The following is a 118,086-nucleotide window of genomic DNA, read 5'->3' as shown; positions in this document are numbered from 1 at the left end:
TTTACAAACACAGCTACAGTAATGTAGTGATACTACCACAACCCTTTACAGAACACAGCTACAGTAATGTAGTGATATCTACACACAACCCTTTACAAACACAGCTACAGTAATGTAGTGATATCTACCACAACCCTTTACAGAACACAGCTACAGTAATGTAGTGATATCTACCACAACCCTTTACAGAAACACAGCTACGTAATGTAGTGATATCTACCCAACCCTTTACAAACACAGCTACAGTAATGTAGTGATATCTACCACAACCCTTTAAAAACACAGCTACAGTAATGTAGTGATATCTACACAACCTTTACAAACACAGCTACAGTAATGTAGTGATATCTACCACAAACCCTTTACAGAACACAGCTACAGTAATGTAGTGATATCTACCACAACCCTTTACAGAAACACAGCTACAGTAATGTAGTGATATCTACCACAACCCTTTACAGAACACAGTACAGTAATGTAGTGATATCTACCACAAACCCTTTACAGAACACAGCTACAGTAATGTAGTGATATCTACCACCACCCTTTACAGAACACAGCTACAGTAATGTAGTGTACTACCACAAACCCTTTACAGAACACAGCTACCAGTAATGTAGTGATATTACCACAACCCTTTACAGAACACAGCTACAGTAATGTAGTGATATCTACCACAACCTTTACAGAACACAGCTACAGTAAGTAGTGATATCTACCAAACCCTTTACAGAACACAGCTACAGTAATGTAGTGATATCTACCACAACCCTTTTACAGGACACAGCTACAGTAATGTAGTGATATCTACCACAACCCTTTACAGAACACAGCTACAGTAATGTAGTGATATTACCACAACCCTTTACAGAGACACAGCTACAGTAATGTAGTGATATTACCACAAACCCTTTACAGACACAGCTACAGTAATGTAGTGTATCTACCACAACCCCTTTACAGAGACACAGCTACAGTAATGTAGTGATAATCTACCACAACCCTTTACAGAACACAGCTACAGTAATGTAGTGATATCTACCACACCCCTTTAACAGAAAACAGCTACAGTAGTGTGATATCTACCACAACCCTTACAGACAGAACACAGTCAGTAATGTAGTGATATTACCCACACCTTACAGAACCAGCTACAGTAATGTAGTGATATCTACCACAAACCTTTACAGAACACAGCTACAGTAATGTAGTGATATCTACCACAACCCTTTACAGGAACAAGCTACAGTAATGTAGTGATATCTACCACACCCCTTTACAGACAGAACACAGCTACAGTAATGTAGTGATATCTACCACAACCCTTTACAGAACACAGCTACAGTAATGTAGTGATATCTACCACAACCCTTTACAGACAGAACACAGCTCAGCTACAGTAATGTAGTGATATCTACCACAACCCTTTACAGACATTAAACAGCTACAGTAATGTAGTGATATCTACCAAACCCTTTACAGGACACAGCTACAGTAATGTAGTGATATCTACCACAAACCCTTTACAGAACACAGCTACAGTAATGTAGTTGATACTCTACCACAAACCCTTTACAGAACACAGCTACAGTAATGTAGTGATATCACCACAACCCTTTACAGAAACAAGCTACAGTAATGTAGTGATATCTACCACAACCCTTTACAGAACACAGCTACAGTAATGTAGTGATATCTACCACAACCCTTTACACAGAACACAGCTACAGTAATGTAGTGATATCTACCACAACCCTTTACAGGACACAGCTACAGTAATGTAGTGATATCTACCACAACCCTTTACAGAACACAGCTACAGTAATGTAGTGATATCTACCACAACCCTTTACAGGACACAGCTACAGTAATGTAGTGATATCTACCACAACCCTTTACAGAACACAGCTACAGTAATGTAGTGATATCTACCAACCCTTTACGAGAACACAGCCACAGTAATGTAGTGATATCTACCACAACCCTTTCACAGAACACAGCTACAGTAATGTAGGATATCTACCACACCCCTTACAGGACACAGCTACAGTAATGTAGTGATATCTACACACCCCTTACAGAACACAGCTATCAGTAATGTAGTGATATCTACCACAACCTTTACAGGACACAGCTACAGTAATGTAGTGATATCTACCACAACCCTTTACAGGACACAGCTACAGTAATGTAGTGATATCTACCACAACCCTTTCAACAGAACACAGCTACAGTAATGTAGTGATATCTACCACAACCCTTTACAAACACAGCTACAGTAATGTAGTGATATCTACCACAACCCTTTACACAGAACACAGCTACAGTAATGTAGTGATATCTACCATACCCCTTTACAGACACAGCTACAGTAATGTAGTGATATCTACCACAACCCTTTACAGAACACAGCTACAGTAATGTAGTGATATCTACCAAACCCTTTACAGAAACACAGCTACAGTAATGTATGATATCTACCACAACCCTTTACAGAACACAGCTACAGTAATGTAGTGATATCTACACAACCCTTTACAGAACACAGCTACAGTAATGTTAGTGGATATCTACCACAACCCTTTACAGGAACACAGCTACAGTAATGTAGTGATATCTACCACAACCCTTTACAGACAGAACACAGCTACAGTAATGTAGTGATATCTACCACAACCCTTTACAGAACACAGCTACAGTAATGTAGTGATATCTACCACAACCCTTTACAGAACACAAGCTACAGTAATGTAGTGATATCTACCACAACCCTTTACAGAAACACAGCTACAGTAATGTAGTGATATCTACCACACCCTTTACGAACACAGCTACAGTAATGTAGTGATATCTACCACAAACCCTTTACAACAGAACAGCTACAGTAATGTAGTGATATCTACCACACCCTTTACAGAGACACAGCTACGTAATGTAGTGATATCTACCACAACCCTTTACAGGACACAGCTACAGTAATGTGTGATATCTACCACAACCTACAGAACACAGCTACAGTAATGTAGTGATATCTACCACACAACCCTTTACAGGACACAGCTACAGTAATGTAGTGATATCTACCACAACCCTTTACAGAACACAGCTACAGTAATGTAGTGATATCTACCACCACCCCTTTACAGGACACAGCTACAGTAATGTAGTGATATCTACACACCCCTTTACAGAACACAGCACAGTAATGTAGTGATATCTACCACAACCCTTTACAGAACACAGCTACAGTAATGTAGTGATATCTACCACACCCTTTACAGGACACAGCTACAGTAATGTAGTGATATCTACCAAAACCCCTTACAGAACACAGCTACAGTAATGTAGTGATATTACCACAACTTTACAGAACACAGCTACGATAATGTAGTGATATCTACCACAACCCTTTACAGAACACAGCTACAGTAATGTAGTGATATTACCACAACCCTTACAGAACACAGCTACAGTAATGTAGTGATATCTACCACAAACCCTTTACAAGAACACAGCTACAGTAATGTAGTGATATCTACCACACCCCTTACAGAAACACAGCTACAGTAATGTAGTGATATCTACCACAAACCCTTTACAAGAACACAGCTACAGTAATGTGTGATATCTACCACAACCCTTTACAGACAGAACAACAGCTACAGTAATGTAGTGATATCTACCACACCCCTTTACAACAGAACACAGCTACAGTAATGTAGTGATATCTACCACACCCTTTACAGAACACAGTACAGTAATGTAGTGATATCTACCACAACCCTTTTACAGAACACAGCTACAGTAATGTAGTGATCTCACCACAAACCCTTTACAGAACACAGCTACAGTAATGTAGTGATATCTACCACACCCTTTACAGAAACACAGCTACAGTAATGTAGTGATTCTACCACACCCTACAGAACCAGCTACAGTAATGTAGATATCTACCACCACCCTTACAGAACACAGCTACAGTAATGAGTGATATCTACCACACACCCTTTACAGAACACAGCTACAGTAATGTAGTGATATCTACCACAACCTTTACAGAACACAGCTACAGTAATTAGTGATATCTACCACACCCTTTACAGAAAAACAGCTACAGTAATGTAGTGATATCTACCACAACCCTTTACAGAACACAGCTACAGTAATGTAGTGATATCTACCACAACCCTTTACAGACACAGCTACAGTAATGTAGTGATATTACCACAACCTTTACAGAAACACAGCTACAGTAATGTATGATATCTACCACACCCTTTACAGAACACAGCTAAGTAATGTAGTGATATTCTCCACAAACCCTGTACAGACACAAGCTACAGAATGTATGATATCTACCACAACCCTTTACAGAACACAGCTACAGTAAGTAGTGATATCTACCACAACCCTTTACAGAACACAGCTACAGTAATGTAGTGATATCTACCACACCCTTTACAGACAGAACACAGCTACAGTAAGTAGTGATATCTACCACAACACTTTACAGAACACAGCTACAGTAATGTAGTGATATCACCCACACCCCTTTACAGACAACAGCTACAGTAATGTAGTGATATCTACCACAACCCTTTACAGAACACAGCTACAGTAATGTAGTGATATCTACCACAACCCTTTACAGACAGAACACAGCTACAGTAATGTAGTGATATCTACCACAACCCTTACAGAAACAGCTACAGTAATGTAGTGATATCTACCACAACCCTTTACAGAACACAGCTACAGTAATGTAGTGATATCTACCACACCCCTTTACAGAACACAGCTACAGTAACCTGTTGATAGCGTCAATTGGTAACTTTTTTTAGGGAAGAAAAAAAATCGTTACCTTTTTCAGACAGTTTCTGTTCCGATGTAAAATTATATATTTTTTCCCTGACAACAATAAATGGTGATTGATTGATTGATTGTGCTGTGTGGTGGTTTATGGTACGGTAGCCAGATGTTTGATTTCTACAAAATGTCTTGGTAAATCACAGTATTTAACTTCTCTGGGATATGTGGGACGCTAACGTCCCACTTGGCCAACAGCCAGTAAAAATGCAGAGCGCCAAATTAAAATATATTACTATAAAAATTTAACTTTCATGAAATCACACATGAAATACACCAAATTAAAGCGATACATGTTGTGAATCAGCACAACTTGTCTGATTTCCAAAGGATGTACGGCGAAAGCACACCAAACAATTATGTTAGGTTCAGTACATAGGCCACAGAAAAACAAGCCATTTTTCCAGACAGATAGTAGTAACAAAAAGCAGAAATAGAGATAAAGTTAATCACTTAACCTTGATGATCTTCATCTAATGACACTCATAGGACATCTTGTACACAATACCATGTAGTTTTGTTTGGTAAGTTTTATTTATATCAAAAATCGGAGTCTTCACTTGGCAAAAAGCCAAGAAAATAGAGCGCAAATTCATATTAATACTAAAAAAATTTAACTTCATTAAATCACACATGAAAGATACAAATTAAGCTACACTTGCATTGTGGAATACGCGCTAGTGTGTGCAGATTTCTAAAATACTTTTACCGGCGGAAAGCAAAACGAGACTATTATCCTGAGGATAAGCAACATTGTAAACAAAGAGACGAGAAGCATATTTCAAAACCTGCCAGGTGCGACACAAAAAGCAGAAATAAAAATCTAATTCATGCCCTTACCTTTGACGAGCTTCTGTTGTTGGCACTCCAATATGTCCCTTAAACATCACAAATGGTCCTTTTGTTCGATTAATTCCGTCGATATAATCCAAAATGTCCATTTATTTGGCGCGTTTGATCCAGAAAAAACATGGTTCCAAATTGTGAAAACGTGATACCAATAATCTCAAAGGTTACCTGTAAACTTGCCAAAAATGTCAAAACTACTTTTGTAATACAACTTTAGGTATTTTTCTACGTAAATAATCGATAAAATTGAAGACGGGATGATCTGTGTTCAATACAGGATTAAAACCAACTATAGCTAGCTTTCTGGTCTCGCGCCTCTAACAAACAGGACACTTCGAGTGACCCTCATTCAAGATGGCCGTACTTCTTCATTACACAAAGGAATAACCTCAACCAATTTCTAAAGACTGTTGACATCCAGTGGAAGCAGTAGGAACTGCTTAGAAATCCCTTAGAAATCTGGTTTCCCAATGAAAGCTCATTGAAAAGAGTGACCTCAAAAAATGTTTTATCTGAATGGTTTGTCCTCGGGGTTTCGCTTGCTAAATGAGTTCTGTATACCCACAGACATGATTCAAACAGTTTTAGAAACTTCAGAGTGTTTTCTATCCAAATCTACTAACACTATGCATATCTTAGCTTCTGGGGATGAGTAGCTGGCAGTTGAATTTGGGTATGCTTTTCATCCAAACGTGAAAATGCTGCCCCCTATCCTAGAGAAGTTAACACACTTTAAAGTTATTTTTTAGGACAGATTGGTCTGCACACAGGCAACTTGATTTTATTTGACAGTTCTGGTTGCCTAGTGATGGACGTTAGTCCCACTTCAGAAGCGGCATTCCTTTACATACAAGGAAAATGTCCTTTCATATCTCCAGAGAAGGTTTCGTGTCGGCATTTAAAAAAACAAACATGCCTTAGCTGATGTGCTTTCAAGGCGCCACATTCCATTATGTCTGAGAAGGGTAATCGATACAGGCTACCGGTAGCCTACTGTCTTTCCATATTTAGCCTATGAGACAAAAACACTTCCACCCACTCAGCATCAAAGAGTAGGCTACCAAGACTGGCCCGATGATATCTCTGTATCACAGTGAATATGCTAGGCTATTCTACTCACAACCAACCGACAACTGAACACACACACTCACAACAGACCGAAGACTGAACACACGCACACACACACACCAGACCGAAGACTGAACACACACACTCACAACAGACCGAAGACTGAAGACATCATTAGTCAAGAGAAAGAGCAGGCAGGGCAGCGTGAGAGGAAGGCAGAACCATATCTGATGTCTTGTTAATCCGCACCTTGTCTCGCCTCGCTAAGTAGCTTAAAGTTTCCCTCTCGCTCTCTGGTTTTATTTAAATTACACAAATTCCCACAGGCTTTTTGTATTTGTATTCCTTATGGATCCCCATTTAGTTCCTGCAACGGCAGCAGCTACTCTTCCTGGGGTTTATTATGGATCCCCATTAGTTCCTGTCAAGGCAGCAGCTACTCTTCCTGGGGTTTATTATGGATCCCATTAGTTCCTGCCAAGGCCGCAGCTACTCTTCCTGGGGTTATTATGGATCCCCCATTTAGTTCCTGCAAACGGCAGCAGCTACTCTTCCTGGGGTTTATTATTGGATCCTCATTAGTTCCTGCCAAGGCGCAGCTACTCTTCCTGGGGTTTATTATGGATCCCCATTTAGTTCCTGCAACGGCAGCAGCTACTCTTCCTGGGGTTTATTATGGATCCCCATTAGTTCCTGTCAGGCAGCAAGCTACTCTTCTGGGGTTTATTATGGATCCCCATTAGTTCCTGCCAAGGCAGAAGCTACTCTTCCTGGGGTTTATTATGGAGCCCCATTAGTTCCTGCCAAGGCAGCAGCTACTCTTCCTGGGGTTTATTATGATCCCCATTAGTACCTACCAAGGCAGCAGCACTCTTCCGGGGTTTATTATGGATCCCATTTAGTTCCTGCAACGGCAGCAGTTACTCTTCCTGGGGTTTATTATGGATCCCCATTTAGTTCTGCAACGCAGCAGCTACTCTTCCTGGGGTTTATTATGGATCCCCTTAGTTCCTGTCAGGCAGCAGCTACTCTTCCTGGGGTTATTATGGATCCCATTAGTTCCTGCCAAGGCAGTAGCTACTCTTCCTGGGGTTTATTATGGAGCCCCATTAGTTCCTGCCAAGGCAGCAGCTACTCTTCCTGGGGTTTATTATGGATCCCCATTAGTAACTACCAAGGCAGCAGCTACTCTTCCTGGGTTATTATGGATCCCCATTAGTTCTGCCAAGGCAGCAGCTACTCTTCCTGGGGTTTATTATGGATCCCCATAGTTTCCTGCCAAGGCAGCAGCTATCTTCCTGGGTTTATTATGGATCCCCATTTGTTCCTGCAAGGCCGCAGCTACTCTTCCGGGGGTTTATATTGGATCCCCATTAGTTCCTGCCAAGGCAGCAGCTACTCTTCCTGGGGTTTATTATGGATCCCCATTAGTTCCTGTCAAGGCAGCAGCTACTCTTCCTGGGTTTATTATGGATCCCCATTAGTTCCTGCAACGGCAGCAGCTACTCTTCCTGGGGTTTATTATGGATCCCCATTAGTTCCTGCCAAGGGAGCAGCTACTCTTCCTGTGTTTATTATGGATCCCCATTATGCCTGCCAGGCAGCAGCTACTCTTCCTGGGTTTATTATGGATCCCCATTAGTTCCTGTCAAGGCAGCAGTTCGTCTTCTGGGGTTTATTATGGATCCCCATTAGTTCCTGCCAATACAGAGCTACTCTCTGGGTTATTATGGATCCCATTAGTTCCTGCCAAGCAGCAGCTACTCTTCCTGGGGTTTATACGGATTCCCATTAGTTTCTGTTGCCAAGGCAGCAGCTAATCTTCCTGGGGTTTATATGGATCCCCATTAGTTCATGTCAAGGCAGCAGCTATCTCTCTGGGGTTTATTATGGATCCCCATAGTTTCTGCAGGCAGCAAGCTACCTTCCTGGGTTTATTATGGTCCATTAGTTCCTGTCAAGCACAGTGCTCTTCCTGGGGTTTATTATGGATCCCCATTAGTTCCTGCCAATACAGCAGCTACTTTCCTGGGGTTTATTATGGATCCCCATTAGTTCCTGCCAAGGCAGCAGCTACTCTTCCTGGGTTTATTACGGATCCCCATTAGTTCCTGTTGCCAAGGCAGCAGCTACTCTTCCTGGGTGTTTATTATGGATCCCCATTAGTTCCTGTCAAGGAGCAGCTACTCTTCCGGGGTTTATATGGATACCCATTAGTTCTGCCAAGGCAGCAGTACTCTTTCCTGGGGTTTTTATGGATCCCCATTAGTTTCCTGCCAAGGCAGCAGCTACTCTTCCTGGCGGTTTATTATGGTCCCCATTAGTTCTGCCAAGGCAGCAGCTACTCTTCCTGGGGTTATTATGGATCCCCATTAGTTCCTGCCAAGGCAGCAGCTACTCTTCCTGGGGTTTATTATGGATCCCCATTAGTTCCTGCCAAGGCAGCAGCTACTCTTCCTGGGGTCCAAACACATTAAGACAGTTACATTGGGAAAGTATTCAGGACCCGTACCTTTTCCCACATTGTTAAATTACAGCCTTCGTTCAAAGGATATTTTTCCTCCTCAATCTATCCCCACTTCTTTGTCTTAAGTTGCACCTACCATCATGTTACTGAATGTATCTAGAGTATTTTCAGATTTCATTAACAAGTACCGTAAATGTAAAATACACATAAAATCAACAGTGTAATGTTTGGATTCAGTCGTGTCAGTTGAACTGTTGTGAACTCATCTTTGGTCTAATAACTTTCCCATAATCTCCAAACTGTTCCCACCGTTGACAGTGCATGTCAGAGAAAAAACAAAGCCATGAGGTCGAAAGAATTGTCCAGGATTGTGTTGAGGCAGAGATCTGCGGAAAGGTACCAAAACATTTCTGCAGCATTGAAGGTCCAAGAACACAGTGGCCTCCATCATTCTTAAATGGAAGAAGTTTGGAACCACCAAGACTCTTCCTAGTGCTGGCCGCCTGGCCAAACTGAGCAGGCGGGTGAGAAGGGCCTTGGTCAGGGAGGTGACCAAGAACGCGATGGTCACTCTGACAGAGCTCCAGAGTTCCTCTGTGGAGATGGGAGAACCTTCCAGAAGGACAACCATCTCTGCAGCACGCCACCAATCAGGCCTTGATGATAGAGTGGCCAGACGGAAGCCACTCCTCAGTAAAAGGCACATGACCGCCCGCTTGGAGTTTGCCAAAAGGCACCTAAAGACTCTCAGACCATGAGAAACAAGATTCTCTGGTCTGATGAAACCAAGATTGAACTCATTGGCCTGAATGCCAAGCGTCACATCCTGAGGAAACCTAGACTGCCAGATGGTGAAGCGTGATTCATCACTCCAGAGAACGCGTTTCCACTGCTTCAGAGTCAAATGGCGGCGAGCTTTACACCACTCCAGCCGAGGCTTGGCATTGCTCTTGGCTTGGCCTGCTGCTTTTAATACTCAGAACCATCTTCATTTTATTTATGATCCTATGTCGCCACCTGGCGACTTTTAAAAAGTACTGCATGTAAAGAACACATTTTATTGAGACATTGAAAGGGCACAGGAATAGGCCTATGCACCTAAATAACTAAACAGTTTACTTTAACCCTACCGAATATAAAACCTAACCTGCTTAGTTTAACCCACCAGTAACCCTAACCTGCTTAGTCTAACCCACCAGTAACCCTAACCTGCTTAGTCTAACCCACCAGTAACCCTAACCTGCTTAGTCTAACCCACCAGTAACCCTAACCTGCTTAGTCTAACCCACCAGTAACCCTAACCTGCTTAGTCTAACCCACCAGTAACCCTAACTTGCTTAGTCTAACCCACCAGTAACCCTAACCTGCTTAGTCTAACCCACCAGTAACCCTAACTTGCTTAGTCCAACCCACCAGTAACCCTAACCTGCTTAGTCTAACCCACCATTAACCCTAACCTGCCTAGTCTAACCCACCAGTAACCAAAACCTGCTTAGTCTAACCCACCAGTAACCCTAACCTGCTTAGTCTAACCCACCAGTAACCCTAACCTGCTTAGTCTAACCAACCAGTAACCCTAACCTGCTTAGTCTTACCCACCAGTAACCCTAACCTGCCTAGTCTAACCCACCAGTAACCCTAACCAGTAACCTTCATCCAACATGGCGTAGCAGTCAGACGTCTTTGTTCTGTCGTGTTCCTTGTATATATCTTTTTACATCTTTTTCTTCGCATATCTTTTAAAAATATTTTCCTAAACCTCAACTTCTAAATACTCTCCTGCAACCCGCCTCACCCAAAGTGGCGTGGATCTGCTTTTTTCTAAAGTATTTCTACTTACTTCGGATCTGGAATCCCTCAACTGAAGCTAGCCAGCTAACTACCTACCAGCTATCAGTTAGCAAACCATTGCTAGCGGTCATCAGCTAACCTTTAGCTCGGAAAGCTCTCGCCAGTTCGAACAACGTGACTCAAACCAGAGCATAACGGACCTATTTCTCCATATCCCCGGATTCCTACCGCAAACTCTAAACATTTTCATCTGGATCTTCGCAACTAGCTAACCGCAACCCGGGTGACTACTCCTAGCTAGCGTTTCCATCCCGGAGCAAGCACCAATTAGCCTGAAGCTAGCCCGGCCAGGACTCCTGTGCTACCACCGAAGCCCACTCCTCGGCTACAATATCCGGACCCCTTCTACTGCCGTTACGGGGCACAGAATCCTGCCGATCCTCTACGACTGGAATACCGACATAATCTGCCCGAGGATTCCAACAGGCCCCTCAGGCGCGACGCCCTGAAGGCCCATTCTGCTAACCGCGGCCTGTTAGCTACCTAGAGCTACCTGGAACCCTACTAATTCAACTACTGGTCTATCGACGTCACCGCACGAAGAGGAAAAAACAGACTTACCCCCATCGCGACGTCCCCCAAAGGCTAACTTGCTAGCCCCGGTCTGCTAACTGCTAGCTTGCCCGCCCCGGTCTGCTAACTGCTAGCTTGCCTGCCCCGGTCTGCTAACTGCTAGCCCCTGCTAACTGCTTGCTTGCTAACCCGGTCTGCTAACTGCTAGCTTGTTTAGCCCCGGTCTTCTAACTGCTAGCTTGTTTAGCCCCGGCCTACTAACTGTTAGCTTGTTAGCATCGGCCTGCTAACTGTCTGAATCGCCGTGTCCCCAGTCAGCCCAACCACTCACTGGACCCATATGTTCACTTGGCTACGCATGCCTCTCTCTAATATCAATATGCCTCGTCCATTACTGTCCTGGTTAGTGATTACTGTCTTATTTCACTGTAGAGCCTCTAGCCCTGCTCAATATGCCTTAACCAACCATGTTGTTCCACCTCCTACATATGCGATGACATCACCTGGTTTAAACGTCTCTAGAGACTCTCATCATCCCTCTATGCCTAGGTTTACCTCCAATGTACTCACATCCTACCTTACCTTTGTCTGTACACTATGCCTTGAATCTATGCTATCGTGCCCAGAAGCCTGCTCCTTTTACTCTCTGTTCCGAACGTGCTAGACAGCCAGTTCGTATAGCCTTTAGCCGTACCCTTATCCTACTCCTCCTCTGTTCCTCTGGTGATGTAGAGGTTAACCCAGGCCCTGTAGCCCTCAGTACTACACCTATTCCCCAGGCGTTCTCATTTGTTGACTTCTGTAACCGTAAAAGTCTTGGTCTCATGCATGTTAACATCAGAAGCCTCATCCCTAAGTGTGTTTTATTCACTGCTTTAGCACACTCCGTCAACCCTGATGTCCTAGCCTTGTCTGAATCCTGGCTTAGAAAGGCCTAGGACCCCTAATAATTAGAGATGTTGTATTTTCTTTATAGCCATTATCAGCCAATCTGGATATGATGGTGCATGCCTTTATTATTACATCCTGTTATTGAACAGGAACTGTGTTTTATCTCAATGCTGTGTTCTATTTCAGGAAATGAAAGACCACATGTCCAGGCCACCAAAAATCCAGAAATGTCCATCCCTAACTACAACATTTTCCAACAAGATAGAACTGCCAAAGGGGGCGGAGTTGCAAGCTACTGCAGAGATAGCCTGCACTTCCACACCATCTTAAATAAGCATGCCCCATTCAAAGGAAGGACACCAAAAACCCTGAAATCTCCATCCCCAACTGCAACATTTTCTGTCAAGATAGAACTGCCAAAAGGGGGCGGAGTTGAAAAGAGATAGCCTGCAGAGTTCTGTCTTACTATCCAAGTCTGTGCCCAAACAGTTCGAGCTTCTACTTTTAAAAATCCACCTTTCCAGAAATAAGTCTCTCACTGTTGCCGCTTGCTATAGACCCCTCTCAGCCCCCAGCTGTGCCCTGGACACCATATGCGAATTGATTGCCCCCCATCTATCTTCAGAGTTAGTTTTGTTAGGTGACCTAAACTGGGATATGCTTAACACCCCGGCCGTCCTACAATCTAAGCTAGATGCCCTCAATCTCACACAAATGATCAAGGAACCTACCAGGTACAACCCTAAATCCGTAAACATGGGCACCCTCATAGATATCATCCTGACCAATTTTGCCCTCAAAATACACCTCTGCTGTCTTCAACCAGGATCTCAGCGATCACTGCCTCATTGCCTGCGGCCGTAATGGGTCCGCAGTCAAACGACCAGGGGTCATCACTGTCAAACGCTCCCTAAAATACTTCAGCGAGCAGGCCTTTCTAATCGATCTGGCCCGGGTATCCTGGAAGGATATTGACCTCATCCCGTCAGTAGAGGATGCCTGGTTGTTCTTAAAAAAGTGCTTTCCTCACCATCTTAAATAAGCATGCTCCATTCAAAAAATGTAGAACTAAGAACAGATATAGCCCCTGGTTCACTCCTGACTTGACTGCCCTTGACCAGCACAAAAACATCCTGTGGCGTACTGCATTAGCATCGAATAGCCCCCCCAATATGTAACTTTTCAGGGAAGTCAGGAACCAATATACACAGTAGGAAAGCAAAGGCTAGCTTTTTCAAACAGAAATTTGCATCCTGTAGCACTAATTCTAAAAAGCTTTGGGAGACTGTAAAGTCCATGGAGAAAAAGAGCACCTCCTCCCAGCTGCCCACTGCACTGAGGCTAGGAAACACTGTCACCACCGATAAATCCACGATAATCAAGAATTTCAACAAGCATTTTTCTACGGCCGGCCATGCTTTCCACCTGGCTACCCCTACCCCGGCCAACAGCTCTGCACCCCCCGCAGAAACCTGCCCAAGCACCCCCCCACACACTTCTCCTTCACCCAAATCCAGATAGCTGATGTTCTGTAGAGCTGCAAAATCTGTACCCCTACAAATCAGCTGGGCTAGACAATCTGGACCCTCTCTTTCTAAAATTATCCGCCGCAATTGTTGCAACCCCTATTACCAGTCTGTTCAACCTCTCTTTTGTATCGTCAAAGATCCCTAAAGATTGGAAAGCTGCCGCGGTCATCCCCCTCTTCAAAGGGGGAGACACTCTAGACCCAAACTGTTACAGACCTATATCCATCCTATATCCATCTAAAGTCTTCGAAAGCCAAGTTAACAAACAGATCACTGACCATTTCGAATCCCACCTTACCTTCTCCGCTATGCAATCTGGTTTCCAAGCTGGTCATGGGTGCACCTCAGCCACGCTCAAGGTACTAAACGATATCATAACTGCCATCGATAAAAGACAGTACTGTGCAGCCATCTTCATCGACCTGGCCAAGGCTTTCGACTCTGTCAATCACTGCATTATTATCGGCAGTCTCAATAGCCTTGGTTTCTCAAATGACTGCCTCGCCTGGTTCACCAATTACTTCTCTGATAGAGTTCAGTGTGTCAAATCGGAAGGCCTGTTGTCCGGACCTCGGGCAGTCTCTATGGGGGTACCACAGGGTTCAGTTCTCGGGCCGACTCTTTTGTCTGTATATATCAATGATGTCGCTCTTGCTGAGGGTGATTCTCTGATCCACCTCTACGCAGACGACACCATTCTGTATACTTCTGGCCCCTCTTTGGACACTGTGTTAACTAACCTCCAGACGAGCTTCAGTGCCATACCACACTCCTTCCGTGGCCTCCAACTGCTCTTAAATGTTAGTAAAACAAAATGCATGCTCTTCAACCGATCGCTGCCCGTACCTGCCCGCCCGAGTAGCATCACTACTCTGGACGGTTCTGACTTAGAATATGTGGACAACTACAAATGCCTAGGTGTCTGGTTTGACTGTAAACTCTCCTTCCAGACTCACATTAAGCATCTCCAATCCAAAATTAAATCTAGAATCAGCCTCCTATTTTGCAACAAAGCCTCCTTCACTCATGCTGCCAAACATACCCTCGTGAAACTGACTATCCTGCCGATCCTTGACTTCGGTGATGTCATTTACAAAATAGGCCCCAACACTCTACTCAGCAAATTGGATGTAGTCTATCACAGTGCCATCCGTTTTGTCACTAAAGCACCATATACTACCTACCACTGTGACCTAAATGCTCTTGTTGGCTGGCCCTCGCTATATATCCGTCGCCAAACTCACTGGCTCCAGGTCGTCTATAAATCTTTGCTAGGTAAAGCCCCGCCTTATCTCAGCTCACTGGTCAACCTAGCAACACCCACACGTAGCACGAGCTCCAGCAGGTATATTTCACTGGTCATCCGCAAAGCCAACACCTCCTTTGGCCGCCTTTCCTTCCAGTTCTCTGCTGCCAATGACTGGAACGAATTGCAAAAGTCACTGAAGCTGGAGACTTATATCTCCCTCACTAACTATAAGCATCAGCTGTCAGAGCATGCTACCGTACCTGTTATCACTGTACCTGTCCACAGCCCATCTGTAAATAGCCCACCCAACTACCTAATCCCCATATTGTTATTTATTTTTTTGCTCATTTGCACCGCAGTATCTCTACTTGCACATTTATCTTCTGCACCTCCATCACTCCACTGTTTAATTGCTAAATTGTAATTATTTTGCCACTATGGCCTATTTATTGTCTTACCTCCCTAATCATACTACATTTGTACACACTGTATGTAGATTTTTCTATTGTACGTTTGTTTATTCCATGTGTAACTCTGTGTTGTTGTTTGTGTCGCACTGCTTTGCTTTATCTTGGCCAGGTCGCATTTGTAAATGAGAACTTGTTCTCAACTTGCCTACCTGGTTAAATAAAGGTGATTTATTTTTATTTTTAAACAACAACATTCTAGTCCATTCAAAACTGACTAATAATAAATGGGTACAGAATAAACACTTTACCCAAACACAATCTGTCCAATAGGCATTCGCGCTCCAATCAGGCATAATGTCCATTTGGATACTAGAAATGTGGTTTATGTGATTGATGTCCTTGTTTGTCATAAACTCGGTATTGGAGACACAACATTCACTAGAATGCAGACTCAAACAACATCTATACCACATTCGTACGGGTGATAGATCCACTCAGGTCTCGTACAGAGGAGAACATTAGAATTGTTGGCCTGGAGACCAATATGGGGGGGTGGAACACTCAAAGACACAGGGCTGAGCGACAATGAACTGGAACACTAGGAACCATTGATCCTCTAGACCCCTCAAACTCAACTCTGGATCTCCAAGCCAGTTCCACTACAGTTTTTCATTGTTCCCTCTAATCAGGCACTGATTTAGACCTGGGACACCAGGTGTGTGCAGTTAATTATCAGGTAAAACAGAAAACCAGCAGACTTCTGGACCTCGTATGGTCAGAGTTGAGTATCTCTGCTCTTGGCCTTCATGATAAATACTAAACCACCCGGCAATTTGTCTCCATCTGCTGGCTGTTTTAGACAGTTGGCGTCTCCACTGGTATTTCTGAATACATGTAGAGGTCAAGCTACAGATCTATTGTACTGGTCATTATTATTACTTTGTTTGAGCTGGATTCTTATTTAATTATTTTTAAATGTGATACTATTGTGTGGATTTTGTAGAAATAGTGTGATGGAAACAACTCCTTATATGCCTATTTTACTTCTAATTTGAGTGAATATCTATAGGAATTGAATGTGTTTTCTCCCGTCTTAGAGATTTGAGCACTTCCGATTTGTACTTCCCCACTCCCTATATTCCCCACTCCCTATATTCCCCACTCCCTATATTCCCCATTCCCTATATTCCCCACTCCCTATATTCCCCACTCCCTATATTCCCCACTCCCTATATTCCCCACTCCCTATATTCCCCACTCCCTATATTCCCCACTCCCTATATTCCCCACTCCCTATATTCCCCATTCCCTATATCCCCCACTCCCTATATTCCCCATTCCCTATATTCCCCACTCCCTATATTCCCCACTCCCTATATTCCCCATTCCCTATATTCCCCACTCCCTATATTCCCCATTCCCTATATTCCCCATTCCCTATATTCCCCACTCCCTATATTCCCCACTCCCTATATTCCCCATTCCCTATATTCCCCACTCCCTATATTCCCCATTCCCTATATTCCCCATTCCCTATATTCCCCACTCCCTATATTCCCCACTCCCTATATTCCCCACTCCCTATATTCCCCATTCCCTATATTCCCCACTCCCTATATTCCCTCTTTTTGAGACACTTCTGGTTCATCATGTTTATTTTATAGATGTTGGTGTGTTTCTAAATATACATGTATAGGTAGCTATCCCCAGCCTAGTGTACAGTATAGACCTTTCCTTTGAATGGCTGTTGTCTGAAACTATTCTAACCCTAACCACCCCCGGGGCCTGAGCCCGAACCTCTTTGGCCCCCATACCTAACCTCCTTGGTTCTCATGCTAACCCTAACCTCCTTGGTTCTCATGCTAACCTTGACCTCCTTGGTTCTCATGCTAACCCTAACCTCCTTGGTTCTCATGCTAACCCTAACCTCATTGGTTCTCATGCTAACCCTAACCTCCTTGGTTCTCCTGCTAACCCTAACCTTCTTGGTTCTCATGCTAACCCTAACCTCATTGGTTCTCATGCTAACCCTAACCTCCTTGGTTCTCATGCTAACCCTAACCTCATTGGTTCTCATGCTAACCCTAACCTCATTGGTTCTCATGCTAACCCCAACCCCTAGTGAGATCCAGTCCCCCTTCCCACAGGATAAGTTTAATTGACTTATATCTATATTTTTGTATAGTTGTTATATGTCCTCCCTTATTTTGATACAGTAACACCCCAGTAATATATACTTGACTTTTTGGGGAGTTTCTCCCATTTTTCTCTGCAGTTCCTCTCAAGCTCTGTCAGGTTGGATGGGGAGTATCGCTGTACAGCTATTTTCAGGTCTCCCCAGAGATGTTCGATTGGGTTCAAGTCTGTGCTGTGGCTGGGCCACTCAAGGACATTCAGAGACTTGTCCCGAAGCCACTCCTGCGTTGTCGTGGCTGTGTGCTTAGTGTCGTTGTCCTGTTGAAAGGGGAACCTTCGCCCCAGTCTGAAGTCCTGAACACTCTGGAGCAGGTTTTCATCAAGGATCTCTCTACATTTTGCTCTGTTCATCTTTCCCTCGATCCTGACAAGTCTTCCAGTCCCTGCCTCTGAAAAACATTCCCACAGCATGATGCTGCCACCACCATGCTTCACCGTAGGGATGGTGCCAGGTTTCCTCCAGGCGTGACGCTTGGCATTCAGGCCAAAGAGTTCAGTCTTGGTTTAATCAGACCAGAGAGTCTTGTTTCTCATGGTCTGAGAGTCCTTTAGGTGCTTTTTGGCAAATTCCAAGTGGGCTGTCATGTGCCTTTTACTGAGGAATGGCTTCCGTCTGGCCACTCTACCATAAAGGCCTGATTGGTGGGGTGCTGCAGAGATGGTTGTCCTTCTGGAAGATTCTCCCATCTCCACAGAGGAACTCTGGAGCTCTGTCAGAGTGACCATCGGGTTCTTGGTCACCTCCCTGACCAAGGCCCTTCTCCCCAAATTGCTCAGTTTGGCCGGGCATTCAGCTCTAGGAAGAGTCTTGGTGGTTCCAAACTTCTTCAATTTAAGAATGATGGAGGCCACTGTTTTCTTGGGGACCTACAATGCTGCAGAAATGTTATGGTACCCTTCCCCAGATCTGTGCCTAGACACAATCCTGTCTCGGATCTCTACGGACAATTCCTTTGACCTCATGGCTTGGTTTAAGCTCTGACATGAACTCTGATATGCACTCTCAACTGTGGGACCTTATATAGACAGGTGTGTGTCTTCCCAAATCATGTTCAATCAATTGAATTTACCACAGGTGGACTCCAATCAAGTTGTAGAAACATCTCAAGTATGATCAATGGAAACAGGATGCACCTGAGTTCAATTTAGAATCTCATAGTAAAGAGTCTGAATACTTATGTAAATAAGCTATTTATTTATTTTTTGTAATTCTTTTTTTAAAACCCGTTTTCACTTTGTCATTATGGGGTATTGTGATGTCATTATGGGGTATTGTGATGTCATTATGGGGTATTGTGATGTCATTATGGGGTATTGTGATGTCATTATGGGGTATTGTGATGTCATTATGGGGTATTGTGATATCATTATGGGGTATTGTGTGTAGATTGAGGAACATTTATGTAATCCATTTTAGTATAAGGCTGTAACATAACAACATGTGGAAAAGGTCAAGGGGTCTGAATCCTTTCAGAATGCAATGTATAGGACAGACACTTTAAAAAAAAATTATGATTTTTAAATTTTTTAAATTTTGTTGACTATCTGTTTTTCCATATATGAATCTGTTATTCAATGAGGCTTAGACTCTAGGTCATTTCTTTCTGATTGAGCCGACATCTGAGATGTGTTGTCCCGAACACGGTAACATTGCCTTTGAAAGCTGCATGATCTACATGCCTGATCAGATTAAATCCAAGGATGCAAAGCTTTTCACGATAAGATAAGGTATCAGTTGTGAGATCAAGATTCTTACGCTGACTTTACAACTGACTCTTTGAAAATGTTGATGTTTCCAAGTCTTAAAGTCAGATACAGATCTACTATTCTTGGCACCCCAGAATAGAAATCTGTGGTATTCTTGACACCCCAGAACAGAAATCTGTGGTGTTCTTGGCACCCCAGAACAGAAATCTCTGGTATTCTTGACACCCCAGAACAGAAATCTCTGGTATTCTTGACACCCAGAACAGAAAATCTGTGGTATTCTTGACACCCCAGAACAGAAAATCTGTGGTATTCTTGACACCCAGAACAGAAATCTGTGGTATTCTTGACACCCAGAACAGAAATCTCTGGTATTCTTGACACCCCAGAACAGAAATCTCTGGTATTCTTGACACCCCAGAACAGAAAATCGGTGGTATTCTTGGCACCCAGAACAGAAATCTCTGGTATTCTTGACACCCAGAACAGAAATCTCTGGTATTCTTGACACCCCAGAACAGAAAATCTGTGGTATTCTTGACATCCAGAACAGAAATCTCTGGTATTCTTGACACCCCAGAACAGAAAATCTGTGGTATTCTTGACACCCAGAACAGAAATCTGTGGTATTCTTGACACCCCAGAACAGAAATCTCTGGTATTCTTGACACCGAGAACAGAAATCTGTGGTATTCTTGACACCCAGAACAGAAATCTGTGGTATTCTTGACACCCCAGAACAGAAATCTCTGGTATTCTTGACACCCCAGAACAGAAATCTGTTGTATTCTTGTCACCCCAGAACAGAAATCTGTGGTATTCTTGACACCCAGAACAGAAATCTGTGGTATTCTTGTCACCCCAGAACAGAAATCTGTGGTATTCTTGACACCCAGAACAGAAATCTCTGGTATTCTTGACACCCCAGAACAGAAAATCGGTGGTATTCTTGGCACCCAGAACAGAAATCTCTGGTATTCTTGACACCCAGAACAGAAATCTCTGGTATTCTTGACACCCCAGAACAGAAAATCTGTGGTATTCTTGACATCCAGAACAGAAATCTCTGGTATTCTTGACACCCCAGAACAGAAAATCTGTGGTATTCTTGACACCGAGAACAGAAATCTGTGGTATTCTTGACACCCAGAACAGAAATCTGTGGTATTCTTGACACCCCAGAACAGAAATCTCTGGTATTCTTGACACCCCAGAACAGAAATCTGTTGTATTCTTGTCACCCCAGAACAGAAATCTGTGGTATTCTTGACACCCAGAACAGAAATCTGTGGTATTCTTGTCACCCCAGAACAGAAATCTGTGGTATTCTTGACACCCAGAACAGAAATCTGTGGTATTCTTGACACCCCAGAACAGAAATCTCTGGTATTCTTGACACCCAGAACAGAAATCTGTGGTATTCTTGACACCCCAGAACAGAAATCTGTGGTATTCTTGACACCCCAGAACAGAAATCTGTGGTATTCTTGACACCCAGAACAGAAATCTGTGGTATTCTTGACACCCCAGAACAGAAATCTGTGGTATTCTTGACACCCCAGAACAGAAATCTGTGGTATTCTTGACACCCAGAACAGAAATCTCTGGTATTCTTGACACCCCAGAACAGAAAATCGGTGGTATTCTTGGCACCCAGAACAGAAATCTGTGGTATTCTTGACACCCCAGAACAGAAATCTGTGGTATTCTTGACACCCAGAACAGAAATCTCTGGTATTCTTGACACCCCAGAACAGAACATCGGTGGTATTCTTGGCACCCAGAACAGAAATCTCTGGTATTCTTGACACCCAGAACAGAAATCTCTGGTATTCTTGACACCCCAGAACAGAAAATCTGTGGTATTCTTGACATCCAGAACAGAAATCTCTGGTATTCTTGACACCCCAGAACAGAAAATCTGTGGTATTCTTGACACCGAGAACAGAAATCTGTGGTATTCTTGACACCCAGAACAGAAATCTGTGGTATTCTTGACACCCCAGAACAGAAATCTCTGGTATTCTTGACACCCCAGAACAGAAATCTGTTGTATTCTTGTCACCCCAGAACAGAAATCTGTGGTATTCTTGACACCCAGAACAGAAATCTGTGGTATTCTTGACACCCAGAACAGAAATCTGTGGTATTCTTGTCACCCCAGAACAGAAATCTGTGGTATTCTTGACACCCAGAACAGAAATCTGTGGTATTCTTGACACCCCAGAACAGAAATCTGTGGTATTCTTGACACCCCAGAACAGAAATCTGTGGTATTCTTGACACCCAGAACAGAAATCTGTGGTATTCTTGACACCCCAGAACAGAAATCTGTGGTATTCTTGACACCCAGAACAGAAATCTGTGGTATTCTTGGCACCCCAGAACAGAAATCTGTGGTATTCTTGACACCCCAGAACAGAAAATCTGTGGTATTCTTGACACCCCAGAACAGAAATCTCTGGTATTCTTGACACCCAGAACAGAAATCTCTGGTATTCTTGGCACCCCAGAACAGAAATCTCTGGTATTCTTGACACCCAGAACAGAAATCTGTGGTATTCTTGGCACCCCAGAACAGAAATCTCTGGTATTCTTGACACCCCAGAACAAAAATCTGTGGTATTCTTGACACCCCAGAACAGAAAATCTGTGGTATTCTTGGCACCCCAGAACAGAAATCTCTGGTATTCTTGACACCCCAGAACAGAAATCTGTGGTATTCTTGGCACCCCAGAACAGAAAATCTGTGGTATGTTACTTTCTATCCACAAGTAATGACAGTACATCAACACATGTTTTACTGTTCTTGACTGATTGGTTTATTTGGTAATGCAGGTAGTAGGTTAGCATCTTGGTAATGTATTAGATTCCTGTGTTGGTTTAAAGGTAATGTATTAGATTCCTGTGTTGGTTTAAAGGTAATGTATTACATTCCTGTGTTGTTTTAAAGATAATGCATTAGGTTCCTGTGTAGTTTTAAAGGTAATGTATAAGGTTCCTGTGTTTCAAAGGTAATGTATCCAAAGGTATACAGACACACAACACAGTCAGTCAGTCTGTTGTTTAATGTATAATAGCCTAATGAATATCCCTTATCTCAGTCTGGCATAATAATCCTTTAGCACCTGGAAACACTGGACAATAAACACATTCACAAATATTATTCACTTTCTAGTCTGTGCTGTATCAGGCCGATTCCGACCCGAGGGAAGAGCTCGTCAATGGAACGTATTCACTTTCTGGTCTGTGCTGTATCAGGCCGATTCCGACCCGAGGGAAGAGCTCGTAAATGGAACGTATTCACTTTCTGGTCTGTGCTGTATCAGGCCGATTCCGACCCGAGGGAAGAGCTCGTAAATGGAACGTTATCCGCTTTTCATGCACCCTGTCTGTGTATTCTGACCTTGAACTATAGCATGAGAATAGCACCCTGTCTGTGTATTCTGACCTTGAACTATAGCATGAGAATAGCACCCTGTCTGTGTATTCTGACCTTGAACTATAGCATGAGAATAGCACCCTGTCTGTGTATTCTGACCTTGAACATCAGCATGAGAATAGCATCCTAGTCTGTCAACAAAATTAAAAGGTACACCGTATTTAAAGGGATGGCTTAAGATAAATGTACTGAAAACACTATTGAATAAAAACTCCATGAGAAAATCTGTTGGCCAGCAAGTGGGAGGGTTTTCAGCAGTTGAATGACATTTATGCAGAGCGCAAGGTAGCCACACCTGCATTACGCGACTGAATAAGCGAAGTCTGAATAACAAATACTGAGAAGTGCGTAGGAAAGGCGTGCGTAGGAAGGAATCGGAATCGTCCCCTTTGCGTAAAAGCAAATCCAAACTATATCCTCAAAGGAGATCCAAAACAAGCTGAAATCATAAGAGACCACTAGGTGAGCACCGTGTTAAAACACCTGATGGTACAATCATGCACAATGACAAACTGACTAGGGGTGGATGGTTTAACACTTGACTAGGGATGGATGGTTTAACACTTGACTAGGGGTGGATGGTTTAACACTTGACTAGGGGTGGATGGTTTAACACTTGACTAGGGATGGATGGTTTAACACTTGACTAGGGATGGATGGTTTAACACTTGACTAGGGGTGGATGGTTTAACACTTGACTAGGGGTGGATGGTTTAACACTTGACTAGGGGTGGATGGTTTAACACTTGACTAGGGATGGATGGTTTAACACTTAAGAATTAGATCCTCACTATGATCTATAGTAGAACTGCATGGAGATCATAGAGGTTGACAAAGGAGGTGTCTTTACATCTGAGCCATAATAGCTTTTGTAAAAGCATTGGCGGCACCATTGAGGACATTCTCTATTACGTCTATGAGTCGGTTAACAAACGTGCATACTGCCCCCTGGAGGGTGTTGTCTGAACAGGTGTAAAGACAAGGTTGGTGATTTACTGCCCCCTGGAGGGTGTTGTCTGAACAGGTATAAAGACAAGGTTGGTGATTTACTGCCCCCTGGAGGGTGTTGTCTGAACAGGTATAAAGACAAGGTTGGTGATTTACTGCCCCCTGGAGGATGTTGTCTGAACAGGTATAAAGACAAGGTTGGTGATTTACTGCCCCCTGGAGGATGCTGTCTGAACAGGTATAAAGACAAGGTTGGTGATTTACTGCCCCCTGGAGGATGTTGTCTGAACAGGTATAAAGACATGGTTGGTGATTTACTGCCCCCTGGAGGGTGTTGTCTGAACAGGTATAAAGACAAGGTTGGTGATTTACTGCCCCCTGGAGGGTGTTGTCTGAACAGGTTTAAGACAAGGTTGGTGATTTACTGCCCCCTGGAGGATGTTGTCTGAACAGGTATAAAGACAAGGTTGGTGATTTACTGCCCCCTGGAGGGTGTTGTCTGAACAGGTTTAAGACAAGGTTGGTGATTTACTGCCCCCTGGAGGGTGTTGTCTGAACAGGTATAAAGACAAGGTTGGTGATTTACTGCCCCCTGGAGGGTGTTGTCTGAACAGGTATAAAGACAAGGTTGGTGATTTACTGCCCCCTGGAGGGTGTTGTCTGAACAGGTATAAAGACAAGGTTGGGGATTTACTGCCCCCTGGAGGGTGTTGTCTGAAAAGGTATAAAGACAAGGTTGGTGATTTACTGCCCCCTGGAGGGTGTTGTCTGAACAGGTATAAAGACATGGTTGGTGATTTACTGCCCCCTGGAGGGTGTTGTCTGAACAGGTATAAAGACAAGGTTGGTGATTTACTGCCCCCTGGAGTTACAGAATGTTTACTCAGGAGTATAATTCATTGGCTGATCCCTCTTGATGCCCCGGGCAGAATCATGTGATCCTTCCTAAACCAATAGGAAGTCCCACCCGGGTTGACTACTTCAGTATGGTGAAAGTCCTCAATGGCGCTGCTGTGCTCAAGTAGGCTTTAGGGCACTAGAGCTGTCTATCTAAGTCTATGAGGAGAGGCAGTAGAATGGTTCTCTGACTGATGCCTCATGCTGTTAGAATGGAGGTCTACTCCTGGAGCACCTTTCAAAACTAGACTGGCTATAAAAATAAAACTTCATTCATAACTTAATAAACAAAACATTCATGAAAAGGTTGCATATCAATAAATCACACATTAAGACTAGTTTTATGAATTGTACTTCTGCCACGTAATGTAACATAATATACTCACATTTGAACAAAATATCTAAAGTAAGTTTGTTTTTGAAAACAAAGCACTGAGTATTCCAGTATAATATAATAATAATACTAACTCAGACACACACCAACACATTCACAATACAACATGACTTTGGCATGGATCCTTCAGATCAGACTGCTGCCTTGTGGAATTTAGGCTTGTGATTGGTTGGTTGCTTTGTGATGATGAATGGTTGGTTCTGATAGGTAGCTAGGTGATGAAGGGTGATTGGTAGTCCCATTGTTGAACACGATGAAAGGCATCAGCCCTCCTCTTTGGTTTGTACAGGGGTCTGGAACAGATTGGTGCGTTGCTAGGAGGATTATGAGATCTGATTGTTGAACTGCCCTGGGTATTTCTCAAACCTCCTCTCTGCCTCCTCACTGAAGGCATCACCTGTAGGGGCAATGACACAATAGAACACAATAGTCAGAGACAGAAGGCAATGGAAGAGTCTGGAACAAGAGACAGAAGGCAATGGAAGAGTCTGGAACAAGAGACAGAAGGCAATGGAAGAGTCTGGAACAAGAGACAGAAGGCAATGGAAGAGTCTGGAACAAGAGACAGAAGGCAATGGAAGAGTCTGGAACAAGAGACAGAAGGCAATAGAAGAGTCTGGAACAAGAGACAGAAAGCAATGGAAGAGTCTGGAACAAGAGACAGAAGGCAATGGAAGAGCCTGGAACAAGAGACAGAAGGCAAGAATCTGGAACAAACTAGGGAAGTGTTTCCCAAACTCCTCGAGTTCCCCCCAGCCAGTCCACGTACGTGTGATTTAACTAATGAGGGGCTTGATGATTCGGTGACTATTTGAATCAGCGGTGCTACTTCTGGAATGATCAAAGAAGTGGACTGGCTGGGGGTTCTGGAGGAGAGGTTAGGACTGGCTGGGGGTTCTGGAGGAGAGGTTAGGACTGGCTGGGGGTTCTGGAGGAGAGGTTAGGACTGGCTGGGGGTTCTGGAGGAGAGGTTAGGACAAGCTGGGGGTTCTGGAGGAGAGGTTAGGACAAGCTGGGGGTTCTGGAGGAGAGGTTAGGACTGGCTGGGGGTTCTGGAGGAGAGGTTAGGACAAGCTGGGGGTTCTGGAGGAGAGGTTAGGACTGGCTGGGGGTTCTGGAGGAGAGGTTAGGACTGGCTGGGGGTTCTGGAGGAGAGGTTAGGACAAGCTGGGGGTTCTGGAGGAGAGGTTAGGACTGGCTGGGGGTTCTGGAGGAGAGGTTAGGACTGGCTGGGGGTACTGGAGGAGAGTTTAGGACAAGCTGGGGGTTCTGGAGGAGAGGTTAGGACTGGCTGGGGGTTCTGGAGGAGAGGTTAGGACAAGCTGGGGGTTCTGGAGGAGAGGTTAGGACTGGCTGGGGGTTCTGGAGGAGAGGTTAGGACTGGCTGGGGGTTCTGGAGGAGAGTTTAGGACTGGCTGGGGGTTCTGGAGGAGAGGTTAGGACTGGCTGGGGGTTCTGGAGGAGAGTTTAGGACTGGCTGGGGGTTCTGGAGGAGAGTTTAGGACTGGCTGGGGGTTCTGGAGGAGAGGTTAGGACTGGCTGGGGGTTCTGGAGGAGAGGTTAGGACTGGCTGGGGGTTCTGGAGGAGAGGTTAGGACTGGCTGGGGGTTCTGGAGGAGAGTTTAGGACTGGCTGGGGGTACTGGAGGAGAGTTTAGGACAAGCTGGGGGTACTGGAGGAGAGGTTAGGACAAGCTGGGGGTTCTGGAGGAGAGGTTAGGACTGGCTGGGGGTTCTGGAGGAGAGGTTAGGACTGGCTGGGGGTACTGGAGGAGAGGTTAGGACTGGCTGGGGGTTCTGGAGGAGAGGTTAGGACTGGCTGGGGGTTCTGGAGGAGAGGTTAGGACTGGCTGGGGGTACTGGAGGAGAGGTTAAGACTGGCTGGGGGTTCTGGAGGAGAGGTTAGGACAAGCTGGGGGTTCTGGAGGAGAGGTTAGGACTGGCTGGGGGTTCTGGAGGAGAGGTTAAGACTGGCTGGGGGTTCTGGAGGAGAGGTTAGGACTGGCTGGGGGTACTGGAGGAGAGTTTAGGACTGGCTGGGGGTACTGGAGGAGAGGTTAGGACTGGCTGGGGGTACTGGAGGAGAGGTTAGGACACCCTGGGGTACTGGAGGAGAGGTTAGGACAAGCTGGGGGTACTGGAGGAGAGGTTAAGACTGGCTGGGGGTTCTGGAGGAGAGGTTAGGACAAGCTGGGGGTTCTGGAGGAGAGGTTAGGACTGGCTGGGGGTTCTGGAGGAGAGGTTAAGACTGGCTGGGGGTTCTGGAGGAGAGGTTAGGACTGGCTGGGGGTACTGGAGGAGAGTTTAGGACTGGCTGGGGGTACTGGAGGAGAGGTTAGGACTGGCTGGGGGTACTGGAGGAGAGGTTAGGACACCCTGGGGTACTGGAGGAGAGGTTAGGACTGGCTGGGGGTTCTGGAGGAGAGGTTAGGACACGCTGGGGGTATTGGAGGAGAGGTTAGGACTGGCTGGGGGTTCTGGAGGAGAGTTTAGGACTGGCTGGGGGTACTGGAGGAGAGGTTAGGACTGGCTGGGGGTACTGGAGGAGAGGTTAGGACACCCTGGGGTACTGGAGGAGAGGTTAGGACTGGCTGGGGGTTCTGGAGGAGAGGTTAAGACTGGCTGGGGGTTCTGGAGGAGAGGTTAGGACTGGCTGGGGGTTCTGGAGGAGAGGTTAAGACTGGCTGGGGGTACTGGAGGAGAGTTTAGGACAAGCTGGGGGTACTGGAGGAGAGGTTAGGACTGGCTGGGGGTTCTGGAGGAGAGTTTAGGACTGGCTGGGGGTACTGGAGGAGAGGTTAGGACTGGCTGGGGGTACTGGAGGAGGGTTTAGGACTGGTTGGGGGTACAGGAGGAGAGTTTAGGACTGGCTGGGGGTACTGGAGGAGAGGTTAGGACTGGCTGGGGGTACTGGAGGAGAGTTTAGGACTGGCTGGGGGTACTGGAGGAGAGTTTAGGACTGGCTGGGGGTACTGGAGGAGAGGTTAGGACTGGCTGGGGGTACTGGAGGAGGGTTTGGGACTGGTTGGGGGTACAGGAGGAGAGTTTAGGACTGGCTGGGGGTACAGGAGGAGAGGTTAGGACTGGCTGGGGGTACTGGAGGAGAGGTTAGGACTGGCTGGGGGTTCTGGAGGAGAGGTTAGGACTGGCTGGGGGTACTGGAGGAGAGGTTAGGACTGGCTGGGGGTACTGGAGGAGAGGTTAGGACAGGCTGGGGGTACTGGAGGAGAGGTTAAGACTGGCTGGGGGTTCTGGAGGAGAGGTTAGGACTGGCTGGGGGTTCTGGAGGAGAGGTTAGGACTGGCTGGGGGTTCTGGAGGAGAGGTTAAGACTGGCTGGGGGTACTGGAGGAGAGGTTAGGACAGGCTGGGGGTACTGGAGGAGAGGTTAGGACTGGCTGGAGGTACTGGAGGAGAGGTTAGGACTGGAGGTACTGGAGGAGAGGTTAGGACTGGAGGTACTGGAGGAGAGGTTAGGACTGACTGGAGGTACTGGAGGAGAGGTTAGGACTGACTGGAGGTACTGGAGGAGAGGTTAGGACTGGCTGGAGGTACTGGAGGAGAGGTTAGGACTGGAGGTACTGGAGGAGAGGTTAGGACTGGAGGTACTGGAGGAGAGGTTAGGACTGGAGGTACTGGAGGAGAGGTTAGGACTGGAGGTACTGGAGGAGAGGTTAGGACTGGCTGGAGGTACTGGAGGAGAGGTTAGGACTGGCTGGAGGTACTGGAGGAGAGGTTAGGACTGGCTGGGGGTTCTGGAGGAGAGGTTAAGACTGGCTGGGGGTACTGGAGGCGAGGTTAGGACAGGCTGGAGGTACTGGAGGAGAGGTTAGGACTGGCTGGGGGTACTGGAAGAGAGGTTTGGACAGGACAGGTCAGGTCAGGTCAGGTCAGTAACAGGCTGCCCTTTAAGACCCAGGTCAGTTTTCCATGACAAATATAGAGGTAGAGCTGCTCACCCATATGACAGTTGTGAAGCCAGATCCGGTGGCCGTCGTATTTGCAGTTGCATTTCATGGCGTTGTTGGTGAAGTCACTCTCCGCCACTTCAAAGTTTGGATTGATCACAATCTGAAATGATGGAACATGAAACACAATTAGTAAAAAATATTGAGTTCACATCCTTAAGCCACTGTACTTCTGTAACTCCGTAGTCTGCACTTAGTCTGACTTTTCAAAGGGTCCAATTAAATGCAGACAGAATATCGGCAGCACAAGTTTGATTTTGATACTTTTTGGGGAAGCACTGTTTGCAGTATTTATAACCTCACGCAGTTTCAAGTTTTTCTACGTTTTGTCGTATTCAGGGCCTCCCCACGATGTTTTAACAGCAAAAGAAGACGAGGTTGTTCACCTGTAGGATGTAGTTTCCTGGTTTGATGTCGGTGATGTCGATCCACTGGCAGTCGATGTCATGGCGATACAGGTCCCAACACCCCACGGTGATGCCCTGTTCTCCGAAGTTAGCACACTCATACCGCTTAGAGATACCTGGAGAACACAGAACACTCATACCTCTTAGAGATACCTGGAGAACACAGAACACTCATACCTCTTAGAGATACATGGAGAACACAGAACACTCATACCTCTTAGAGATACCTGGAGAACACAGAACACTCATACCTCTTAGAGATACATGGAGAACACAGAACACTCATACCTCTTAGAGATACCTGGAGAACACAGAACACTCATACCGCTTAGAGATACCTGGAGAACACAGAACACTCATACCTCTTAGAGATACCTGGAGAACACAGAACACTCATACCTCTTAGAGATACCTGGAGAACACAGAACACTCATACCTCTTAGAGATACCTGGAGAACACAGAACACTCATACCTCTTAGAGATACCTGGAGGACACAGAACACTCATACCTCTTAGAGATACCTGGAGAACACAGAACACTCATACCTCTTAGAGATACCTGGAGAACACAGATTACACCAATTAGACTTCTACCACCAACAATTACACATCCTCCAAAACAGGATACAGAATGTTCCACTTTGAATGTTGGATAAGGTATCCTTGATCTTAACACCCAAATAAAGACGGTTTGATTGGTTGGCCCTCTAGTGGAGTATGTTTTGATTGGGTGGCCCTCCAGTTAAGGATGTTTTGATTTGCTGGACCTCCAATAGTCTACTCTGATTGGCTGGACCTACAGTAGACTCTGTTCTGATAAGTTTGCCTCCCAGACTCACCTTCGTGACACTCCGTGTCCTCCAGACAGAAGGAGGCCTTGTGTCCCTCAGCCACCTTGGTCCCGTTGGACGACAGCAGGTCATAGTGGGTGAAGATATCCATACTGTGGTAGTGGCTGCATAGGGAACAGAACACAGTTGAACCTCAGATCTGAGAGTATAGGTCAGGGGTATCAGATCTGAGAGTATAGGTCAGGAGTGCATGAGGAAGACTCCTCTGGTCATAGGAGGAACAACATGAATTGGTGCATGAGGAAGACTCCTCTGGTCATAGGAGTAACAACATGAATTGGTGCATGAGGAAGACTCCTCTGGTCATAGGAGTAACAACATGAATTGGTGCATGAGGAAGACTCCTCTGGTCATAGGAGTAACAACATGAATTGGTGCATGAGGAAGACTCCTCTGGTCATAGGAGGAACAACATGAATTGGTGCATGAAGAAATAATGCAGTGTGACTCGAGTTTCACCATCAGCTGGAAGACGGTGTCCCTACTTTGGTCAGAGTCAGTGGAGGAAAGGGAGAGCGGAGAGATGTTGAGAGACGGACCCTCAGTCTGCTGCTCTCTCCCTCTGCTGAGACTGACTATCAGATACAGGCACCATCGTCCCCGTAAAATATAAAGCTAATGTATTCTCACTCAGCTGTGCTTCACAAGTAATACAACAATGGATCTATTACCGGTGGGATCATATAGCCTACCTCAAATTTTGAAATATATATATTTTGACCACTGTTGACCACTGTTAAACCTGTAACTTAAAGCGGCTACAGCCTCAGTCTTCACAGTAAAACTAACTTAAAGCGGGTACAGCCTCAGTGTTCACAGTAAAACTGTAACTTAAAGCGGGTACAGCCTCAGTGTTCACAGTAAAACTGTAACTTAAAGCGGCTACAGACCTACAACCTAAACGGGGAGGTTGATTAGCAATTAAACTGATGCGTGCGCCACTATGGGGAAAAAAACACACAGTTGGCTTAAATTGTTGACAACATTGAAGTTATATTTAATCTCCAATGTTTATTGAAAACATATTAAATGTAAAAAACCAAAGATTGTCACAGTCAAACGCCTCAAAACAAGACATGGTATCAAGAACGAGATGAAACCAGCTGAAACCAGTCACTTCCGATTTCCCACATGACAGTTTCTTGTCATTGTCGCTAGCGATCTGGCCATCCAGAATGACAGCAACAGGCTGACTTCTGCCCCATGGAAGCACGCACATCGGTTCCGTGACGTTGTCAGCCAACCCATCTATTAAGTAGACAGTTGAAGGTATTCTCTACATCAGCGGTTCCCAACTTTTTCCGTTCCAAATCACCGTCAACAGCTCGAGGACCACCATTCGCAGAACTATATTCAATATCTTGGCAGTCAAATTGAGAGTCAATGTTATCAGTTATTAAAGGCCTATTATTATTGTAAACAATTTGTATTGTTAAAGTTAATATATTGTTTAAGGTAATGTAACAGATGTAATGTATCACTAAAGGTAATGTACTGTTAAAGGTAATGTACTGTCAAATGCAATGTACTGTCAAATGCAATGTACTGTCAAATGTAATGTACTGTCAAATGTAATGTATTACCAAATGTAATGTAGTGTTAAAGGTAATGCACTGTTAAATGTAATGTATTTCCAAAGGTAATGTATTTCCAAAGGTAATGTATTGTCAAAGGTAATGTATTGTTAAAGGTAATGTACTGTCAAATGCAATGCACGGTTAAAGGTAATGTATTGGCAAAGGCAATGTACTGTTAAAGGTAATGTATTGGCAAAGGCAATGTAGTGTTAAAGGTAAAACTACTTATTATACCGTAAATACTCCCAACTATTATAAAAAACATTTTTTAATTTAAAATAATTGGCGGACCACCTGCAGACCACCGGTTGGAAACCACTGCGCTAGATGATTAGGTTGCCATAGTTACCCGTGACAGGCGTGCCAGACCCAGGAGTGGCGTCCAGCCTTGGGCCTGAAGTCGGCCCGTCCGATGTTGTGGATCTGAGAGGAGAACCGCAGCAGGCGGCGGTGTCCGTAGGGCCAGTTAGCGCTAGCGGCAGACTGAGACAGACAGTTCTCCTCCGCTGCGCAGTACAACATGTGGAGCGGGCGGTCCTCAATGTACACGGACTGCTGGACCAGGGGAGCATTCAGGACCAGGTCAGACGCCGCTGGGAGGAGAGAGGAGGAGGAGAGGAACGGTCAAAATCTCAACAAGTACCGTACAGTAGTTTCCATTGCCACTTGTTTTATGTTGGCTGTTTAGAACAGTGGGGTCAGTTCAGGGTGGGGTCAGTTCAGGGTGTGTCAGAGTGGGGTCAGTTCAGAGTGGGGTCAGTTCAGGGTGTGTCAGAGTGGGGTCAGTTCAGAGTGGGGTCAGTTCAGAGTGGAGTCAGTTCAGGGTACAGCAGAGTGGAGTCAGTTCAGGGTGTGTCAGAGTGGGGTCAGTTCAGAGTGGGGTGAGTTCAGGGTGTGTCAGAGTGGGGTCAGTTCAGGGTGTGTCAGAGTGGGGTCAGTTCAGAGTGGGGTGAGTTCAGGGTGTGTCAGAGTGGAGTCAGTTCAGGGTGTGTCAGAGTGGGGTCAGTTCAGGGTGTGTCAGAGTGGGGTCAGTTCAGGGTGTGTCAGAGTGGGGTCAGTTCAGGGTGTGTCAGAGTGGGGTCAGTTCAGGGTGTGTCAGAGTGGGGTCAGTTCAGGGTGTGTCAGAGTGGAGTCAGTTCAGGGTGTCAGAGTGGGGTCAGTTCAGGGTGTGTCAGAGTGGGGTCAGTTCAGGGTGTGTCAGAGTGGGGTCAGTTCAGGGTGTGTCAGAGTGGGGTCAGTTCAGGGTGTGTCAGAGTGGGGTCAGTTCAGGGTGTGTCAGAGTGGGGTCAGTTCAGGGTGTGTCAGAGTGGGGTCAGTTCAGGGTGTGTCAGAGTGGGGTCAGTTCAGGGTGTCAGAGTGGGGTCAGTTCAGGGTGTGTCAGAGTGGGGTCAGTTCAGGGTGTGTCAGAGTGGAGTCAGTTCAGGGTGTGTCAGAGTGGGGTCAGTTCAGGGTGTGTCAGAGTGGAGTCAGTTCAGGGTGTGTCAGAGTGGGGTCAGTTCAGGGTGTGTCAGAGTGGAGTCAGTTCAGAGTGGGGTCAGTTCAGAGTGTGTCAGAGTGGGGTCAGTTCAGGGTGTGTCAGAGTGGGGTCAGTTCAGAGTGGGGTGAGTTCAGGGTGTGTCAGAGTGGAGTCAGTTCAGGGTGTGTCAGAGTGGGGTCAGTTCAGGGTGTGTCAGAGTGGGGTCAGTTCAGGGTGTGTCAGAGTGGGGTCAGTTCAGGGTGTGTCAGAGTGGGGTCAGTTCAGGGTGTGTCAGAGTGGGGTCAGTTCAGGGTGTGTCAGAGTGGAGTCAGTTCAGGGTGTCAGAGTGGGGTCAGTTCAGGGTGTGTCAGAGTGGGGTCAGTTCAGGGTGTGTCAGAGTGGGGTCAGTTCAGGGTGTGTCAGAGTGGGGTCAGTTCAGGGTGTGTCAGAGTGGGGTCAGTTCAGGGTGTGTCAGAGTGGGGTCAGTTCAGGGTGTGTCAGAGTGGGGTCAGTTCAGGTGTGTCAGAGTGGGGTCAGTTCAGGGTGTCAGAGTGGGGTCAGTTCAGGGTGTGTCAGAGTGGGGTCAGTTCAGGGTGTGTCAGAGTGGAGTCAGTTCAGGGTGTGTCAGAGTGGGGTCAGTTCAGGGTGTGTCAGAGTGGAGTCAGTTCAGGGTGTGTCAGAGTGGGGTCAGTTCAGGGTGTGTCAGAGTGGAGTCAGTTCAGAGTGGGGTCAGTTCAGAGTGTGTCAGAGTGGGGTCAGTTCAGGGTGTGTCAGAGTGGGGTCAGTTCAGAGTGGGGTGAGTTCAGGGTGTGTCAGAGTGGGGTCAGTTCAGGGTGTGTCAGAGTGGGGTCAGTTCAGAGTGGGGTCAGTTCAGGGTGTGTCAGAGTGGGGTCAGTTCAGAGTGGAGTCAGTTCAGGGTACAGCAGAGTGGAGTCAGTTCAGGGTGTGTCAGAGTGGGGTCAGTTCAGAGTGGGGTGAGTTCAGGGTGTGTCAGAGTGGGGTCAGTTCAGGGTGTGTCAGAGTGGGGTCAGTTCAGAGTGGGGTGAGTTCAGGGTGTGTCAGAGTGGAGTCAGTTCAGGGTGTGTCAGAGTGGAGTCAGTTCAGAGTGGGGTCAGTTCAGGGTGTGTCAGAGTGGGGTCAGTTCAGAGTGGAGTCAGTTCAGGGTACAGCAGAGTGGAGTCAGTTCAGGGTGTGTCAGAGTGGGGTCAGTTCAGAGTGGGGTGAGTTCAGGGTGTGTCAGAGTGGGGTCAGTTCAGGGTGTGTCAGAGTGGGGTCAGTTCAGAGTGGGGTCAGTTCAGGGTGTGTCAGAGTGGGGTCAGTTCAGAGTGGGGTGAGTTCAGGGTGTGTCAGAGTGGAGTCAGTTCAGGGTGTGTCACAGTGGGGTCAGTTCAGGGTGTGTCAGAGTGGAGTCAGTTCAGGGTGTGTCAGAGTAGAGTCAGTTCAGGGTGTGTCAGAGTGGGGTCAGTTCAGGGTGTGTCAGAGTGGGGTCAGTTCAGGGTGTGTCAGAGTGGGGTCAGTTCAGGGTGTGTCATAGTGGAGTCAGTTCAGGGTGTGTCAGAGTGGAGTCAGTTCAGGGTGTGTCAGAGTGGGGTCAGTTCAGGGTGTGTCAGAGTGGAGTCAGTTCAGGGTGTGTCAGAGTGGAGTCAGTTCAGGGTGTGTCAGAGTGGAGTCAGTTCAGGGTGTGTCAGAGTGGAGTCAGTTCAGGGTGTGTCAGAGTGGAGTCAGTTCAGGGTGTGTCAGAGTGGAGTCAGTTCAGGGTGTCAGAGTGGGGTCAGTTCAGGGTGTGTCAGAGTGGAGTCAGTTCAGGGTGTGTCAGAGTGGGGTCAGTTCAGGGTGTGTCAGAGTGGGGTCAGTTCAGGGTGTGTCAGAGTGGAGTCAGTTCAGGGTGTGGGAAGATAATTTACTGAATTTCTACACAATTTATAAACTCTAAACTGACATTTGGAGAAGATCAGAAACAAACAAAAATGACCCCAGTCATTAGTCATCACTGTCAGGTTTAAAGGTCTGTGGAACGGATGTGTCAACCACTACTCAACCTCATCATAAAATGACTCATTTACTTGTGGAACGGCGCATACAGTCGCAGTGTGAAATAGATGCATAATACACACTGTCAAGTCACACGGCCAACTTCAAATACCAACGTCCGTGTGACCTTCAAGTTTTTGGGGGAGCTATTTTTTCACCATAAAATCGCACCTTTATAATAAAGGTTTGAATGCATCTAATCATCGCATTTGCCGACTAATGTTAGATACGCTGATATTCCTAATGTGATGAGTAGATTGGATAGTCCTCATTTAGGCTAATAATATAACTCCATCCTGTTAGCAAAACAGACAACAATGGACGGCTCTTTGCCTGGGAAAATGTGGCCTTTTAGAAACACATTTCATGCAATTCTAGTAACCTACTCGACTGCCAAACAGATGAGTAAAAACAGCCTTGTCTTGAACGTAACCATCTAGCCCTACGAAAAGAGGAGACGCAAATTGGACCATATGACGTCAATCTAGCCTGGAGGTGGCGAATCATTCCCCCCCCCCCCAAAAAAAAACATTCCGGTGACCAGTGGAACTGATCCAATGATAAAGACAGTGAATATGCTCTCGCAGGGTATACGCTGGTGTCAAGAAGAGGCTACTGTTCGCTCAATTGGGAGTTCAGAATTTTGATAAGTGTTTTTTCTTTGTCTTCTCTTTTCAGCAATAACCATTTGATTTCTAAACGATGTTTTTCCTACGATTGTATTTAGAAATATTGCGATAGTTAACTGCTTTTCAATGACAGCTGCAACTCAACAATCAGCTACTTGGTAGGCTATTTGCCGTGCGCGTTGCCCAAAACGCGCACTTAATACAATCCACTTTTTTGTTTAAATGACGAAGCTAATGCTCCTCTGTGGCCAAATCATGCTCTCTGGTGCAGTATTTTGAATGATTGTATTTATGTATAGGCATGAGTAATTATATTGCTACTTTTGGCTAATTGAATTCAATTGACTTTTTTTCCCCCCTAGACTATTGGACGCGCCACCTAAGCCGACATCAATGTGAAAGTAACGGGTGCATAAAACATCTGGTGACGGTGCTGCCTGTAGTAATGTGGGGGTCTCTTTGATCTTTATTAGTGAATACCAGTCATGTTGTTGCTCTGTCATGTAGACAGGGCTCTAACTCCTCTACCTACACAATGAAATAGGGTGCAGGCCAGGCAGCAGGCTGTTAGCCAGCCTGCCAGCTTAGTGGAGCCTGCCACTAACACAGTCAGTGTAGTCAGCTCAGCTATCCCCATTGAGACCGTGTCTGTGCCTCGACCTAGGTTGGCCAAAACTAAACATGGCCAAAACTTAGCAATCTCACTAGGATAAAGACATCCTCTATTCCTGTCATTATTGAAAGAGATCGTGATACCTCACATCTCAAAATAGGGCTACTTAATGTTAGATCCCTCACTTCCAAGGCAGTAATAGTCACTGATCATAATATTGATGTGATTGGCCTGACTGAAACATGGCTTAAGCCTGATGAATTTACGGTGTTAAAAGAGGCCTCTCTCCTCCTGGTTACACTAGTGACCGTATCCCCCGCGGATCCCGCAAAGGCGGCGCTGTTGCTAACATTTACGATACCAAATTCCAATTTACAAAAAAGAAAATGACTGCGTTTTCGTCTTTTGAGCTTCTAGTCATGAAATCTATGCAGCCTACTCAATCACTTTTTATAGCTACTGTTTACAGGCCTCCTGGGCCATATACAGCGTTCCTCACTGAGTTCCCTGAATTCCTATCGGACCTTGTAGTCATGGCAGATTATATTCACATTTTTGGTGACTTTAGTATTCACATGGAAAAGTCCACAGACCCACTCCAAAAGGCTTTCGGAGCCATCATCGACTCAGTGGGTTTTGTCCAACATGTCTCTGGACCTACTCACTGTCACAGTCAAACTCTGAACCTAGTTTTGTCCCGTGAAATAAATATTGTGGATCTTAATGTTTTTCCTCATAATCCTGGACTATCGGACTACCATTTTATTACGTTTGCATCGCAACAAATAATCTGCTCAGACCCCAACCAAGGATCATCAAAAGCCGTGCTATAAATTCTCAGACAACACAAAGATTCCTTGATGCCCTTCCAGACTCCTTCTGCCTACCCAAGGACGTCAGAGTACAACAACCAGCCTCCCGGGTGGCGCAGTGGTCTAGGGCACTGCATCGCAGTGCTAGCTGCGCCACCAGAGTCTCTGGGTTCGCGCCCAGGCTGGGCTGGGTTCGCGCCCAGGCTCTGTCGCAGCCGGCCGCAACCGGGAGGTCCGTGGGGCGACGCACAATTGGCATAGCGTCGTCCGGGTTAGGGAGGGTTTGGCCGGTAGGGATATCCTTGTCTCAGTATGTAAAATGTAATGTAAAAAATGTAATAAAATGTATGCACTCTACTGTAAGTCGCTCTGGATAAGAGCGTCTGCTAAATGACTAAAATGTAATGTAAAAATGTTAACCACCTAACTGAGGAACTCAATTTAACCTTGCGCAATACCCTAGATGCAGTTGCACCCATAAAAACAAAAAACATTTGTCATAAGAAACTAGCTCCCTGGTATACAGAAAATACCCGAGCTCTGAAGCAAGCTTCCAGAAATTTGGAACGGAAATGGCGCCACACCAAACTGGAAGTCTTCCGACTATCTTGGAAAGACAGTACCGTGCAGTATCGAAGAGCCCTCACTGCTGCTCGATCACCCTATTTTTCCAACTTAATTGAGGAGAATAAGAACAATCCTACATTTATTTTTGATACTGTCGCAAATCTCTTGGGGGATACTGTCGCATTCCCCAAGAGAGGATGGCTTTCACTTCAGTAGTGATCAATTCATGAACTTCTTTGACGAAAAGATCATGATCATTAGAAAGCAAATTACGGACTCCTCTTTAAATCTGCGTATCCCTCCAAAGCTCAGTTGTCCTGAGTCTGCACAACTCTGCCAGGACCTAGGATCAAGGGAGACACAAGTATTTTAATACTATATCTCTTGACACATTGATGAAAATAGTCATGGCCTCTAAACCTTCAAGCTTCATACTGGACACTATTCCAACTAAACACCTGAAAGAGCTGCTTCCTGTGCTTGGCCCTCCTATGTTGAACATAATAAACGGCTCCCTATCCTATCCTATCCCTATGTGTACCAAACTCTCTAAACGTGGCAGTAATAAAGCCTCTCTTGAAAAAGCCAAACCTTGAACCTAGAAAATATAAAAAACTATCGGCCTATATCAAATCTTCCATTCCTCTCAATAAAAAAAAGAAAAAGCTGTTGCGCAGCAACTCACTGCCTTCCTGAAGACAAACAATGTATACGAAATGCTTCAGTCTGGTTTTAGACCCCATCATAGCACTGAGACTGCACTTGTGAAAGTGGTAAATTACCTTTTAATGGCGTCAGACCAAGGCTCTGCATCTGTCCTCGTGCTCCTAGACCTTAGTGCTGATTTGATTCCATTGATCACCACATTATTTTGGAGAGATTGGAAACCCAAATTGGTCTACACGGACAAGTTCTGGCCTGGTTTAGATCTGTTGGAAAGATATCAGTGTGTCTCTGTGGATGGCTTTCCTCTGACAAATCAACTCTGATGTGATCTTCCTGTCCGGGGTTGGCGCCCCCCTCGGGTTCGTGCCGTGGGGGAGATCTTCGTGGGCTATACTCAGCCTTGTCTCAGGGTAGTAAGTTGGTGGTTTGAAGATATCCTTCTAGAAGTGTGGGGCTGTGCTTTGGCAAAGTGGATGGGGTTATATCCTGCCTGTTATATCTGGAGTACTTCTCCTGTCTTATCCGGTGTCCTGTGTGAATTGATGTATGCTCCCTCTAATTCTCTCTCTCTTTTTCTTCTCTCTGAGGACCTGAGCCCTAGGACCATGCCTCAGGACTACCTGGCCAGTCCACCTGGTCGTGCTGCTGCTCCAGTTTCAACTGTTCTGCCTGCGGCTATGGAACCCTGACCTGTTCACCGGATGTGCTACCTTGTCCCGGACCTGCTGTTTTTGACTCTCTCTCTCTACCGCACCTGCTGTCTCTAATTCTGAATGATCAGCTATGAAAAGCCAACGGACATTTACTCCTGAGGTGCTGACCTGTTGCACCCTCTACTACCACTGTGATTATTAGTATTTGACCCTGCTGGTCATCTATGAACGTTTGAGCATCTTGGCCATGTACTGTTATAATCTCCACCCGGCACAGCCAGAAGAGGACTGGCCACCCCTCAGAGCCTGGTTCCTCTCTAGGTTTCTTCCTAGGCTCCTGCCTTTCTAGGGAGTTTCTCCAAGCCACCGTGTTTCTCCACCTGCATTGCTTGCTGTTTGGGGTTTTAGGCTGGGTTTCTGTACAGCACTTTGTGACATCGGCTGATGTCAGAAGGGCTTTATAAATACATTTGATTGATTGATTGACAGGAGAACTCGTGCATTATATCATTCACTGTTGTACTTAATTTCCCATTTTTTCAGAACTAAACACACTCCTGGGTAAAACAATTGTCCAGCCATACCTTAAAGTGCCTTAGCCCATTCACTGTGCTGTGCCGTTCCTGCTCTATGTGAATCAACGCTGTTAAACCACCTCCACTGGAATCCTACCGGTCTGTCATCCGTGCCCTTACAAACACCTGGAACACTTGGAGCTAAGAAACCCTTATCCAGCCCAACAGGTCCTTCAGGAACTCACTCTCTGAGCAGATGACCCCAGCAGAGAACTTGGCAGCAGTCTTCTGACAGCTGACAGTCCTGTGATGCTGGCAGTGGCTCAGAGACATCTCGTTTCCTATACAAAAGGGAAGGGGATGTTATTAGACACTTTTCTAAATTTACCAGTAAACTAATCTGAAAATGTGAAATTTTCAAGGAATTTAAGGAATTTTCATAACATGTAAACTATGTAAATAAAGCATTTAGTTCAATATAAATTCTGATAACTTTGGTAAATTACCGGGAGTTTCACAACCCTACCTGAACACTTCACTCCACTCATCACCATCTCTGTCACGTTACTACTGTCCCAGTACCATGTTTCCTTAGCAACAGGGGAAGCACAAACAAACAGCAGGAGGTTATCACTCCACTCATCACCATCTCTGTCACGTTACTACTGTCCCAGTACCATGTTTCCTTAGCAACAGGGGAAGCACAAACAAACAGCAGGAGGTTATCACTCCACTCATCACCATCTCTGTCACGTTACTACTGTCCCAGTACCATGTTTCCTTAGCAACAGGGGAAGCACAAACAAACAGCAGGAGGTTACCATTAAACCTTTATTTATCCAGGAAGTCCCATTGAGACCTATTTTACAAGGGACACTTGGCAATAGGTTATGATAATAATAATAATAATTGATTGGAGTGCTTTTCCTGTAGCTCAAAGCTCTTTATATAGTAATGGGAGAACCTCTTCCTCTACCAATGTGTAGCACCCATCTGAAAGGTGCCAAAACGATCACCACACACCCTCTGGTCTTGACACTTGCGCTCTATGATGACATCACTGGTGATCTAGTCAGATACAGGGGGGTATAGTCTACATGATGACATCACTGGTGATCTAGTCAGATACAGGGGGGTATAGTCTACATGATGACATCACTGGTGATCTATGATGACATCACTGGTGATCTAGTCAGATACAGGGGGGTATAGTCTACGTGATGACATCACTGGTGATCTAGTCAGATACAGGGGGTATAGTCTACATGATGACATCACTGGTGATCTAGTCAGATACAGGGGGGTATAGTCTACATGATGACATCACTGGTGATCTAGTCAGATACAGGGGGGTATAGTCTACATGATGACATCACTGGTGATCCAGTCAGATACAGGGGGGTATAGTCTACATGATGACATCACTGGTGCTCTAGTCAGATACAGGGGGGTATAGTCTACATGATGACATCACTGGTGATCTAGTCAGATACAGGGGGGTAGAGTCTACATGATGACATCACTGGTGATCTAGTCAGATACAGGGGGGTAGAGTCTACATGATGACATCACTGGTGCTCTAGTCAGATACAGGGGGTATAGTCTACATGATGACATCACTGGTGATCTAGTCAGATACAGGGGGGTAGAGTCTACATGATGACATCACTGGTAATCTAGTCAGATACAGGGGGGTAGAGTCTACATGATGACATCACTGGTGATCTAGTCAGATACAGGGGGGTATAGTCTACATGATGACATCACTGGTGATCTAGTCAGATACAGGGGGGTATAGTCTACATGATGATATCACTGGTGATCTAGTCAGATACAGGGGGTATAGTCTACATGATGACATCACTGGTGATCTAGTCAGATACAGGGGGTATAGTCCACATGATGACATCACTGGTGATCTAGTCAGATACAGGGGGGTATAGTCTACATGATGACATCACTGGTGATCTAGTCAGATACAGGGGGGTATAGTCTACATGATGACATCACTGGTGATCTAGTCAAATACAGGGGGGGGTATAGTCTACATGATGACATCACTGGTGATCTAGTCAGATACAGGGGGGTATAGTCTACATGATGACATCACTGGTGATCTAGTCAGATACAGGGGGGTATAGTCTACGTGATGACATCACTGGTGATCTAGTCAGATACAGGGGGGTATAGTCTACATGATGACATCACTGGTGATCTAGTCAGATACAGGGGGGTATAGTCTACATGATGACATCACTGGTGATCTAGTCAGATACAGGGGGGTATAGTCTACATGATGACATCACTGGTGATCTAGTCAGATACAGGGGGGTATAGTCTACATGATGACATCACTGGTGATCTGGTCAGATACAGGGGGGTATAGTCTACATGATGACATCACTGGTGATCTAGTCAGATACAGGGGGGTATAGTCTACATGATGACATCACTGGTGATCTAGTCAGATACAGGGGGTATAGTCCACATGATGACATCACTGGTGATCTAGTCAGATACAGGGGGGTATAGTCTACATGATGACATCACTGGTGATCTAGTCAGATACAGGGGGGTATAGTCTACATGATGACATCACTGGTGATCTAGTCAAATACAGGGGGGGGTATAGTCTACATGATGACATCACTGGTGCTGTAGTCAGATACAGGGGGGTATAGTCTACATGATGACATCACTGGTGATCTAGTCAGATACAGGGGGGTATAGTCTACATGATGACATCACTGGTGATCTAGTCAAATACAGGGGGGGGGGGGTATAGTCTACATGATGACATCACTGGTGATCTAGTCAGATACAGGGGGGTATAGTCTACATGATGACATCACTGGTACTCACATGTGACTCTCCTCTCTGTAACTAGAACAGTAGTGATGTACTCACAGAAAGCTGTGACTCTCCTCTCTGTAACTAGAACAACAGCAGTGATGTACTCACAGAAAGCTGTGACTCCTGTCTGTAACTAGAACAACAGAGTGATGTACTCACAGAAAGCTGTGACTCTCCTCTCTGTAACTAGAACAACAGTAGTGATGTACTCACAGAAAGCTGTGACTCCTCTCTGTAACTAGAACAACAGAGTGATGTACTCACAGAAAGCTGTGACTCTCTGTAACTAGAACAGTAGTGATGTACTCACAGAAAGCTGTGACTCTCCTCTCTGTAAGTAGAACAGTAGTGATGTACTCACAGAAAGCTGTGACTCTCCTCTGTGTAACTAGAACAACAGTAGTGATGTACTCACAGAAAGCTGTGACTCTCCTGTCTGTAACTAGAACAGTAGTGATGTACTCACAGAAAGCTGTGACTCTCCTCTCTGTAACTAGAACAGTAGTGATGTACTCACAGAAAGCTGTGACTCTCCTCTGTGTAACTAGAACAACAGTAGTGATGTACTCACAGAAAGCTGTGACTGTCCTCTCTGTAACTAGAACAGTAGTGATGTACTCACAGAAAGCTGTGACTGTCCTCTCTGTAACTAGAACAGTAGTGATGTACTCACAGAAAGCTGTGACTGTCCTCTTGTAACTAGAACAGTAGTGATGTACTCACAGAAAGCTGTGACTCTCCTCTCTGTAACTAGAACAACAGTAGTGATGTACTCACAGAAAGCTGTGACTCTCCTCTCTGTAACTAGAACAGTAGTGATGTACTCACAGAAAGCTGTGACTCTCCTCTGTGTAACTAGAACAACAGTAGTGATGTACTCACAGAAAGCTGTGACTCTCCTCTCTGTAACTAGAACAGTAGTGATGTACTCACAGAAAGCTGTGACTCTCCTCTCTGTAACTAGAACAACAGCAGTGATGTACTCACAGAAAGCTGTGACTCTCCTCTGTGTAACTAGAACAACAGTAGTGATGTACTCACAGAAAGCTGTGACTCTCCTCTCTGTAACTAGAACAGTAGTGATGTACTCACAGAAAGCTGTGACTCTCCTCTCTGTAACTAGAACAACAGTAGTGATGTACTCACAGAAAGCTGTGACTCTCCTCTCTGTAACTAGAACAACAGTAGTGATGTACTCACAGAAAGCTGTGACTCTCCTCTCTGTAACTAGAACAGTAGTGATGTACTCACAGAAAGCTGTGACTCTCCTCTCTGTAACTAGAACAACAGTAGTGATGTACTCACAGAAAGCTGTGACTCTCCTCTCTGTAACTAGAAGAACAGCAGTGATGTACTCACAGAAAGCTGCGACTCTCCTCTCTGTAACTAGAATAACAGTAGTTGCTTAGAAAACTGTATTTTTCCCTCAATTGCTCAACGGTCATGTGCTTGTGTAACAGTATAGCTTCCGTCCCTCTCCTTGCCCCTATCTGGGTTCGAACCAGGGACCCTCTGCACACATCGACAAGAGCCACCCTCGAAGCATCGTTACCCATCGCTCCACAAAAGCCGCGGCCCTTGCAGAGCAAGGGCAACAACTACTTCAAGGTCTCAGAGCGAGTGACGTCACCGATTGAAACGCTATTAGCGTGCACCACCGCTAACTAGCTAGCCATTTCACATCGGTTACACTTGTACCCCTCAGACTGCATCTCGCTGTCCTCCGTGTCACAGTGGGGAGAGGGAGTGGCTCCAGCTCTCTCACACAGCAGCCAATAGCAAAACAGGGACAGGCTGATACTTTCATAGCAGCAATCAACAGAATGAATAGGCTTTGTCCCAGCTCTATAGTACCTATCCCAGCTCTATAGTACCTGTACCAGCTCTATAGTACCTATCCCAGCTCTATAGTACCTGTACCAGCTCTATAGTACCTATCCCAGCTCTATAGTACCTGTCCCAGCTCTATAGTACCTGTCCCAGCTCTATAGTACCTGTCCCAGCTCTATAGTACCTGTCCCAGCTCTATAGTACCTGTCCCAGCTCTATAGTACCTATCCCAGCTCTATAGTACCTGTCCCAGCTCTATAGTACCTGTCCCAGCTCTATACTACCTGTCCCAACTCTATACTACCTGTCCCAACTCTATAGTACTTGTCCCAGCTCTATACAACCTGTCCCAGCTCTATAATACCTGTCCCAGCTCTATTGTCTGTACCAGTTCTATACGACCTGTCCCAGCTCTATAATACCTGTCCCAGCTCTATTTTCTGTACCAGTTCTATAGGACCTGTCCCAGCTCTATAGGACCTGTCCCAGTTCTCGACTTGTCCCAGCTCTATAGTACCTGTCCCAGTTCTATACGACCTGTCCCAGCTCTATAGTACCTATCACAACTCTATAGTACCTGTCCCAGCTCTATAGTACCTATCCCAGCTCTATAGTACCTATCCCAGCTCTATAGTACCTGTCCCAGCTCTATAGTACCTGTCCCAGCTCTATAGTACCTGTCCCAGCTCTATAGTACCTGTCCCAGCTCTATAGTACCTGTCCCAGCTCTATAGTACTTGTCCCAGCTCTATAGTACCCGTCCCAGCTCTATAGTACCCGTCACAGCTCTATACTACCCGTCCCAGCTCTATAGGACCTGTCCCAGCTCTATAGGACCTGTCCCAGCTCTATAGTACCTGTCCCAGCTCTATAGTACCTGTCCCAGCTCTATAGTACCTGTCCCAGCTCTATAGTACCTGTCCCAGCTCTATAGTACCTATCCCAGCTCTATAGTACCTGTCCCAGCTCTATAGTACAGTATTATATTTCCAACACACATCAACTGTGAAGGAATTGATTTCTTCTTCTCCCAGTCTTACTCACAGTGATGGCATGCATGGAGTACCCCAGGCCTAGCTGTCTGCAGACTACCATGGCCTCTTTAGTGGTCCAGCTGGCAGAGCACACTGTGCCCCACCGCGCCCCCACCTGAACCTCCACACGGCCCTCATAGTACGTCCTGCCTCCCACGATTCGCACCTGTAAAGGGGGCCTAGGGGAAGTCAGTGAGAGGGCACTTCCTGTCTCAACTCCAGGCCTGGAATTGAGACAGGAACAGTACTGGTTGTTGCTGTAGCCTCAGACCACCTGATTAAACTAGTAAGTTAATCATCAAGCCCTTGACTAGTTGAATCAGACGTGTTTGTTGGGGATAGTCGAGGACTGGAGATGAGAAACACTGCTCTAGCCTGTCTGTGCTTCCTCCAATGTCTAGTCTGTGCACAGTCCTGAGGGCCAGGGGTTTGCTGGTTTCCTGAGGGCCAGGGTGAACATGTCAGGGTGAACATGTCAGGGTGAACATGTCAGGGTGAACATGTGAGGGTGAACATGTCAGGGTGAACATGTCAGGGTGAACATGTCAGGGTGAACATGTCAGGGTGAACATGTCAGGGTGAACATGTCAGGGTGAACATGTCAGGGTGAACATGTCAGGGTGAACATGTCAAGGTGAACATGTCAAGGTGAACATGTCAGGGTGAACATGTCAGGGTGAACATGTCAGGGTGAACATGTCAAGGTGAACATGTCAAGGTGAACATGTCAAGGTGAACATGTCAGGGTGAACATGTCAGGGTGAACATGTCAGGGTGAACATGTCAGGGTGAACATGTCAGGGTGAACATGTCAGGGTGAACATGTCAAGGTGAACATGTCAAGGTGAACATGTCAAGGTGAACATGTCAGGGTGAACATGTGAGGGTGAACATGTCAGGGTGAACATGTCAGGGTGAACATGTCAGGGTGAACATGTCAGGGTGAACATGTCAAGGTGAACATGTCAGGGTGAACATGTCAGGGTGAACATGTCAGGGTGAACATGTCAAGGTGAACATGTCAAGGTGAACATGTCAGGGTGAACATGTCAGAGTGAACATGTCAGGGTGAACATGTCAGGGTGAACATGTCAGGGTGAACATGTCAAGGTGAACATGTCAGGGTGAACATGTCAGGGTGAACATGTCAAGGTGAACATGTCAGGGTGAACATGTCAAGGTGAACATGTCAGGGTGAACATGTCAGGGTGAACATGTCAGGGTGAACATGTCAAGGTGAACATGTCAAGGTGAACATGTCAGGGTGAACATGTCAGGGTGAACATGTCAGGGTGAACATGTCAGGGTGAACATGTCAGGGTGAACATGTCAGGGTGAACATGTCAAGGTGAACATGTCAGGGTGAACATGTGAGGGTGAACATGTCAAGGTGAACATGTCAAGGTGGACATGTCAAAGTGAACATGTCAAAGTGGACATGTCAGGGTGAACATGTCAGGGTGAACATGTCAGGGTGAACATGTCAGGGTGAACATGTCAAGGTGAACATGTCAAGGTGGACATGTCAAAGTGAACATGTCAAAGTGGACATGTCAGGGTGAACATGTCAGGGTGAACATGTCAAAGTGGACATGTCAGGGTGAACATGTCAGGGTGAGTTATGGAGCGGGGAGCCACATTGGTTCCTTCCTGGTGGGTTGGGAGAACCAATGAGATGTCGCTACCTGGCATGTTATGGTTGGCTGTTGGCTCACCCCCCCCAGCCCCAGCAAGGGGATTGGTTGGGGAGGTTCATGTATTTGGAATAAGACTCTCGTGATGAGGTAGCCTGAGAGAGGTTTACACTCTCATGATGAGGTAGCCTGAGAGCGTTTAAGACTCTCGTGATGAGGTAGCCGGTGAGAGGTTGACACTTGTGATGAGGTAGCCTGAGAGAGGTTGACACTCTCGTGATGAGGTAGCCTGAGAGAGGTTTACACTCTCGTGATGAGGTAGCCTGAGAGAGGCCAGAGGTCCCTAGCCATGAGGTCCCTAGCCATGAGGTCCCTAGCCTTGAGATCTGCGGAACAAATCCGAGGTTGGAGATTCATGGTAATTGTAGTCCATGGTTATAACCTGGTTTAAGCATGTTCTATTAGCACTGTACAAGCCGTTAGCTTGGTTAATACACCTACTTGCAGGCCGTGGTTAGCGTAGCCTAGCCGTTAGCTTGGCTAATATACCTACTTGCAGGCCGTGGTTAGCGTAGCCTAGCCCCAGCTGTCTGCAGGCCACCATGGCCTCCTTGGTGCCCCAGGTCCCTCCACATATCAGCCCCCAGCTCTTGGTCCCGTTAGCCTTCGTGCTCAACACCTCCACCCGCCCCTCATAGCGGGTACGCCCCCCTGTCAGGCGGATCTGTGGTTGGGCAGACGGGTTAGGAAGCGGAGGGAAGGGGGAGTGTGTGGATGGGGTTAGTATGGGTGATTACGGTCTGGCTGGGCGTTTATCCAGACATACAGCACTTTGATTCAATCAGTTCTGCCTCAACCCCCGATAGCCGACACCTGCGTTTCAGTTTGATTGTTTTTATTTAGGCGATGTCGGAGGTGGGAACTGCGTGGAATCAGCAAGCGGCTGATCCGTTATCTCTACTGCGGACATTGCCATTGGATGTTGCCATTGGACCTTCCGGAGACACCTGAAACCCCACCTCTTTAAGGAATACCTAGGATAGGATAAAGTAATCCTTCTAACCCCCCCCCCCCCCCCCCCCCCCCCCCCCCCCCCCTTAAAAGATTTAGATGCACTATTGTAAAGTGGTTGTTCCACTGGATATCATAAGGTGAATGCACCAATTTGTAAGTCGCTCTGGATAAGAGCGTCTGCTAAATGACTTAAATGTAAATGTAAATGGATTAGTAATAATCCCACATAGCCTTGATACAATTTTGAACAGTGTAATGTTGTAAGCTTTAACACAGTTCCACCTCTGACACTGCCAAAATCACAGCAATGGGGGAGTCGGCTATCTCAGTTAAGGCTCGATCTGATTGAATCTCTGTCATTGTCCGCATCCAAATGGCACCCTATTCCCTATATAATGTACTAAGCCATAGGGCTTTGATCAAAAGTAGTGCACTTTGTAGGGATTACGGTGCATTTGTGATGGATACTTTGATTTATGGGTTAAAGGCATGTGTTTGATGAGAGTATTGGACGTCATTACACACATCACATATTCAGGATGTATCCAGGTTTATATCTCTCATCACAATACTACTAACACTGTATTGAACATTACTGCAGCAAACACTCCTGTTCGATCAGGAATCTGATACCATTGTCAAGACATCATTGATCAATAAACAGTTTAAGATTCAAAGTAAAAAATAAATATCCCCCTCTTTGCTAAACTAAATTACTTGACTAAACTTTTACTTAGTTTGTTCTCTATGATCATATTAACATAATTGTATCAGTAAAACAGGACATGACAATAACTGCAATGAACATAATAGAATAGAACAGAACATAATAGAACAGAACATAATAGAACAGAACATAATAGAATAGAACATAATAGAATAGAATAGAACATAATAGAACAGAACATAATAGAACAGAACATAACATAACAGAATAGAATAGAACATAATAGAATAGAACATAATAGAACAGAACATAATAGAACAGAACATGATAGAACATAATAGAAAGGAATAGAACATAATATAATTGAACAGAACAGAACATAATAGAATAGAATATAACATAATAGAACAGAACAGAACATAATGGAATAGAACATAATAGAATAGAACAGAACATAATAGAACATAACATAATAGAACAGAACATAATAGAACAGAACATAATAGAACATAATAGAAAGGAATAGAACATAATATAATTGAACAGAACAGAACATAATAGAATAGAATAACATAATAGAACAGAACAGAACATAATGGAATAGAACATAATAGAACAGAACATAATAGAATAGAACAGAACATAATAGAACATAACATAATAGAATAGAACATAACATAATAGAACAGAACATAATAGAACAGAACAGAACATAATAGAATAGAACATAATAGAATAGAACAGAACATAATAGAATACAACAGAACAGAACAGAATAGAACAGAACATAATAGAATGGAACAGAACATAACATAATAGAACAGAACATAATAGAACAGAACAGAACATAATGGAATAGAACATAATAGAACAGAACATAATAGAATAGAACATAACATAATAGAACATAATAGAACAGAACAGAACATAATAGAATAGAACATAATATAATATAATATAACATAATAGAACAGAACAGAATATAACATAATAGAATAGAATATAACATAATAGAACAGAACATAATAGAATATAACATAATAGAACAGAACAGAATATAACATAATAGAATAGAATATAACATAATAGAGACGGAACATAATAGAATATAACATAATAGAATAGAATATAACATAATAGAATAGAACATAATAGAATATAACATAATAGAATAGAATATAACATAATAGAATAGAATATAACATAATAGAACAGAACATACTAGAATAGAACATCATAGAATAGATTATAACATAATAGAACAGAACATAATAGAATAGAACAGAATAGAATAGAATATAATAGAATATAACAGAATAGAATAGAATAGAACATAATAGAATAGAACATAATAGAATAGAATATAACATAATAGAACAGAACAGAACATAATAGAACAGAACATAATAGAACAGAACATAACATAATAGAATAGAACATCATAGAATAGATTATAACATAATAGAACAGAACATAATAGAATAGAACAGAATAGAATATTACATAACATAATAGAACAGAACATAATAGAACAGAACATAATAGAATAGAACATAATAGAATAGAATATAACATAATAGAACAGAACATAATAGAACAGAACATAATAGAACAGAACATAACATAATAGAATAGAACAGAACAGAACATAATAGAACAGAATATAACATAATAGAACAGAACATAATAGAACAGAACATAATAGAATACAACAGAACAGAACAGAATAGAACAGAACATAATAGAACAGAACAGAACATAATGGAATAGAACATAATAGAACAGAACATAATAGAATAGAACATAACATAATAGAACATAATAGAACAGAACAGAACATAATAGAATAGAACATAATAGAATATAATATAACATAATATAACAGAACAGAATATAACATAATAGAATAGAATATAACATAATAGAACAGAACATAATAGAATATAACATAATAGAACAGAACAGAATATAACATAATAGAATAGAATATAACATAATAGAACAGAACATAATAGAATATAACATAATAGAATAGAATATAACATAATAGAATAGAACATAATAGAATAGAATATAACATAATAGAATAGAATATAACATAATAGAACAGAACATAATATAACATAATAGAACAGAACAGAACATAATAGAATAGAACAGAAATAGAATAGAACATAATAGAATAGAATATAACATAATAGAACAGAACAGAACATAATAGAACAGAACATAATAGAACAGAACATAATAGAAAAGAACATAATAGAATAGAATATAACATAATAGAACAGAACAGAACATAATAGAACAGAACATAATAGAACAGAACATAACATAATAGAACAGAACATAATAGAACATAATAGAACAGAATAGAACAGAACATAATAGAACAGAACATAATAGAACAGAACATAATAGAACAGAACATTATAGAACAGAACATAATAGAATATAATATAACATAATATAACAGAACAGAATATAACATAATAGAATAGAATATAACATAATAGAACAGAACATAATAGAATATAACATAATAGAACAGAACAGAATATAACATAATAGAATAGAATATAACATAATAGAACAGAACATAATAGAATATAACATAATAGAATAGAATATAACATAATAGAATAGAACATAATAGAATAGAATATAACATAATAGAATAGAATATAACATAATAGAACAGAACATAATATAACATAATAGAACAGAACAGAACATAATAGAATAGAACAGAATAGAATATTACAGAATAGAATATTACATAATAGAATATAACAGAACATAATAGAATAGAACAGAACAGAACATAATAGAACAGAACATAATAGAACAGAACATAATAGAATAGAACATAATAGAATAGAATATAACATAATAGAACAGAACAGAACATAATAGAACAGAACATAATAGAACAGAACATAACATAATAGAACAGAACATAATAGAACATAATAGAACAGAATAGAACAGAACATAATAGAACAGAACATAATAGAACAGAACATAATAGAACAGAACATAATAGAACAGAACATAATAGAACAGAACATAATAGAATAGAACATAATAGAACAGAACATAATAGAACATAATAGAATAGACCAGAACATAATAGAATAGAACAGAACAAAACATAATAGAAAGGAATAGAACATAATAGAACATAACAGAACAAAACATAATAGAAAGGAATAGAACATAATATAATTGAACAGAACATAACATAATAGAACATAATAGAATAGAATATAACATAATAGAACATAACATAATAGAACAGAACATAATAGAATAGAACATAATAGAATAGAACATAATAGAATAGAACAGAACATAATAGAACAGAACATAACATAATAGAACAGAACATAATAGAATAGAACATAATAGAAAATAACATAATAGAACATAATAGAACATAATAGAACAGAACATAATATAACAGAATAGAACAGAAAAGAACAGAATAGAACAGAACATAATAGAACAGAACATAATAGAATAGACCATAATAGAATAGACCATAATAGAATAGACCATAATAGAACAGAACAGAATAGAACATAACAGAACATAATAGAATAGAACAGAACATAATAGAACAGAACATAATAGAACAGAACATAATAGAACAGAACAGAACATAATAGAATAGAACATAATATAACATAATAGAACAGAACAGAACATAATAGAACAGAACAGAACATAATAGAACAGAACATAACATAATAGAACAGAACATAATAGAACAGAATAGAACAGAACATAATAGAACAGAATAGAACATAATAGAATAGAACATAATATAACATAATAGAACAGAACAGAACATAATAGAACAGAATAGAACAGAACATAATAGAACAGAATAGAACATAATAGAATAGAACAGAACATAATAGAATAGAACATAATAGAATAGAACAGAACATAATAGAACAGAACATAATAGAACAGAACATAATAGAACAGAACAGAACAGAATAGAACAGAACATAATAGAACAGAACATAATAGAACAGAACATGATAGAATAGACCATAATAGAATAGACCATAATAGAACAGAACAATAGAACAGAACATGATAGAATAGACCATAATAGAATAGACCATAATAGAACAGAACATAATAGAACAGAACAGAATAGAACATAACAGAACATAATAGAATAGAACAGAACATAATAGAACAGAACAGAACATAATAGAATAGAACAGAACATAATATAACATAATAGAACAGAACAGAACATAATAGAACAGAACATAATAGAACAGAATAGAACATAACATAATAGAATAGAACATAATAGAACAGAATAGAACATAATAGAATAGAACAGAACATAATAGAATAGAACATAATAGAACAGAACATAATAGAACAGAACATAATAGAACAGAACATAATAGAATAGACCATAATAGAATAGACCATAATAGAACAGAACAAAATAGAACAGAACAAAATAGAACAGAACATAATAGAATAGAACATAATAGAATAGAACAGAACATAATAGAAAGGAATAGAACATAATAGAACAGAACATAATAGAATAGAACAGAACATAATAGAAAGGAATAGAACATAATAGAACAGAACACAATAGAATAGAACAGAACATAATAGAAAGGAATAGAACAGAACATAATAGAACAGAACACAATAGAATAGAACATAACAGAACAGAACAGAACAGAACATAATAGAAAGGAATAGAACAGAACATAATAGAACAGAACATAATAGAACAGAACATAATAGAATAGAACAGAACATAATAGAACAGAACACAATAGAACATAACAGAACAGAATAGAACAGAACATAATAGAACAGAACATAATAGAACAGAACATAATAGAACAGAACATAATAGAACAGAGATAAGTAGTTAGTCTCTGACCGATTTCTCCAGGTCCATGTATGGCGTGTTGCACCTCACAGCGGCGTCTTCTACATGCTGGCAGTCCTCTGAGGTTATGTTCTTAAAGCCACAGTTCCACATCGACTTCTCCGTCCCCAGACACTGGACCTCATTCATGTGGATAGGACCCATCCCTAAAGACACACACACCAGTGGCGGTCGCCGACGTTTAAGATGAGGGAGGATATATTTTTTTTAATGAACATGACCTGTCATTCATATTCCAATGTAACAATGTAATATTCAATGTAACAGTGACAGGTTTATGCTCCTACATGAAACTCTAATTGTCCCTGTACCCATCATGAGGTTACCACAACCTAGCCTATGAATGAATGTTTACAACGTAAGTGCACACAAGTCAAGACAATTTAGAGTAATCAAGGTGACAGACAGTGACACATTCAGTAAGGCCTTGCACACTCTTGCCTGATCTAGGGTGTAATCATTAGTCCAACAGTTGCTAACCAGAGTTTCTATTTGACAAATTCAGGTATGTTTTACCCCGTTTCGCTCCGTTTGCTTCCGTTTAAGCAATGAATACACCCCTGATCACTCGCAAACACAGTTCACTTTCATACCAGACACATACAAACAGCTCGTTGTATATATAATTCCTTCTCACATTCATGTACACGCTCTGCTCCTCTCACCTTTTCCATTTTCCCAGTGTAGAACACATCAGCTGTCTGTTACCAGGTGAAAAAAAAAATATATACTACGAAAAAAAATCTCTCTCTCTCTCTCTCTCTCTCTCTCTCTCTCTCTCTCTCTCTCTCTCTCTCTCTCTCTCTCTCTCTCTCTCTCTCTCTCTCTCTCTCTCTCTCTCTCTCTCTCTCTCTCTCTCTCTCTCTCTCTCTCTCTCTCTCTCTCTCTCTCGCTGCAAATGCTCTGATAGGTCGGAGGACGTCCTCCGGAAGTTGTCATAATCACTGTGTAAGTCTATGGAAGGGGGTGAGAACCACGAGCCTCCTAGGTTGTGTATTGAAGTCAATGTACCCAGAGGAGGACGGAAGCTAGCTGTCCTCTGGCTACACCATGGTGCTACCCTACAGAGTGCTGTTGAGGCTACTGTGGACCTTCATTGCAAAATTGTAATCAATTATTTGGTGACGTGAATATATTTAGTATAGTTTTATCTAAAAAGGATAACTTTTTTCATTTTTCACTATTTTTGTTTTTATAAAATTCACTGAGGAGGATGGTCCTCCCCCTCCTCCTCTAAGGAACTTCATCTGAAGTATCTGATCTAACGAACACTCCAAGATCAGCAGAGTCTCGCACCGAAGTGGATTTCTTATCCGAATGAGCGGTGGTGTTGATGCTAAGTGTTCTGATTTCCGTGAGCGTAGTTTCCAAACGTAACAACGATAGTTTGAATCTCTCTGTCTCTCCCTTTCCCTTTCCTTCTGACCCCTCCCCTTTTTATAACCAAGCAGTCATGCTAGTCCACTAGGGACCTGTTTCATTGTATTACGTTTCTAATCAATAATCTATACCGTGTGTGTGTGTGTGTTTATGTATTCGGTGTAATTATTTAGTTGGTTAGTAAATAAATAATTAAGCCAATTTGTGTATTTCTGATTCATCAATAAGGTTAGGGTTCTTGCGGATTCAAGAGGTCTACAACGATCAGAATGAGACTGATGAGGCAATAATTAATAATTGACAGTTATTGATGTAACAGATATCTATATTTATTTAGAGTTTTATTCGTGAGATAGTAACTCGTTTAACAAATTTTCCCGTGGTGCCTCGAATTCCTAATGAGTTAGTTGTTACATGATAAATTTAATCGGGTGACAATTAAACATAGTTAGTTTGATTCGATAATTAACAGTCATCAGATTAATGATCGTCACGTCACGACAGCAGACTGATCGATAATGTCAAAAGCCGCACTGAAGTCTATCAAAACAGCTCCCACAATCTTTTTATCATCAATTTCTCTCAGCCAATCATCAGTAATTTGTGTAAGTGCTGTGCTTGTTGAGTGTCCTTCCCTATAAGTGTGCTGGAAGTTTGTTGTCAATTTGTTTACTGTAAAATAGCATTGTATCTGGTCAAATCTGGATTGTATCTGGACTTTACTATTCTTAGGTAGCAGAATTACTTTAGCTTCCCTCCAGGCCTGAGGACACACACTTTCTAGTAGGCTTGGATTGAAGATGTGGCAAATAGGAGTGACAATATTGTCTGCTATTATCCTCAGTCATTTTCCATCCAAGTGGTCAAACCCCGGTGGCTTGTCACTGTTGATAGACAACAATCATTTTTTCACCTCTTCCACACTTAGAAGATTAAACCAGAGTGCTCAGTCCTCACCTTGTCCCATGCGAGCTCCAGTCAGGGCCTCCTTGGCAGATCCGAAGCCCAGCTCCCTGCACACCACGCTGGCCGACAGCAGGGTCCAACGGTCGTCACACACCGTGCCCCACTCATTGTTCCTCAGTACCTCCACTCTGCCCTCACCCAGCTTGGCACCACCCTTCAGCCTCACCGTGCTCTGATGGGAGAGGAGACACAGCGGAGAGAGGAGACACAGGGGAGAGAGGAGACACAGGGGACGAGACACAAGGGAGAGAGAATCAGAAACTGTAGTTGAAGCTTCAAGTCTATGCCAGTGAGATACAAATGCAGAGGTGTACCCACCCGCCCAGGTACTTTACCGTGGTTTTCAGGTTCTTCTTCAGTCCGTTGTTGTGTACGTACTGTGGTCCCGGTACACAGCTGACCACGGCTGGCATGCCACCCTTACAGGAACCTGTGGCATTACCTACGGAGTCAGATTACACACATAATTACGTAAATACACAGAACTTAACTCACAAATACGCACCAGGATCCATGAATATATGAAACATAGCTCACACATACAGTCTGATCATGGTGCTTGTTCGTGAGGTATGCTCAATATATTTACATCATTCTGAGTCTAATCTCCCTCCATAATTACCCTTGTTGAACTCCAGGGGGCAGGCTGCCAGGTGGACCTCAGTGCCAACACAGGCCACAGAGTGGAAGCGGTACTGGTTCTTCTGACGCTCTGTGTTCAGTCTGGAGGGGGTTGAATGGGGGAGGAGGAGGAGTGGGAGGGAGGTGGAGGAGGAGGAGGGGGTGGAGGAGGGAGAGGAGGAGGAGGAGGGAGGAGGTGGAGGGAGGAGGAGGTGGAGGGAGGTGGAGGAGGAGGAGGAGGTGGAGGAGGGAGAGGAGGAGGAGGAGGAGGTGGAGGGAGGAGGAGGTGGAGGGAGTGGAGGAGGAGGTGATGGAGGAGGAGGAGGTGGAGGGAGGAGGAGGAGGTGGATGAGGGGGAGGAGGAGGAGGTGGATGAGGAGGAGGAGGTGGAGGGAGGAGGAGGGAGGTGGAGGGAGGAGGAGGGGGTGGAGGAGGAGGGAGGAGGTGGATGAGGGGGAGGAGGAGGGGGAGGGAGGTGGAGGAGGAGGAGGGGGTGGAGGAGGGAGAGGAGGAGGAGGAGAGAGGAGGTGGAAGAGGGGGAGGAGGGAGGAGGAGGAGGAGGAGGAGGAGGTATGAGGAGGAGGAGATGGTATGAGGAGGAGGTATGAGGAGGAGGAGGTGGTATGAGGAGGAGGAGGAGGTGGTATGAGGAGGAGGAGGGAGGAGGAGGAGGTGGATGAGGGGGAGGAGGTGGATGAGGAGGTGGAGGGAGGAGGAGGGAGGAGGAGGGGGTGGAGGAGGGAGAGGAGGAGGAGGAGGGAGGAGGTGGATGAGGGGGAGGAGGAGGGGGAGGGAGGTGGAGGAGGAGGAGGAGGAGGTGGAGGAGGGAGAGGAGGAGGAGGAGGTGGAGGAGGTGGAGGAGGAGGAGGTGGATGAGGAGGTGGAGGGAGGAGGAGGGAGGTGGAGGGAGGAGGAGGGGGTGGAGGAGGGAGAGGAGGAGGAGGAGGGAGGAGGTGGATGAGGGGGAGGAGGAGGGGGAGGAGGTGGAGGAGGAGGAGGAGGAGGGGGAGGAGGAGAAGGGGGAGGAGGAGGAGAAGGAGGAGGAGGAGGAGGAGGAGGAGGAGGAGGAGGAGGAGGAGGAGGAGGAGGGGGATGATACAGAAAAGACTGTCTGTAGTCTGAACACAAGGCTGAAGCTCTGAGGAAAAGACCAAATTCCAAATCCAAATTTTTCCTAATTAAAAAGCATTCAAGTTGGAATTTGGAATTGGAATTTCAGTGTACTTCCTGAATTGACTGTCATTTAAATTGAAATGACCCCAACACTGGAGTAAATGAGTGATTTTATATCACTGATACTAAGCTTTTCAGTTCCTTGTTGCACCGGACACAGAGTCTGTTTGACTGTCTGCCAAGTGTACAATGACGCATGTAGATGTTTATCATTTATCCTTGTATAAAAACGATCAACTCCTACATCTTTTTTGTATAAAAACTATGATCTCCTACATCCTTTTCAAAACAATTGCAGCTGTATGGTTGGACGTCAAAACAAGACTTTCACAGAAAACCTGAAGTAACCTTTTGTCTTCGGGACAAAGACTACCTTATTATTTGTGCTCCTACAGCCAAGATACAACCTGGCTTAGTAATGTTTTATGCAGTATCTACCTGTATGTTTTCAACCACACATGAACAGCTGGTTCCCCCTGGACAGAGTTATAGACCTGCTGGTTCCCCTGGACAGAGTTATAGTCCTGCTGGTTCCCCTGGACAGAGTTATAGACCTGCTGGTTCCCCTGGACAGAGTTATAGACCTGCTGGTTCCCCTGGACAGAGTTATAGACCTGCTGGTTCCCCCTGGACAGAGTTATAGACCTGCTGGTTCCCCCTGGACAGAGTTATAGACCTGCTGGTTCCCCCTGGACATAGTTATAGACCTGCTGGTTCCCCTGGACAGAGTTATAGACCTGCTGGTTCCCCTGGACAGAGTTATAGACCTGCTGGTCCCCCTGGACAGAGTTATAGACCTGCTGGTTCCCCTGGACAGAGTTATAGACCTGCTGGTTCCCCCTGGACAGAGTTATAGACCTGCTGGTTCCCCCTGGACAGAGTTATAGACCTGCTGGTTCCCCTGGACAGAGTTATAGACCTGCTGGTCCCCCTGGACAGAGTTATAGACCTGCTGGTTCCCCTGGACAGAGTTATAGACCTGCTGGTCCCCCTGGACAGAGTTATAGACCTGCTGGTCCCCCTGGACAGAGTTATAGACCTGCTGGTTCCCCCTGGACAGAGTTATAGACCTGCTGGTTGACCCTGGACAGAGTTGTAGACCTGCTGGTTCCCCTGGACAGAGTTATAGCCCTGCTGGTTCCCCCTGGACAGAGTTATAGACCTGCTGGTTCCCCTGGACAGAGTTATAGACCTGCTGGTTCCCCTGGACAGAGTTATAGACCTGCTGGTTCCCCCTGGACAGAGTTATAGACCTGCTGGTTCCCCTGGACAGAGTTATAGACCTGCTGGTTCCCCCTGGACAGAGTTATAGACCTGCTGGTTCCCCCTGGACAGAGTTATAGACCTGCTGGTTCCCCTGGACAGAGTTATAGACCTGCTGGTTCCCCCTGGACAGAGTTATAGACCTGCTGGTTCCCCTGGACAGAGTTATAGACCTGCTGGTTCCCCCTGGACAGAGTTATAGACCTGCTGGTTCCCCCTGGACAGAGTTATAGCCCTGCTGGTTTGGGTCAGAAGTAGTGCACTATTAAAGGAATAGGTTGCTATTTGGGACAGACCCTGGTAAGCTGGGAAAGAATCAAAAGTCCCACAGACACACAAAGACAACCATTATTCTTCAGGAGGATATTAAGGGGAAATAGCTGCTTGTGATTTTAGTTTACCTTTTGTTTAACCCAGAGGTGAATGGTTTAGCCCTAGCTTTAGCTTTGGGTGGCAGCCTGAAAAGTAAACATTGGTTAGATGATGATGATGATAAAAGCAATGGGAGAAAATATTAACCAAGTTAGTAACACATGTTACATTATGTTTTTAGTACAACACAAAAACACACCATTCATTTCAGAATGTAACAGAGCATTGTATAAGTTAATAGAAGTTAACAGAGCATTGTAGAAGTTAATAGAAGTTAACAGAGCATTGTAGAAGTTAATAGAAGTTAACAGAGCATTGTAGAAGTTAATAGAAGTTAACAGAGCATTGTAGAAGTTAACAGAGCATTGTATAAGTTAATAGAAGTTAACAGAGCATTGTAGAAGTTAATAGAAGTTAACAGAGCATTGTAGAAGTTAACAGAGCATTGTAGAAGTTAACAGAGCACTGTAGAAGTTAATAGAAGTTAACAGAGCATTGTAGAAGTTAATAGAAGTTAACAGAGCATTGTAGAAGTTAATAGAAGTTAACAGGGCATTGTAGAAGTTAACAGAGCACTGTAGAAGTTAATAGAAGTTAACAGAGCATTGGAGAAGTTAATAGAAGTTAACAGAGCATTGTAGAAGTTAACAGAGCATTGCAGAAGTTAACAGAGCATTGTAGAAGTTAATAGAATTTAACAGAGCATTGTAGAAGTTAATAGAAGTTAACAGAGCATTGTAGAAGTTAATAGAAGTTAACAGAGCATTGTAGAAGTTAATAGAAGTTAACAGAGCATTGCAGAAGTTAATAGAAGTTAACAGAGCATTGTAGAAGTTAATAGAAGTTAACAGAGCATTGTAGAAGTTAACAGAGCATTGCAGAAGTTAACAGAGCATTGTAGAAGTTAATAGAATTTAACAGAGCATTGCAGAAGTTAATAGAAGTTAACAGAGCATTGTAGAAGTTAATAGAAGTTAACAGAGCATTGCAGAAGTTAACAGATCATTGCAGAAGTTAACAGAGCATTGCAGAAGTTAACAGAGCATTGTAGAAGTTAATAGAAGTTAACAGAGCATTGTAGAAGTTAATAGAAGTTAACAGAGCATTGCAGAAGTTAATAGAAGTTAACAGAGCATTGTAGAAGTTAATAGAAGTTAACAGAGCATTGCAGAAGTTAATAGAAGTTAACAGAGCATTGTAGAAGTTAACAGAGCATTGTAGAAGTTAATAGAAGTTAACAGAGCATTGCAGAAGTTAACAGAGCATTGCAGAAGTTAACAGAGCATTGCAGAAGTTAACAGAAGTTAACAGAGCATTGTAGAAGTTAATAGAAGTTAACAGAGCATTGCAGAAGTTAACAGAAGTTAACAGAGCATTGTAGAAGTTAATAGAAGTTAATAGAGCATTGTATAAGTTAATAGAAGTTAACAGAGCATTGTAGAAGTTAATAGAAGGTAACAGAGCATTGTAGAAGTTAATAGAAGTTAATAGAGCATTGTATAAGTTAATAGAAGTTAACAGAGCATTGCAGAAGTTAATAGAAGTTAACAGAGCATTGTAGAAGTTAACAGAGCATTGTATAAGTTAATAGAAGTTAACAGAGCATTGTAGAAGTTAATAGAAGTTAACAGAGCATTGTAGAAGTTAATAGAAGTTAACAGAGCATTGTAGAAGTTAATAGAAGTTAACAGAGCATTGTAGAAGTTAATAGAAGTTAACAGAGCATTGTAGAAGTTAATAGAAGTTAACAGAGCATTGTAGAAGTTAATAGAAGTTAACAGAGCATTGTAGAAGTTAATAGAAGTTAACAGAGCATTGTAGAAGTTAATAGAAGTTAACAGAGCATTGTAGAAGTTAATAGAAGTTAACAGAGCATTGCAGAAGTTAATAGAAGTTAACAGAGCATTGCAGAAGTTAATAGAAGTTAACAGAGCATTGCAGAAGTTAACAGAAGTTAACAGAGCAGCACTTTAGAAGACTATAATGTGATCGCTATGTTATGTTCCACACCCAACAGCATGTCTTATTGGAAACATTATGTTCCACACGTAGTGTCCAAAGCATGGAGGCGCTACCAGGAGACAGGCCAGTACATCAGGAGACGTGGAGGAGGCCATAGGAGGGCAACAACCCAGCAGCAGGACCGCTACCTCCGCCTTTGTGCAAGGAGGAGCACTGCCAGAGCCCTGCAAAATGACCTCCAGCAGGCCACAAATGTGCATGTGTCTGCTCAAACGGTCAGAAACAGACTCCATGAGGGTGGTATGAGGGCCCGACGTCCACAGGTGGGGGTTGTGCTTACAGCCCAACACCGTGCAGGACGTTTGGCATTTGCCAGAGAACAGCAAGATTGGCAAATTCGCCACTGGTGCCCTGTGCTCTTCACAGATGAAAGCAGGTTCATACTGAGCACATGAGCACATGTGACAGACGTGACAGAGTCTGGAGACGCCGTGGAGAACGTTCTGCTGCCTGCAACATCCTCCAGCATGACCGGTTTGGCGGTGGGTCAGTCATGGTGTGGGGTGGCATTTCTTTGTGGGGCCGCACAGCCCTCCATGTGCTCGCCAGAGGTAGCCTGACTGCCATTAGGTACCGAGATGAGATCCTCAGACCCCTTGTGAGACCATATGCTGACACATGCACATTTGTGGCCTGCTGGAGGTCATTTTGCAGGGCCCTGGCAGTGCTCCTCCTTGCACAAAGGCGGAGGTAGCGGTCCTGCTGCTGGGTTGTTGCCCTCCTACGGCCTCCTCCACGTCTCCTGATGTACTGGCCTGTCTCCTGGTAGCGCCTCCATGCTTTGGACACTACGCTGACAGACACAGCAAACCTTCTTGCCACAGCTCGCATTGATGTGCCATCCTGGATGAACTGCACTACCTGAGCCACTTGTGTGGGTTGTAGACTCCGTCTCATGCTACCACTAGTGAAAGCACCGCCAGCATTCAAAAGTGACCAAAACATCAGCCAGGAAGCATAGGAACTGAGAAGTGGTCTGTGGTCACCACCTGCAGAACCACTCCTTTATTGGGGGTGTCTTGCTAATTGCCTATAATTTCCACCTGTTGTCTATTCCATTTGCACAACAGCATGTGAAATTTATTGTCAATCAGTGTTGCTTCCTAAGTGGACAGTTTGATTTCACAGAAGTGCGATTGACTTGGAGTTACATTGTGTTGTTTAAGTGTTCCCTTTATTTTTTTGAGCAGTGTATGTTAAACGATAGAAATATAACTAAATAGAACTATGTTAAACTATAGAAATATAACTATGCTAAACTATAGAAATATAACTATGTTAAACTATAGAAATATAACTATGTTAAACTATAGAAATATAACTAAATATAACTATGTTAAACTATAGAAATATAACTAAATATAACTATGTTAAACTATAGAAATATAACTAAATATAACTATGTTAAACTATAGAAATATAACTATGTTAAACTATAGAAATATAACTATGTTAAACGATAGAAATATAACTAAATATAACTATGTTAAACGGAGAAATATAACTAAATATAACTATGTTAAACTATAGAATTATAACTATGTTAAACTATAGAAATATAACTAAATATAACTATGTTAAACTATAGAAATATAACTAAATATAACTATGTTAAACTATAGAAATATAACTAAATATAACTATGTTAAACTATAGAAATATAACTATGTTAAACTATAGAAATATAACTATGTTAAACTATAGAAATATAACTAAATATAACTATGTTAAACTATAGAAATATAACTATGTTAAACTATAGAAATATAACTAAATATAACTATGTTAAACTATAGAAATATAACTATGTTAAACTATAGAAATATAACTAAATATAACTATGTTAAACTATAGAAATATAACTAAATACAACTATGTTAAACTATAGAATTATAACTAAATATAACTATGTTAAACTATAGAAATATAACTAAATATAACTATGTTAAACTATAGAAATATAACTAAATACAACTATGTTAAACTATAGAAATATAACTAAATATAACTATGTTAAACTATAGAAATATAACTAAATAGAACTATGTTAAATTATAGAAATATAACTAAATATAACTATGTTAAACTATAGAATTATAACTAAATATAACTATGTTAAACTATAGAATTATAACTAAATATAACTATGTTAAACTATAGAAAATATATAACTATGTTGAAATATAACTATGTTAAACTATAGAAATATAACTAAATATAACTATGTTAAACTATAGAAATATAACTATATATAACTATGTTAAACTATAGAAATATAACTAAATATAACTATGTTAAACTATAGAAATATAACTATGTTAAACTATAGAAATATAACTATGTTAAACTATAGAAATATAACTATGTTAAACTATAGAAATATAACTAAATATAACTATGTTAAACTATAGAAATATAACTATGTTAAACTATAGAAATATAACTAAATATAACTATGTTAAACTATAGAAATATAACTAAATATAACTATGTTAAACGGAGAAATATAACTAAATATAACTATGTTAAACTATAGAAATATAACTAAATATAACTATGTTAAACTATAGAAAATATAACTAAATATAACTATGTTAAACTATAGAAAATATAACTATGTTAAACTATAGAAATATAACTATGTTAAACTATAGAAATATAACTATATTAAACTATAGAAATATAACTAAATATAACTATGTTAAACTATAGAAATATAACTATGTTAAACTATAGAAATATAACTAAATATAACTATGTTAAACTATAGAAATATAACTATGTTAAACTATAGAAATATAACTAAATATAACTATGTTAAACTATAGAAATATAACTATATTAAACTATAGAAATATAACTACATATAACTATGTTAAACTATAGAAAATATATAACTATGTTGAAATATAACTATATTAAACTATAGAAATATAACTAAATATAACTATGTTAAACTATAGAAATATAACTATGTTAAACTATAGAAATATAACTACATATAACTATGTTAAACTATAGAAAATATATAACTATGTTGAAATATAACTATGTTAAACTATGGAAATATAACTAAATATATTTATGTTAAACTATGGAAATGAAATGCACATTCAAACATCAGAAGGGAGATTGACAAAATTCACATAAAATGGGCTTTTCAAAAGGACTTCCTGCTTTTATAGAGAATATCTTTACAAAATGTAACAGGCATTTACATTTTTCCATCATACAGTCGGATGTTTACATACACTTAGGTTGGAGTCTTTAAAACTCGTTTTTCAACCACTCCACAAATTTCTAGTTAACAAACTATAGTTTTGGCAAGTTGGTTAGGATATCTACTTGGTGCATGACACAAGTCTTTTTTCCAACAATTGTTTACAGATATATTATTTCACTTATAATTCACTGTATCACAATTCCAGTGGGTCAGAAGTTTACATACACTAAGTTGACTGTGCCTTTAAACAGCTTGGAAAATTCCAGAAAATTATGTAACGGATTTAGAAGCTTCTGATAGGCTTATTGACATCATTTGAGTCAATTGGAGGTGTACCTGTGGATGTATTTCAAGGCCAAACTTCAAACTCAGTGCCTCTTTGCTTGACATGATGGGTAAATCAAAAGAAATCAGCCAAGACCTCAGAAAAAACATTGTAAAGTCTGGTTCATCCTTGGGATCAATTTCCAAATGCCTGAAGGTACTACGTTCATCTGTACATCTGTACACAAGTATAAACACCATGGGACCACACAGCCGTCATACTGCTCAGGAAGAAGACGCAGAACGTCTCCAAGAGATGAACGTACTTTGGTGCGAAAAGTGCAAATCAATCCCAGAACAACAGCAAAGGACCTTGTGAAGATGCTGGAGGAAACAGGTACAAAAGTATCTATATCCACAGTAAAACAAGTCCTATATTGACTTAACCTGAAAGGCCGCTCAGCAAAGAAGAAGCCACTGCTCCAAAACCGCCAGACTAAGGTTTGCAACTGCACATGGGGACAAAGATCGTACTTTTTTGGAGAAATCTCCTCTGGTCTGATGAAACAAAAATAGAACTGTTTGGCCATAATGACCATCGTATTGTTTGAAGGAAAAAGGGGGGGGGACTTGCAAGCCGAAGAACACCATCCCAACCGTGAAGCACGGGGGTGGCAGCATCATGTTGTGTGGGTGCTTTGTTGCAGGAGGGACTGGTGCACTCAGTTATACCAGCTCTGTCAGGAGGAATGGGCCAAAATTCCCACTTATTGTGGGAAGCTTGTGGAAGGCTACCTGAAATGTTTGACCCAAGTTAAACAATTTAAAGGCAATGCTACCAAATACTAATTGAGTGTATGTAAACTTCTGACCCACTGGGAATGTGATGAAAGAAATAAAAGCTGAAATAAATTATTCTCTCTGCTATTATTCTGACATTTCACATTCTTAAAATAAAGTGGTGATCCAAACTGACCTAAAACAGGGAATATTTACTGGGATTAAATGTCAGGAATTGTGAAAAACTGAGTTTAAATGTATTTGGCTAAGATGGATGTAAACTTCCAACTTCAACTGTATGTGTCAGCCTGAGCAATCTATGCCAATCAGATTAGTTGCATTTGTGTGACTAGGATTAAATAAGTTAGAGTTAGATGAAGTCACACCATGTTAGTTAGATGAGGAAGTGAGGGAATGCTGGGTAAAGTTTCTAGAACTACAGTTTAACTACTGCAGGAAACCCACTGTCACAGAAACGCAGGTCGCGTCCTAAACGGCACCCTATTCGTGGTGCACTACCACATGGGCCATGTTCAGAAGTAGTGCACTACGTAGGGATATAGTGTGGCGTTTGGACCACAGTCTCTGGGGGGAGAGGGGCAGGACAGTGGGTTGTTCCCTGATGTAACTATACCTGGCCCCAGTAGAAACATGAACCTTGGCTTTGCTCTCTGCTGCTCTCTTTCTCAGACGGGTTCTGCAACGGAAACATCACCAACCCGTCACCTAGACACTTGTGATGGTGAACAGACGTACACACACACACACACACACACACACACGTAGTACACGCAAGCTCTACACACACACACACACACACACACACACACACACACACACACACACACACACACACACACACACACACACACACACACACACACACAGAGACACAATACAAGCAAGCTGTACACACACAGACGCACACCCACACCCAATAATACACACACATGCATGTGCAGACAGACACACGATAGTACATGATATACCAGCCATAACACAGTTTGGTTGTGAGGTTGAAAGGAGAGCAGTAAGGTGTGCAGTGCATTCGGAAAGTAATCAGACACATGTGGTTACGCTACAGCCTTATTCTAAAATGTTTGTTTTCTCTCATCAATCTACACACAATAGCCCATAATGACAAAGCAAAAACTGGTTTTTAGAAATTTTTGCAAATGTATATAAAATAAATCTAAACATTTAAATTTACATATGTATTCAGACCCTTTACTCAGCTATTTTCAGGTCTTCCCAGAGATTTTAAAACAGTGTTCAAGTCTGGGCTCTGGCTGCGTCACTTAAGGACATTCAAAGACTTGTCCCGAAGCCACTTCTGCGTTGTCTTGTCTGTGTGCTTACGGTCATTGTCCTGTTGGAAGGTGAACCTTCACCCCAGAGTTCCTGAGTGCTCTGGAACAGGTTTTCATCAAGGATCTCTCTGTACTTTTCTCTGTTCATCTTTCCCTCGATCCTGACTAGTTTCCCAGTCCCTGCCGCTGAAAAACATCCCCACAACATGATGCTGCCACCACCATGCTTCACCGTAGGGATGGTGCCAGGTTTCCTCCAGACATGACGCTTGGCATTCAGTCCAAAGAATTCAATCTTGGTTTAATCAGACCAGAGAATCTGCCAACTCTAGGAAGACTCTTGGTGGTTCCAAACTTCTTCCATTTAAGAATGATGGAGGCCACTGTGTTCTTGGGGACCTTCAATACTGCAGAAATGTTTTGGTACCCCTCCCCAGATCTGTTCCTAGACACAATCCTGTCTCGGAGCTCTACAGACAATTCCTTTGACCTCATGGCTTGGTTTTTGCTCTGACATGCACTGTCAACTGTGGGATCTTATATAGACAGGTGTGTGGCTTTCCAAATCATGTCCAATCAATTGAATTTACCACAGGTGGACTCCAATCAAGTTGTAGAAACATCTCAAGGATGATCAATGGAAACAGGATGCACCTGAACTCAATATCAAGTCTCATAGTAAAGGGTTTGTCTTTTATTTTATTTTATACATTTTCAAACATTTCTAGAAATCTGTTTCGCTTTATCATGAAGGGGTATTATATGTCGACTGATGAGGATTATTCTTTTTTCAATCCATTTTAGAAGTCAAGGGGTCTGAATACTTTCCGAATGCAATGTCTCTTCCTGTTTAACCAACAGACGTCAGAGGCAACAGTAAAGCTGTGTTCAGTACACCATTATACTGCATCCCATTACTACATTCAGTACACCATTATACTGTATCCCATTACTACATTCAGTACACCATTATACTGCATCCCATTACTACATTCAGTACACCATTATACTGTACCCCATTACTACATTCAGTACACCATTATACTGTACCCCATTACTACATTCAGTACACCATTATACTGTATCCCATTACTACATTCAGTACACCATTATACTGCATCCCATTACTACATTCAGTACACCATTATACTGCATCCCATTACTACATTCAGTACACCATTATACTGTATCCCATTACTACATTCAGTACACCATTATACTGTATCCCATTACTACATTCAGTACACCATTATACTGTATCCCATTACTACATTCAGTGCACCATTATACTGTATCCCATTACTACATTCAGTGCACCATTATACTGTATCCCATTACTACATTCAGTACACCATTATACTGCATCCCATTACTACATTCAGTACACCATTATACTGTACCCCATTACTACATTCAGTACACCATTATACTGCATCCCATTACTACATTCAGTACACCATTATACTGTATCCCATTACTACATTCAGTACACCATTATACTGTATCCCATTACTACATTCAGTACACCATTATACTGCATCCCATTACTACATTCAGTACACCATTATACTGTACCCCATTACTACATTCAGTACACCATTATACTGTACCCCATTACTACATTCAGTACACCATTATACTGTATCCCATTACTACATTCAGTACACCATTATACTGTATCCCATTACTACATTCAGTACACCATTATACTGCATCCCATTACTACATTCAGTACACCATTATACTGTACCCCATTACTACATTCAGTACACCATTATACTGCATCCCATTACTACATTCAGTACACCATTATACTGTATCCCATTACTACATTCAGTACACCATTATACTGCATCCCATTACTACATTCAGTACACCATTATATTGTACCCCATTACTACATTCAGTACACCATTATACTGTACCCCATTACTACATTCAGTACACCATTATACTGTATCCCATTACTACATTCAGTACACCATTATACTGTATCCCATTACTAAATTCAGTACACCATTATACTGCATCCCATTACTACATTCAGTACACCATTATACTGTATCCCATTACTACATTCAGTACACCATTATACTGTATCCCATTACTACATTCAGTACACCATTATACTGTATCCCATTACTACATTCAGTACACCATTATACTGCATCCCATTACTACATTCAGTACACCATTATACTGCATCCCATTACTACATTCAGTACACCATTATACTGCATCCCATTACTACATTCAGTACACCATTATACTGTATCCCATTACTACATTCAGTACACCATTATACTGTATCCCATTACTACATTCAGTACACCATTATACTGTATCCCATTACTACATTCAGTACACCATTATACTGTATCCCATTACTACATTCAGTACACCATTATACTGTATCCCATTACTACATTCAGTACACCATTATACTGTATCCCATTACTACATTCAGTACACCATTATACTGTATCCCATTACTACATTCAGTACACCATTATACTGTATCCCATTACAACATTCAGTACACCATTATACTGTATCCCATTACAACATTCAGTACACCATTATACTGTATCCCATTACTACATTCAGTACACCATTATACTGTATCCCATTACTACATTCAGTACACCATTATACTGCATCCCATTACTACATTCAGTACACCATTATACTGCATCCCATTACTACATTCAGTACACCATTATACTGTATCCCATTACTACATTCAGTACACCATTATACTGTATCCCATTACTACATTCAGTACACCATTATACTGTATCCCATTACTACATTCAGTACACCATTATACCATTATACCATTATACAGGCAACATACCAGTAACTTAACTATGTACTGGCCCCCCAGTCTGTTACCAGGCAACATACCAGTAACTTAACTATGTACTGGCCCCCCAGTCTGTTACCAGGCAACATACCAGTAACTTAACTATGTACTGGCCCCCCAGTCTGTTAACAGGCAACATACCAGTAACTTAACTATGTACTGGCCCCCAGTCTGTTACCAGGCAACATACCAGTAACTTAACTATGTACTGGCCCCCCAGTCTGTTACCAGGCAACATACCAGTAACTTAACTATGTACTGGCCCCCCAGTCTGTTACCAGGCAACATACCAGTAACTTAACTATGTACTAGCCCCCCAGTCTGTTACCAGGCAACATACCAGTAACTTAACTATGTACTGGCCCCCCAGTCTGTTACCAGGCAACATACCAGTAACTTAACTATGTACTGGCCCCCCAGTCTGTTACCAGGCAACATACCAGTAACTTAACTATGTACTGGGCCCCCAGTCTGTTACCAGGCAACATACCAGTAACTTAACTATGTACTGGCCCCCCAGTCTGTTACCAGGCAACATACCAGTAACTTAACTATGTACTGGCCCCCCAGTCTTACCAGGCAACATACCAGTAACTTAACTATGTACTGGCCCCCCAGTCTGTTACCAGGCAACATACCAGTAACTTAACTATGTACTGGCCCCCCAGTCTGTTACCAGGCAACATACCAGTAACTTAACTATGTACTGGCCCCCCAGTCTGTTACCAGGCAACATACCAGTAACTTAACTATGTACTGGCCCCCCAGTCTGTTACCAGGCAACATACCAGTAACTTAACTATGTACTGGCCCCCCAGTCTGTTACCAGGCAACATACCAGTAACTTAACTATGTACTGGCCCCCCAGTCTGTTACCAGGCAACATACCAGTAACTTAACTATGTACTGGCCCCCCAGTCTTACCAGGCAACATACCAGTAACCCAACTATGTACTGGCCCCCCAGTCTGTTACCAGGCAACATACCAGTAACTTAACTATGTACTGGCCCCCCAGTCTGTTACCAGGCAACATACCAGTAACTTAACTATGTACTGGCCCCCCAGTCTGTTACCAGGCAACATACCAGTAACTTAACTATGTACTGGCCCCCCAGTCTGTTACCAGGCAACATACCAGTAACTTAACTATGTACTGGCCCCCCAGTCTGTTACCAGGCAACATACCAGTAACTTAACTATGTACTGGCCCCCCAGTCTGTTACCAGGCAACATACCAGTAACTTAACTATGTACTGGCCCCCCAGTCTGTTACCAGGCAACATACCAGTAACCCAACTATGTACTGGCCCCACAGTCTGTTACCAGGCAACATACCAGTAACCCAACTATGTACTGGCCCCCCAGTCTGTTACCAGGCAACATACCAGTAACTTAACTATGTACTGGCCCCCCAGTCTGTTACCAGGCAACATACCAGTAACTTAACTATGTACTGGCCCCCCAGTCTGTTACCAGGCAACATACCAGTAACTTAACTATGTACTGGGCCCCCAGTCTGTTACCAGGCAACATACCAGTAACTTAACTATGTACTGGGCCCCCAGTCTGTTACCAGGCAACATACCAGTAACTTAACTATGTACTGGGCCCCCAGTCTGTTACCAGGCAACATACCAGTAACTTAACTATGTACTGGCCCCCCAGTCTGTTACCATCCAACATACCAGTAACCTAACTATGTACTGGACCACCAGTCTTACCAGGCAACATACCAGTAACTTAACTATGTACTGGACCACCAGTCTTACCAGGCAACATACCAGTAACTTAACTATGTACTGGACCACCAGTCTGTTACCAGGCAACATACCAGTAACTTAACTATGTACTGGACCCCCAGTCTGTTACCAGGCAACATTCTGTTTTGTTCTGTTCTGTTCTGCTCTGTCCTGTTCTGTTCTGTTCTGCTCTGCTCTGCTCTGCTCTGTTCTGTTCTGTTCTGCTATGCTATGCTCTGCTCTGTTCTGCTATGTTCTGCTATGCTCTGTTCTGCTATGCTCTGTTCTGCTATGCTCTGTTCTGCTCTGTTCTGCTATGCTCTGCTCTGCTCTGTTCTGTTCTGCTATGCTCTGTTCTGTTCTGCTCTGTTCTGCTATGCTCTGTTCTGCTCTGTTCTGCTATGCTCTGCTATGCTCTGTTCTGCTATGCTCTGTTCTGTTCTGCTATGCTCTGTTCTGCTATGCTCTGTTCTGCTATGCTCTGTTCTGCTCTGTTCTGCTATGCTCTGTTCTGCTATGCTCTGTTCTGCTATGCTCTGTTCTGCTCTGTTCTGCTATGCTCTGCTCTGTTCTGCTATGCTCTGTTCTGCTATGCTCTGTTCTGCTATGTTCTGCTATGCTCTGTTCTGCTATGCTATGTTCTACTATGCTATGTTCTGCTCTGTTCTGTTCTGCTCTGTTCTGCTATGCTCTGTTCTGCTATGCTCTGTTCTGCTATGCTCTGTTCTGCTATGCTATGTTCTACTATGCTATGTTCTGCTCTGTTCTACTATGCTATGTTCTGCTCTGTTCTACTATGCTATGTTCTGCTCTGTTCTGCTCTGCTCTGTTCTGCTATGTTCTGCTATGATCTGTTCTGTTCTGCTCTGTTCTACTATGCTATGTTCTGCTCTGTTCTGTTCTGCTCTGTTCTGCTATGCTCTGTTCTGCTATGCTCTGTTCTGCTATGTTCTGCTATGCTCTGTTCTGCTATGCTATGTTCTACTATGCTATGTTCTGCTCTGTTCTACTATGCTCTGTTTTGCTCTGCTATGTTCTGCTCTGTTCTACTATGCTATGTTCTGCTATGCTATGTTCTGCTCTGTTCTACTATGCTATGTTCTGCTCTGTTCTGCTCTGCTCTGTTCTGCTATGTTCTGCTATGATCTGTTCTGCTATGCTCTGTTCTGCTCTGCTATGTTCTGCTCTGTTCTACTATGCTCTGTTCTGCTCTGCTATGTTCTGCTCTGTTCTGCTATGCTCTGTTCTGCTATGCTCTGTTCTGCTCTGTTCTGCTATGCTATGTTCTACTCTGCTATGTTCTGCTCTGTTCTACTATGCTATGTTCTGCTCTGTTCTGCTCTGCTCTGTTCTGCTATGTTCTGCTATGCTCTGTTCTGCTATGTTCTGCTATGCTCTGTTCTGCTATGATCTGTTCTGTTCTGCTCTGTTCTGCTCTGCTCTGTTCTGCTATGTTCTGCTATGATCTGCTCTGCTCTGTTCTACTATGCTATGTTCTGCTATGTTCTGCTATGATCTGTTCTGCTATGTTCTGCTATGATCTGTTCTGCTATGTTCTGCTATGATCTGTTCTGCTATGTTCTGCTATGATCTGTTCTGCTCTGCTATGTTCTGCTCTGTTCTGCTCTGCTCTGTTCTGCTCTGTTCTGCTATGCTCTGTTCTGCTCTGTTCTGCTCTGCTCTGTTCTGCTCTGTTCTGCTCTGCTCTGTTCTGCTATGTTCTGCTATGATCTGTTCTGCTATGTTCTGCTATGATCTGTTCTGCTATGTTCTGCTATGATCTGTTCTACTATGTTCTGCTATGATCTGTTCTGCTATGTTCTGCTCTGCTCTGTTCTGCTATGATCTGTTCTGCTATGCTTTGTTCTGCTCTGTTCTGCTCTGCTCTGTTCTACTATGTTCTGCTATGATCTGTTCTGCTATGTTCTGCTATGATCTGTTCTACTATGTTCTGCTATGATCTGTTCTGCTCTGCTCTGTTCTGCTATGTTCTGCTATGATCTGTTCTGCTATGCTCTGTTCTGCTATGTTCTGCTATGATCTGTTCTGCTCTGTTCTGCTATGCTCTGTTCTGTTCTGTTCTGCTATGATCTGTTCTGCTATGTTCTGCTCTGTTCTGTTCTGCTCTGTTCTGCTATGATCTGTTCTGCTATGATCTGTTCTGCTATGTTCTGCTCTGTTCTGTTCTACTCTGTTCTGTTCTGCTCTGTTCTGCTATGATCTGTTCTGCTATGTTCTGCTCTGCTCTGCTCTGTTCTGCTATGTTCTGCTATGATCTGTTCTGCTCTGCTCTGTTCTGCTCTGTTCTGTTCTGCTATGTTCTGCTATGATCTGTTCTGCTCTGTTCTGTTCTGCTATGTTCTGCTATGATCTGTTCTGCTCTGCTCTGTTCTGCTCTGTTCTGTTCTGCTATGTTCTGCTATGCTCTGTTCTGCTATGTTCTGCTATGCTCTGTTCTACTATGTTCTGCTATGATCTGTTCTGCTATGATCTGTTCTGCTATGCTCTGTTCTGCTATGTTCTGCTCTGCTATGTTCTGCTATGTTCTGCTATGATCTGTTCTGCTCTGCTCTGTTCTACTATGTTCTGCTATGTTCTGCTATGATCTGTTCTGCTCTGTTCTGTTCTGCTATGTTCTGCTATGATCTGTTCTGCTCTGCTCTGTTCTGCTCTGTTCTGTTCTGCTATGTTCTGCTATGATCTGTTCTGCTCTGTTCTGTTCTGCTATGTTCTGCTATGATCTGTTCTGCTCTGCTCTGTTCTGCTCTGTTCTGTTCTGCTATGTTCTGCTATGATCTGTTCTGCTATGTTCTGCTATGCTCTGTTCTACTATGTTCTGCTATGATCTGTTCTGCTATGATCTGTTCTGCTATGATCTGTTCTGCTATGATCTGTTCTGCTATGTTCTGCTCTGCTATGTTCTGCTATGTTCTGCTATGATCTGTTCTGCTCTGCTCTGTTCTACTATGTTCTGCTATGTTCTGCTATGATCTGTTCTGCTCTGCTCTGTTCTACTATGTTCTGCTATGATCTGTTCTGCTATGTTCTGCTCTGCTATGTTCTGCTATGTTCTGCTATGATCTGTTCTACTATGTTCTGCTATGATCTGTTCTGCTATGATCTGTTCTGCTATGATCTGTTCTACTATGATCTGTTCTGCTATGATCTGTTCTGCTATGTTCTGCTCTGTTCTGTTCTACTCTGTTCTGCTCTGCTCTGTTCTACTATGTTCTGCTATGTTCTGCTATGATCTGTTCTGCTCTGCTCTGTTCTACTATGTTCTGCTATGATCTGTTCTGCTATGTTCTGCTCTGCTATGTTCTGCTATGTTCTGCTATGATCTGTTCTGCTATGTTCTGCTATGATCTGTTCTGCTATGATCTGTTCTGCTATGATCTGTTCTGCTCTGTTCTGCTATGATCTGTTCTGCTATGATCTGTTCTGCTATGATCTGTTCTGCTATGTTCTGCTCTGTTCTGTTCTACTCTGTTCTGCTCTGCTCTGTTCTACTATGTTCTGCTATGTTCTGTTCTACTCTGCTCTGTTCTGCTCTGTTCTGCTCTGTTCTGTTCTACTCTGTTCTGCTCTGCTCTGTTCTACTATGTTCTGCTATGTTCTGTTCTACTCTGCTCTGTTCTGCTCTGTTCTGCTATGCTCTGTTCGACTCTGTTCTGCAGACAATTAACTAGCATTCCTTTCCTTCACTGTGTGCATAGAACACCCAAAACAAACAACAGGAAGAACACCCAAAAGTCCTGTCCCAGAACCAAACAAACATCTTAAGGACTCTTCTGTCTGTGGTTCATTGTGTGTGTGTGTGTGTGTGTGGATTTAATGTGGATTTAATGTCTGAATATGGGAGCCCTGGTCACCAGTGGAGTTTTCCTGCAATTCCATGGTTGTTCTATCTAACAGAGCCCAGTAGTTACCATGGTTACTGTTGTTCTATCTAACAGAGCCCAGTAGTTACCATGGTCACTGTTGTTCTATCTAACAGAACCCAGTAGTTACCATGGTCACTGTTGTTCTATCTAACAGAGCCCAGTAGTTACCATGGTTACTGTTGTTCTATCTAACAGAGCCCAGTAGTTACCATGGTTACTGTTGTTCTATCTAACAGAGCCCAGTAGTTACCATGGTTACTGTTGTTCTATCTAACAGAGCCCAGTAGTTACCATGGTCACTGTTGTTCTATCTAACAGAGCCCAGTAGTTACCATGGTCACTGTTGTTCTATCTAACAGAGCCCAGTAGTTACCATGATAACTGTTGTTCTATCTAACAGAGCCCAGTAGTTACCATGGTTACTGTTGTTCTCTCTAACAGAGCCCAGTAGTTACCATGGTTACTGTTGTTCTCTCTAACAGAGCCCAGTAGTTACCATGGTTACTGTTGTTCTATCTAACAGAGCCCAGTAGTTACCATGGTTACTGTTGTTCTCTCTAACAGAGCCCAGTAGTTACCATGGTTACTGTTGTTCCCTCTAACAGAGCCCAGTAGTTACCATGGTTACTGTTGTTCTATCTAACAGAGCCCAGTAGTTACCATGGTTACTGTTGTTCTCTCTAACGGAGCCCAGTAGTTACCATGGTTACTGTTGTTCTCTCTAACAGAGCCCAGTAGTTACCATGGTTACTGTTGTTCTCTCTAACAGAGCCCAGTAGTTACCATGGTCACTGTTGTTCTATCTAACAGAGCCCAGTAGTTACCATGGTTACTGTTGTTCCCTCTAACAGAGCCCAGTAGTTACCATGGTTACTGTTGTTCCCTCTAACAGAGCCCAGTAGTTACCATGGTTACTGGTTTTGATTGATTTCATGTCAATGCTAATATGGCTAACATTCGCTAGCTAGCTAACCAACAAACGTAACAATGTATTTGAGAGACAACAAGTGCCCATTGTGCAAATGCATTTATGTTTTCAATAAATATATGGTGACGAAATATAGTTTACATGTTTTCAACACCGTCTGTTTTACCCAATAGTTGCGCATGCGTCTGTTTTGTTGCTAAACAACCAACCCGTCGTTAATGACTGATATGAGGGAATCCCTGCTTCCTAGCTACCTTAAGATGACTGTAAGTCGCTGTGGATAACTGTGTCTGCAAAATGACAAAAATGTACATTTAAAATGTAAAACTTACTTGTAGAAGTTCTTGTTGATCTTTTTCTCGTGAGGGAACCCCAGCATACCACAGATGACCCGGGTGTTTTTGGGGGTCCACCCCACGTCACAGATCTGGGCCCAGCCGTTCTTGTACTTAATCTCCACAACTCCCTCGGTGACGGGCATCTTCTTGGTGGACACCACCGGACGCAGACGCACCTTCTCCACCTTGTTCTCATCCACCTGCACCTGTAACGATGGGTTTAGGGGTCAGGGGTTATACAGACTGCTGGGGTGAGGCCCGGTGACCCCTCAGAGCAATAAAACAGGCCTCCTGAGTTGTGTTAGCCTGATCCAACATCCTGACTGGAACAGAATGGGATCTCTCAAGATCAGTATGGTCCAACGTAGCGTTATGTAGCATGTTGCCAGATCTCTTTGTGGTGTCTAACACCTATGACAGCAGCAGCAGAGATACAGATACAAAACGGATCTGGAATCAGGGCAGGATACTGTGTTACGCCCTACAGATACAATAAACTGGTTGACTAAAGGCAGTAATAGTAACTGGTTGACTAAAGGCAGTAATAGTAACTGGTTGACTAAAGGCAGTAATAGTAACTGGTTGTTATTAAAGGCAGTAATAGTAACTGGTTGTTATTAAAGGCAGTAATAGTAACTGGTTGTTATTAAAGGCAGTAATAGTAACTGGTTGACTAAAGGCAGTAATAGTAACTGGTTGTTATTAAAGGCAGTAATAGTAACTGGTTGACTAAAGGCAGTAATAGTAACTGGTTGACTAAAGGCAGTAATAGTAACTGGTTGTTATTAAAGGCAGTAATAGTAACTGGTTGACTAAAGGCAGTAATAGTAACTGGTTGTTATTAAAGGCAGTAATAGTAACTGGTTGACTAAAGGCAGTAATAGTAACTGGTTGACTAAAGGCAGTAATAGTAACTGGTTGTTATTAAAGGCAGTAATAGTAACTGGTTGACTAAAGGCAGTAATAGTAACTGGTTGACTAAAGGCAGTAATAGTAACTGGTTGACTAAAGACAGTAATAGTAACTGGTTGTTATTAAAGGCAGTAATAGTAACTGGTTGACTAAAGGCAGTAATAGTAACTGGTTGACTAAAGGCAGTAATAGTAACTGTTTGACTAAAGGCAGTAATAGTAACTGGTTGACTAAAGGCAGTAATAGTAACTGGTTGTTATTAAAGGCAGTAATAGTAACTGGTTGACTAAAGGCAGTAATAGTAACTGGTTGACTAAAGGCAGTAATAGTAACTGGTTGTTATTAAAGGCAGTAATAGTAACTGGTTGACTAAAGGCAGTAATAGTAACTGGTTGACTAAAGGCAGTAATAGTAACTGGTTGACTAAAGGCAGTAATAGTAACTGGTTGTTATTAAAGGCAGTAATAGTAACTGGTTGACTAAAGGCAGTAATAGTAACTGGTTGTGACTAAAGGCAGTAATAGTAACTGGTTGACTAAAGGCAGTAATAGTAACTGGTTGACTAAAGGCAGTAATAGTAACTGGTTGTTATTAAAGGCAGTAATAGTAACTGGTTGACTAAAGACAGTAATAGTAACTGGTTGTTATTAAAGGCAGTAATAGTAACTGGTTGACTAAAGGCAGTAATAGTAACTGGTTGACTAAAGGCAGTAATAGTAACTGGTTGTTATTAAAGGCAGTAATAGTAACTGGTTGACTAAAGGCAGTAATAGTAACTGGTTGTTATTAAAGGCAGTAATAGTAACTGGTTGACTAAAGGCAGTAATAGTAACTGGTTGTGACTAAAGGCAGTAATAGTAACTGGTTGACTAAAGGCAGTAATAGTAACTGGTTGTTATTAAAGGCAGTAATAGTAACTGGTTGACTAAAGGCAGTAATAGTAACTGGTTGTTATTAAAGGCAGTAATAGTAACTGGTTGACTAAAGGCAGTAATAGTAACTGGTTGTTATTAAAGGCAGTAATAGTAACTGGTTGTTATTAAAGGCAGTTGTCACGTTCCTGACCTATTTCTGTTAGTTTGTTGTATGTGTTAGTTGGTCAGGACGTGAGTTTGGGTGGGCATTCTATGTTTTCTGTTTCTATGTTGGTTTAAGGGTTGCCTGGTATGGCTCTTAATTAGAGGCAGGTGTTTGGCGTTCCTCTAATTGAGAGTCATATTTAGGTAGGTTGTTTCACAGTGTTCGTGGTGGGTGGTTGTCTCCTGTGTCAGTGTTTGTCGCACCATACGGGACTGTTCGGTTGGTTTTTGTACATCGTCATTTTGTGTAGTCTATTTTCCCTGTTCGTGCGTTCTTCGTGTTTAATGTAAGTTCGTCGTCCAGGTCTGTCTACTCCGTTTGTTGTTTTGTTAGTTATATTGAAGTTCGTGTTTTTTCGTCTTGTCTTTAAATAAATTATGTGTTCACAACCCGCTGCGCCTTGGTTCAATCCATGCTCCTCCTCTTCGGATGAAGAGGAGGAGGAAAGCCGATACAGAACCACCCACCGATCCAGAACCAAGCAGCGCAAGTTTGAGCAGCGGCCAAGAAATCAGGACTCATGGACTTGGGAAGAAGTATTGGAGGGAAAAGGACACTGGGCGCACATTGGGGAATATCGCCGCGCTCGTGAGGAGATGGAGGCAGCGAGAGCCCAACAGCGGTGGTATGAGGAGGCAGCTAGGAGACGTGGCTGGAAACCGGAGAATGAAGCTCAAAACCGGATTTATGAAGGTTCGCGGCTAGCAAGGAAGCCCGTGAAGAAACCCCAAAAATTTCTTGGGGGGGGGCTAAGAGGTAGTGGGCCAAGGGCAGGTAGGAGACCTGCGCCCACTTCCCAGGCTAACCGTGGAGAGCGGGAGTACGGGCAGACACCGTGTTACGCAGTAGAGCGCACGGTGTCTCCTGTACGTGTTCATAGCCCGGTGCGGGTTATTCCACCTCCCCGCACTGGTAGGGCTAGATTGGGCATTGAGCCAGGTGCCATGATGCCGGCTCAACGCGTCTGGTCTCCAGTGCGTCTCCTCGGGCCGGTTTACATGGCACCAGCCTTACGCATGGTGTCCCCGGTTCGCCTACATAGCCCGGTGCGGGTTATTCCACCTCCCCGCACTGGTCGGGCGACGGGGAGCATTCAACCAGGTAAGGTTGGGCAGGCTCAATGCTCAAGGGAGCCAGTACGCTTGCACGTCCGGTATTACCGGAGCTACCTCCCCGCCCCAGCCCAGTACCACCAGTGCCTACACCACGCACCAGGCTTCCAGTGCGTTTCCAGAGCCCTGTTCCTCCTCCACGCACTCTCTCTATGGTGCGTGTCTCCAGCCCGGTGCCTCCAGTTCCGGCACCACGCACTAAGCCACCTGTGCGTCTCCAGAGCCCTGTACACACTGTTCCTTCTCCCCGTACTCGTCCTGAGGTGCGTGCACTCAGCCCGGTACCACGCACCAGGCATATAGTACGTTTTGAGAGTCCAGTGTGCCCTGTCCCTGCTTCCCGCACTAGGCTTGAAGTGCGTGTCTCCAGTCCGGTGCCTCCAGTTCCGGCACCACGCACCAGGCCTACAGTGCGTCTCAGCCGGCCAGAGTCTGCCGTCTGCCCAACGGCGCCTGAACTGTCCGTCTGCCAAGCGCCGCATGAACTGCCCGTCTGCCATGAGCCTACAGAGCCTTCCGCCAGACAGGAGCAGCCAAAGCCTTCCGCCAGACAGGATCAGTCTGAGCCATCCGTCTCCGCAGCGCCATCTGAGCCATCCGTCTCCGCAGCGCCATCTGAGCCATCCGTCTCCTCAGCGCCATCTGAGCCATCCGTCTCCCCAGCGCCATCTGAGCCATCCGTCTCCCCAGCGCCGTCTGAGCCATCCGTCTGTCCCGAGCCATTAGAGCCGCCCGTCTGTCCCGAGCCGTCAGAGCCGTTAGTCAGTCAGGAGCCGCTAGAGCCATTCGTCAGTCAGGATCTGCCAGAGCCGCCAACCAGACAGGATCTGCCAGAGCCGCCAACCAGACAGGATCTGCCAGGGCCGCCAACCAGACAGGATCTGCCAGAGCCGCCAACCAGACAGGATCTGCCAGAGCCGCCAACCAGACAGGATCTGCCAGAGCCGCCAGTGAGCCATGAGCGTCCAGAGCCGTCAGCCAGCCATGAGCGTCCAGAGCCGTCAGCCAGCCATGAGCGTCCAGAGCCGTCAGCCAGCCATGAGCGTCCTGAGCCGGCAGTCAGCCATGAGCGTCCAGAGCCGTCAGCCAGCCATGAGCGTCCAGAGCCGTCAGCCAGCCATGAGTGTCCAGAGCCGTCAGCCAGCCATGAGCGTCCAGAGCCGTCAGCCAGCCATGAGCGTCCAGAGCCGTCAGCCAGTCATGAGCTGTCCCTCAGCCCAGAGCGGCTATTTGTCCAGAACTGCCCCTCAGTCCAGAGCTGTCTCTCTGTCCGGAGCTGCCTTTCAGTCCGGAGTTTCCCCTCTATCCTGAGCTACCTCTCTATCCTGAGCTACCTCTCTATCCTGAGCTATCCCTATGTCCTGAGCTATCCCTCTGTCCTGAGCTATCCCTCTATCCCGGTGCTGCCCCTTGTCTCGATGTTACCCAAAAGATTAAGTGGGTGTAATATGAGGGTGGTCATTTGTAGGGGGAGATGTAAGCTGGGATTGACTATGGTGGGGTGGGGACCTCGCCCTGAGCCTGAGCCACCACCGTGGTCAGATGCCCACCCAGACCCTCCCCTAGACTTTGTGCTGGTGCGCCCGGAGTTCGCACCTTAAGGGGGGGGTTATGTCACGTTCCTGACCTATTTCTGTTAGTTTGTTGTATGTGTTAGTTGGTCAGGACGTGAGTTTGGGTGGGCATTCTATGTTTTCTGTTTCTATGTTGGTTTAAGGGTTGCCTGGTATGGCTCTTAATTAGAGGCAGGTGTTTGGCGTTCCTCTAATTGAGAGTCATATTTAGGTAGGTTGTTTCACAGTGTTCGTGGTGGGTGGTTGTCTCCTGTGTCAGTGTTTGTCGCACCATACGGGACTGTTCGGTTGGTTTTTGTACATCGTCATTTTGTGTAGTCTATTTTCCCTGTTCGTGCGTTCTTCGTGTTTAATGTAAGTTCGTCGTCCAGGTCTGTCTACTCCGTTTGTTGTTTTGTTAGTTATATTGAAGTTCGTGTTTTTTCGTCTTGTCTTTAAATAAATTATGTGTTCACAACCCGCTGCGCCTTGGTTCCCTCACTACTCCTCCTTTTCGGTTGGAGAGGAGGAGGACTACCGTTACATCAGTAGTAGTAACTGGTTGACTAAAGGCAGTAATAGTAACTGGTTGTTATTAAAGGCAGTAATAGTAACTGGTTGTTATTAAAGGCAGTAATAGTAACTGGTTGTTATTAAAGGCAGTAATAGTAACTGGTTGACTAAAGGCAGTAATAGTAACTGGTTGACTAAAGGCAGTAATAGTAACTGGTTGTTATTAAAGGCAGTAATAGTAACTGGTTGACTAAAGGCAGTAATAGTAACTGGTTGTTATTAAAGGCAGTAATAGTAACTGGTTGACTAAAGGCAGTAATAGTAACTGGTTGTTACTAAAGGCAGTAATAGTAACTGGTTGACTAAAGGCAGTAATAGTAACTGGTTGACTAAAGGCAGTAATAGTAACTGGTTGTTATTAAAGGCAGTAATAGTAACTGGTTGACTAAAGGCAGTAATAGTAACTGGTTGTTATTAAAGGCAGTAATAGTAACTGGTTGACTAAAGGCAGTAATAGTAACTGGTTGTTATTAAAGGCAGTAATAGTAACTGGTTGACTAAAGGCAGTAATAGTAACTGGTTGTTATTAAAGGCAGTAATAGTAACTGGTTGACTAAAGGCAGTAATAGTAACTGGTTGTTATTAAAGGCAGTAATAGTAACTGGTTGACTAAAGGCAGTAATAGTAACTGGTTGTTATTAAAGGCAGTAATAGTAACTGGTTGTTATTAAAGGCAGTAATAGTAACTGGTTGACTAAAGGCAGTAATAGTAACTGGTTGACTAAAGGCAGTAATAGTAACTGGTTGACTAAAGGCAGTAATAGTAACTGGTTGACTAAAGGCAGTAATAGTAACTGGTTGACTGAAGGCAGTAATAGTAACTGGTTGACTAAAGGCAGTAATAGTAACTGGTTGTTACTAAAGGCAGTAATAGTAACTGGTTGACTAAAGGCAGTAATAGTAACTGGTTGACTAAAGGCAGTAATAGTAACTGGTTGTTATTAAAGGCAGTAATAGTAACTGGTTGTTATTAAAGGCAGTAATAGTAACTGGTTGTTACTAAAGGCAGTAATAGTAACTGGTTGTTATTAAAGGCAGTAATAGTAACTGGTTGTTATTAAAGGCAGTAATAGTAACTGGTTGTTATTAAAGGCAGTAATAGTAACTGGTTGTTATTAAAGGCAGTAATAGTAACTGGTTGTTACTAAAGGCAGTAATAGTAACTGGTTGTTACTAAAGGCAGTAATAGTAACTGGTTGTTATTAAAGGCAGTAATAGTAACTGGTTGTTATTAAAGGCAGTAATAGTAACTGGTTGACTAAAGGCAGTAATAGTATCTGGTTTTTACTGGACTCTTCATTCCCAGGCTGTGTTGCATTGCATTGAGTCAGATCAGAGTGAGTGGGTGGAAGAGGAGAAGGCTGAACTCCTGGTTTGTTGTCTGTTCGCCAAATTGGTCAGATGAGGAGTCAGGAACACAGAGAGGAAGAGGAGCTGGAAGAGCAGGAGAAGCAATAGCCGGAGGATGAGAAGGAGGAGGAGGTGGAAGGAGGAGGAGCTGGAGGGGGAGGAGCTGGAGGAGCAGGAGGAAGGGGAGGGATTCGGTGTAAAAGAAAACTAAAACTTCAACCCTTATGAAAGCTCTTGTTTAGAGAGCTCTGACCGTCCAATAAGGGGGAGGGAGAGAGGAAAAAGGAAACGGGAAAAGACTGGCAGTCTGGCACCTATGTGCTGTTTAACACTACAACTGTGTTGGACAATCACTCACTAGCGGTCAACTTATGACACGGCCATGTTATAACATAGTGAATGGTCTATGAGAGTGTAATTGTAAACTGTAGTATAGGGCTCTCCAACCCTAATCTATTGAAAACCTACAGGAGGGTTGCTCTCCAGGAACAGGGTTGGAGTTAAAACCTACAGGAGGGTTGCTCTCCAGGAACAGGGTTGGAGTTAAAACCTACAGGAGGGTAGCTCTCCAGGAACAGGGTTGGAGTTAAAACCTACAGGAGGGTCTCTCTCCAGGAACAGGGTTGGAGTTAAAACCTACAGGATGGTCTCCCTCCAGGAACAGGGTTGGAGTTAAAACCTACAGGAGGGTTGCTCTCCAGGAACAGGGTTGGAGTTAAAACCTACAGGAGGGTCTCTCTCCAGGAACAGGGTTGGAGTTAAAACCTACAGGAGGGTATCTCTCCAGGAACAGGGTTGGAGTTAAAACCTACAGGAGGGTCTCTCTCCAGGAACAGGGTTGGAGTTAAAACCTACAGGAGGGTATCTATCCAGGAACAGGGTTGGAGTTAAAACCTACAGGAGGGTAGCTCTCCAGGAACAGGGTTGGAGTGAAAACCTACAGGAGGGTTTCTCTCCAGGAACAGGGTTGGAGTGAAAACCTACAGGAGGGTCTCTCTCCAGGAACAGGGTTGGAGTTAAAACCTACAGGAGGGTTGCTCTCCAGGAACAGGGTTGGAGTTAAAACCTACAGGAGGGTTGCTCTCCAGGAACAGGGTTGGAGTTAAAACCTACAGGAGGGTTTCTCTCCAGGAACAGGGTTGGAGTTAAAACCTACAGGAGGGTCTCTCTCCAGGAACAGGGTTGGAGTTAAAACCTACAGGAGGGTTTCTCTCCAGGAACAGGGTTGGAGTTAAAACCTACAGGAGGGTTTCTCTCCAGGAACAGGGTTGGAGTTAAAACCTACAGGAGGGTATCTCTCCAGGAACACAAGCCTCTCCAGCCCACCAGGAACAGTAGTATGTACTGTAGCATTTATGGGCTCCCGAGTGGAGCAGCGGTCTAAGGTAATGCATCTCAGTGCAAGAGGCGTCACTACAGACCCTGGTTCGAATCCAGGCTGTGTCACAACCGGATGTGATTGTGAACCGCCCTATGGGACTCCCAATTGACCCAGCATCGTCTGGGTTAGGGTTTGCCCGGGGTAAGTCGTCATTGTAAATAAGAATATGTTCTTAACTGACTTGCCTAGTTAAATAAATAAATGTACTGTACTATTTACTATAGTATTATAATGTAGTGTTTACTACAGACAGACAGCAGACTGAATGTTGTATAATCCTACAGGCCTAGTCCCTGTCATGTTCAGACTGTATCCTATGTAGAGTCTATGAACCCTGACAGACAGGACCCTATGTAGACAGACTGTACCCTATGTAGAGTCTATGAACCCTGACAGACTGGACCCTATGTAGACAGACTGTACCCTATGTAGAAAGTACCCTATGTAGAGTCTATGAACCCTGACAGACTGTACCCTATATAGAGTACATGAACCCTGACAGACTGGACCCTATGTAGACAGACTGGACCCTATGTAGAGTCTATGAACCCTGACAGACTGTATCCTATGTAGAGTCCATGAACCCTGACAGACTGTACCCTATGTAGAGTCTATGAACCCTGACAGACTGGACCCTATGTAGAGTCTATGAACCCTGACAGACTGTATCCTATGTAGAGTCTATGAACCCTGACAGACTGGACCCTATGTAGAGTCTATGAACCCTGACAGACTGTATCCTATGTAGAGTCTATGAACCCTGACATAGGGAATGGGGTGCCATTTGGGAAGCAGATATAGATTTGGAGCAGCAGAAAGTTTCTCTGGTTACCATAGTAATCAGTATGTCAGTATGTATCTGGTTACCATAGTAATCTATATATCTGTCAGTATGTCTCTGGTTACCATAGTAATCTATATATCTGCCAGTATGTCTCTGGTTACCATAGTAATCTATATGTCTGTCAGTATGTCTCTGGTTACCATAGTAATCTATATGTCTGTCAGTATGTCTCTGGTTACCATAGTAATATATATGTCTGTCAGTATGTCTCTGGTTACCATAGTAATCTATATATCTGTCAGTATGTCTCTGGTTACCATAGTAATCTATATATCTGCCAGTATGTCTCTGGTTACCATAGTAATCTATATGTCTGTCAGTATGTCTCTGGTTACCATAGTAATATATATGTCTCTCCCAGTTACATGTGGAGCTGTGCTAGGTTGTTAAATGTTTACTATATCAGTCTACTTATAGACTCATATTAATCCACTAGTGTTATATTAATCAGTAGGCCTGGCAACATCCTAAACAGCATTCTAATCCCTATATAGTGCACTACTTTTGACCAGAGACCTATGGATAAAGCAATTCCAATTCAACATTTTCCTAATTCAAAAGCATTGAATAGAATTAGGGTTTCGATATACTCCTGAATTGACTGGAATTTAAAGGGGATTGACCCCCAACCCACCTACTGCGCATGACAATACAATTAGTGCCTTACATCGATGATGTTGGAGTCGACAAAACCAGGAAGCCTCTCGTCCTTGCAGACGACTCCAGCGTCCTCATCGTGTGTGCAGTCACTGTTGCCCCAACCCCGAGATTTACACAGCTCAATGCTCTTCTCCCCTCCGTTACACTGCACATTATCCAGCCAGATCTTCCCTGCATAGAGAGTAGACAGACAGTCACTAGTAGTAAACACTTTACCGTAGTACTCCACCCTCCTTCTCACCTCATTTAACACCTGATTTACTGAACTAAAGGTACATCTCAATATGGTAACAGGTATCCTCATGACATGGCACAAGTGGGGGGGGGGGGGGGGGGGCTTCCTCGTTAGTTCTCTATTGTTCCTCAGGCAAGATGGAGGCTGGCAACATCGCGAGTTTCCATCAGACCATCACCTTGAATGCCCTGCTCCTTCAAGTTTGCAGTTGTCTAAAAAACACTTGTGCAAAACACATTTTTTACTCTTCATCACTTTTCAACAGGAAACCATTAAAACGTCTTTAACATGACGCCATGCTCTGACACAGAACATATTAAATAATAATAATAATATATAAACAGAACATAGTATCTAATAATATATAAACAGAACATATGACATAATAATAATATATAAAGAGAACATATTAAATAATATATAAACAGAACATATGACATAATAATAATAATATATAAAGAGAACATATTACAAAATAATGTATAAACAGAACATATTAAATAATAATATATAGAGAACATATTAAATTATAATAATAATATATAAAGAGAACATATTACATAATAATATATAAAGAGAACATATTAAATAATAATATTTAAACAGAACATATTATATAATAATATATAAACAGAACATATTAAATAATAATAATAATGTATAAAGAGAACATAGTAATAATAATGTATAAACAGAACATATTATATAATAATAATATATAAAAAGAACATATAAAATAATAATAATAATGTATAAACAGACATATTATATAATAATATATAAACAGAACATAATAATATATGCCATTTTGCAGGTGGTCCCTCACCTAGTCCCTTGCCGTACTTGGCACTATGTGTCCACCCCGTAGCGGAGACGAAGCCCAGCTGCCGACAGAGGACGTTGGCGTTGGACAGAGAGAAGTCGTCATCACAGATGGTCCCCCACTCTCCCTTGTAGAAGACCTCGATGCGCCCCTCGTTGTGCTTCCGGGGGTACCCCACCAGACGGAACTGCAGCCGGTCGTTCTGGGGTTTGGGGGAGGTGGTGCCCTGGGTAGGGGGTGTTGTCTGGGCCATGATCCAGGCAGGAAGCCACACAGCTAACAGGAAGCTGATGACTGAACATTGCTGCCACCATCTTGAGGTCTTCATCTTTCCGACCTGTAGGGGCAGCGACAGGAGAGGTCAATAGGTTCCCTGGGGGGGACAGGAGAGGTCAATAGGTCCCCAGGGAGGGGCAGGAGAGGTCAATAGGTCCCCTGGGAGGGGCAGGAGAGGTCAATAGGTCCCCAGGGAGGGGCAGGAGAGGTCAATAGGTTCCCTGGGGGGGACAGGAGAGGTCAATAGGTCCCCAGGGAGGGGCAGGAGAGGTCAATAGGTCCCCTGGGAGGGGCAGGAGAGGTCAATAGGTCCCCAGGGAGGGGCAGGAGAGGTCAATAGGTTCCCTGGGGGGGACAGGAGAGGTCAATAGGTCCCCAGGGAGGGGCAGGAGAGGTCAATAGGTCCCCTGGGAGGGGCAGGAGAGGTCAATAGGTCCCCTGGGAGGGGCAGGAGAGGTCAATAGGTCCCCTGGGAGGGGCAGGAGAGGTCAATAGGTCCCCTGGGAGGGGCAGGAGAGGTCAATAGGTCCCCTGGGAGGGGCAGGAGAGGTCAATAGGTTCCCTGGGGGGGACAGGAGAGGTCAATAGGTCCCCTGGGAGGGGCAGGAGATTTCAATAGGTTAAAATTGGCATAAAAACACAGATTAATTTCCACAGGGCTGGGGGGGGGGGGTGAAACAGAGATGCAGCTTGAGCCGCACCCACTTCAGCATATATAATCAAAGAATTAACGAGGGCACACATTCAGTCACCTCCTTGTCTGAAGAACAAGTGGATAAACAGGTTAATGTCAAGTGTGGCTGGTAATGGCTCACATCAACACCATTATCGCCCCTCCCTGCTCTGTCTACTGGGTTTAGCTGTGCTTACTTCCTGCAGGAGAGGTGGGCGGAGTAGGAGATTGGTGGGCGGAGTAGGAGAGGTGGGCGGAGCAGGAGAGGTGGGCGGAGGAGGAGAGGTGGGCGGAGCAGGAGAGGTGGGCGGAGCAGGAGAGGTGGGCGGAGCAGGAGAGGTGGGCAGAGCAGGAGAGGTGGGCGGAGCAGGAGAGGTGGGCGGAGGAGGAGAAGTGGGTGGAGGAGGAGAAGTGGCTGGAGGAGGAGATTGCTGGGTGGAGGAGGAGAGGTGGGCGGAGCAGGAGATTGGTGGGCGGAGTAGGAGAGGTGGGCGGAGCTGGGAGGGTGGTCAGTGCTGATAGGGCACACCTGTGACAGCTCAGCTGTGGCATAAAGCCACTGTTTCCCCATTCAGCAAGAGATTCCTCTCTCCATGCATAGCTTTTGGTTGTTTCGTTGTGGCGTTGGCAGTTGACACCTAATTTACTGACCTTCAAGCCTCATCTGATTATTGTTGTGAGTGTTTACTTTCTTTATGGAAGAAATTAATTTTGTTTTTCCTTTACTCAGTCTGTGGTTTCCCATTGTTACAATCTTGAGACAGGTTGTAACAGACATGTAACATGTTTTCCCCCCCAAAAGTCTCATGGAATGTAGGTCTACATTGAACACCACACATTGGCTGCTACAGTAGACTGAATGATAGAACAGCTATTTCCATGTTAAAATGTTATGAGATGCATTTTCTCCATTGTTTTTGATGGTAGACCACTCTGGTAGGCCTACATTATGATCAAATAGCCACAGTAGTCTACTTGACCACTGTTAAACCTGTAACTTAAAGCGGGTACAGCCTCAGTGTTAACAGTAAAACTAACTTAAAGCGGGTACAGCCTCAGTGTTCACAGTAAAACTAACTTAAAGCGGCTACAGCCTCAGTGTTCACAGTAAAACTAACTTAAAGCGGGTACAGCCTCAGTGTTCACAGTAAAACTAACTTAAAGCGGGTACAGCCTCAGTGTTCACAGTAAAACTAACTTAAAGCGGCTACAGCCTCAGTGTTCACAGTAAAACTGTAACTTAAAGCGGGTACAGCCTCAGTGTTCACAGTAAAACTGTAACTTAAAGCGGGTACAGCCTCAGTGTTCACAGTAAAACTAACTTAAAGCGGGTACAGCCTCAGTGTTCACAGTAAAACTGTAACTTAAAGCAGGTACAGCCTTGGTGTTCACAGTAAAACTGTAACTTAAAGCAGGTACAGCCTCAGTGTTCACAGTAAAACTAACTTAAAGCGGGTACAGCCTCAGTGTTCACAGTAAAACTGTAACTTAAAGCAGGTACAGCCTCAGTGTTCACAGTAAAACTGTAACTTAAAGCGGGTACAGCCTCAGTGTTCACAGTAAACACGCACAAGAAGACACAGAATTTGTTCAAGTTTGCGCTCAGTAGACCTGAAATTTGCCTACGTTTTTTATTTAGGAAACATTGGTCTGCAGCACCCGGCCTCACCCTACTAGAATCTGAAGTGAAATGTCACCGTTTGCTGATGATCTGGTGGTTCTGTCCCCAACCAAGGAGGGCCTACAGCAGCACCTAGATCTTCTGTATAGATTGTACAGACCTGGGCCCTGACAGTAAATCTCAGTAAGTCAAAAATAATGGTGTTCCAAAAAAGGTCCAATTGCCAGGACCACAAATACAAATCCCATTTAGACACAGTTGCCCTAGAGCAGTGGTTCCCCAACTTGTTATAGTCCCGTACCCCTTTATCAAACATTCAACCTCCAGCTGTACCCCCTCTAGCACCAGGGTCAGCGCACTCTCAAATGTTGTTTTTTGCCATCGTTGTAAGCCTGCCACACACACACTCTACATGTATTAAACATAATAACGAGTGTGTTTTTGTCACAACCAGGCGCGTGGTGTTCGGTTCTAATTCTCAGAGTATAAAACTCACCGGACATTATGAACTGCTTAAACAAGTTTATTCTCCCAGAGGCTCAGCTCGATTAGAATTTTTTTTTCCACACAAGCACTGATATGTAACCCTTCCTCATAGGCTGAGTCTCCTCCTTCACATCTGTACAAACATTGTATCTTTACTGTTAGGCAGGAAACTAAGTGATACGGGTCATAAACTTCTCTTTCTCCCTTAACGTGACCTGACCTGATCTCGACCACCCCCCCCCCTCCCCTCCTCATTACTAATCCATGGCTCTCTCCCCTTATCAATGCCTGCCACGTGATCGCTTTCCCTGATACATTAGCCTCTCTCCCTCAGTGACACGAATAAGTATATTTCAGATTCGCAGAACCCAACAGTGGGAAGTGACAAAGAGCTCTTATAGGAACAGGGCACAAATAATAATAATCAATCATTTTGCTTTTATTTAACCATCTTACATATAAAACCTTATTTGTTCATCAAAAATTGTGAATAACTCACCACAGGTTAATGAGAAGGGTGTGCTTGAAAGGATGCATATAACTCTGCAATGTTGGGTTGTATTGGAGAGAGTCTCCGTCTTAAATCCTTTTCCACACAGTCTGTGCCTGTATTTAGTTTTCATGCTAGTGAGGGTCGAGAATCTACTCTCACATAGGTATGTAGTTGCAAAGGTTATCATTGTCTTAACAGCGTGTTTTGCCAAGGCAGGATACTCTGAGCACAGCCCATTCCAGAATCTGGCAGTGGCTTCTGATTAAATTACATTTTCACAGAACCGCTTGTTGCAATCTTGATGAGGCTCTCTTGTTCAGATATCGGTAAGTGGACTGGAGGCAGGGCATGAAAGGGATAACGAATCCAGTTGTTTGTGTCGTCCGTTTCGGGAAAGTACCTGCGTAATTGCGCACCCAACTCACTCAGGTGCTTCGCTATATCACATTTGACATTGTCCGTAAGCTTGAGTTCTTTGCTCACAAAAAAAAAAAAATCATACAATGATGGAAAGACCTGTGTGTTGTCCTTGTTAATGCAGACAGAGAAGAGCTCCAACTTCTTAATCATAGCCTCAATTTTGTCCCGAAACATTGAATATAGTTGGGGAGAGTCCCTGTAATCCTAGATTCAGATCATTCAGGCGAGAAAAAACATCACCCACATAGGTCAGTCGTGTGAGAAACTGAAAATTATGGTCAGTAAAGAAAACTTTAAGCTTGTCTCTCAATTCAAAAGAATGTGTTAATACTTTGCCCCTTGATAACCAGCGCACTTTGTATGTTGTAAAAGCGTTACATGGTCGCTGCCCATATCATTGCATAGTGCAGAAAATACACGAGAGTTCAGGGGCTTTGCTTTAACAAAGTTAACCATTTTCACTGTAGTGCCCAAAACATCCAACTCTCGGTGGATGCTGCAGTGTACCCAAGTGGCTTCGGGAGCAACTGCTTGCACGCGCATTACCACTCCACTATGTCTCCCTGTCTTTTGCTCCATCAGTACAAATATCAACATGAGCAGCAGCCACATTTGGCTACATACGAACCGTTAGTGGAATTCCCGTGAGAGAGTAATGGTTAATGTGATTGGATGTTAATTATTTCACTAGGCTACCTGTATTTGACATTAGTGTTTTGCGAAATAACAACACAGATGGTTTAATTTTATTTTTGGAAGTGAAACGAGGCTACTCAGGCAAGAAAAAAAACTCACCCAAATGTATAGCCCCGTTGGAAAATATAAATGGACTGAAAAAATGGCACATTTTATTTGGCGTACCCGATGGCATTACCCAAGTTTGGAAATACCTGCCTTATAGCACACGAAAAACTATACCTACCTCGGCATAAACACAAACAGACCCCACAGAGTCCCAGGACAGGAACACAATTAGACCCAACCAAATCATGAGGAACAAAAGATTACTTGACACATTGGAAAGAATTACCAAAAACAGAGCAAACTAGAATGTGATTTGGCCCTAAACAGAGAGTACACAGTGGCAGAACACATGACAATGTATAGACTCAGTGAGCATAGCCTTGCTATTGAGAGAGGTCGCCGTTGTGAGCACATTGCCCACAAAATGAGGTGGAAACTGAGCTGCCAAATATATGACCATATTAGAGACACATATTTCCCTCAGATTACAGAGACCCACAAAGAATTAGAAAACCAATCCGATTTTGACAAACTCCCATATCTATTAGGTGAAATGCCAGTGTGCAGTCACAGCAGCAAGATTTGTGGCCCGTTGCCATGTGAAACTAAGACAGAAACTAAGACAGTCGTGAAGAGTGCACGACAAAGCCTATTCCCCATCAGGAGACTGAAAAGATTTGGCATGGGTCCTCAGATCCTCAAAAGGTTCTACAGCTGCACCATCGAGAGCGTCCTGACTGGTTGCATCACTGCCTGGTATGGCAACTGCTCGGCCTCTGACCGCAAGGCACTACAGGACCTCTGGCAGTCTCTATGGGGGTACCACAGGGTTCAATTCTCGGGCCGACTCTTTTCTCTGTATATATCAATGATGTCGTTCTTGCTGCGGGTGATTCCCTGATCCACCTCTACGCAGACGACACCATTCTGTATACTTCTGTCCCTTCTTTGGACACTGTGTTAACTAACCTCCAGACGAGCTTCAATGCCATACACCTCTCCTTCCGTGGCCTCCAACTGCTCTTAAATGCTAGTAAAACCAAATGCATGCTCTTCAAACGATCGCTGCCCGCACCCGCCCGCCCGTCTAGCATCACTACCCTGGACGGTTCCGACCTAGAATATATGGACAACTATAAATACCTAGTTGTCTGGCTAGACTGTAAACTCTCCTTCCAGACTCATATTAAACATCTCCAATCCAAAATCAAATCTAGAATCGGCTTTCTATTTCGCAACAAAGCCTCCTTCACTCACGCCGCCAAACGTACCCTCGTAAAACTGACTATCCTACCGATCCTCGACTTCGGCGATGTCATCTACAAAATAGCTTCCAACACTCTACTCAGCAAACTGGATGCAGTCTATCACAGTGCCATCCGTTTTGTCACCAAAGCCCCTTATACCACCCACCACTGCGACCTGTATGCTCTAGTCGGCTGGCCTTCGCTACATACTCGTCGCCAGACCCACGGGCTCCAGGTCATCTAAGTCTATGCTAGGTAAAGCTACGCCTTATCTCAGTTCACTGGTCACGATAACACCCACCCGTAGCACACGTTCCAGCAGGTATATCTCACTGATCATCCCCAAAGCCAACACCTCATTTGGCCGCCTTTCCTTCCAGTTCTCTGCTGCCAGTGAAGTTGGAGACTTTTATTTCCCTCACCAACTTTAAACATCAACTATCTGAGCAGCTAACCGATCGCTGCAGCTGTACATAGTCCATCTGTAAATAGCCCACCCAATTTACCTACCTCATCCCCATACTGTTTCTATTTTATTTACTTTTCTGCTCTTTTGCACACCAGTATCTCTACTTGCACATCATCATCTGCTCATTTATCACTCCAGTGTTAATCTGCTAAATTGTAATTATTCGCTCCTATGGCCTATTTATTGCCTACCTCCTCATGCCTTTTGCACACACTGTATATAGACTTTCTTTTTTCTACTGTGTCATCGACTTGTTTGTGTTATTGGCTTGTTTATTGTTTACTCCATGTGTAACTCTGTGTTGTTGTATGTGTCGCACTGCTATGCTTAATCTTGGCCAGGTCGCAGTTGTAAATGAGAACTTGTTCTTAACTAGCCTACCTGGTACCAGGCGGTGATATAGCCCCGGTTAAATAAAGGGGAAATCAAATAAATCAAAAATAAAAGAGGGTAGTGCGAATGGCCCAGTACATCACTGGGGCCAAGCTTCCTGCCATCCAGGACCTCTATACCAGGCGGTGTCAGAGGAAGGCCCTAAAAATTGTCAAAGACTCCAGCCACCCCAGTCATAGACTGTTCTCTCTGCTACCGCACGGCAAGCGGTACCGGAGCGCCAAGTCGAGGTTCAAAAGGCTTCTTAACAGCTTCTACCCCCAAGCCATAAGACTGCTGAACAGCTAATCAAAGGGCTACCCAGACCCCTCTTTACACTCCTGCTGCTCTCTGTTTATAATCTATGCATAGTCACTTTAACTCTACCTACATGTGCATATGTCCTATACACGTTGAAGCCAATTACAAAAATGTTGACTGTCAACACTCCTGACAGCAAACACTGGATTGAAACAACAATGTGTTTACTGCTGTTCTTACTCATTACTGTAGCCTATGCTATTTAATGAAACGTATCAATACACAACGGACAAGGAGAATAACTTTGCCCAGACGAATTTGTAGTTGATACAATGCAAAGACCGTCAATAACCTTACAGAACTTGACACAACAGCAATATGAAATTGGTTTTATTTTATTTTATAAATTCATCAAAACCCAGCACTTTCAGAGCGTTGGGCCAGTAACCGGAAGGTTGTTGGATCGAATCCCCGAGCTGACAAGGTAAAAATCTGTCATTCTGCCCCTGAACAAGGCAGTCTGCCCCTGAGCAAGGCACTGTTCCCTGGGCGCCGAAGACATGGATGTTGATTAAAGACAGCCCCCCGCACCTCTCTGATTCAGAGGGGTTGAGTTAAATGAGGAAGACACATTTCAATTGAATACATTCAGTTGTACAACTGACTAGGTATCCCCCTTTTCCAACTGACTAGGTATCCCCCTTTTCCAACTGACTAGGTATCCCCCTTTACAACTGACTAGGTATCCCCTTTTCGCACAACCACCAGCTATTGCGCTCATTATTCCAGCAGTGAAAGTAGCAAAAATATTTCAGACACACCCCCGTACCTATAACCCTACAGCCAGCGCTAAGATTTACCATTGCGTTATGTTTGTAAAAAAAAATGCCCTTTGAGTGACAGGCAATAGCTCTGGAAAGAAAATCAGTAATTTCAAGATCTGAAGCGATCGTCACTAGTTAACAGCCACAAAGTCATAATTACGGCTAAACCCCACCCATTTATACAATTTTTCTTTGTTAAAATCTTATTTATTTTATTTTTTTTATTTTTATTTTTTTTATTTTATCCCCTTTTCTCCCCAATTTTTCGTGGTATCCAATCGCTAGTAATTACTATCTTGTCTCATCGCTACAACTCCCGTACGGGCTCGGGAGAGACGAAGGTCGAAAGCCATGCGTCCTCCGAAGCACAACCCAACCAAGCCGCACTGCTTCTTAACACAGCGCGCCTCCAACCCGGAAGCCAGCCGCACCAATGTGTCGGAGCCCCACCTGGCCCCCTTGGTTAGCGCGCACTGCGCCCGGCCCGCCACAGGAGTCGCTGGAGCGCGATGAGACAAGGATATCCCTACCGGCAAAACCCACCCTAACCCGGACGACGCTAGCCCAATTGTGCGTCGCCCCACGGACCTCCCGGTCGCGGCCGGCTGCGACAGAGCCTGGGCGCGAACCCAGAGACTCTGGTGGCGCAGTTAGCACTGCGATGCAGTGCCCTAGACCACTGCGCCACCCGGGAGGCCCGTTAAAATCTTATTTTAACCTAACCATAACCTTATACCGAACCCTAAAGTAAGACCAAAAAGCAATTGTTGCCAATGTAGACTTTGTGGCTGTGTTATCTAGTGGAAACCACTTGAAGCCCTCTCTCCCTTGGATTTACGTGCAGAATAATACGAAATGCTCTGAGACCAGGTTGCTCTCCCTCTCTCCAAAGGACAATTGATGAAATAAGGCTATTAACGCTACACGATTACTACTATTATATCAGGACACTTTACAGGCAAATGGCAGATAAATACATGAGAATTTCCTCAGCCACTAAGATTCAGACTACACACCGATATTGTAGTCATTAGCACACCATTATAATGGTTCTGTGTTAGACAGGACAGACTTGCTTTTGGGACAGATCTGAAAAGACAACTATCATTACCTGTGCTGATAATATCCCACACACGCCATGGCTAGGTTACTGTCGAGCTGTCTAACTTTCTAGCCGTCTGGCTAGCTCATTTAGGTTAATGTAGCTGCTCATCTTTCTCAAACCACAACCTGAACGTTTCAAATGTTACCAAGAAGTTCGTCTACATGTATAAAATGTTTTATTTGGAAAGGAAGAATGAGGAGATGTATCTTAGCAACTACCACTTCACTGCCCCGATGACATTTGTTTTACCCTAACGACAAAAAGCTTGAACTTACCGGTTACAACGTGTCCAGCCTCGAAAGTTTATAACGGTTTTAGATGGTTCCAGGGATAGACTCTTCTATACTAAATGTTATTTTCTCTAATGTTTTCAAACCTTGACAAAATAAAAATTGAGAGAAAAATGGTTTCGTCTTGATTTATGCACCTTATAGAAGCGTTCGGTTTGCGGGGCTTGGACCTCCTAGCCAATTGACGTTCATCCCGTCTGTCTGTAAATTGCCAGCTGTACAGCCCTCAGCAGAGGGAGAGAGGAGGGAGAGCTGGAGCTGACTCGTCGACTTGTTGCACGACTTTAAAAAGGGGACGGATTTCCCTGAAGACACTGCCCCTTTCATTCATGATTTTGTAAGAGATTTTCCACTTTCATAACGCTTTTATAACATCAATAAAAATGTTCACAATAATTCATATTTATATCTTTCTATTTCCAAGAAGATATAGCCTAGAGGAAAATCTGACTTTCATTACCATGAAATATTTAAGTTATGACAGCTTTCTAAAAACATTTTTCCTCTGATTTAATTTGACTATCTTTCAATCGAAAAACACGTGGATTTCCATTACAGAATTTGCAACAAATAGAGGTAGGCTGTTTAAGCACCACCTGACATTAAAATCATTTATTTTCCATACCAAATAAATATATTACAAACACTAATAAAAAAAAGCACAACCTGTTCTATGCACATTGTACATGTCACCAAAAGATGGAAACCTTGGTTTATGGAGTGAAAGATGGGTCTGATTTTAAAGTGGCCAATGTGTATGTAGGCAGCAGCCTCTCTGTGTTAGGTGATGGCTGTTTAACAGTCGGATGGCCTTGAGATAGAAGCTGTTTTTTCAATCTCTCGGTCCCAGCTTTGATGCACCTGTACTGACCTCGCCTTCTGGATGATAGCGGGGTGAACAGGCAGTGGCTCGGATGGTTGTTGTCCTTGATGATCTTTTTGGCCTTCCTGTGACACCGGGTGCTGTAGGTGTCCTGGAGGGCAGGCAGTGTGACCCCGGTGATGGGTTGTGCAGACCGCACCACCCTCTGGAAAGCCTTGCATTTATGGGCGGAGCAGTTGCCGTTCCAGGCGGTGATTTGTGCATCTGTACTGACCTCGTTTGTGAGGGTTTTAGGTGACAAGCCACATTTCTTCAGCCTCCTGTGGTTGAAGAGGCACTGTTGCGCCTTCTTCACCACACTGTCTGTGTGGGTTGACCATTTCAGTTTGTCCGTGATGTGTACGCCGAGGAACTTAAAACCTTTCACCTTCTCCACTGCTGCCCCGTCGATGAGGATAGGGGGGCGTGCTAGTTACTGAGTTATCTGCCCAGTTATAGCACAGAAAATCCTGTAAAAGTCATGGTGTGTGCATCACGGCGTGTATGCCAGTGGGCAGTTGCCAGAGGAGAGAGACATTTGTGCAGCATGGTAAAATACTGATATACAACAGACAAACTAGATAACCAGCCAAACGACAACCAATTCAAAATAGTGTATCTCGCTAGTTAACTATTAAGCTATTAGCATGTATTAATGTTATTGTCATGCAGGGCCGGATTAAGATTATTCTTTTTTTAAATTTTACTACTCAAATTGATGGCAGTAGCCTATCTCAAGATGAGATACTTTGAAAAACAGTTCTGCTGTTTGCAAAAAAAAAAAAAAAATAATATATAATAAATATATAATAATAATAATATAATACTAATAATATAATAAATATATATATATAATAATAAATATAAAATAATAATAATATAATAATAATAATATAATAAATATATATATATATAATATAATAAATAATAATCAGGAGTCCTTGAGAATAGTTTATATTGGTGCCACACACAGACTAGTCTTCTCATTTACTTTCCAAACTGTACCTTGTTCCCACAAAATAAAGGAAACACTTGAGTAAATAAGTGATACAAAGTATATGCTGTGTGGTGGGGTGCATTTTCCTGGCGTGGTTTAGGTCCACTTGTAGAATCTATGCCACGGAGCATTGAAGCTGTTCTGGAAGCTCGCGGTGGCCCAATACCCTACACTTTGTTGGTGTTCCCTTTATTTTGGCAGTTAAATGTGTGTGCTTGTGAGAACATTTTAATACACTGTTATTTTGTTAAACTATTGATCCTCTGGTCGCAGAATGTAGCTCTCTGGTTTATTTTGAACATTGAGATCGTGCTCCTGGTATGTAGCCTGTAGAAAGACAGACAATCCTGTGAAGACATGCTTTTTAATAAATGTCACTTTAATCATGTTTACATATCTTGCATTACTCATCTCATATGTATATACTGTATTTTATACCATTTTATTGCACCTTGCCTATGCCGCTCGGTCATCACTCATTCATATATTTATATGTACATATTCTTATTCCATCCCTTTAGTGTGTATTAGGTATTTGTTGTGGAATTGCTAGATTACTTGTTAGATATAGCTGCACTGTCAGAACTAGAAGCATATTCACTACGCTCACATTAACATCTGCTAACCGTGTGTATGTGACTTTTAAAAATTTGATTTGATTTTTCACAAATGTGCTCGCTTTGATCTAAAAACCGCTCATGCCTGTCAACGCCTACAATAATTCTAGTCAGATGCGCTGTGCAGATATTGGGAGGATAACACATTGCATCTGGAGGACTCTTTGATCTAATACTGACCGGAGTAGCCTGAAGGTGAAGGTGAAGATATGACGTCATTATTTTGAGCACTACCTACAGAGTTGTTAAACTGTGGTTCCAATGTGCCAGTAAATTAGCACAGTCCACTTTTTAGTTTTTTCTCAAATGGACTCCGTCTTGGAGCTAGAACTGGGATCATGTAGACTGTACTAATGCTGATTAAAAAAAAAGAAAGAGGAACGGAGAGAGGAGAGAAATGTACAATATGGAAAACGTAGCAAACGGCCCTGGGACCAGTCGATAGTCTTACCTTGGGCCTTTAGACCAGTCGATAAGTCTTACCTTGGGCCTTTAGACCAGTCGATAAGTCTTACCTTGGGACCTGGGACCAGTCGATAGTCTTACCTTGGGCCTTTAGACCAGTCGATAGTCTTACCTTGGGACCTGGGACCAGTCGATAGTCTTACCTTGGGACCTGGGACCAGTCGATAGTCTTACCTTGGGGCCTGGGACCAGTCGATAGTCTTACCTTGGGACCTGGGACCAGTCGATAGTCTTACCTTGGGACCTGGGACCAGTCGAAAGTCTTACCTTGGGACCTGGGACCAGTCGATAAGTCTTACCTTGGGACCTGGGACCAGTCGATAAGTCTTACCTTGGGCCTTTAGACCAGTCGATAAGTCTTACCTTGGGCCTTTAGACCAGTCGATAAGTCTTACCTTGGGCCTTTAGACCAGTCGATAAGTCTTACCTTGGGCCTTTAGACCAGTCGATAAGTCTTACCTTGGGCCTTTAGACCAGTCGATAAGTCTTACCTTGGGCCTTTAGACCAGTCGATAAGTCTTACCTTGGGCCTTTAGACCAGTCGATAAGTCTTACCTTGGGCCTTTAGACCAGTCGATAAGTCTTACCTTGGGCCTTTAGACCAGTCGATAAGTCTTACCTTGGGCCTTTAGACCAGTCGATAAGTCTTACCTTGGGCCTTTAGACCAGTCGATAAGTCTTACCTTGGGCCTTTAGACCAGTCGATAAGTCTTACCTTGGGCCTTTAGACCAGTCGATAAGTCTTACCTTGGGCCTTTAGACCAGTCGATAAGTCTTACCTTGGGCCTTTAGACCAGTCGATAAGTCTTACCTTGGGCCTTTAGACCAGTCGATAAGTCTTACCTTGGGCCTTTAGACCAGTCGATAAGTCTTACCTTGGGCCCTGGGACCAGTCGATAGTCTTACCTTGGGCCCTGGGACCAGTCGATAGTCTTACCTTGGGCCCTGGGACCAGTCGATAGTCTTACCTTGGGCCCTGGGACCAGTCGATAGTCTTACCTTGGGCCCTGGGACCAGTCGATAGTCTTACCTTGGGCCTTTAGACCAGTCGATAGTCTTACCTTGGGCCTTTAGACCAGTCGATAGTCTTACCTTGGGCCTTTAGACCAGTCGATAGTCTTACCTTGGGCCTTTAGACCAGTCGATAAGTCTTACCTTGGGCCTTTAGACCAGTCGATAAGTCTTACCTTGGGCCTTTAGACCAGTCGATAAGTCTTACCTTGGGCCTTTAGACCAGTCGATAGTCATACCTTGGGACCTGGGACCAGTCGATAGTCTTACCTTGGGACCTGGGACCAGTCGATAGTCTTACCTTGGGACCTGGGACCAGTCGATAGTCTTACCTTGGGACCTGGGACCAGTCGATAGTCTTACCTTGGGACCTGGGACCAGTCGATAGTCTTACCTTCGGCCCTGGGACCAGTCGATAGACCAGTTCAGTTTAACTAGGCTACTGATACTTCCTGGGTTCAGCATACAAAATGACTTTTGAATGCTGAACCCAGGAATTATTAGTAGCCTAGTCAAACTGATAATTGACTGGCAACATAGTTACCTGCTTAGTTCGACACTGAAGGAGAGGACGCATCATTTGTCATAAAATTGGATTTGATTAGAAAAGCTGAAAAGGTATTTTCGGAAGATAGAAAGTAATTTGAGCTAAAAAGTCAGTGAACCGGTGATTCGTAACATAGGAGTCGACCACCCTGAACAGCCAAACACCACCCTTTAAATTTTTTTTAATTTAACCTCTATTTATACAGGTTTTTGTCATTGAGATAACATCTCTTTTCCAAGAGAGACCTGGTCCAATAGTAGCAGGGGGAACAACGTTTCAGACAAAACAACTTACATACACTTGTGTTAGTGTATGTAAGTTGTTTTGTCTGAAACGTTGTTCCCCCTGCTGCTATTGGACCAGGTCTCTCTTGGAAAAGAGATGTTATCTCATGTTAACATGATGTTAACATTAAACAAAACTATAAACACACATACAGTACAACAATTACATATTACGTTAAAAACACAAACATCTTGACTAAAAACAGCTGGCCTGACAACAATGACACTCTTCTATGATATATACATGGATCAAGTGTTTAAACTCCACCAACGAAACTAGATCATAACATTTTTAAATGTTCAGGAGAGAATTCCAGGACCACGGAGCTGAGTAACTAAAACTATTTCTACCATGACCTGTTCAAATTTTTGTTACTGTTAGAAGCAAATCAGAATGGGACCGTAATTGATATTTATTTACTGGCCTGACTAAAAAGAACAGAGATGGAACAGGGTAGTGGCTGAGGCCTGCATATATATATAACATCACTAAAATCTAAAATCGACAGTAATGCACATCGTACCAGCTCCTTCCTGGTCTCCAGAGAAAAACAAGCCTTATGCCGGTAATAAAATCCTATTTTCAGCTTGAGCTTCCTTATCAAGTTCTCTACATGCTCAGCTTATCATCAACCCAAACACCCAAATATTTGTACAATTTAACTTGCTCTATAGTATGTCCAGCAAATGTAGCAATGACATGATTGGTAACATGCCTGGCATTTGAAAATAACATGCATTTTGTTTTACCTGAATTTAGAACCAGCTTTAAATCATACAGATTCTGTTGTATGATGTTAAATGCTCTTTGGGCATTTTCAAAAGCCAAAGATAAACTACTACCACTTGAATAAAGAACAGTATCATCTGCATAAAAATGAACATCTGCTGTTTCAATAAGATCCCCAATGTTGTTGATATACAAAATGAACAACAGTGGGCCCAAAATAGAACCTTGTGGAATACCTGAGCACACCTCTATGGACTCAGATTTACAACCATCCGCTATTACACATTGTGTATGATTTGATAGGTAATTTATAAACCAATCTAGAGCATGACCAGTAATTCCACAACATTTTAACCTTTGCACTAACACAGCATGGTCCACAGTGTCAAAAGCCTTCGACAAATCAATTAAAACAGACACACAATGTAACTTCTTATCAAGAGCACAGTGGATGTCTTTTAAAACCTTCAACGTTGCTGAAACAGTGTTGTGGCCAGACCTAAAACCTGATTGCATTCCATTTAAGATGTTGTTTTCTTGGAAGTAGACCTTTAGCTGCCTACTAACTGGACAGCCAAGCACCAACCTGGACGGCCAAGCACCGCCCTGGACGGCCAAGCCCCGCCCTGGACGGCCAAGCCCCGCCCTGGACGGCCAAGCCCCGCCCTGGACGGCCAATCCCCGCCCTGGACGGCCAAGCCCGGCCCTGGATGGCCAAGCCCCGCCCTGGACGGCCAAGCACCTCCCTGGACGGCCAAGCACCTCCCTGGACGGCCAAGCACCTCCCTGGACAGCCAAGCACCACTCTGAACAGCCAAACACCAATGCCAAGTGTGTGCAAAGCTGTCATCAAGGCAATGGGTGGCTACTTTGAAGAATCTTAAATATATTTTGATTTGTTTAACACTTTTTTGGTTACTACATGTGTCTTAACTATTATTCTACAATGTAGAAATTTGTAAAAATAAAGAAACTCTTGAATGAGTAGGTGTTCAAACATTTGACTGGTACTGTACATCATGTTCCCAAAACTAGAAGACAGAAATACATCATGTTCCCAAAACTAGAAGACAGAAATACATCATGTTCCCAAAACTAGAAGACAGAAATACATCATGTTCCCAAAACTAGAAGACAGAAATGCAGATGTGTTTAACTGGTATGAGTTATTAGATAAGAAGTAGTAGCTACTTATGTATAGGATGGAAGGACATGATGCTACTTGAACTGATTAAAGTCTGATTCATTCAAATCTTTAGTGAGAGAGGAAATATTGATGTTTGTAAACCGTCATGGAATTATAATTTTTTTGGTTTAACCAGGAAAGGTCTTTGAGGTTCAAAACCTCTTTTGCAACCTGGCAACATGTTCTGAGGTGTATTTACAAGGAACCAAACAGAAGCAAATGGGCTGAAACGGGGAGGGACCTACCTACATTTTTCCAATAACAAACTCTTGTTTCTGTTGCAAAACGTTTTTCTACTGTGTGCACTAATGAATACACCCATGGTACTACTAACTGTTTACCTGGAGGCTACAGCCCAGCGGGGGACGCCGACGTGTTCGTAGTCCTCTTCGTAGATGTCCCATACTAGCTTGTCCACCCCGTGCTCTTCCCCTGCCATCTCCAGCAACCAGTCAGCAGACAGCCCCAGGAACGTCCCTCCGCCCAGACTGCATGGGGGCACACAGGACACTGTTATAACCTCTTATAACTGAGTCATGCTGTAATATTAAGTAGCCAAGTCAGAACCCACAGGACACTAGTCTATCTCCTGTTTCTGTAGTGAGAAAGCTTGATGAACAGTACACCTCCTGGACAGGACACTAGTCTAGTTCCTGTAGACCCGGACAAACATACCTGATTCAACTCATTGAGCGCTTGATGATTAGTTGAATCAGGTGCGTTTGTCCGGGTCAACAACGTGTGCTGTTGGGGGTCCAGGAGGACTGGAGTTGGGCTGTTGGGGGTCCAGGAGGACTGGAGTTGGGCTGTTGGGGGTCCAGGAGGACTGGAGTTGGGCAGTTGGGGGGACTGGAGAATTGGAGTTGGCCTGTTAAGAGGACTGGAGGACTGGAGTTGGGCAGTTGGGGGGACTGGAGGACTGGAGTTGGGCAGTTGGGGGGACTGGAGGAGGGCTGTTGTGGGTCCCTGAGGACTGGAGTTGGCCTGTTGGGGGGACTGGAGAATTGGAGTTGGCCTGTTAAGAGGACTGGAGGACTGGAGTTGGGCAGTTGGGGGGACTGGAGGACTGGAGTTGGGTAGTTGGGGGGACTGGAGGACTGGAGGAGGGCTGTTGGGGGGACTGGAGGACTGGAGGAGGGCTGTTGGGGGTCCTGGAGGACTGGAGTTGTTAAGAGGACTGGAGGACTGGAGTTGGGCAGTTGGGGGGACTGGAGGACTGGAGTTGGGAACCACTGCTCCACAGGATCTCCCTCTATGTTTGACAGACAGTAGCACCATGTTTAAGAGAACATCCACCCCTCTGAGTATGAGGTGCTCTCCCCTAGTGGAACAGGCTCCAGGGTGAAGTTTCCCTAAGTACAGATCTAGGATCAGCTTACACTCCCCAATCCTAAATTTAACCAGTGGGGGAAAATTCAAATCTAACCTGAGATCAGCGTGTAGGGGCAACACCCTATACCAATGGAACAGCTCCCGGTCTCCTCCTGCTTCTAGGCACACTGCACAGAGGCCCATTATACCAGACAGGGACTGAGCAGTCATGTGCCAGACTCAGTCAAAGAGTCTCTTTCAGGACAGGCAGGCAGGTAGACAGGGAACCCACCAGGGACAACAAACAGAGAAGAGGGGAGCAGCAGAGCAACCATAGCCTGGCTACCAGTCTGTTTAGCTAGCATTCCATTCCTCGTCATGACAGAGTGAGTACAAGGAGTGGAATGTTAGCACAAAACAGGTTCTGGACTTCAGGCTAGAGCAAGCACCAGTCAATGAACATGTAGAGATAAACATCTGCCAGGGAAGTGCTTTTGTTTTCATGACCTACATGCTATCAACCCTCTCAGCTGACAACTGTGAAACAGGATTACTATACATTTATAATCTCAAAGTAAATATCTTTGGTATGACAATGAGTGGTTCAAGAAACAGAGAACAGTGACCATCTGAGTAACCCAATGCTAACCCTACCTAGTCCTAACCTGGTCCCAGTAACTACTAACCCTACCTAGTCCTAACCTGGTCCCAGTAACTACTAACCCTACCTAGTCCTAACCTGGTCCCAGTAACTACTGACTGCTAACCCTACCTAGTCCTAACCTGGTCCCATTAACTACTAACCCTACCTAGTCCTAACCTGGTCCCAGTAACTACTGACTGCTAACCCTACCTAGTCCTAACCTGGTCCCATTAACTACTAACCCTACCTAGTCCTAACCTGGTCCCAGTAACTATTAACCCTACCTAGTTCTAACCTGGTCCCAGTAACTACTGACTACTAACCCTACCTAGTCCTAACCTGGTCCCAGTAACTACTAACCCTATCTAGTCCTAACCTGGTCCCAGTAACTACTAACCCTACCTAGTCCTAACCTGGTCCCAGTAACTACTAACCCTACCTAGTCCTAACCTGGTCCCAGTAACTACTAACCCTACCTAGTCCTAACCTGGTCCCAGTAACTACTAACCCTACCTAGTCCTAACCTGGTCCCAGTAACTACTAACCCTACCTAGTCCTAACCTGGTCCCAGTAACTACTAACCCTACCTAGTCCTAACCTGGTCCCAGTAACTACTAACCCTACCTAGTCCTAACCTGGTCCCAGTAACTACTGACTGCTAACCCTACCTAGTCCTAACCTGGTCCCAGTAACTACTGACTGCTAACCCTACCTAGTCCTAACCTGGTCCCAGTAACTACTAACCCTACCTAGTCCTAACCTGGTCCCAGTAACTACTAACCCTACCTAGTCCTAACCTGGTCCCAGTAACTACTAACCCTACCTAGTCCTAACCTGGTCCCAGTAACTATTAACCCTACCTAGTTCTAACCTGGTCCCAGTAACTACTGACTACTAACCCTATCTAGTCCTAACCTGGTCCCAGTAACTACTAACCCTACCTAGTCCTAACCTGGTTCCAGTAACTACTAACCCTACTTAGTCCTAACCTTGTCCCAGTAACTATTAACCCAACCTAGTTCTAACCTGGTCCCAGTAACTACTGACTGCTAACCCTACCTAGTCCTAACCTGGTCCCATTAACTACTAACCCTACCTAGTCCTAACCTGGTCCCAGTAACTACTGACTGCTAACCCTACCTAGTCCTAACCTGGTCCCAGTAACTACTAACCCTACTTAGTCCTAACCTTGTCCCAGTAACTATTAACCCAACCTAGTTCTAACCTGGTCCCAGTAACTACTGACTGCTAACCCTACCTAGTCCTAACCTGGTCCCAGTAACTACTAACCCTACCTAGTCCTAACCTGGTCCCAGTAACTACTGACTGCTAACCCTACCTAGTCCTAACCTGGTACCATTAACTACTAAACCTACCAAGTCCTAACCTGGTCCCAGTAACTATTAACCCTACTTAGTTCTAACCTGGTCCCAGTAACTACTGACTATTAACCCTACCTAGTCCTAACCTGGTCCCAGTAACTACTAACCCTACCTAGTCCTAACCTGGTCCCAGTAACTACTAACCCTACCTAGTCCTAACCTGGTCCCAGTAACTACTAACCCTACCTAGTCCTAACCTGGTCCCAGTAACTATTAACCCTACCTAGTTCTAACCTGGTCCCAGTAACTACTGACTACTAACCCTATCTAGTCCTAACCTGGTCCCAGTAACTACTAACCCTACCTAGTCCTAACCTGGTTCCAGTAACTACTAACCCTACTTAGTCCTAACCTTGTCCCAGTAACTATTAACCCAACCTAGTTCTAACCTGGTCCCAGTAACTACTGACTGCTAACCCTACCTAGTCCTAACCTGGTCCCATTAACTACTAACCCTACCTAGTCCTAACCTGGTCCCAGTAACTACTGACTGCTAACCCTACCTAGTCCTAACCTGGTCCCAGTAACTACTAACCCTACTTAGTCCTAACCTTGTCCCAGTAACTATTAACCCAACCTAGTTCTAACCTGGTCCCAGTAACTACTGACTGCTAACCCTACCTAGTCCTAACCTTGTCCCAGTAACTACTAACCCTACCTAGTCCTAACCTGGTCCCAGTAACTACTAACCCTACCTAGTCCTAACCTGGTCCCAGTAACTACTAACCCTACCTAGTCCTAACCTGGTCCCAATAACTACTAACCCTACCTAGTCCTAACCTGGTCCCAATAACTACTAACTACTAACCCTACCTAGTCCTTACCTGGTCCCAGTAACTACTAACTATTAACCCTACCTAGTCCTAACCTGGTCCCATTAACTACTAACCTGACCTAGTCCTAACCTGGTCCCAGTAACTACTAACCCTACCTAGTCCTAACCTGGTCCCAGTAACCACTAACCCTACCTAGTCCTAACCTGGTCCCAGTAACTAATAACCCTACCTAGTCCTAACCTGGTCCCAGTAACTACTAACCCTACCTAGTCCTAACCTGGTCCCAGTAACTTCTGACTGCTAACCCTACCTAGTCCTAACCTGGTACCATTAACTACTAAACCTACCAAGTCCTAACCTGGTCCCATTAACTACTAACCCTACCTAGTCCTAACCTGGTCCCAGTAACTACTGACTGCTAACCCTACCTAGTCCTAACCTGGTCCCAGTAACTACTAACCCTACCTAGTCCTAACCTGGTCCCAGTAACTACTAACCCTACCTAGTCCTAACCTGGTCCCAGTAACTACTGACTGCTAACCCTACCTAGTCCTAACCTGGTCCCAGTAACTACTAACCCTACTTAGTCCTAACCTGGTCCCAGTAACTATTAACCCTACCTAGTTCTAACCTGGTCCCAGTAACTACTGACTACTAACCCTATCTAGTCCTAACCTGGTCCCAGTAACTACTAACCCTACCTAGTCCTAACCTGGTCCCAGTAACTACTAACCCTACTTAGTCCTAACCTTGTCCCAGTAACTATTAACCCAACCTAGTTCTAACCTGGTCCCAGTAACTACTGACTGCTAACCCTACCTAGTCCTAACCAGGTCCCATTAACTACTAACCCTACCTAGTCCTAACCTGGTCCCAGTAACTACTAACCCTACCTTGTCCTAACCTGGTCCCAGTAACTACTAACCCTACCTAGTCCTAACCTGGTCCCAGTAACTACTAACCCTACTAGTCCTAACCTGGTCCCAGTAACTATTAACCCTACCTAGTTCTAACCTGGTACCAGTAACTACTGACTACTAACCCTTCTAGTCCTAACTGGTCCCATTAACTACTAACCCTACCAAGTCCTAACCTGTTCCAGTAACTACTAACCTACTGTCCTAACCTGTCCCAGTATATAACCCAACCTAGTTCTACCTGGTCCCAGTAACTACTGACTCTAACCCTACCTAGTCCTAACCTGTTCCCCACTAACTACTAACCCTACCTAGTCCTAACCTGGTCCCAGTAACTACTAACCCTACCTAGTCCTAACCTGGTCCCAGTAACTACTGACCCTACCTAGTCCTAACCTGGTCCCAGTAACTACTGACCCTACCTAGTTCTAACCTGGTCCCAGTACAACTCTGACTCTAATCCTACCTAGTCCTAACCTGGTCCCAGTAAACTACTACCCTCTTAGTGTCTAACACTGGTCCCAGTAAACTAATAACCCTACCTAGTCCTAACCTGGTCCCAGTAAACTACTACCCCTAGCCGTCCTAACCTGGTCCAGTAACTTCGACTGTAACCTACCTATTCCTAACCTACCATTAACTACTAACCTACAAGTCCTAACCTGGTCCCAGTAACTATTAACCCACTAGTCTAACCTGGTCCAGTAAACTACTGACTATAGAACCCACCTAGTCCTACCTGTCCCAGTAACTACTCCCTACCTAGTCCTAACCTGGTCCCAGTAACTACTAACCCTACCTAGTCCTAACCTGGTCCCAGTAACTATTAACCCTACCTAGTCCTAACCTGGTCCCAGTAACTACTAACCCTACCTAGTCCTAACCTGGTCCCAGTAACTACTAACCCTACATAGTCCTAACCTGGTCCCAGTAACTACTAACCTACCTAGTCCTAACCTGTCCCAGTAACTATAACCCAACCTAGTCAACCTGGTCCCAGTAACTACTCTCTAACCCTACCTAGTCCTAACCTGGTCCCAGTAACTACTAACGCTAACTACCTAGTCCTAACCTGGTCCAGTAACTACTAACCCTACCTATCCTAACCGGTCCCAGTAACTACTACCCCTACCTAGTCCTACCCTGGTCCCAGTAACTACTAATCCTACCTAGTCCTAACCTGGTCCCAGTAACTACTAACCCTACCTAGTCCTACCTGGTCCCAGTAACTACTGACTATAACCCACCTGTCCTAACCTGGTCCCAGTAACTACAAACCCTACCTAGACCTAACCTGGTCCCAGTACTACTACTCCTAACTACCTAGTCCTAACCTGGTCCAGTAACTACTAACCCTCTAGTCCTAACCTGGTCCCAGTAACTACTGACTAAACCCACCTAGTCCTACCTGGTCCCATTAACTACAACCCTACCTAGTCCTAACCTGGTCCCAGTAACTACTAACCCCACCTAGTCCTAACCTGGTCCCAGTAACTACTAACCCTACCTAGTCTAACCTGGTCCCAGTAACTACTAACCCTACCTAGTCCTAACCTGGTCCCAGTAACTATTAACCCTACCTAGTCCTAACCTGGTCCTTGTAACTACTGACTACTAACCCTACCTAGTTCTAACCTGGTCCCAATAACTACTAACCCCACCTAGTCCTAACCTGTTTCCAGTATACTAACCCTACTTACTCCTAACCTGGTCCCAGTAACTATTACCAACCTAGTTCTAACCTGGTCCCAGTAACTACTGACTGCTACCCCCTAGTCCTAACCTGGTCCCATTAACTACTAACCCTACCTAGTCCTAACCTGGTCCCAGTAACTACTGACTGCTAACCCTACCTAGTCCTAACCTGGTCCCAGTAACTACTAACCCTATTTAGTCCTAACCTTGTCCCAGTAACTACTGACTGCTAACCCTACCTAGTCCTAACCTGGTCCCAGTAACTACTAACCCTACCTAGTCCTAACCTGGTCCCAGTAACTACTAACCCTACATAGTCCTAACCTGTTTCCAGTAACTACTAACCCTACCTAGTCCTAACCTGGTCCCAGTAACTACTAACCCCACTTAGTCCTAACCTGGTCCCAGTAACTACTAACCCTACCTAGTCCTTACCTGGTCCCAGTAACTACTAACCCTACCTAGTCCTAACCTGGTCCCAGTCCTACTAACCCTACCTAGTCCTAACCTGGTCCCAGTAACTACTAACCCTACCTAGTCCTAACCTGGTCCGTTAACTCTAACCCTACCTAGTCCTAACCTGGTCCAGTAACTACTAACCCTACCTAGTCCTAACCTGGTCCCAGTAACTACTAACCCTACCTAGTCTTAACTGGTCCCGTATTATACTACCTCAACCTAGTCCTAACCTGGTCCCAGTAACTACTGACTCTAACCCTACCTAGTCTAACCTTCCCAGTAACTATTAACCCTACCTAGTCCTAACCTGGTCCCAGTAACTACAACCCTACCATAGTCCTAACCTGTCCTACTAACTACTCTATGTCTACCTAGTCCTAACCTGGTCCCAGTAACTACTAACCCTATTAGTCTAACCTGGTCCCAGTAACTACTACTATAACCCACCTGTCCTAACCTGGTCCCGTAACTACAACCCTACCTAGTCCTAACCTGTCCCAGTACTACTAACCCCTATCTTGTCCTAACCTGGTCCCAGTAACTACTAACCCTACCTAGTCCTAAACCTGGTCCCAGTAACTACTAACCCTACCTAGTCCAACCTGGTCCCAGTACTATTAACCTACCTAGTTCCTAACCTGGTCCCAGTAACTACTAACCCTACCTAGGTCCTAACCTGGTTCCAGTAACTACTCACCCTACTTAGTCCTAAACATGGTCCCTAACATTAACCCCTACCTAGTCTACACCTGGTCCCAGTAAACTACTGACCTCTAACCCTACCTAGTCCTAACCTGGTCCCAGTAACTACTAACCCTACCTAGATCCAACACCTGGTCCCAGTACACTTACAGTCACTGCTAACCCTACCTAGTCCTAACCTGGTCCCAGTAACTACTAACCCTACTTGTCCTAACCTTGGTCCCAGTAACTAACTACTGCTAACCCTACCTAGTCCCTAACCTGGTCCCAGTAACTGACTACACCCTACCTAGTCCTAACCTGGTCCTAACTACTAACCCTACAGTCCTAACTGGTCCAGTAACTACTAACCCTACATAGTCCTAACCTGGTCCAGTAACTCTACTCAACTACCTATATCCTAACCTGGTCCATTAACTACTAACCTCCAAGTCCTAACCTGGTCCCATGTAACTATTAACCCTACTATTTCTAACCTGGTCCCATACTACTGACTATTAACCCTACTAGTCCTAACCTGGTCCCAGTAACTACACCCTACCTAGTCCTACCTGGTCCAGTAACTACTAACCCTACCTAGTCCTAACCTGGTCCCAGTAACTACTAACCTACCTAGTCCTAACCTGGTCCTTTACTACTAACCCTACTATCCTAACCTGGTCCCAGTAAACTTAACCCTACCTAGTCTAACCTGGTCCCAGTAACTACTGACTACTAACCCTCTCCTAGTCCTAACCTGGTCCCAGTAACTACTAACCCTACCTAGTCCTAACCTGGTCCAGTAACTACTAACCCTACTAGTCCTAACCTGCCATAGTATTACCCGCCTGTTCTAACCTGGTCCCAGTAACTACTCGACTCTAACCCTCCCTAGTCCTAACCTGTTCCCAGTAACTACTACCATCTACCTATCCTAACCTGGTCCCAGTAACTACTAACCCTACCTAGTCCTACCTGGTCCCAGTAACTACTAACCCTACCTAGTCCTAACCTGGTCCAAGTACTACTGACTCTAACCTACCTAGTCCTACCCTGGTCCCAGTAACTACTACCCTACCTAGTCCTAACCTGGTCCCAGTAACTACTATATACCCCTACCTAGTCCTAACCCTGGTCCCAGTAACTACAACCCTACCTAGTCCTAACCTGGTCCCAGTAACTACTACGCTAATCTACCAGTCCTAACCGGTCCCAGTAACTACTAACCCTCTTAGTTCTAACCTGGTCCCAGTAACTACTGACTATAACCCCACTAGTCTACCTGGTCCCAGTACTACGCGCCCGTCCACTGACTACTAACCCTACCTAGTCCTAACCTGGTCCCAGTAACTACTAGTCCTAACCTGGTCCCAGTACTACTACCCTACCTAGTCCTAACCTGGTCCCGTAAACTACTAAACCTACCTAGTCCTAACCTGGTCCCAGTAACTATAACCCTAACCTTTCTAACCTGGTCCAGTAACTACTGACTACTACCCCTACTAGTCCTAACCTGGTCCCAGTAACTACTAACCCTACCTAGTCCTAACCTGGTCCAGTAACTACTAACCCTACATTCTTACCTGTCCCATAACTATTAACCCAACCTAGTCTAACCTGGTCCCAGTAACTACTACTCTAACCCTACCTATCCTACCTGGTCCCATTAACTACTACCCTACCTAGTCCTAACCTGGTCCATAACTACTGACTCAACCCTACCTAGTCCTAACCTGTCCCAGTACTACTAACCCTATAGTCCTAACCTGTCCCAGTAACTACTACCTACCCTCCTAGTCCTAACCTGGTCCCAGTAACTACTAACCCTACCTAGTCCTAACCTGGTCCCAGTAACTACTAACCCTAACAAGTCCTAACCTGGTTCCAGTAACTACTAACCCTACATAGTCCTAACCTGGTCCCAGTAACTACTAACCCTACCTAGTCCTAACCTGGTCCCAGTAACTACTAACCCTACCTAGTCCTAACCTGGTCCCAGTAACTACTAACCTACCTAGTCCTAACCTGGTCCCAGTAACTACTAACCCTACCTAGTCCTAACCTGTCCCAGTAACTACTAACCCTACCTAGTCCTAACCTGGTCCCAATTAACTACTAACCCTACCTAGTCCTAACCTGGTCAGTAACTACTAACCCTACCTAGTCCCTAACCTGTCCCAGTAACTACTAACCCTACCTAGTCCTAACCTGGTCCTAGTAACTACTAACTACCTAGTCCTAACCTGGTCCCAGTAACTACTAACCCTACTTAGTTAGGGTCCTAACCTGGTCCCAGTAACTACTGACTATTAACCCCACCTAGTCCTAACCTGGTCCCAGTAACTACGAACCCTACCTAGTCCTAACCTGGTCCCAGTAACTACTGACTGCTAAGTCTACCTAGTCCTAACCTGGTCCCAGTAACTACTAACCCTTCTTAGTTCTAACCTGGTCCCAGTAACTACTGACTATTAACTTCTTATGGCTGCAAGGGGCAGTATTGAGTAGCCAGTTAAATCGTGCCCATTTCAAACGGCCTCGTACTCAATTCTTGCTCGTACAATATGCATATTATTATTACAATTGGATAGAAAACCACTCTCATAGTTTCTAAAGACCGTTTTGAATTATTTCTCTGAGTGAACCAGACTCATTCTGCAGCCACATTTCCTGACCAGGAAGTGATGTGCAGAAAAGCGATGCTCTGTTCAACTCTCTGCCTATACACTGGGCAATGATACGTAGAGTCCTACGTACACTTCCATACACCCTTCCCCTGGTTGTAAGGAGCGGTGAGAGCAAGAAATTTGTGTGTTACTTGTCTGAGGTGGAATTAAAGCTCTTTGTATGACGTGTACCGTCCGATTTCCTGTTTCTGGAGCGCGTCGAAAGGGGACATGGATTTTGCCTTCTGTTTATCTGTCGTTATGGACGCTAACATCTCCGGTTTAGATTTTATTTGATAACCTGTGTACCATATCTCGTAAAGTAATGTTTTTTCAATATAGATTTAACAGATTATTGAATTTTTTTCGGGAGTTTTGCCGTGTCCCGTTCTCTGACTTTGTTGACGGGTGGAGAGTATCCGTGCCACTTGGCAGTGTGCGTGCATAAATCGAGAGGGAAATGAAGTTCTGAATCCAACAACGACTGTTCTTGACAAAGGCACCTTGTCCCACATTCTGACGGAAGATCCCAAAGTAATGAATCAGTTTCTGATGCTAATTCATTATCTGTCGTGCATGTTTGACTTAGTCCGTGGGCGCCCAACTATTTGGGTACTCAGCTATTTACCGAAGCTGGTGTTCGTAATGGAAGTTTATTTTTTAGAATTCTAACACTGCGATTTCAATTAGAACTAATGGATCTGATAATTTCCTATAACAACAGTGTATTTTTTACTGTATGTTTATGAATAGCTATTTTGGTCAGAATTGTGTGTCAGAAACGTGTCAGAAAATATCGTGCTGTTTAGACGTGTGGGAAAAAGATGCTACGTTAGCACAATGTGTAACCACTGATTTCCAGCTCTAAATATGCACATTGTTCGAACAAAACAATAAGTGTATGTATACTGATGTTATGACGTCATCTGATTGAAGAAAATCAAGGTTAAGTCAAAAATATATATCTTTTTGCTTGTTTGTTTCGATCGCTAACTTTTTGCTAATGGGAATTGCTTGTGTTTTTGTGGCTATTGTGGTAGCGCTATATTAACGCTTAATTGTGTTTTTCGCTGTAAAACACCTTGATAATCGGAAAATATTGTCTGGAATCCACAAGATCTGGCTTTCATTGCTGTACACTATGTAATTTTTTTCAGAAATGTTTTATGAATGATAAATTAGGTATTTGACGTTGTTGGTGTCTGTAAATATTTGAGCTGCTTTCGGTGCTAATTTCTGATTGTAGCTGCAATGTAACTAATGATTTATACCCTGAAATATGCAAATTTTTTCTACACAAAAACATTCTATACAATAAATATGTTATCAGACTGTCATCTGATGAAGTTTGTTTTCTTGGTTAGTGGCTATGTTTATATCTTTTATTTGGTCCGAATTTGGTGTAGCTACTGATGGAGTAAAAAAATGATGAGTAAGAAAAAGTGGTGTCCTTTTGCTAACGGGTTTTAGCTAATAGATTTACATATTGTGTCTTCCCTGTAAAACATTTTTACAAATCGGACTCATGTTGGCTTGATTCCAAGATGTGTTACCTTGTCATATTGCTTTATTGGACTTGTTAAGTGTGAAAGTTAAATATTTAAAAATATGATATTTGAATTCGCAACCCTGCCACTTTGAGCTGCTGTTTGTCATAAGTGTACCGCCGTCGGGCCTTGCACGTCCAAACAGGTTAACCACCCTAGGTCCTAAACCTGGTCCCAGTAACTACTAACCCTACCTAGTCCTAACCTGGGTCCAGTAACTACTAACCCTAACAAGTCCTAACCTGGTCCCAGTAACTACTAACCCTACCTAGTCCTAACCTGGTCCCAGTAACTACTAACCCTACCTAGTCCTAACCTGGTCCCATTAACTACTAACCCTACCTAGTCCTAACCTGGTCCAGTAACTACTGACTACTAACCCTATCTAGTCCTAACCTGGTCCCAGTAACTACTAACCCTACCTAGTCCTAACCTGGTCCAGTAACTACTAACCGTACTTACCTAAACCTGGTCCCAGTAACTACTAACCCTACCTAGTTCTAACCTGGTCCCAGTAACTACTGACCCTACCTAGTCCTAACCTGGTCCCTGTAACTACTAACCCTACCTAGTCCTAACCTGGTCCCATAATACGACTGCTAACCTACCTAGTCCTAACCTGGTCCAGTACTACTAACTATAGTCCTAACCTCCCGTAACTACTGACGTACCCTACCTAGTCTACCTGGTCCCAGTAACTACTAACCCTCCTAGTCCTAACCTGGTCCCAGTACTACTAACTACTAACAGTCCTAACCTGGTCCCAGTAACTACTAAACTCTACCTAGTCCTAACCTGGTTCCAGTAACTATAACCTACCTAGTCCTAACCTGTCCCAGTAACTACTAACCCTACCTAGTCCTAACCTGGTCCCAGTAACTACTAACCCTACCTAGTCCTAACCTGGTCCCAGTAAATACTACCCTACCTAGTCCTAACCTGGTCCCACTAACTACTAACCCTACCTAGTCCTACTGGTCCCATTAACGACTACCCTACCTAGCCTAACCTGGTCCAGTAACTACTACCCTACCTAGTCCTAACCTGGTCCCAGTAAATACTAACCCTACCTAGTCCTAACCCTGTCCCAGTATTACTAACCCTACCTAGTCCTAACCTGGTCCCCAGTCAACTACTGACTGCTAACCCTACCTAGTCCTAACCTGGTCCCAGTAACTATTAACCTACCTAGTCCTAACCTGTCCCAGTAACTACTGACTATACCTCACCTAGTCCTAACCTGGCCAGTAACTACGAACCTACCTAGTCCTAACCTGGTCCCAGTACTACTACTCAATCTACCTAGTCCTAACCTGGTCCAGTAACTACTAACCCCTACTTAGTTCTAACCTGGTCCCAGTACTACTGACTATTACCACCTTTCCTACGGTCCAGTAACCAACCCTACCTAGTCCTAACCTGGTCCCATTAACTACTAACCCTACAGTCCTAACCTGGTCCCATTAACTACTAACCCTACCAAGTCCTAACCTGGTCCCATTAACTACTAACCCTACCAAGTCCTAACCTGGTCCCAGTAACTATTAACCCTACCTAGTTCTAACCTGGTCCCAGTAACTACTAACCCTACCTAGTCCTAACCTGGTCCCAGTAACTACTAACCCTACTTAGTCCTAACCTTGTCCCAGTAACTATTAACCCTACCTAGTCTTAAACTGGTCCCAGTATTTACTAACCATACCTAGTCCTAACCTGGTCCCAGTAACTACTGACTGCTAACCCTACCTAGTCCTAACCTGGTCCCAGTAACTATTAACCCTACCTAGTCCTAACCTGGTCCCAGTAACTACTAACCCTACCTAGTCCTAACCTGGTCCCAGTAACTACTGACTGCTAAGTCTACCTAGTCCTAACCTGGTCCCAGTAACTACTAACCCTACTTAGTTCTTTCACACATATTTAACTTTCACACATTAACAGTCCAATACGCATATGAAAGGTAACATCTTGTGAATCAAGCCAACATTCGATTTTTAAATGTTTTTACGGAAGACACAATATGTAATCTATTGGCTACCACGTTGCAAAAGACACATTTTCTTACTCCTCAGTTTTTTCCTTACTACCATCATACTATCGATTCACAGAATTCGGACCAAATTAAAGAGTATAAATAAGCCACTCAAGCCAAAGAACAACTTCATCAGATGAACAGTCTGATAACATATTTAGTTGTATTAGCATTGATGTTTTTGTTTAGAAAAATGTGTCATATTTCACGGTATAGAATCACATATGTTTAGCATTGCCTTACAATCAAAATTGCAACGAAAGCAGCCATAACTATTTCAGACACACACGTCAATATACCTATTACTCATCATAAACACTTTCTGAAAATACATTAGTGTACACAA

The 118,086-nt window shown here is 43.7% G+C and overlaps 1 protein-coding gene across 1 annotated transcript; it reads right to left on the bottom strand.

The window, feature by feature from the left end:
• Positions 1-25,417: 25,417 nt before the first annotated feature.
• On the bottom strand, positions 25,418-87,979 carry loxl3b (lysyl oxidase-like 3b). Its single transcript, XM_039008782.1, has 16 exons — positions 87,655-87,979; positions 86,601-86,764; positions 77,123-77,334; positions 56,967-57,067; positions 56,680-56,786; positions 56,336-56,516; positions 53,990-54,144; positions 47,926-48,096; positions 45,749-45,904; positions 40,548-40,611; positions 40,267-40,362; positions 32,429-32,672; positions 30,491-30,606; positions 29,630-29,766; positions 29,235-29,346; positions 25,418-25,674 (listed from the first exon to the last, which is right to left on the bottom strand). Exons 1-16 carry the CDS (start codon positions 87,977-87,979, stop codon positions 25,601-25,603), a joined length of 2,415 nt encoding a protein of 804 aa, XP_038864710.1. The 3' UTR covers positions 25,418-25,600.
• Positions 87,980-118,086: the final 30,107 nt, after the last annotated feature.

The sequence above is a fragment of the Salvelinus namaycush genome, chromosome 15 (assembly GCF_016432855.1).
Source record: "Salvelinus namaycush isolate Seneca chromosome 15, SaNama_1.0, whole genome shotgun sequence".
Classification (NCBI taxonomy): Eukaryota; Metazoa; Chordata; class Actinopteri; order Salmoniformes; family Salmonidae; genus Salvelinus; species Salvelinus namaycush.
This window is presented reverse-complemented; position numbering and strand designations above follow the sequence as displayed.

What these genes read in the sequence shown, in the direction of transcription:
- loxl3b (XM_039008782.1), bottom strand. Translation starts at nt 87,979, where the DNA reads ATGAAGACCTCAAGATGGTGGCAGCAATGTTCAGTCATCAGCTTCCTG. An exon ending in CCCCCTGGAGTTCAACAAGG is followed by an intron (nt 56,787 to 56,966) that starts GTAATTATGGAG and finishes CTGACTCCGTAG; the next exon opens with GTAATGCCACAGGTTCCTGT. An exon ending in GGACACGGAGTGTCACGAAG is followed by an intron (nt 29,767 to 30,490) that starts GTGAGTCTGGGA and finishes TGTGTTCTCCAG; the next exon opens with GTATCTCTAAGCGGTATGAG.